The sequence below is a fragment of the Thermobia domestica genome, chromosome 12, assembly GCF_964235325.1.
Source record: "Thermobia domestica chromosome 12, izTheDome1.hap1.1, whole genome shotgun sequence".
Classification (NCBI taxonomy): Eukaryota; Metazoa; Arthropoda; class Insecta; order Zygentoma; family Lepismatidae; genus Thermobia; species Thermobia domestica.
In genome coordinates this window covers 202513911-202630562 of record NC_137465.1, presented here as the reverse complement: position 1 = coordinate 202630562, position 116652 = coordinate 202513911, and the positions used below count along the sequence as shown (strand labels likewise).

General features: G+C 36.7%; 3 protein-coding genes across 3 annotated transcripts; all 3 read right to left on the bottom strand.

Moving 5' to 3' along the window:
* Window positions 1–14372: 14372 nt before the first annotated feature.
* On the bottom strand, window positions 14373–14945 carry LOC145666241 (general transcription factor II-I repeat domain-containing protein 2-like). The gene has a single exon (XM_081733306.1). It carries the CDS (start codon window positions 14943–14945, stop codon window positions 14373–14375), a length of 573 nt encoding a protein of 190 aa, XP_081589432.1.
* Window positions 14946–14966: 21 nt separating this feature from the next.
* On the bottom strand, window positions 14967–16181 carry LOC145666240 (general transcription factor II-I repeat domain-containing protein 2A-like). Its single transcript, XM_081733305.1, has one exon. The coding sequence runs from the start codon at window positions 16179–16181 to the stop codon at window positions 14967–14969; it is 1215 nt and encodes a 404-aa protein (XP_081589431.1).
* A 4605-nt stretch (window positions 16182–20786) lies between these two features.
* On the bottom strand, window positions 20787–88760 carry LOC145665856 (retinol dehydrogenase 14-like). The gene is made up of 7 exons (XM_081732971.1): window positions 88618–88760; window positions 86875–86967; window positions 73350–73586; window positions 62441–62611; window positions 43263–43375; window positions 35199–35288; window positions 20787–21706 (listed from the first exon to the last, which is right to left on the bottom strand). Exons 1-7 carry the CDS (start codon window positions 88688–88690, stop codon window positions 21605–21607), a joined length of 879 nt encoding a protein of 292 aa, XP_081589097.1. The 5' UTR covers window positions 88691–88760; the 3' UTR covers window positions 20787–21604.
* Between the last annotated feature and the right edge of the window lie 27892 nt (window positions 88761–116652).

Sequence of the window (116652 nt, the reverse complement as noted above, 5' to 3'; positions counted from 1 at the left end):
GCTGCTGTTTGTGGCATGCGAGAAGCGCGTAATTGAATTGGTTGAATTGAGTTAGAGAAAACCTATCATAGTTGTGGTCTAAAGTGAAGATATTTTCGACGTATTGTAAAAGTGGACGTTTATTGGTTTCTTATTTGTAATAATAGCAAGTGTGCTCGGTTTAATAAAACGACGTGTGTGCGGAAAGGAACATTTTTCAGTAATGTTGAGTATTGTGCATGTGTTCTTGGTATCTTATTTTTTCGTGTGTGGAATCAGCAGTTATGAGTTCATTATTTATGAGTGTTCTGCTATGGCGAAATGGTGAGTGTTTTCTTTTTTTAATTCATATTATTTTTATTCTTGATTTGTTTTGCATTTGAGTATTAGGCAAAGTATTTGGTTTGCTGCTGCTTGTCTTGTTGAGATGTAATTTTTTTTTGTCATGCACTGATTTATGATTAGAGACGAGTGTTTTTTTTTTAATTTTTCCCTAATTATCTTAGCTTTATAGTAGTGGTGTGATTATTTATTATTATTTTGGATGTTTTTATGGTACTTGAGCGAGGGGTTTGGGGGGCGGTAGCCCCCCATTTAGATCTCAAAATTCATAGTCACCGCTTCACCTGAATTGATGTTTAGTAACATTGTGGCCGTTGTACTTATAGTATAATTCTTAACTTCGTATAGTAACATTGTGGCCCTTGTACTTATAGTATAATTCTTAACATCGTATAGTAACATTGTGGCCCTTGTACTTATAGTATAATTCTTAACATCGTACATTACTTTCACTGTGTTAGTAATTGTAATCGATTCATGTGATCCGGTTCCGGGAGCAGTTTAGGAATGATTCCTAAACTGCTCCGGGAACCGGATCACATGAATCGGTTGAAGTCACAGTTGGAGTCAAAGTAAAAATTTGCCGCGCATAGCAAATAGGCCCTACTTTTCATTCTGATGAAGCACTGTGGCTTCGGAAACTTTCTTTTATAAACACAAGCATTTCTCGACGATTTTCTGTTTCACATAAGCTGATAGGAAAAAGAAGAAGTTTTTTTCCCACGCCACAAGTACAGGTGAATCTTGGTGTTCCGTCTTCCACCATCAGGCCCCGCACACGGAGGTATAAAGTGTATCTAAATACAAGTATGTCTAAATAATGAATTAAACTTATATAATAACAATACGTATTTTAAAACACTTAATTACATTTACCTGCATTAGGAAGTAAGTAGCACATGTGTCATTCTAATGGAAATTTTATTGAACAGTTGTATTGTTTGTTTTCCTTCTTTTTGGCAGTCGGAGTTGCGACATGATGTTGGAATGGCAAGGATGTCAGGGTTGGTAATTGAATGGGTATTTACTGCTTTGGTACAAGAATTTCATAATATAAAATCGGAAATCAAGTACAATATGTATGGGTAAATTATCAGAGCGTTAAGATGATAACAATAGACCTTAAATAATAATAATAATAATAATAATAATAATAATAATAATAATAATAATAATAATAATAATAATAATAATAATAATAATAATAATAATAATAATAATAACTTTTTGTTTCCTCTCTTATACAGGTGTTATTACATTAAAAAAGAACCAGAAGAAAAATAACCATATGTATATACACTGATAATAGTGAATCCATGCCTCTTGCCCCGGGTGCCTCAACTCAGGCGAATGCCCTGTTGATTATTTTTCAATGACCTACATTTTTCTCTTCGTACGTGAACCTGATCTGATGGTGGCAAAGTATCTTTTTGTTTGTTTGTTTGTTTGTTGTTTATTAATAGGCGGCGCTAAATTTACGGTAAAGCATCACACATACAAGATTAATCAACATTGAAGTCTTCTGAGTTTATTAAGGGAGGAAAATTAGTTATGGTGGACTAAGAAAAACAATCCCAGATTGATTGAAGCCTGACACGAAGTAGTCAGGCCCATGTCTGAGTCTGCAGTTTGCAAGCAAAATTATAATTATTGGAGCTTAACCATCATAGTGAATTTGATGTCCTTGAAATCCCCTAAAATTTGGCGCCTTGTACGGTTACAATCCTCGCCCGGCCCTTTCGTCGGCCTTGAGTTTAGTCAATTGATAATAGAGAAATTGACTTTTGAATTGTTACTTCACTATTTTAATAAAAACGGAGGTGTCAACAGTGCTGACGACCATTGAGGAGGAGGGAGAAGAACAGAAGTTTGGAACTGATATGAAATCTTTGAGTTTCACGTATCGCAGTTATGCCGGGTAGGCTACAGGAGACTGTGATGACGAGAATGAATGAAACAGTTCAAAGAAAAAAGTAGGAAGAAATGGGAGAACTCCGATAAAATCTGCAAAAATAGTACCTGTCAACCACAAAGCCCACTTGGCACGAGCTGGGATCGAACTAGGGCCTCATGACCAGAGATGAACGCTCTACCACCAAGCCACTATGGCCCCAACAAAAGTTTGGAGTTCTCACAGAACTCTTGTCTGGAGGTCAATGCAAATAATTGGTGCTTACTTGCATTGACTTCAAATCCTCTATAAAATCAACATATACAGAGCGTTCAAAAAGTCTCTATACACCTGAATTGTCACATATTAAAGCAACGAGAAAATTATATTACTCAAAATTTATTATATTTTATGGCATAAAAGCACTATGTACAGGGCGTAGCATATGCACACACATTTTAACACATATTTTCACAGCAAATGTTGGAAATGTCCCCCATGAGCCTCCAAACATGCTTGCACACGTTTCTTCTTGTTCTCAAATACTCTCACAAGTTGTTCATGTGAAATGCTATGAGCAAAATCTCGAATAGCTGTTTCGAGTTCTTGTAGCGTGTGGGGGTTCCCTTTATAAACAGAATTCTTTGCATAACCCCAGAAGTAAAAATCCGGAGGAGGCAAGTCAGGAGACCGAGGTGGTCACAATCCCTTTGAAATTATTCGATCTCCAAAAACCTCTTGCAGTAATTTCATGGATTGGCGAGCTATATCTGCTGTAGCGCCATCTTGTTGTATCCAAGCACTACGAATTTCGTCGAAATTCTATAGTTCTCCCATGAACTGGTGAATAATTTCACAATAACGAGTTGAATCTATTGTTTGTCTGAAAAATATGGGGCCGACTATTCTTCTTCTGGATATTGCAATCCACACCCCTACCTTCTGGTCATGCAGAGAAACTTTATCGATCAGTGCCCTTACAGTGTGACGATTCGGAACAGGTGTCTCCGGAAACCTAGCTGCAAACTTATCTTTGACTGTCTGTTTGTACTCACCTTGTTCACGGAACACATGTTCCACCAGAAATATTCGTTGTTCCAACATTGTTTCAGAGACCGCTAACTAGATGCAACAATCACTTCAACGTCACTTTAGTAGATTCTGGGCATTTTTTCGACATTCATAAATATTCATAAGTGTCGATATTTTTGACATTTTAGCAGTTCTTAATACACGGCCGGTTGACAGTTTGAAGAATGGATACACCCTTTTTTCCGCATATTAATGACACAGAAGAAATACGATAATGTATACACCTGCGTACGAATATTGTATAGGAAAAACAGAACGTGACATATAATAAATGTTTTCCGGTGAAAAAGAAAAGTTAATTTTACAAGTAGAATACAGAAAGACCTTTCGGAAATAAAATATTAAATAGAACAATTTAATATATTAATATGCATCACATGTAACACGGCAGCTGATGTTGGTCGTCGGAATGAGTGAAAGAAATTGCTGGAAACTTGGAAATCTTTTCTTAAGGTTATTATTGTTGGAATAGGGGAAAGAACACTCTCGAAACTTCTGGAAAGATTCAAGGATATAAAAATAACGATTTATTTACATGATGTGTACACTTACGTATAAGAGATAAGAAACGCAAATATACTGTTGGAAGAAGATATTTTGCTACTAGGAGAGACGGGAAGATTGGTAAGTACGAACTTTGTAGTTTTCTTGTATTATACTTGTTTATTTTTTATATGGGAAAGGGACATATTGTAATTGTCGGGAGTATAAGGGGACGGAAGTGTTTGTTTTAATCGGAAATTGATTACGGATTTTCCGGCATTGAAAATGAAATGACTCGGTCTACTTTTATGGAATTATAACTAGACTAAGATTTTCCCACGTGGAGAACCATACGCTAATTATTTTGCTTGAAGTGTGAACTTGTTACTTATATATAGCTATGAATTGTGTAAGACATAACAGGAAGTCAACAGAATCCGCATCGGGAATCGAACCAGAACTTTTCCACGTGAAAAACCGTAGGATAAACCTTTTGTTTAGCGGGTATTGTTACTTATATATAGCTATAAATTGTGTAAGACGTATAACTGGTATTTAGAAAGTATATGTTAAGAAGGAAGTTTTATTGACTAGGGAGCCATGACACTGCCGGAACTTGAACCAGGGTTATCCTAGGTGGAGAACCGTACGCTTGCTTGCACTGTAGACTTTTTTCAGTTATAAATGGTATAAATTTTATTGTGTATGAACGAACTTATATTGGACAGGTAGTTAGCAGAATCTGCACTGCGAATCGAACCATGACTTTCTCACATGCAAAGAAAATATGCTTGAGAACGTTAATGCTACGTTGAATATCATATTGTTGTGATTTGAAAAGTCGTGATACGGTAACTAATTGTATTTTTTTCTTTTCTGTTTTAGGTGCTGAAGCAAATAATAACTGATAGAAGCGAGAAAAAGCAGAGAGCGACGAAAGACGTCGATTTGAATTGGATTATTAATTAAACAGAGATAAACTAATATTCGGTAAGTATTATTATTATTATTATTATTATTATTATTATTATTATTATTATTATTATTATTATTATTATTATTATTATTATTATTATTGCAAACTTTTGTGTTTTATTTTATAAACGCTAGTGCAACAATGAGGTTATATGGCGACAGAACGTTTAACGTTACCACAGATTGAACTTAAGGATTTTTCATGGTGAAAGCTAATGCAATAAAAAGAGACCCGAGATTGTTTGAATATATTACCCAGGACGAAATGTAGTAGTGAAGTTGAAAGGGAAACTATACTTATATTTTGTAATTGGAAGACGTAATACAGCAAATAACTAATTCTTAATTTCTTTTATTGTCTTAAGGTGGTGAAGGAAATAAAAAAAACTTAATAGAAACACTGGAGAACAAACCTTATTTTCCTGAATTGTTTGCTGTTGAAATATAGCGGTATTTTTTAGTGAAAAGGAGTTATAGATTGGTTCTAAAACATGGATTCACTGAAACCGTTGGATCTTAGTACAAGAGGTAAAAGTGATTTTACAGGATTGTCAGCTTAGCAGGGAACAGATGTTTTATTCCAACCGGTGGTGATTCTGCACTTTCCACCACTGGAAACAGAAGTTACTCCGTCTACCTTGGATGTATTACGGGGAACAGAATTTTCATTCCAACCGGTGGTGAGCCCGCAAGCTCCGCCACTGGAAACAGAAGTTACCCCAGGCCAACTTGGATGTATTGGCGTCTTTATCGGGGACATCCCAACCGGTGGTGAGTCCGCAATCTCCGCCACTGGAAACAGAAGTGTTTCCGTTACTTGATGTTGGAAACGAAATAGAAGAATATCCCCCTACACCTTCACCAACAGTGAGTAATTCCCCGGTGCAGAATTGGGAGTTGGAAGAATTTTTGAAGTTACCATGTGAGTGTACTGTGGAACGTACATCATTGGATTGTATAAAAGAGTGTATAATATATTGGAAACCAGACGATATTTGTATATTTGTATTGCATGCGGTTTTTTGGAAGGTGGACAGTTAAAGCATGATTGTTTGATGTTGGATACGGAATGTCTTAAACGGAAAGCTATAGAAACCATAACAAAAGTGGAGGTTCGTAAGGAATTATTATCAATTTACAGAAAAAAGCATGGACATTTGTTTTTGATTACATGGAACGTTATTGAACGTTTTCGACATCTTGTGTATGACTTTGAATACAGGCCCACTCTATTAAAAATTTTACTAGAAAAAGATTTTGGGAAATATACTGATATGGTGTAAAAATGTACAAGAAGAATGTACGAAAGTACGTTAAAAATAACCTTAGTGTGAGTAAAAGATTTTTATATTGAATTAGAGTGTAGAATATATTGCCAATAACAATAAGACAAATATATATGATTGCATTTATGTATTTTATTATAATGGAATATAAGTTTATGGAGTATATTTGGAAAATAATAGAACATACATCATGATGTTATATTAACGAATTGTTTCTTGGAAAGGATTTATTTTGTATTGCTTTGAAACATTATTAAACAGAGAATTCGAATAAAATAGTATTTGATTGTAATATAAGACGGAAAATGCATAGAACACTTTATTAAATGTAAGGGAAAAAAGATTTTCACATGCGCAGAAGCTTTTATTGTAGGTATATAAATAGATGTATTACACTTGAAAAAAATATTTATTTGATTCGTTTTTGCTGAAGAGCAGAAAAATGACTAACATAGATATTCTTTATATTTCACCTAGAGAAAAAGAAATTCAGCGTGAAAACGAAAAACCTATACTGTTAATTCACCCGTCTGACCCCGATTTGCCAGATGAATTACGTGATAAAGTGAGAATCATATATCCATCACAAGAAATAGAAGAAGTGTATTATTTTAGACGGTATAATAGATATAATGATGAAATACTCCCGGAAAGTGATGATGACAGTGTTTCAAATATTAACTGTTTTGAAGTGGAAGCTAATGAGTGCGAGTATACTAGTGAAAGTATTAGTGATACATGTGTTATACAATTATTTAATGAGTACACACCAAATTCAGTATTATTATGTGAAGCATGTTCTGAACATAATAAAAATGAAAAAGATCACAACTGTTTGCTGCAGTATGATTACGAATTATTACAAAAGGTGTGGCCGATCATAATTAAACGTGAAATGAGAGAGAAAATCTATAAACTTTATTTAAAGAAGCATTTTAAAGGTTGTAATATTAAGAACACTTATACTTTGGAGAAAAAATTTAATCTGGTATATGAATACATTACAGAGTGTGATTGTTATATCAAAGAAATAATAGAAATGTTTTTAGAGAAAGATAAACAATTATTTAATTCTGTAAATGAACACTGAGACACTGTAGCATATGCATTTGATTGTGTATGAATAGAAGAACATATTTATCCTCATATATATATTAGGGCTAAATAATTTGATGTAAGTTGAGAAATTACAAAGGGTTACAGAGAATTGAACTGTTAACTATATTATTTTATAAATGGATCAATTTGTAGTATTGTAATATTAAGAATTTAATAGATTACAAACATTGGACTGACACATGTAAATAATAGTTAGAGCTAAAATACTGAATTACTGGCAACTGAATTGTCAGTGAGAGTAATGTTTTCTTTAAAAGAAATAAATAAACTGATATTAGAAAAAATAATCTTAGTTGCTTTGTATGCTATATGAAGAAACTAGTGTTTAAGAAGCAGTGCATTAGAAGAAAAAATAATTGTTTTCGAAGGATATGGTAGGAAACTGAAAGTATTTAATACTTTTAGATTTTTTACAGACATTACAAGGTAACTGAATGATGACCTGTTGTCAATTGAACAGAAGGCACTGAGTTTGATACCTTGTGTTTAGTTAATGATATGAAGACTTTAAAACCTTTCTTTAATCATTTACTTTAAATGAAAAACAACATATAATCTTGTATACAAAACGGATTGCATTAAGGGCGTACCCACGCGAGGGATTCTTTGGACGCGGACCACATTTAAAACTCTATAACCCAACAAACATTTCAACACTTTCTTAAGAAAATTATGGTTGCAGTAGGAGAGAAATGCATGATATACTGTAGAAAACTCGATGTTACAGTGCTCTTGTACTCTTTATGTCTTATAAAAAGAAGTTAGTGTACTCTTTTGCTAATATAGATGACAATATTGTAAAATTACGTGTCGTTTTATTGCAACTAGAATAATGTTACTTCAATAATGCTTAAACGCAGTGACTGTTAGTGCAGGATTCACCCTACAACAAAATTTCAGGATGTGCAGACCCTTACTTGGTATGTGATTTTTAAAAGAATAGATATTGTATGGTAACATCTTGAAACTTGTAGACCCACAGTGAAGTATAGTCGGATATGGGGGCGGGCACGGTGACTCAGTGGTAGAACGAGATTTTGATGTTTGTGATTTAAAATCAACCAAGTGAACTTAGTGGTGGACAACATCTTTTTTTTCTCCTAGCACTTCCATTTCCTACATTTATTTATTGGCTTAATTAGCTTATCCGATCTTTATTCTCTTGTAATAGAATCATTACAAGGCTATGATCATACCTTATAATTATTATTAAATAATCCTTATTGAAGGTTTAATTTACTTCACGATTTCTTTGGAAACAATAAAAAATTTTTACTGGAAATGGATTGTTTTCTCAGGGAGGAAATGTCAGAATCATTTGAAAACTTGCTTACATGCTGTGTGCCAAACATAATAAGCCCTTGGCGGGCTAAGATCTAACCATGAACCCATCACGCGCCAGAGGTGAACGATTTGAAGGCGATGAAGAATATTTTATAATCCCACAGTAGTATCAATAATTGTTTGAGATTCTTAGTATACTATTTGATACACAGGTTACACGAATTTTATTTTGTTCTTTTTGAACTAATGTTTAAGAGGACCAGAAGGATAGATTTCAAGAACTACCTATGATCTACGGATTACAGTTTTAATTTTACAGCTTTATACACTTGCATTCAAAATTATAGGGCCATTAGATGGTTGTATAAGACTCTTGTTGGAATAAATGTTTTCGCTGGAACCTTTTTTAAAATTTAATGTGAAACTTTAAACATAATGAAGAAAATAAGAACATGCTGAGGTGAAATAAACTTGAAAACTCCCAGCGTGCAAAAGAATTAAGGAAAACAGAATCTTGAATCAAGCTGAGACTATCCATGATTGAAGTTGACCACCAAATATAACGATTATTTTTCTCAGATGATGAGTTTGTATGCTTATACCAGTAGCTAAAACTGGAAAAGTGAACCAGGTAGTGTTTGTAAAATTGTATTACATGGTTCAATCTCAGAACATGTGCAATTGTCATGGACAAAAATTCCATGGGTAGTGGTGCTGGTGGACAACAACAGTTTCACGAAACATCTGTTGGTATTAAAATTAACGATACATGAACTTTCAAAAGACGAAATGTTTCTTTATCTGGGCTGTTAATACGTATTTGAAATTTCATCGGAACAAGCATTCAACTTAAACTATAATAAACGAACGAACTATCTAGTTGCATTATAGCAGGGCGATATAGGTGTGGATGAAAAGTTTATGTATTGATTTTGAACACGATTTGTGTGCGAGTAATTCAATTTTATTTAACTTTTAATATTAGAGATTATTTTATACGACCATTTAATATTTATTATTTCTTATACATATTCACTTTCATCATTTATCCATTGTAATGTTAGTAGAAAAAATGTTTTATTTAACAACCTGAGCACGAAAACCTACAAAAAACATATTAGACAACATTCATAATTATCACTGTACGTAATACTTCTTTGAACGGAAACAGTTTTTTTGTCCATTAGTAGAGTGTATCCATTTGGCACGAGGATCCATTAGTTCAATTCCAGAGCTTGACAATTTGTGATGGACAACAACCTGTGGATTTTCTCGGGGTTCTCCATTTCCTACCACTTTCTTCAAATTCAACATTTTTACAGTCATTAGCCATTCAACGTTGCCTACTTGTAAAATGTCTCAAGTAGATGAGTATATAAGACTCATGCCAGAATAAGTGTTTTCGCTTTGCTCTCAAGCCAGAAAAGAAGAAACTCGTATCCACGAAACTTGTGAAATTTGGCTAGTAGCAACTCGAGAAATTTCACTTCGTTCTCAACCATATTGGCTTTGCATATGAGAAAGCCATGGTTTGATTCGCGGTGCAGATTCTGCTAACTACCTATCCAATATAAATTCGTTCATACACAGTAAAAATATACCATTTATAACTGAAAAAGTCTACAGTGCAAGCAAAAGGATTAGCGTACGGTTCTCCGCCTGGGACAACCCTCGTTCAAATCCCGGCAGTGTCATGGCGCCCTACCCAATAAAACTTCCTTCTTAACATATACTTACTAAATAACAGTTATACGTCTTACACAATTCATAGCTACATATAAGTAACAACACCTGCTAAGCAAAAGGTTTATCGTACGATTTTTCACGTGGAAAAGCCTTGGTTCGATTCCCGATGCGGATTCTGTTGACTTCCTGTTATGTCATACACAATTCATAGCTATATATAAATAACAAGTTCACACTTCAAGCTAAATATTTAGCGTATGGTTCTCCACGTGGGAAAGTCTTAGTTTGAAATCCGGTGCAATCAATAATGTTGATTCCCTCTACCCTACATATTACATTATACTATATCTTAGTCAAGTTATAATTCCATACAAGTACATCGAGTCATATCATTTTCAATGCCTGAAAATCCGCAATCATTTTCCGATAAAAACAAACACTTCCGTCCCCTTATACTCCCGACAATTACAATATGTCCCTTTCCCATATAAAAAATAAACAAGTATAATACGTAAAAACTACAAAGTTAGTACTTACCAATCTTCCCGTCTCTCCTAGTAGTAAAATATCTTCTTCGAACAGTGTACTTGCGTTTCTTATCTCTTATACGTTGTACAGATCATGTAAATAAATCGTTATTTTTATATCCTTGAATCTTTCCATAAGTTTCGAGAGTGTTCTTTCCCCTATTCCAACGATAATAACCGTAAAAAAAGATCTCGAAGTTTCCAACAATTTTTTTCACTCATTCCAACGATCAAAATTCCAGAATATTCTTCATCAGCTGCCGCGTTACATGTGATGCATATTAATGAATCCAACTTTATGTTAGATTGTTCTACGTGTGTGATCTGCATATTTTATTTCTGAAAGGTCTTTCTGTATTCTGCTTGTCCAATTAACATTTCTTTCACCGGAAAACATTTGTTATATGTCATGTTCTGTTTTCCCTATACAACCTCCGGCCGCAGTTGCATATATTATCGTATTTCTTTTGTGTTATTACTATGTGGAAAAAAGAGTGTATCCATTCTTCAAACTGTCAACCGGCCGTGTATTAAGAACTGCTAAAATGTCAAAATTATCGCCAAACTGTCTCATTAATATGGGCGAAAAGGTGCCCCATATCCACTATAGTTCATATGTTGCTTCACTCCTCCAACACAGCGATGCGTCTTTTTAGGTATAGCGTAGGGCCTACCGGTGGTTTCGATGGCTGTTGAGACATTTCGCTGCAAGTTCTTGAGAGAAAAAAAGTCGAAGAACTTTCGACTTTTCCGATCAGCTGATTAGTTAAATAAACTTGTGTATGGAAACATTGAGTCTGTAGGTCAATGTCAGGGTTTTGATATTCGTTTGTTCGAAGTGATTGAAACGCCATCTATCTTTTGTAATCTACACGTAACTATTGTGTTTCCATCAGAATGAAACGTGCGGTAAGCAGGAGTAGGAGCTTAAAATTTTTGTTCGTCAAATTGAAAAATAGTACAATGTAATTTCGGTTTGGTTTTGGCCTAAAGTGCTCCTATAAATAAGGTGGACGGAAGTAAAGTGTAATAATTTGTAAAGTGAACAGGGATATATCACTCGGCGAGAATTTGTAAGTACAAAATTTTAATCTATTATTTTTCTCTCTTTTTGGCCAATCTACTGGAAGTTTTTGGTGAGTGGTATGTCTTTGATCACTATAGTAATCATATATTGTTAAATATTTGGGGAATTAAATTCAGTTTAAGAGTAATTTAATATAAGAAATCATCCAAAAGAATAATCTGTAAATTCCATTTAGACTATTGGAAAAGTAGAATGCTAATGTTGAATAAGCTCCGGACTGCCAGTCAAAAATGGGAAGGGGTTTAATTTGGTTTAAATAATGTTGTTTCTGTTAGCACCTTTATTTTGTTACTGTTAAAGTTATATTCATGTTGAATTATTTATATAATAAATTGTTCATGTTGAAGGAGAATTATAATTTATGGAAAAAGGTTACTTGCCCAAATTGTTCCGCATTAAGGGAAAGATAACTGACCCTTTCATGAGTAGTGGTTTACTTGGTTTCAAGATTGCCGCTACACTGTCAAAGATGTAGTTAGCTAAATTGACTCTTAGTGTTGACAGCGTTGTTAGAAAATCTGGTATGTATGTACAGATACTTCTCAATGTACTAAAAACATCTGAAGGAAGTACAACTTACGAAGCGCACCCAGAGAGTAACTTCTCACGCGTCCCATAGCTACTAAACCGTATCATCATCACTGATCGCACTTCACACGCGGCGGAAGCTGGAATAGGAACGTCAATCTTCAACCACTACCAAGAGTACTAGGGAAGAGTACTAGGGAAGTTCAGCTGGCAAATACGACATGCTAGGACCTTACTGTTTCACGTGCGCGCAGTCGCTTCGCGCAACATAAGGTTTCCTAGCTATGGCACGCGTGGGAAAGTTACTTTCTGGATGCGCTTCGTATTAGGTTAATATGGCGCTGGACCACTTTTCCTGCTCAGAACAGCTCTGACCTAATGTGGAATTGAGTCATAGTGATGTTGAACGGTAGCAAATGGAATATTACATAATTCCGCATGCAGTCCATGACTCAGTTTCCTGTTAGAGGATGTAGGCGAAAATCTCCAAACGGAACAAAGTTGTTCAATTATGTTCAGATTCGGAGACTGAGCAGGCCACGGAGGTGTTCAATTTCGTGCTAAAGTCTAATAGACTCTTATCAACGGTTTCACCTGTCTATCCTGACTCTGTATGTTCATGTCATTTAACTCGCGGCGGAATGTGATTGTCGATATAGCCTTTTGGAGGTGCTCATTTGCCCCAGTCGTACGACGTTTCTGAGTGATAATCCGCTTTATTACTTGGCAAGACCTGTCACTGAGGATTTTCTTCCGACCACTATTCCCCATCGCCGATGTTTTTTTCACGTGAGTTTTGTAAGTCGTCGTTACCTTGCACATCGCTCCTCATATTTACCACTTTCGTCACGCTAACACCATACAATCCATCGTCAAGAATTTACCCTCTTTGAAAATCAAAGAGGTCTCCCATATTACACTATCTCCGTCTGCTCAGTTCACTGTACACTGATGTTCTACTGCAGGCCTGTCCATGAATTGGCTCCCGGAGCCGAAGCGTGAGCGAGCACGAGCGGAGACAACAGGTAAGCACAGGTGTTGGTAGCTTCGCCCCTTCCACTTCATCCGATAAGTGTTGCCAACCAAACATGATGGCAAAAAACCTACGGCCAAGCCTGGTTAGAAATTCGCACGATGTTGAAGCATTGAGCAGACGCAAGCGTGAAATGTGCAGGTGTGCTCTTCCCCTCCCCATTTCGAAAGCAGTGACGCGAAAACACTGCAGGAAATAAAATTGATACGGTTTTTGGTCAAGAAAGACTCATGATAGAGGTCGCAGTTAGAGTTGAAGTAACTAACAAATGAACAAGAAAGAAAGAATGAAACTAATATTAAACATGTCAGCTTACAGATGTAAAAACGACTGCAAAAATCGGAAAGGAATTGTTTCAGGCCTTTTTAGCTTGCTTACACAATTCGTGACGTTGTATTACATTAGCACTCGGTCTGTAACTTATCACTCGCTTCACGTTTGCTAAGTTGTAAACGCCTTTCGTTGCTAGATTGATAGCAGAACGACGTGAAGTTGAAAATAATAATAATAATAATAATAATAATAATAATAATAATAATAATAATAATAATAATAATAATAATAATAATAAGATCGTGTTTGAAATATGCATAATACCTGCTTGAGTTCTGTCGTAAATTGCCACTGGATGCTAATGTAGGCAAAGAAACAGAGATGAGGAACAATTCTAAAATCAGATTTTTTGAGTAGATTTTATTCGAAAATATATTATTCAATTAGAAATCATCCAAAAATTCTATACTTATTAGATTCCCAAAGCTACAAAATATAAACATTGTAATAGCTTTTATAACTTACCACACAAATCCGAGATCGTAGACAAAGGTCCCAAAAGAAAAACACTTGTTGCATATTCCCAAAAGTTCGAAAAATGCAATCACATTTGCCGAAGCGTACTCAAGTATCTTAACGCCACAAGAGACAAATGTCTGACAGTAGCAAATCAAAATTCAAACCAACAGAACACAAAAAGGCACAAAGAGGCCGAATGTGTATAAAGTTAGAAACACAGAAAAAAGAAAATACATTATAAACACTAGTAACTGACAAGTGTTTTACTTCAAGCCTTGTTCTCTGAGGCAGATGTACCGCACAATTTCTTCGTAAGTGTCTCTATACGAGTTGATATTGTTTGCATACAGCTTAGACGTAACAAACATTCCAGGTGATGGTTGGACAACGAACTTCTCTGGTTTGATTTCGTCACTCGCATTTTTGAAAATAATTGCTCACACACATACGTCGAACCAAACATTGACATAATATTGGCAGCATTTCTATGCAGTCGCGGAAATCGACATCGAGGGAAATTCCTATAGAACTCTTGTAAATTGCTTTTCTGATGGAATTTTTCTTTAAATTCCCTGTCGCACAATAAGTCTATAAGTTCCAACTGAACATCAGAAGGAGCGTCTTCAATGTTTGTAGAGAATGGGGTGGCAAATACCCTGAAACTCATCTCCAAACATTTTATGTGCTGAAATCTGGTTTCAAATTCGTCCTTAAGGCTAAGCAGCAAACTGCGGTAATGAGTCAAGTCAAGAAGTTTACCGGATTCTTGTAAGGTGCCTAAGCTGGGGAAGTGAACCAAAATCTTGTTTTCAAATTGCTGCGCCCAAAGGGATAGCTTCATTTTGAACGCTTCGACGCGATCTCACATATTTGTAATTAGCAGATGTTGACCCTGCAATGAGAGGTTAAGAGCATTCAGATGAGTAGTTATGTCTGCCAAAAACGCAAGGTTGCATCTCCATTGGTCGTCTTTCAGTTCTGGCACAGAATGATCATTCATATCGAGAAACATAACAATGTCGTTTAGTAACTGAAAGAACTGGTTAAACAAGTTCCCACGGCTCAGCCAGCGCATCTCAGTATAATAAGGTATGTCTCCGTATGCACTGTTTAGGTCTTCGAGGAAGGATTTAAATTGGCAATGTCTCAGTCCATGTTTTCTGAGGTAGCTGGTGGTACGAACTACAACGTCCATGACATCGTTCATCGTTACACTCTTTGCACACAACTGTTCCTTATGCAACATACAATGAATTCCTCTGATATCATGCGACACCCCAAGCTCTTGCAGTTTTTGTTTTAGTCGCGCCACGAACCCTGCTTCCTTCCCAACCATAGCAGGTGCCCCATCGGTCGCTACAGAAACCAGTGAATTCCACGCAAGACCTGTATTTTCGACACTTTCTTCAACACACGCAAGAATGTCAGCGCCTGTTGTGGTGCCCTTCAAAGGTACTATGTGCAACAGTTCCTCTCGAATCTCCAGATCACTATGTACACCACGAATAAAGATAGCAAGCTGCGCAGTATCTGTAACATCCGTACTTTCGTCAAGCGCCAGGGAAAATGCAATAAACGTTTTCGAAAGTTCCGACAGCTGGCTGAAAACATCATCTGCAAGATGTTCTATGTGTCGCGTAATAGTCTGTCGGGAAAGTGGAACCGATTCGAACTGCTGTATTCGAGATGGACAAAAGTCTTCTGCTGATATTACTATACATTCCGTTATTAGGTCCCCGTCTGTGAAAGGGCGCAACAATATCGCAATATGCAACGCAATTTTGTAACTCACCCGCACAGAGGCTTCACACGTTCTCTCCCCGTCTTCCTTTTCCGATGCGGCCTTATTCTCTTTCAACTTCTTCAATTCTTCTTTGCGAAGATGTCCTTCAAGTTCCCCGTATTGCTCCACGTGATAAGTATTGTAGTTACGTTGAAGGTTGAACTTTTTAAATCCGTGTAATGTTTTAAAGCACACTAAACATTTGGCTACACCGTCTTCTTCGACAAAGGGATAATCCTCCTCCCACTGCGTGTTGAACTTAAGTGTAGGTGTAGGGCAGCGTGGTTTCGCCATCTTACCGCTTTCAACTCTTTACAACGACTGTGCTTGATACTGGTCTCTATAAGCAGATGTACACAAGGGGAGTAAGTGGCTAAATAACTAACGTATTATGTATGCAGGTGCCAAAACTGGAAGCACGGATGATAGTAGGCTGAGCATAAGTGGCACTAGTCGCTGTCTGCTATACACTAGTAAAGCTGTTTCGTCATGTACTTAATCTTTACTTTTGTTACTACTACTACTACTACTACTAATAATAATAATAATGCGTATTATTATTATTATTATTATTATTATTAGTAGTAGTAGTAGTAGTAGTAGTAGTAGTAGTAGTATTCGGACCAAAGAGGGATGAAAATGGGGATTGGAAGAAATTCATAACGAGGAATTGCATAGTTTATACCGCTCACCTAACATTGTTAGGGTCATTAAGTGTAGAAGGCTCAGGTGGGCAGGCCATGTAGCCAGAATGGAAGAAATTAGAAACGCTTTCATAATTTTAACTGAAAACCTAATTGGAAGAACACCACTAGGAAGACCTAGGCGTAGATGGGAAGACAATATTAAGATGGATCTTGCAGAAATAAGAGTACAGAGTAGAAACTGGATACAGTTGGCTAAGGACAGAAGTTAGTGGAAATATTTTGTAAACGCGGCATTGAATCTTCGGGTTCCATAGGCCATAGAGTTAGTTAGTTAGTTATTGTTATCTAAAAGAAATGTTCAAATGTTGTTAAGAGACAATTACACAGAAGAACTGAGTTCCGACTAAACACTAATTTACCGGAAGGAAATTCCAGTGCAGTCCAGCCCACTTTAAGCGTTATCCGTGCAACCCACGTTTCATGTTCAAGACATTGGGAATAATTGTTCGTATCATTCAGTTGGAACGTTTCCTTCCGAGTTTACGCTGTTACAGTAGGCCTACAACATTGTGACTTTCAAAATCAGTCAGTAACTATCGAAGAAAGACAAGCGTGTAGCTTCAGTCGTTGATATGATTTAACATTCTTTTTCACTTTTAACAAGCCACCGGCAAGCAACCAGCCAAGGACAATATATTTTTCATTATTAAAAAGACACTCCTTGTTGAAAAAAAAGCACACACACTAATGGTCAGTCTTAAAAATGGAAAATCTCTTTGGCTCTCTTAATATTTTGTTTGATTCTTTGCGATCAAAATAACTTTAAAAGTGGAGTAAGAAATACTATTCTTCCTATTGATAGTATAATAGTGGCTTCTAATCTCTACAACCAACCCCTTGCTAAGCCTATTCGTACACACATACATGCATAAGCTAATTTTCTGGAGATAATACTTAGCTAATTACAAACAAGTGCTACAGTATTTTTTTTCGTATCAACAGATTATCTCTTTTCCTAAAAAGCGAAACAAAATAATATAACAAACCCACACTCGGATTAAGAACTTGATTATATATATATATATATATATATATATATATATATATATATATATATATATATATATTGAAAACTGGTTTTCCATTGGGCAAACAAGCAATTTTTTTTTATTAGTATCTTGAGATAAGTGGAGAGCCAATGGAACTAACAATTAAGTCCATGAGTCAAGGATGTTAAAATAAATACATTGGGAGTCGAATGTGTCATCCAGTTAAGCATGAGCGATCACAATCAAAGTACTCATGTAATTCTGTCCTATATGGCGTAGTAGTAGCAATAATTATGATTCAAAGTTTTGAAGAGGAATTAGTTTTATAGAAATATTTATTGATATCTAATTATCCAACTTATACGGATTTATTTTATAGTAGGAGGTTGTGCCACTCTAGTTTGATACGCAGGACCGCAACTGTACAGTAAAGTAAATGCTCCTTTAATTTATTGGAATTGTAGAAGGAACAATGTTACAAGGCCCGGATCTCTTTAAAGGAGAGACTAGCTAGTGATTACGTACTTGTTTGGCAATCTGGAAGTCTAGCGGCGCATTCAGGTTTCCTCCTATGATGACTTTAAATTTGTGCCGTGGGCAACTTCCTTTTCTATTTTTGTCCTTGTTAATTAATACAAAGCGGGTATTTGGAATCAGAACCTAACAAATTCTTGTCTAAGACTTTAAGTAGGTACTGGGTTCATACCTAGGGGTGCATAAATAGAATATGAAATTTAGGAATGCATAAAAACAGAATAGAATGGTAAAGAGGATGACAGAGAAAGAGAGGGAATGGATGAACTTAGGGATAAAGTTATGAGCGTAGGATCACTCTTTAAAGTGCGCTGACTCTTCGTTTCTTCTCGTCGTCATTGGAAGGTGATATATTGGCTACGGCTGGACAACTGGCTTCTGCAACCGGGTTAACTGGATTTGAAATTTTTTTTACAACGGAACAGCGTAAATTGATGAACAGCCACGAGCATCAACAAGGCACTCTAGTGGAACAGGCTACGTAGATATTTTCTTTTCACAAACATTGAATATTGCGGTGATACAGCTTAAAGTAGACTTTTATTTGCTGTTCATCTTGTAGACGAGCTCTCGTCTTTTCAAAGTTAAAATGCGTTCCATAGCACTCTTCCGTCGATCACTATCGAATCCCTCACGATTACTCCCAAAAGCTTGGTTTTGTCTCATCAATAAAAGTGAAGCCACGACGATCAAACATCTAAAATATCTCTGCTCCGAGAAAAAGAAGTGATAGTGTCTAAAGGATTGCGGGAGCAAAAAAAAAAAAAAAAAAAAAAAAATCTCTGTTGTTTTATTTCTTCCATTACAAAGTTAGGGGAATGATTAAAGAAGTTATTGGCTGTCTCTATGCGACGACAGGAAGTTCAAGAAAAAGTGACTTCAAATTGAATTAATAAATCCACAATATGACAAGACTGGAGGGAGACTAATTTCTTCACAGAATTGACGATTTCGGTACAAATTGTACATTGCATTACCTTAAATAAAAATCTAATGAACACCTGTGCTGGTAAGAATATTGGGTAACAGAATAATCGTAAGTCATTTGTAAATCCAAAGAAACTCTTTGGCGTAGGATAAAGTGTTTGCCGTATTTCTTTTCAGGAAGAAGAAGGAAGAACCGAGGTCAGCGCCAACACCAGCGCCGATCTCTACCCCGAAGGCGGTGGCTGCCCAGAAGGATACTGGGAAGGAAGACGCGTTCCAAGTCAAACCGGAGGCTCTGACTGCCAAATGTACCAAGAGAACCAAAGAGCTGGCTCAGCCGAGGAAACACGAGGAAGACAAGTCGCTGTTGGTCAATCCATTTGAGCCGAAGAAGAACACCATCAACTTGAAGCCAGAGAACCTCAGCCCAAGAGTAGCTGAGTTGGCGACGCCAAGAGGACCAATTCCTGATATCAAACGTGGCGATTAAAAGAGGTTCCAATCCCCCTTTATTTCTAGTTTATCTTTCGTACAGTACAGTAAAGGACCAATGTGTTTAGTAAGCTGCTTATTTGTATTATACTGTGTATAGTACAAACAGGACAAAACAAAAGACAAATAGTAGAGTATGTTAAAGTACAAATAAATTAGCAATTCCAATTTAAGATAATTGAAATGTTTACAATAAAATAACCAGTGGCGTATACTGGAGTGACGGCATGGGCTAACACTGACCTTAGATATCAAATTATTATTAATAAAATCTATAATAATAATATACAAAATATATGTAACAATGAACAAATAGTGTTTGTTATGTTTTTGTTGTAGTTTACAGGCCATTAATACTTTCCACTGTAAATGAAATGCCTTGAAACCTCTGCGCAATTAACTGTGGCTTCCATCGATAAAATGTTAATTTTTATCAATCTATTTCTTTCAAGAGCCGCTTCTGTTGCTGACGTTGGGTATCATTCCGTACTTGTTTCCGCAAAAATTCTCCGACGCAGAATGTAATTATACTTGTTATAACGATTATCTCAACCTAAATCGCAAATTTTATGTTGTGTTGACACAAACCGTTACGCATTGTGTTTGGTTATGATGTGCAATATGTTCGATTTGGTTGCTGTAACTTTCCAAACGAGGCGTGAAAATAGTGATCAGTTAAGGAATGCCAGCAAGAATGATCTTTTTGCAACGTGAAGAACATTTACCTGAAAAACGGTCGGTATGAAGTATTTCCTAGAGAAAATCTCAATCCAGATTTTAGTCAGCATAGTTAAATAAAGTAACAACTGCGAAAATAAAGGAAGTGTTATAATCATCCTTTTTTTAAAATCTTATTAGTCGTGCCGAGACGAATTCGTGAAATCGTCCAAAAAGTTACTATGGTATATTTCTCTGGTTTCCAATATAGAGGGTACCTTTACAGCCACTGAAACCTGCTGTATTTCAGTTAATTGCATATAACACACCCTGTAGTTGGTATACTTAAAAGAGGGAAGTAACAAAGGAAAAATTTGCAAATTTCCCTCTTTTTTTATAATTATCTCCTGTTATTGAGTAGAAACACAGACATTAGGGCAACATTAAAAAACTGGTTAAATACTATACTCTATGACGAGGAATTTAAATATTCACGTTGTTGGCATGCACAGTAGTCGAGGAAAAAGTCATAAAGTAACTGAACGTTGGTGTCACCGGAGTATTATTATGAACATTACAATATATATGAACCAATAAAAATATATATGAACCAATGCAAAATAGTTGTCCTAAAAAGCCCCGACAAGTGTACCCAACCATTAGTTACTTTTGTAAACAACAGATAGCAGTAAACTAAAACATCCAATCAAATACAGAACATAACAAATTACATCGAAACACTCATCATAGAACATTGGCAGAATTTGTAAAATTACTATTTGTAATACACACAAACACTTTATTCATCTTAATACAGTCTAACGTGACAAGATACTCCTTTCATTGTCTTCTGCAGCAAAATACGTATTGAAGAAGAATAACATAATGTAGTGACTGTTCATGGGCTTTTCGCACAAAAGCTTCTTTATGTTATCACACCCTACATACAAATCAGACACTAGCCGGGTACTCCTCAATGATTACTTCTTTCTTCAGCAATATGTCCACCATTTAGTAAGCTGCTAAGAGACCTTGAAAACCCTGAAAGTCCAGGACTTACAGAGGTCATTCCATGACTTATTAGATTGCCCCAATATGTGTGAACAAAGAGGATTCCTACTTTGTATAAGCTTAGATAAGTTGATTCCATTGCTTATTCATTTATTTTTTACATACTTTGCCTCGTTTCCTAATGGCCGTACTGCCTATATTTTAGAAAATTCTATCACAACAGTCGTCTGGCAGGATTGAATAAAACCCCTAGAAGCTTGAGTGAGGGTTACGTATGTGCTGTTTATTCATAAAGCGTTTATATATTAAATCTCCCTGTATGATGAATAGTTTATGGCGCAGCAACCACACTCGATCACCGCTACGCTTTCCTTTAACAAATATCGTTATTCAACAAAAGTTAGGAGACTTCTTTAGGCCGGAGCCCCACATAAAACTCAGACTTTTCCCACAACTTCCTAGCCAGCTCTTCATCCTGAGCTTCTACCGACGTCCTTGACTCCTGAAACAATTTTCAAAATGGTACTCGTAATTATCATTAATATGTATATTAAATACCAACATTTTGTATTGAAAAGAAAGTAGAAGGCTAATATACAATAGAAATATAAGTGTGTATATGTGAAAGTTGATAATGGTCATGTTTGGGGATATTTAAAAATTTGTTGTCTTGACACGTTTGAAACAAGGATATTTATATTGTGTCGGTTTTTTTACGATCTAGAAAAGTTATTGTGAATCATATAAATAGGTGATGACGGAAGTTAGTTTCCCTCCAGTATTAACGAAATTGAATATTAAATGTTTGACATCACTAAGACTAGGATTTCCATGGCAAAGCATATTTGATATCCTGGTACACGTCTAAATAACTATAAAGACATTCTGGCTGTTGTGAACACGAAAATGCGGTTTATACTGGTCATATTAATGCATATTTGAACCTTATTATAATTTTCTGGGCCCGAAGTGATATATAAACATATTTTTGGCCATATTTGAGGGGAATTTCACTTGTTACTCACAAGGAAGGGTCACGCAGTAACTCCGCTGAGATCCGAACGAGACAATCATGTTTGCATTTGATATGTTATAACTAGACGATCCCAAAGTTATACGTGCCGCTGGGCGGAATGTCGTGAGTTACAACATATTTTGTAATATAAAAGCTACAAAGTTTGAACCGAGTCATTTGTTCCAAAACGGTTGGGAAAATGGAAAACTCGGACAATACGTATCCCATCATTTTCAAGGACACACTTTTTCGAATGAAAACGTTGCCCCAGGGTCCTCACAGGGTCCCAGACGGGGTCCAACTAAAAATTTTCAAATGGCAAGGGTGGTTAAGTAGCACATAGTTTGAAAGCTGTTGTAAAATGAAAGAAAATGCAACAAGTCTCGACTTTCTATGACAACCCTGTGCAATATGGCGGATGGTCAAAATATAAACAAAAACTTATTTGAAAAGTCCATGACCACTCCAATAAATCGGAAACGGTGAGACGAATGTGAAAATAGTAAAGGGAGTGTGGCATTATTTTCAAAGTACAACAATTTAAGTTAAAACGTCTTGTCCCAGGACCCCCACAGGGTCCCAATTGGGGTCCAACTAAAAGGTTTCAAATGGCAAGAGGGGTTAAGTAGCTCATCGTTTGCAAGATTTTGTTAAATGAAAGTAGATGGAGCGAGTTTCGACTTTTTACGACAACCCTGTCCAAAATTGCGGCGGTCCAAAATGTAAACCAAAGCTTAATTAAAAAACTATGGCCTACTTGAATCAAAGATGGCCGCTTAAAATCTATGTCATTCATAAGAGTACAAATCTAAATCTCTATTTTCCTTTATTATGTATTTAGAAACAATAGAAAGATTAAAGAACAATTGAATTTCGATTCACTTCAACTATTATTTCATTCGGTAACAACACATATATGTTTTGTTCTTAATGCACGTTCATCACGGTTCTCTCGACATCGTTTACTTGAATATAACGAATATGTGATGAACACACAACTCTGACTTCCTACTCATACTGCTAAACAAAAGTTGAATACCTTCGAATATTTTTCTAATTTTGTCATACGTAGTCATGCACAAAGGACTTACTGCACCAGTAGGTTGAGGGCTCTATTGTAATGTATTCGTGATGATTACATTTGTATGTCATTCGTTGGTTTGATTGCAATACTTCAAGCAATATCAAATATATATATATATATATATATATATATATATATATATATATATATATATATATATATATATATATATATATATATATATATATATATATATATATATATATATATATATATATATATATATATATATATATATATATAAATTGCAAGATTGGCGAGTAGTACCAAACCATGTGTAAGTATTTTCAGTACATCGAGCTGCATTAAACTTTGTTGGTTTGGTCACAGTATTCCAAGAAATAACATTATTATATACAAACTCATTTTTCACGCTGGCAGCCATATTGAATTATACTGTTTGATATTTTGTGGATATATACTATTAACCATAAACGTAAATACCACATTTCGCTTCTCCAACACCAGTGGTGTGAGCTAGACATGCGTTCGATACATAGTGCGGCATTTTGAACTCAAGATGTCGCGTTTTTGAACATTTCGTATATTTTCGTCACCTACTAATCAACATTCATGCCAAATTTGGTTTTCCTAGCTACAGCACTTTGGTATGCTTACCCTTTCGATATATGTTTTAAGCGACCATCTTGGATTCAAGGTGGCCACAATTTTCAATTAAGCTTTTGTTCACATTTTGACCCGCCGAAATTTTGGACAGGATTGTCGTAGAAAGTCGAGCCGTGCTCCATCTTCTTTCACTTAACAAGAGCTTTCAAACGATATGCTACCTCTCTTGCCATTTGAAACTTTTTAGTTGGACCCCACCTGGGACCATGTGGGGGCCGTGAGACAAGGCGTTTTAAATTAAAACGTTGCGCTTTGAAAATAATGTCACACTTCCTTTCCTGTTTTCACATTTGTCGAACCGTTTCCGATTTATAGGGGGTGACCATGCACTTTTCAAATAAGTTTTTGTTTACACTTTGAACCGTCGCCATTTTGCATGGGGTAGTCGTAGAGAGTCGAGACTTGATGCATTTTCTTTCATTTTACAACTGTTTTCAAATGATGTGCCAGTTAACCCCCCTTGCCATTTGAAAATTTTGAGTTGGACCCCGTCTGGGACCCTGCGGGGGACCTGGGACAAAGTTTTTTTTACCCCAAAAAGTTTGTCGTTGAAAACGATGGGATACGTGTTGGCCGAGTTTTCCACTTACCCAACCGTTTCCGATCAAATGACTCGGTTCAAACTATGCTGCCAGATAATTTTTTGTAGTTCATATATTACAAAATATGTTTTAACTCACGATATTCCGCCCGGTGGCACATACAGATGATGATCAGAAAAATGCAAACACCTGAACGAAATTGCAACTTACCAGATTAATATGGTGTCGGGCCACCTTTCGCCTTCAGAATAACCTTGATGCGACGTGGGATGGAGGCATAGAAGTCGTGAATGGAATTTTACACCATTCCTCGTGCAGGGCATCGGCCAGTTCTGTGAGAGAGGATGGAGGTGGAAATCGTCGCCGGAGTCGTGTTTCCAAGACGGACCACAGATGTTCAATTATGTTGAGATCTGGGGATTGGGCGGGCCAGGGGAGGTGTTGAACTTCATCCCGATGTTCTTCAAACCACGCTGCAACAACGCCAGCTGTGTAAGTGTGTGCATTATCATCCTGGAAGATGGCGTCATTCTCCGGGAACAACATCCGGACCATAGGATGCAAGTGGTCTCCTAAAATTACGACATAATCGTTGGCAGTGATTCGTCCGCTAAGTGTGACCACAGGACCCAATGAAAACCATGATATGGCGGCCCACAGCATCACCGAGCCGCCGCCATGTTTCACAGTTGGGCGGAGACACTGCAGATCATACGCTTCTTTGGGCGTTCTCCACACATAAACACGGCCACGTGGTTGGGAATAAGGTGAAGGATGACTCATCCGACCATATCACACGTTTCCAGTCCTCAACGGTCCAAGTTGCATGGTTACGGCACCATTTGCGGCGTGCGAAAGCGTTATGGTCTCTGATGAGCGGTTTGGCCCGTGCAACACGACCCCGTAAGTTCATGTCATGTAATTCGCGGCGGACTGTGATTGTCGAAACAGGGTGGGGGAGATGCTGATTGAGTTCCTCCGTCACTTGCTCCGCAGTGGCACGACGGTTCTGCGTGACAATGCGCTTTAATACCCGGAGTGACCTGTCACTCATGATTTTCTTCCGCCCACTGTTCCGCTTCCCCGATGTGGTTTTCCCGTGTGTTGTGTAGGCCGCCATCACCTTCAACACTGTCCCACGCGACACACCTAACACAGTAGCCACTGCCGTCACACTCACTCCATATAACCGCGCACCAACAATTTGCCCTCTTTGAAAATCTGAGAGGTCTCCCATTTTACACTACCTCCGTCTGCTGCAGCCACTGGACACTGCTGTTCCACTGCGCCTGACGTAGTATGGAGACCGACCTAACACACCACCACCAGCGGTCCGGCGCTGCTGGCGCCACGACACCACTGCCAACCATACATCTGACGTGTTGCCAACTACAGGTGTTTCCATTTTTCTGATCACCATCTGTATAACTTTGGGATTCATCTAGTTATAACATGTCAAATGCAAACACAATTATCTCGTTCGGATCTCAGGGGAGCCACTGCGTGACCCTTCCTTGTCAGAAATACATTTGTCAGTCTTCGACAGCTTTGATTAGGTTAGGTTAGGTTAGGGAATGTGTCCACCATATTTGGAACTCTTCTTTATTATAAATATTTGCCCTTGTGTAATAAAATTTAAAGAGACTTTCAATTTACGAGAGGTGAAAGTAGTAGCATTGCGAAATTCATAGCAATAACCTACAATGACTACGATCGAAGAGCCACCTCCTGGATTCATCATTGATATTTATGATAACTCCCTTCTTTTCTACCTTTTTTACACTGGAATTACAAATATTGTTAGAATACGAGGGACATTTGTTAAATATTGCAGAGAAATATTTAGAATGAATGTTAACACACCAAAGCCAATATCCACGAAGAAATTAAATGTCGAATAAAATTAGGGAATTCGTATTATTATTGAGCTCAAAATCTTTTGTCATCGCGAATTCTGGGCAGAAATTTGAAATTTAAAGTATATAAAACGATAATTATGCCTGTTGTGCTATATGTTTGAGAAATATGATCGCTGCTCTGAGCGAAAATCGCAGACTGAAAGCAGTTGAGAATACACTACTGACGTGAATATTCTAACGTAACAGAAACAGGAATGAGAAATGGCGAAAACTTCATAATGAGACAGTGTATACCGTTTAGCAAACATTGTTAGGATCATTAAGTCTAGGAGACTCAGGTGGTTAGCTTGCGTGAGCAGAATGGAAGAAAATTGGATTTTAACTGAAAATCTAATCCGAAAACTTCTATTGAGAAGATTTTCGTGCAGATGGGAGGACAATATTAAGATGGATCTGGCAGAAATAGAAATACAAAGTAGAAACTGGATCCAGATGGCTAAGGACAGAAGTCAATGGAGAGGTTTTGTCAGCTGGCTTTGAACCTCCGGGTTCCATAGGCCATCTGGTTTGTTAGTTGGTTTCTTTACATCATAGTTATAAGTAGTTTGTGCCAGGGGCGGGGTTGAAAATACTGCTATTTAGAGCTACTTTTAAGAGCTACAAACCCTGGTATGAGTTTTATTTTATATAAAATAAGAAAGTTTCCTCGCCCCGATCGCCCCCTGGATCCGTCCCTGGTTTGTGCGTAACGGAGTATGTGTGTCACCTTTGGGGAAAGACGAATCAGGTGTCTAGTATCAAAAACCGCGAAATCCATTTAAAAAAAAATCGAAATTGAGTTATATATCTCTTGTTATATGTCTGATTTAAAGAAATTCCAGGGAAACAGTATTATGTTTAAAAGCTTAATATTTCGTATTTAAAAACGAGTTCAAATATGGGACTTTCTACACGTGTATATAGAGTTCCACTGCAAGTTTTGCGAGATTACTCGAAACTAAAGGAAATGGATGTGGCAGATTTTGACACTAGGCGCCTCAAATAAGAATATGGTTGTTAACAGTGCTTTGTGTTCCATGTACAGTGCATCAATATATAACTTCTTGCAGAAAAAACAAAAAATTGTGAATTATTATTGGCAACGAATGACATAGTCTTTGGCGCCACAAAAGTTTGTTTTTCTTTATTTTCTCTGAAAGCACACATGAAAGTTTACACTCGAGCTCATGAGTCTTGTTATGCTCATGTGATCTATCGTCTTATGTTTGGACACTATTTTAAACAGAATTTTTAAAAATTTAAGAGTTAATCACAATTTTAGGCTATAACTTATTACCATAGACCTATTATACACTGTAGCCTTCTCAATGTCCTAATGAAGAACTGAAGGACAGTATGTTTCAATACCTGTTTCACCTTAGTAATTGACATAAACATTCGTACAGAATTACTTTTAAGTTAATAAAGAAGTTAGTTTTTTCTATATTGTCTGAAACTACGCATGAGGATTTCTCACCCGTATCATTTTGTTCAGCTTAAGAGAATTATCGATTGATATGTGTATGATCTTTGAACATGCTTTCGTTAAACGCTAAAAATATTGGATTTCTTTTTTTTTTTTTAAGATTTACAATCTACAGCTGATTTGTACTGAAATCCATACCAATCAATAATAATAATAACTGAATTGAATCACACATTTAAAGTGATAAGAACAGTACCAATCAAGGAAGGTAATTAAACACATGTTTGTCCAATAGGGTCTACCAGTAGGAAATACGATATAAAATTAATCATTAACTACCGTGCCTAACTTCAAATATAAAATGTTGTCGTGCAAAAAAAAAAAAAAAAAAAAAAAAAAGTCATACAAAATGAGAAAAAACAATATAAAAAGGAACTCGAGAAGGTATAAACACCAGAACTAGTTTTGTCTTATGTTAAAATATACGAGAAGATGTAAATTACGTAGTACTAAATAGAAGCAGGTATCAATTATTCGTTGAACACGTTAAAACGTAATATATACTAATAAAAGTCCACTATATCGCTAATTTGTAGAATTATATATTTCAATGATAATTTGTTAAACACTTTATTTTAGTTTTAGGATTTAGGAGTTAAATTTCTGGCATCTATGTCCATGTTAAACCGTCACGTTCGAGGGATGATGTCCCTCGGCGAGTACACTATCCCGGGGAAATGGAAGGAAGAAAGGATTGGGAAAGGAAGGAAGCGGTCTGGGACCTATAAGTTAGGTACCATCCCGGCCTTTGCCTGGTGTAAATGACGAAAACCCAAGAAAACGTCACTCAGAGTGGCTTGCTTGAGAAAGCGTTTTACACTTTTTCGACCGAGTGCTCCCACCGGGAATCGAATCCGGGACTGCTCGCACTGACCCGGGGCCACCATCCTAGTTTTATTAAATAAATATAAAACTCATGTGTTTGTTATTCTTGTAGTAAGTCCCAGAATCGTGACTGATAGGGTTGCACATGGAATTATGTTTGTTTGTTATTAAAAATTTTAAATAAATTACTTATAGCATGGTTCATAAAATAATAATAATAATAATAATAATAATAATAATAATAATAATAATAATAATAATAATAATAATAATAATAATAATAATAACTAGAATAAACCGTGATAAAACAGGTTAAGAGAAGATATTTCAATTACTAGCATATGCAATAAGAAGTATTAAGAATAACTTAAAATATAGATATAACACAGACGTCTCTGGCGGGGAGACAGGGGGATGCGTCTTCCCAAATATTTTGAGTACGAGATAAATGGATCAATTCTGAAAGTATTTACATCTATATAGAACTAAAAACATAGGCAAAACAAATTAAAATTATGTTTCTTAAACATTAGGTTAATCTGATTAGAATGTCCGCCTGACGTGTGTCACTTTCAAAGAAAGATTTTTTTTTTTTTTTTTTTAAGTTACGCTTCTTGGTTAGACTCGGCTGCAGGACACTATTTTTTCATTGCTTAACCAGCAACAATTGGTTTCCATGACGAACGGGGACTGGAGAAGGGAAGGAAAGGATATATAAAAAGTTTATCTCCGAATTAAGAAGGGAAATCAACAAAAACGGGGAAATGTACTGTACAATAGAAGCGAAGGTGGCAAGAGGAATTTAAATAGATTTGTGGCAAGAGGTGGCAAGAGGAGTAATTTCAATATTATATATGAAATTAAATTTCATGCGAATACTGTAGAAGGACAACAAAGGATAACTACTATGACAATATAGAAACTAAAGATAGAAATGAGTGTTTAATGAGCGAATTGAGTTTGAGGAACTGGGAAAGAATACATTGAGGAACCGGATGATAGCAAGAATAAACTGTACATTTTAGAATGTAAAACGGAAAACGAAGTAAACGAGGATAAGTTCAAAAAGAAACAGAAATGAAAAGCAGAAAGGTAGATAATATATCTTTTGGATTTATTAAGAATACAGAAGAAGAATCAGAATCAAAAATTCGAAATTCACAATCAAATCAAGTGTCATCGTAAGACTTCTTTCAAAGAATTAAGATTTTGTTAGCTAAACAATGGAAATATATGAAGACTATAAAATTACACTGCTGCAAATGCGTTTACGAACACTGAGAAGGAATTCACCAGTAGGAATGTCAAGGTGAAGAAATTCCCTAAGAACCTATTATATATATAAACTTAATTGCTTTTCGGATGTCTACCAGTAGTCTACCAATGATGGAAGAAAATTATGATGAATTGTGTTGTAAAGGTAGAAAGAGCGGATGCCATTAATAAAGTAGATTCCAGTTCACTCATAATTTTGACATAGCTTTAGTTGGGGTCTACTAGAGTCTTTGTATTTCAACCGTGCCCCTGCTGGCGCTGCTGTCGATGTGTGTTTTAACGTACCTCTCTCGAAAGAGGTGGAACAAGTAACTGTGGCCTTCGAGTTGGATCCAAACATGGTTACCACATTGGATTATTTCACGTGCTTCGCAGTGCACTGTCTTGTTAGTCATTCTAAGTAGCCTACGATCTTCACTCACCAAGACCTAACGACTGAATGACTAATTGGCAACACTGTCGAGGTCATCCATTTCTTTCCACAAAGGAAAGGGAGGGTTTCCGCCGTAAGAATGTGGCGGGGGTGGGGCCGAAGTATGTTTCACATATTTTTCGAGGGCACACTTGAAATAGAAAGGCATTCTAGTCGTTCCCGTCCCTCCCCCTCAATTTTTATATGCCAGAGACGCCCTGAGATATAGCATGACTTAATTCACTTAATCATTTATTAAGTCTATGGTACAGTGGCGTATTAGAGAGGCTCAAGCCCCCTCTAGAAATAAATTTGTTAGTATTCTCCACATACAACAACAATCCTTTTTACCATTTCTAAGAATGTCATTGTCTTTTTACTTTCTCATTCTCTTTGTTGAGAAATAATACTGTATTTGTCAAATTTCATTTCATGTAAAGAACTGCGATCTTTTTTTCTTCCTTTCGTCCATTCTACTCTCCTCTTTCTTTTTCTTAGTTATAACTTTCTTTTGTTTCTCCTATCATATTTTCAACCGTCATCAGTAACACCAAAACTGAGAGAAGCTTATAAGCGAAACTGGTGTTCCACACTAACTTGCACCGATATCAACATAACGGGACTTTAGTTATTATAATAAAGCAATATTTACGTCGTTTAGTTATAAAGAAAGGTAAGTATTTGAATTAAAGAAAATCAACAGGGGGAGATAAGTAGTCCAGGAAATTATGTAGGCCAAGAGGATGCTTCCGTTTGGTTCTATGAATAGAATAAAAGGTTAGATTCACTGCTAAATTTGTATGTGTACCATATCACATAAGATTCACCAGTCTGCAGTTCTTATCATTGAAACTGCAGTCAGTATATTTAAGCTTCAACTTATCTGAACGTTTTCTTTCAGAACGTACACAGATAAAACTGAATATTTTCATTTTTCTCTAAAATGAAATAATTTAAGTTGAAATGAGATTACAAATATTCAACGTGTGTTTGCAGGAGCGTTATTTCACATTTGCCTGGGTGTGAGATCCTTCACCGACATAATTTTTTTCCTAGTATTTTAGTAGACAGTCGATTGAAATATATTTAATTCTCAAACTCGGTTGGGCAATTGTCCTCCCCCTGCTTTCCCCGTGCTCTCCTGAAATAAAATTTTAAATAAGCACTGGGTACAAGCTACCAGGCCAGTGCTGGCCCACCGGGACACCGGGACGTGTCCCGGTGCGCCCTCCGAAACATCACAGTATAAATAAAGTTACAAGTTTTTAGTAATAAATTCTTAGTTTGATTGGTAAAGAACCCCTGAAAGGTGCAGTGCGCCCTTTACATTAGGCGCCCTTGCGAGTCCACATCAAAGATGAACGATTTTATTTACTCTTCTGTATACCACTTCTGTACAATAAATACATACAGTTACTATTGGTAAAGAACCCGTGAAAGGTACAGTGCGCATTTTACATAAGGCGCCCTACGAAACCACATAATAGATAAGTGCTTTTATTTATCCTGTGCATAGGCGCCGACTTTGGGGGGGCAAGACACTTTTGGCCCCCCAATATTTATAGGTGGGGTCCTCGCCCCTCCAATATAATCCAGTCGAGGAAGAATTAACAAAGAGGAACAAGAATTTCTGTCATAGACTTCGTCGTGCTTTTAATTCAATATAGGAAGAACCTTTTTATTCGATAAAAAACGCCATTTTCAAAACTTTGTAGAATGGAGCACTGAAGCTTCAACCAACACTCTGGCAGCACTAGTGTTGTAAAGGCCGGAAAAAAACCGGAAATTTTGGGTAAAAAAAACGTTTTTTACCGTTTTTCCCGAGCTTGAAAAAAAAACGGAAAAATTGGGAAAAATTGAAATTTTCGAATATTTTACTCCATTATGCTTTTAAATGAAAACTATTTTATATTTACTAGTTTACAGTTATGATCATTGAGTAGTTATGTTTCTTGTATTAACATACGGAAATTTTGTGGCAACAAATATATTTATACCACTCCTTTGATAGAATGGAGTCATGGCAACAAAAGATCCTAAAATATATTCCTAGTTAGAATAATTAATATAGACATATTTAAATTATCTTAAGTAATCTTATAAAGTTACCGTTTTATGGCAGGAAAGTGTTAAATAACACGGCCAGAATCATTCTAGTTAATACCAGTATGTTAAAATCAAATATACAGGGTGTTTCAAAAGAACATGGAACACCGACAACGTTTGGGAGGGGATTGCTGACACCAAGATAAGACAAAAAGTATAGACCATCCTGGATGCACAAGTGCTTCCTTTCGAAGTTATAGGCCGCCGAAAACATGAAAAAATGAACTTTGAAGGTCCATTCCTGTCTTTGATTTTCCTTATAGTGTTCTCCAGAACAAAGTTAAATAATAATGGCGACAACGCATCTCCTTCTTTCAGGCCATTCTCAACGTGAAAGCTCGTGAACAAGAATTTTTCTACTAGAACCTTACTTTGGGATTCATTTAAACATATCTTAATTAATCTACCTTTTTCGGTATTGCAAATTCTGTATACATGTTGTACAATGTTTCACTCCTACCCTAGTCTAAAGTCAATAATTGATGTGCCAGAATATTGTATTCCCATTTCTTTTCAAGTATTTGTTAAATATTAAATCAGGTCCTAGAGCTGAATTGTATTTACCAGGTTATGGCGTATGCTTATGATGTAAATTTAATAGGGGATGATAGAACAATATAAAGGAATGCAGAAATCACACTTAACGCTTGCAGAGATATGGGCTTAAAAGTAAATCCAGAGGAAACTAAATACATAGAAATTTGTCGGGATCGTAATACTGCATTTCATGGATGCGTTAAAATACCAAATAATATTTTCTTTAGACAAAGTGGATACTTTCAAATATCTAGAATTATTACTAAGAGACCAAAACCATAATCACAAAAAAATTTATGTCAACTGAAAGCAGGGATTTCGTGTTATTATTCAGTTAAAAATCATTTGTTGTCGCGAATTCTGTTGAGGAATTTGTAGCTTAAAATATAAAACGATAATTATGCCTGTTGTGCTGTATGGTTGCGAAACATTTTCACTGACTCTGAGGCAAATCGCAGACTGATAGTATTTGAAAACAAGATTCTTAAACCAATATTCGAACTCCAAGAGGAATGGGAATGGGTAATGGCGGAAACTCCATAACGATGAACTGCATAATTTTGTTCCGTTTACAAAAAAAAAAAAAAAAAAAAAAAAAAAAAAAAAAAAAAAAAAAAAAACATTGTTAGGGTCATCAAGTCTAGGAGGCTCAAACGGGCAGGTTATGTAGCCAGAATGGAAGAAATTAGAAACGCTTTCAAAGTTTGAACTGGAAATCCAAATAGGGAAACGAAAATTAGGAAGAACGAGGCGTAGATGGGAGGACAATATTAAAACGGTTCTCGCAGAGATTGAAATATAAAGTAGAAATTGGATCCAGTAGTCTAAGGACGGAAATTAATCGATAGCTTTTGTAAATGCAGCACTGAAACTCCTGTGTCCATAGGCCATAGAGCTATATTAAGTTGTTGATACATTTAGCTTCTTTTTATTTAATAGAAATGTTATTACAGGAACTAAAAGTTTTTCTCTAGTAAAGAGGATTTCGATTCAAGGTTTCCACAAATTAACTATTTACGTTAATACTAAAAGAAATTGGTGGTGATTTTGATATAGAGAGGCATCTATACTTTCTTTCAAAGTATATATATATATATATATATATATATATATATATATATATATATATATATATATATATATATATATATATATATATATATATATATATATTCCCGTTTGTATGGGCGCCCTTTTAGTACACTTGTCCACCGCCCTCATTAGTATATTAGTATTAGTTTGCCAAAGGAGATTCTACTCAGATATATATAAAGTTGATGTAGGAAAACTAACTTTTGACTATTGATAACCTGCAGTAGGCCGTGAGTGGCCATACTGCAAACCTGAAGTTTATTATTGCAATAATAACTCTTCCAGACCAAATATTAATTCCAATGGACATAAAGGTTATCTTGTTATTTGTTATTTTCATAATGGACATAAAGGTTATTTGTTATTTTCATAATGGAATGGTCAGTGGGAAGAAAATAATGTTTATAACGGTAAAAAATATGTCCTTCGTTGCCGATAATATTTGATTGATTTTATTCTACTGAATCACAGTATATATATATATATATATATATATATATATATATATATATATATATATCTTATATATAAAAGAGAACGTACAAATCCTTTGTTAGCTCATCACGCTAATACGGCTGAACCAATTTCTTTCATTTTTGGGGGGTTATTAAGATTTGGACCCTAGATGGTTTTTATCATATCACTTTAATTTTCAATTACCAGTGTCTTGAGATAATTGACGATTCAAGTGTCCATAACGTACAAATCCTTTGTTAGCTCATCATAGCTAAATCTAACCGTATTTATATGCAACCCACATGACCGTGTCACTCGGCGGGTTAACATAAATGACAGGCGATATAATGTTAACATTTACTACAATCTTCTATGGTTTTTATCATATCACTTGAAAGCGAAAAAGTAAAAATTATCTAAGTAACAAAGTTTATTGCGTTCCGGGGTGACCCCAGCGAAGCGGGGTGAACGCTGCTAGTATATATATATATAGGTAAATAAAAATACAGTAACCTAGATATTTCTGAAAGGGACACACACTTTCTTAACAGTGACAGTTAACTATTTGTAAACACTACAATAACAAAGTTAAAAGTAAGGAAGGAGGTAAGTGAACCTGATTATTCTCTTTGTACTAACCTTACAATCGACGAAATATTTCCCAGTTACTCCCTCCACTTCTTCTGAAATTGCTAAATAGATGGACGTTTGGGCTCCTTCCTCTGGAGTCTGCAACCAACAAACAGCAAAATTTAGAAGAATCAACAATGACTAATTGTTCAACTTAGTGATCATATATATTTGTTTAGTTGCTATTAAGGCTACAGTTGATAGCCTACTGATTGATTTTGTAGTAGAATATATCTTAAATAAGAAATGGAACTAAACAAAACTCATTCTAATGTCATGAGTTTTTGTAATCTACAGGGTGTTTCAAAACAATACCGACAACCTTTGGGGGGTGATTAATGGCACTAAGATAAGACAAAAAGGATAGACCAATCTGGGTGCAGAAACGTTTCCTTTCATAGTTATAGGCTGCCGAAAATATGAAAAACTCAATTTTAAAGATCCATAGCTCCAACACTATGGGACCTACGGTAGTCGGGTCAAGATTTCACTTAGGAACTAATATGTGCGTTAGTTTGAGAATCCTAATGTGCTCACGCAACAATTTTTATAGAGGGAGTTTGGCTACGAGCATATAATTTGAAGTACTCACCAACTACCTCTATAAAAGTTGTTACGGAAGTACCACAGGATTCTGAAACTTGGATATTTGGATAGGTCACATATTAGTTCCTAAGTGAAGTTTTGACCCGACTACCGTAGGTCACATATAGTATTGGAGCTATGGACTTTTAAAGTTCATTTTTCATGTTTTCAGCAGCCTATAATTTCGAAAGGAAGCATTTGTGTACCGAGGTTAGTCTATACTTTACGTCTAATCTTGATGTTAGGAATCACCTCCCAAACATTGTCGGTGTTGTTTTGAAACACCCTGTATAAACAACAAACACGGTTATCCCAATAATAAATGCCAAACGTTTTAGTCTGTACGTCACATTAATAATAAAAGCTACGCTAATAGATGTCGCTACCTGCGCTACCATGTGTTATGCTGTGAATGGAATTATTATTATTCTAGAACTAATTTGAAAATCAAATTTGACTGAAATCTGAACTGTTTTCCGTGCTCAACATGATTAATTCGCAGAGTAGAATAAGGAGGGGAATTACTCTTCTCTGGATTTTCAAAAGAGTTCCGTTTCAAATGTATGTCAAAGTACATTAGATTTGCTTACTCAAACACTACAGTATTTAATATATTTACTAAAGTTACTAGAGTTCATGCAATACGCGTTAATAATAATAGTTTTACATAAAGTATCGTGTACATTCGTGACTCCGCGTATGTTGGTCTCTTATCCCCCTTTCCTCTTGGAATCAATACTGTTGGTGTTTCTGATGCTTTAGAACGTCCTCCGTATGTGGTCACTTCAATATTGCAGTGATTACGAATAATTTATTCAAATGGTGTTCTTTCGTGCCGACTTTCGGAATCAAAAGTTCAAAGCTGAATATATGAAAGTGAGCCGGTGCGCACCAGTACTGTAAGTGCATAGCAAACCAGAGTTTTGAGCTCCAATGAGGCTAGTCAACGCGAGCCTCATTGTGGATAGCAGGCTGAAGCTCTAGTGAATGCAAGGTTAAGCTAATGTGGGGTACGCTGAGGTTTCTGAGAGCGAATACTATTGAAGGTGGTGATCCTGAGCTTGAGGACCTTCGACTCCAGAATGTCCATCTCTGGGCAGTAAAGCATTAATAAAGCACATAAACCGATTACTGTAATTTAATCACACCAGAAACTACAGCACGAGGGATTGCTTCCTGGCTTTGCTCCCCTCTTGTCCACATAAAATCTTGAATGTAGGTTCATCTGAAAGCTTATCATCATATAGTACTCGCGCCCAGTCGTGAAGCTTGGGCTCTAAATCAATCACAGCAATATTTTGCTTGAACTCCGATGCATCGGAAAACTTCGGTACAATTCCGCTTCCCGGGCGCACACTTGGGGAAACGTCAAACAGCTAAAATTAACTAACAATGTTGCCAAAATTTGAAGAGATAATAAATGAGTATTTAAGAAAAAAGCATTTAAAAGTTACCAATAATAACACAGCACAACAATAATCAGTCTAACATTTATTCTAACACGGTAACAATAACACGAATAGTAACAACGAAAATGTAACACAACAAGGAAACAATTAACAAAACGGAATTTGGCGCCAAACCGACAACACTGTACTCTCGGGAGATGTTTTCCGTGTAGCGCGAGAGACGATACTGACAAAATGTGATGGGTGGGGGTCAGCGTTGCCAGACACAGCTCGGAATTATTCCAAAACCTAACCGAAATTATGCTAGCTTCGGTCAAATTATGCTAGATCCTCATAATTACTAAGAAAAAAAAAATCGAAGTTGAGATACGATAACGTAACTTAAAATACGCAGAACGCAAGAATGCGAGGATAGAACTCAATACTTCACGCACCAAAGCTTTAACTCAACTAAACTAGTGCAGTTGTTGCCAGACTCAATGGTGTATATATCGTATAAATGAATGCAAAGTGTTTGTTTACATATTTTGAAAGAAAATTACCTTTCGCAGCATAAGCGGAGTTGGGAATTGTCTGCTGAGGGGGGGGGGGAATTCTGGTCGGTCTCGGACCTTTCATTTCAGGAATAAAGATGGTCATGAAGTCAGAAATGAAGATGGTGAAGTTGTCAAAAAGTTGGGAGGAGAATGGCCCCCATAGCTCCGCCCAATGCCTCACAGTTAAAGGATTAGAAAATCCTGGGTGGAGCCAAAAAAAAAAAAAAAAAAAAAGCCCAAAGCCGTTTCTAACTTACTTCGGAAGATAAGACTGCCTGTATGGTTTACCGACTGTATGAATCAACGGAAGAGGATACATTTCTGCCGTTCTTTTTCTTCCCCGACCAACTTCTTTCTCATCTCCAGCTTTTACGGCTTTTTGATAAGCTTGCTGAAATTATGCTAGATTTGGACAGGATACTAAATGCAAGATGCTAGATGCTAAAGACATGCAAATTATGCTAGATCTAGCATCATTATGCTAGATCTGGCAACGCTGGTGGGGACGACTGGAACACACCCTCGCGTTCTATTGTGTGGTGAAATCGATAGATCTAGGTCAAGCTTCACGACTCGGCGCGAATACTATAGTACTAATGTAACAATTTTTTGCTCAACCTTGAATCACTGATGATGGAGGCTCAAGCAAGTTCCGTAGGTGTGGAGTGTCGATCCGTCATAAATTTCGTGTTTTCCCAGAAGTCTGAAGGGTCAGTGTCCTTCCTACCGTGGTAGCTTACCATTGGAGATGAGCCCTCAGTGACTTTCTCCAACCTCAACCGATCCGGTAATACGTTGGTTGGTTAAGTGGATTAGAGTTTAACATCCTTTTCAGCAGCAAGGCTACATGAGACGTGGACATAGCTTAACGTGAAATCCGAACCACATGAGCTTGTGCTGGAGATCGAGCCTGGATCTCCTACGCTAAAGAAGCGTACGCTAACCCCAAGAACATTAGCTTCCCGACGCAATGATACAAAGAAATTGATGTATTGATTGCCATCGGTCCGTAACTATAAGTTCACAGCATCGAAACAGCAACATTTAGTAGCTTCTTTGCATGGGCGCCCGAAGGGGAGGGCAGGGTGGGGCTCCTCTGCCCCTTGGCTCACGAAAATGTATACGTAATATAGCAATCTGCGTGCATTAAATATCAGAAATACCAGACGTAATATAGGAACCATTGAGATGGGTCCCCTCTAAAAAATTTTCTTCGGCGCCCCTGCTTGTATGCGATTAGCCCATATAGGTTTGCAAGTTGTGAATAAAGCGTTGGAATCACTACGCTGATAGGTTTGGAATATTCGTTCAGTGTGCTTACGTTATTTCTTAACCTACGTCTTTATAAATTGTTTCCAAGTACTCTTATACGACATTGTACTACTCCCAAAGAAGGTTTTAATTGCTTTACACAACAGATATCCACTATTCTATAGTGTGAATTCTGCTAATACTATAACACATTTCATTTGTAAGGAAGTTAGTTTTATAGGAGAAATCATTTTTTTCCGATTTGTAAACTACGTAAGGTGATTTTAATTTTCACATGTATGGTCATCATCATCATAGGTATTCTTCCATTATTGGCAGGTCACTTGCCTCAGCTGAGAAACTTCCATGCTCCACGGTCCTCCGCTAACCTTCTCGTCTTCACGTATGATCTTTCTATTTTTGTATCATCCATTAATTGCAGTCTCCTTCGCCCCCTCCCACTCTTTCCTGCCATCATACCCTTTAGGGCGTCCCTCATGATACAATTTCTTCTCAGGCAATGTCTCAACCAGTTTATCTTCCTCTTCTCAATAATATCTCGAAGTGTTCTTTTCTCCCCTACCATTTCTAATACCCTCTCATTCTTTTTTTCACTCGAACCAACTAATTCTTTTCATTCTTTTCGACACCCACATTTCGAAGGCTTTCAGTCGTTTTTCATCACTTTTGCGTAATGTCCATGTTTCCGCCCCATACAGTACAACACTCCACACGAAGTATTTTATGAGTCATTTTATCAACTCTTTATTCAAGGTCCCACAAAACAGACTTTTCTTCCTCCTAAAGGCTTCTTCCACCATTCCTATCCTTGCTTTCATCTCACATTCACACTTCATGTCATTATTAAGAATACTACCCAGATATCAAAAACTATTCATTTGTTCATCTCTTGTGCCCTTACCTCTCCTGAACCCGAACTGCTCCTCTTCAACTTCTTCATTTGTTCTTCCATATAACCTTCTGTTGAGTATTCGGAGCAGAATTTTAGCTGCATGAAATATGAAACTAATAGTTCTATAATCCTCACATCTCCTTGTGTTCGATTTCTTAGCCATCGGTATCATGATCGTCTTCAGGGAGTCTTTTGGCCACTCTCCTGTTTCATGTATTTCATTGCATAGTCGGAACAATGCTTTCTTTCCCTTGTCTCCCAATTTTTTAATGAGTTCGATTAGTATATTATCTATCCCGGTTGCGTTTCCATTCCTAATCTCGGATATAACCTTTTCAAACTCATCCCTAAGAATACTAAATCCTTTATCATCCTCGTCTACTTCATTTCTTACTTCAACATTTAGGCTACACGGTCTATCCCTACTCTCATATAAGTCTTCAACGTATTCGTTCCACCTTCCTATGACCTCATTTCTCTCGCTGACTTCCTTCCCATTCTTATTTTCTACTGCCATCATAATACCCCCTTGTTTCCTCCGAAATTCTATAGATTTCACCTCCTTGTACATTTCTTCATATTTCCCAACTCTTTCTAATTCTTTTATGTCCTCGCATTTTCTTTGTAAAACTCTTCCCTCGTTCTGTCTGATTCCCTTCGTAATTCATTATTTAACTTTCTGTACATCTTTCTGCCCTCTTCTGTATCAACCTGTTTCCACGTCTTCCTCTCCCTCTTTTTCGGCAACATCTGTTCTGTAACCCATGGTGTATTTGCCGTTTTGTGTTCGCGGTAACCTACTGATTCTTCTGCAGCCTGCTGTAAGCAAAGTTTACTATGTTCCCACCGTGCGTTACTACCTGCGCCTATCCTTTTCTCGCTTGAATATTTTTCTTCGAATTTTTCATTCTTATTTCCTCGTTGTTCAACTTTTCAGTATTAAACACTTTGGTGCCTACTTTTCTTCTGCCTACATTTTTCAGTTGAATATTTACTTCGGCCAGCACAAGATTATGATAAGAGAAAATATCAGCCCTTCCTGGAGTCTTCGCGTTCTTCAAGCTATTCCGATACCTGTCCTGAATCATAACATAGTCTCTCTGATATCCTGCGCCATCTATTAATAATTTCCGTGTATATCTTCTTCTCTTGTATTGATTGAACCAAGCGTTCCAAGTTACTAGTGAATTCAGTCTATAGAAATTCACCAGTCCCTCTCTCCCATTTCATTTCTTTCGCCTAAACCATATTTGCCTACGACAATGCCTTCCTGGTTTTCTCCCACAATTGCATTGAAATCTTCCATTACAATCACGCATGCACCCCTCTTCTCCCTGTCTATAATTTCTTGTATTTTCTCATAATTATTGTCTACTTCTTCAGTTGCATGTGAAGCCGTCGGTGCATATGTCTGTATCACCACTAAATCCTTCGTTTTGCCTTTAAGTCTTAATCATAACTATATCATCAATAAATTCTACTTTCACTGCCGTCTTCTTGAAGCGTTTTCCAAGAATTATTCCTACGCCATTATGACCGCCCTTTTCACTACGCGAGTAAAACATTCTATACACTTCGCTGTTCATATCCTAATTTTGCATCACCTCCAGTTTCATTGTATCTCATAAAATATAATAATGCAAGGATCCGGACGTTGTTCTCGTTAAGTGTAATTAAAGAGAGTCCGTTATATAAAGAAATGTTTTCCTTATCTGTCATCTGGAGATCTTCTAAGAAAGCAGGTGAAATATAGCGAAAGTGTGGTTTTTGAGGATTGTTAGGACCTGAAGTGTAGTGCTCTCCGTTTTACTAGGTATTAATAACATAGATCTTAGAGCGCATTGTATGCATCTGAGTGTAAATATAGAAAAGAATTGATAAACAATATAATGATATATTCAAAGTTTCCGTATCTTTAGTTCAAAGCTACTTACAGGATTATTTTCGATTTTATTTTTCTTAATTTTAAAAACCATGGTGCAAGGGAAATCAAAGGCAGACGGAAAGCTGTTGTCAAACATAACATAAAATAATTTGACCTTTTGTTGTGGAAATCTTAACTCTCATTGGCCCATTTGTTGATTTTCATGTAGGCTAGCTGTTGTTATCATTAGACCTGCCTTGTTTATTTCATTAAGGCTTGCCTCGTTTTCTTTTTTTCATTTAGGCCAGCTATACACTATGAGATAGATCCTAGGAAATCTCTTACGATTTTTCCTAGAGTCAAAATCTCAACATGCATGGCATCAGATCGCATGTCATTTCCTGTTCTGAACGATCCTATGAGATTTCTCTTGTTTACACACAACACGCTTTATTTCGGAAAGAAAATTCCTACGATTTCGATTTAAGCGACATCAGGTGAGAGAAAGTGAAAACAAATTTGTTCTTTTCCCCGCCAGCAAAGATTCTATTTGCGCACTTATTAGTGCATATGAGGAGCATACATTTTATATAAGACAAAGCCAACACTTTATCACAACTGACATACAAAGCAGAAGGCACTGGAAAAGATTGCTGGCCGAGTATGCGCTGTGAGACCTGACACCTCTTCGGAGGATCTGAAACAGGAAAGATTTTCACGTGTATGGCACATAGGATAGGATTTTTATATGTCGTAACATTTGTCCTATTTTAAATCCTGAGATATTTCCTAGGATTTGTGTCATAAGTGTATAGTCAGTGGCTTATTTAGTGGGAAGGGGGGGGACTTCCGGGCTTAAGCCCGCCCCGAAATCTTACTATGGTAAAGTATATGAAATATCTTGCAGAATTTTCACATTTTCAGGCAAAGCATCCCCCCCCGAAAGTTAGCAAAGGCCCCCAGAAACGAAATCGTAAATACGCCACTGTGTATAGAAGTCCTAACAGCAAAAATTCTCTTTTACATTCTATTGTTTAATGTGTAGGTATATTTTATCACACTTATATAGACTTCAATATTTTTCTTCTGTAGCTACATTTTAATTGGATTGACTTATTTGAATGACGACTTAAACGTTATGTTCGTTTAATAATAATGAGCAATATAAAAAACATTTCCAAGTCTCCATACTTACAATAATATAAATCATATCGTATATCGCAATATATATATATATACTGTATATAAAGTCATGTAGTGAAATTAGTCAATCCTATTGCGAAATAAGGAAAGACAAATGTGAAATTATGAACAATTGTAGTGTAAATATCAATGGCAAAATCGTTAAATTCCGAAAAAAAAAACACGTATAAAATAAACTTGTCTATTATTGTTAGCTAAGTGCAAAGCTGAAAATGCTTGCCCTATTAAATTCACTTAAATATAAAAGTTAAAAGTAATCAAAATGAAATTGTTTATAGATTAAAATTATATGTAATAATAATGATTACAAACCTTAAAGAAAAGTTTAGCAATGAAATTAAAAACCACAGAAACAAACGGCGACTGTAGGAATCGAAATATTTCTGTGTGAACAAGTCCAGGATTGAGGCTATTCACAGTCACACCTAAAAATTTAAAATAAATAAAAGATAATAGTATTTTCAAGTACTTACAACTATGTTAAGTTAAAATGCATGCAGTGCGGATCCTCTATCAACTGAAAGACTAATAATAATAAAATTGATAACCTATTAAGGGAGTACTCTAAATTTTCAAAAATATTAATGTAATCAGGAGTAAAAGTGCGAGGGAACGCCGGGGGACACCGTCCCATCACCGCCAAAAAATGTGTGGCGTCCCCAGTTCCTAAAAAAATTACAATGGGCAAAGATGGGCAAAGGGACTGTATGACGTCATGCGCTATGTAGCGTCCCTCGCCATTTTCAGATTCACTTTTACTCAATATAATGCACAGTAACTTAACACTTTAAGTGCCAAGCCCCATAAATCAGATGTTTTCATTCTGTGGCAGTAGCGTTCACTGGCCTATTGAATAATATTTGATTGGTTAAAGTTTAATGGGACATCAGCGGCGAGGCTATTTGTCATCGTCACGATAATGCCAATGAAACACATAAGCTGCACAATAAGAATTTACAATACAACTTCAAAACAGTGTTAATCAAATAAAGGGTGATTGTTTTAAAACTCATGGATTTCATTTGGGTCTAGAATTTCTAACTGAAGTCCGATTTTCAAGCGGTTTGTGGCAAATGATCAAGGAAGGATGGAAGATTTATAGGACTATGTTTACTGGTTTAAATTTATCCGGGGTATTATCGATTACGCATACGCCTCAAGAAAAACAGCAAATTTTCGCCAGTGTACCTTACAATTGGAGTGAAGTGCGGTGTGGTGTGGAGATTTGAGTTTTCTTCGTTAGATGGCAACGTTGCCAAGGTCAGTAAGAAACAGGAAAGTGGGCCGGCTGTATTGGAAATTGTGCTGTTCAATTCTGTGCTACTTTGTGAGTATGATCAGCGCACCATAGGTGTCCAAACTCGCGAGCCCGACACTCGTGAGCTCGGCACTCACGCTCAACCGGGCTCGGGCTCAATAATTGAGAGCGAGCCCGAGTGAGCTCGAGCCCCAATGAAATAAGTGAGCGCGAACCCAATCGAGAGAATTGAGTGCGAGCCCGAGTAAGCGCGAGCCCAGTTAACAGAAGTGATCGCGAGCCCGAGTGAGTGCAAGCTCAGTTGAGAGAAGTGAGCGTGAGCCCGAGCGAGCGCGAGTTAAATTGAGTGCGAGCCCGCACTCACTTAATACTCACATGGACTCATTTGCTTTAAAGTAAAAAAAAAAAAAAAAAAAAAATTAGGAAACTCATTCCACGTGCAGAATTGTAAAGGAAGAATGAAACAACTTTACAAAAAAAAAAAAAAAAAGCACACTCTTGAGGTCCGAGCTGTCATTTTATTGGCCAGAAGACTTCAAACACTTTTCGATAGAGAACCGACTTTTTTATGGTTATTATAAGAGGATGGTATTTGTTTGAGGCAGGTATTTGTTTTTGTTGTTTTAGTAACAACTTCCATGACCCAAGCTTTTTTTTTTTTTTTTTGATCATGAGTAAGGAAACTACTTGACTTTGCGAGTGCGTTCATAGAAAAGTCGAGCGAAATAATTATGTATTATTTAATTGTAGCTTCTTTAAATCCCAATAAACAAGAGTAGCTCTTAAGAATGTTGATAACTTGCACCATAATGGTTATTCAGTCCATTAATTTATATGAGGAAACATTGTTTTAATTTTTTGAAATAAAAGAATTTTAGCCTGTTAATTTTACTGACTACTTCTTCTTGAGATCTTTAAATGTGTTCTAAGCGAAATTTAACTACGGTATTATGCAATTTTAATATTTAATATATATAAATAAAAACTAAAAACGATATTACATAGAATATTTTTAAAGCAAGGAGCTCTTAAATAGGCCAGAAAAAGAAATTAGTAAAATTGAATGATTTAAATCTCGTCTATTTAAAAGAAAAATACTTCCTCATATAAGTCAATGGTCTATTAAAAAAAGAAAGATAGCAATTCAACATCCAGAAAAATAAGACACACACACACACACACCTCCTTTCATTAAAGTCTTTTTTCGAAAGTTACCCTGAAACGATGGCGAGTCGTTTGTTACAACCAGTGTTAAAAGTGAGGGAAAAGACGACGGACGTCATCCCCCACTTCCAAAAATATCTATGGCGTCCCTCCACTTCCTAAAAAATATAGTGGGCAAAGATAGGCACAGGGGACGGCATAACGTCATGTGTTCCCCAACCTTTTCAGATCCATTTTTACCCTTGGTTACAATTCGATTTTGATGTTGTTTGACACAATATTTCCTGTCACCACGGCATGGCGCGTCCTCAGGTTGCGGATCGAGGAGAAGGCCTCTAGATATAGAGGTTAGCTGCGAATATACTTAATAAGCAGTTTCGGACAGCCGACTAGGAGTGGTCCTCCAGCTTGGGGGTTTGGGTAGGGCTAACAACCTCATCCTGTATAAAAAAGCACTTGTTCAGAAATATTCACAAAAGCCTCGGACAAGGACTGATAACTTGGCACGACCTCAGCAAAAGAAAATGGACATGAAATTTGGAACATGGAATATTAGGAGTCTTTATAGGGCAGGCGCGTTAAAATCCGTAACGAGTGAGTTAGAGAAATACAGGATGGACGTGATAGGAGTTCAGGAAGTTAGGTAGGAAGGAAATGGATCTGAGAATTCCGGAAATTTTACGTTCTTTTACGGGGAAGGAAATAAAAATCACCAGTTAGGAACAGGGTTTTTCGTTCATAAACGTATATTACCAGCAATTAAACGGGTTGAATTTGTTACTGATAGACTTTCTTTTATTACTCTTAAGGGACGGTGGTGTGATATTATTGTTTTAAATTTATATGCCCCAACTGAAGATAAGGATGACGATATAAAAGACAGGTTTTACGAAGAAGTGGAACGGATATTTGACCAACTCCCGCGATACCATATGAAAATTCTATTAGGGGATTTCAATGCGAAGGTAGGACGAGAGGATATTTTCAAACCGATTATAAGGAACGAAAGTCTGCATAAGGAAAGTAATGACAACGGTGTTAGACTCGTGAACTTTGCAACATCCAAAAACCTAATCGTGAAGAGTACAAAATTCCCACATCGCAACGTTCATAAATACACTTGGATATCACCAGACGGAAAAACACACAATCAAATTGATCACGTTTTAGTAGATAGAAGAAGGCAATCTAACATAATTGATGTCCGGTCGTTTAGAGGGGCTGATTGTGACACTGACCACTACTTGGTAGCAGCGATAATACGAGAGAGACTATCGTTGAATAAAGGTAATATTCATTGTCCAAAAACGGAGAGATTCAATTTAAAGAAATTAGAAGAGAGCCAGGTAAGAGAGAAATACCAGATTGAAGTTTCGAATAGATTCTCGGCCTTAGAAGATTCGGAGTGCACTAGTGTTGAGGATACCTGGATTGAAATTAGAGATAGCATTAAAATTTCAGCCAAAGAAAAATTGGGACATTCGGAAATACGTAGGAACAAACCATGGTTCGACCAGGAATGCATAAAACTAGCAGAGAAGAGAAAACAGGCAAAATTACGCTGGCTACAAAATCCGAATGAAATAACTACACAAAATTTCGCAGATATCAGGCGGGAAACTTCCAAACCTATTAGAACAAAGAAACGCGATTTTCTGAAAGCTAAAATTAAGGAACTTGAAGATAATAGTAAAAATAAAAACATCTGGGACATGTATAAGGGAATCAACGAATTTAAGAAAGGTTATCAACCTCGTGCTTATACATTAAAGAAATCTGACGGTACAGTTCTCACTGACACGGATAGCATCTTAAATAGATGGAAAGATTTCTTTGACGATTTGCTTAACACGCAACCAAAAACTAGTGTGCGTGGATAAAAGGTGATACACACCGCAGATCCCTATATTCCAGAACCCAACCGAATAGAAGTAGAAACCGCTATAAAGAAATTAAAGAAACACAAATCTCCGGGTGTAGATGAAATTCCGGCTGAGTTAATTTTAGCTGGAGGCGGAAAATTGTGGAACAAGATACACAAACTCATTCTCCTTATCTGGAACAAGGAAGAATTGCCACAAGAGTGGAAAGAATCAATCATTGTTCCAATTCACAAGAAAGGCGACAAAACTGACTGTAATAATTATCGAGGCATTTCTCTTCTGTCAATATCCTTAAAAATCCTTTCAAATATTCTGTTAGCAAGACTGGCCCCATACGCAGATGAAATTATTGGAGATTATCAGTGCGGATTTAGACGAAATCAATCAACTATCGACCAAATATTTACCATTCGCCAAATACTCGAAAAAAAAGTGGGAATACAATACCCCGGTACATCAACTATTTATTGATTTTAGAAAGGCGTACGACTCGGTTAGGAGAGAAACATTATACAACGTCCTTACAGAACTTGGAACACCGAGAAAGCTAATTAGGTTAATTAAGATATGTTTAGATGAATCCCAAAGTAGAGTCCGGGTAGGAAAATTTTTGTCCACGAGCTTTCACGTCGAAAATGGCCTCAAACAAGGAGATGCGTTGTCGCCATTATTATTTAACTTCGTTCTGGAATACGCTATAAGGAAAATCAAAGATAGCAACCAGGGCCTAGAGTTGAACGGTATTCACCAGGTTATGGCATATGCTGATGATGTAAATTTAATAGGGGATGATAGGAGAACAATAGAAAGAAATGCAGAGATCTTATTAAACGCTTGCAGGGACATGGGTTTAGAAGTAAATGCAGAGAAAACTACATGGAAGTGCGTCGGGACCGGAATACAGCAAATTATGGATGCGTTAAAATATTAAATAATACTTTTGATAAAGTGGATAGTTTCAAATATCTAGGATCAATATTAACAGAGGAAAATCATATTCACGAAGAAATTAAATGTCGACTAAAAGCAGGGAATTCGTGTTACTATTCGGTTCAAAATCTCTTGTCCTCGCGAATTCTGTCGAGGAATTTGAAGCTTAAAACATACAAAACGATAATTATGCCTGTTGTTCTGTATGGCTGCGAAGCATGGTCACTTACTCTGAGGGAAGAACATAGACTGAAAGTATTTGAGAACAAGATCCTTAGACGAATATTCGGACCCAAAAGGAACGGGAATGGGAATGGCGGAAACTTCATAACGAGGAACTACATAATTTATATGGTCTACCCAACATTGATAGGGTCGTGGGTCGTCAAGTCTAGGAGGCTTAGGTGGGCGGGTCATGTAGCTAGAATGGAAGAAAGTAGAAACGCTTTCAAAGTCTTGACTGGAAGACCAATCGGAAAACGACCATTAGGAAGACCTAGGCGCAGATGGGAGGACAATATTAAGATCGATCTCGCAGAGATTGGAATACAAAGTAGAAACTGGATGCAGTTAGCTAAGGATAGAAGTCAGTGGAGAGCTTTCGTGAACGCGGCATTGAACCTCTGGGTTCCATAGGCCATAGAGTTAGTTAGTTAGAGTTGACACAATATTTTCATTGCGGATTTATGAAATATTATTACCGTGAAGATTAGCACATACCTGACGAAATAGCTAAGGGTTGCCAGGCACTTATTCATATTGATTCACTGTGAATAAGTGGTAAGTAACTATTCTCATCTTCCAGGCGAGCGAGATCTCATATAACCTCACTGATGAAAAAGAATATTAAGCTCCAAACAAACAAACACAAAACATTCTAAATTTTACGATAGCTTTGTAAATTGACACAATGACATTTCCTCTTTTAACGCAGTTCTTAATATTACCTCATTTTATATAGGTACTATTTATCCGTTATGTTACGCCATTCAAGAACCGGCTTTTTATATACATAAGGAAATGTAAAGATGAATTGAAAACTAGAACCACAATATGCTTACCATTTTCGAAAGTATTACACATAACTTCTCGACTCAAACTAATGTTATGACGTAAATTTCATTCATAAACATCTTTATTGAACTTTCATTAATTTCTAATTTTCTTTGGTGTGTGTTAACAAAATATTTAATGTATTTTAGCAGGACAATATGCTCTCAAATACATAATTAAAAGTAGAGGTTGCTCCCGAGGGAAGTCACAAAGTTAAAAAATTAAAGTTTTCTTTCTTCAAAGTAAGGGCAAAAAGTAATCTAATGGACTTAGAAGATGCAGGCCCGAAAGGAAACACTATTGTGAGGCTCCAGTTTGCAGAAAAACATGTAAAGAAATCGCATTAAGACTATATCATCCTGGTATTCGTGGAGGTGTCATATCACTTAACCCTTTCCGGATCCTGGCTTTTTGGGCTATTTTTTAGACTTTCAGTCAAGCAGCTACTGTATCGACACTATTTATCCTAGGATCATGGTTCATACCTCATTCTCTTCAGAATAGAGCTGGCTTTCAAATGGTATTACTTGCATGCTCATACCATATACCAGAAGCGGGAAAAAATGTCAAAGTGAAAGTTTCGGAGGGAAATTTTTTTCTCGAACTTTGGCCCCCCCTGGACCCCCCCTGTGTCAACGTAACCATCTAAAAAAATCTGAGAAATAGTACTTGGTATACTGAATGTGTGTGCCAAATTTCAAGTTTCTATCTTGAATAGTAAGGGAGGGAGAAATTTTATCAAAATTTCCCACCATGCCCCAAATTACCACAAAACACTATGATCTCAGGGAAAAAATTCCTGAGACATCCCTAATTACCCTAGGGTCATGTGTCGCCCATATTCTCATCTGAATAGAACTGCCTTTCAGGCTGTACCATTCACATGTTTCCATCATGTATCTAACGTGGGAAATTGCAGAAAAAAAGGATTTTTTTTGGGTCTAAATTTCCCTTTCTTCAACTTTTAGCCCCTCTGGATCCCCCTGTTTTAACGCAGAAATCTGAAAGAAAATCTGTTAAATACTACCCGGTGGACTGAATGTTTGTGCATAATTTCAATCTTCTAGGTGCAAAAATAAGCCCGCCAGAAAAAAAATTAAGAAATTTCCCCATGTTACCCTATACAGAAGTATATTTTGAAAAAAATTCACTGAGACGTTCCTAATTACCCTAGAATAATAATTCAACCGTCATTCTATTCAGAATGGAACTGCCTTTCAGACGGTATGACTCACGTGTCTCCATCATGTATGGAAGGCGGGAAACTCCTGAAAAACGGGATTTTTTGGTCTAAAAATCCCTTTTTCAGTTTTTTCCCCCTCTGGACCCCCCTGTTTTAACGCAGAGATCTGAAAAATTCTGATAAATACTACTGGGTAGGCTGAATGTTTGTGCACAATTTCAATCTTCTAGGTGCAAAAGTAAGCCCGCCAAAAAAAATACCCACCGTGTCCCATTTTTCCCTATATAGAAGTATATTTTTCAAAAAATCCCTGAGACGTCCCTAATTACCCTAGGACAATGATTCGACCGTCATTCTCTTCAGAATGGAACTGCCTTTCAGACGGTATGACTCACGTGACCCCATCATGTATGTGAGGCGGGAAAATGACGAGAAACGGGATTTTGGGGGTAAAAATATACCTTTTTTCACCCCTTTGCCCCTCTGTTTCCCCCTTGTTTTAGCACTGACATCGGAACAAAACATTTGGTAAATACTACTCGGTGGACTGAATGTTTGTGCAAAATTTCAATCTTCTACGTGGAAAAATAAGCCCGCCAAAAAATATTGAACATAGGCTTAGAAAATGAGAAAATAAATTTTTGACTTATGACGTCATCACCTCCTATGTCTGGACGCAGGAAGGTCTGAAACCATACGTAATGTCTTCTACAAGGCCTCTGGACTTGGAAAACAAAAACCGGACGAAAAAGCTCAAATAGAAGAGAAAAAACGCAATGTACCATGAAAAACGCGTATGGTACAAAATTGTACCATAGGATCCCCAATGGGTTAATAGGCCTATTTTTCATCAGAAGTTGGAAACGTAAAGAAATAAATAAACTACTGCAGAATTAACTTTAGAAAATATTTCTTGTTTGTTATTACAAACTATTCACTCCCTCAAATTCTAGATAGAGGCCAACAGGCTATACGTTCCCTTGTTTGTCCATTTCTATATGAGATCCTGACCGCGCATATTGTTTTATACGGAAAGTACGTACACATGGAATACTTACAGAAAGTATTACAAAACATGCGTTTTCAGCTATACGTTTGCAGTCCAAAAACTACAGGATTTACAAATGTAGCATACGATTTTACATACGCCACGTACACTTTTTTCTCAGTGTATGGTTTTGAAGCATGGTCTCAGATACATAGCTATTATCTACAGAGCACGACAATGAATGGGCCTCGAGGTAGGGGTGTTCGATAAGGCTGAAGACCTATCGAACTTCGGGAGTGAAAATTTATCGAGTTGTCATCGGTTACTCGAAACCGTTCGAGTATTTGAAATTATCGAAGTTTCGGGTATTATCGAAATTTCGAGTATTATCGAAGTTCCGGGTATTATCGACATTTCGAGTATTATCGAAGTTTCGGGTATTATCGACATTTCGAGTATTATCGAAGTTTCGGGTATTATCAAATGTAGTGATGAACACTTCGTTTCCTTCACCTCTCCAATGATTTCTTCTTGCAGCCAAACTAGTCAAACAACTTTTTTCATCTGATAAGTTATTGCAAAGTTGTATTTGTCGAAATCATATGTAAAATTATTTTTCTGCCTGTCCCGTTATTGGCGTATTGGCGCAATCGGCAAAGTGACTATTAGTAGAGTAATGTTGTCTTGGATTCCAATTCCATTCGTGTGATGCATGTTTTCTCTTCCTCTTTCTCTCTTCTGACAGACTGCTTAAACCTTGTACAGATCTGTGGGGAAAACACTTTTCCTTTACTACATTGCTAAGGAGAGAAGTTTTAAAATGAACACTCTGCATATATGTAATACATGTTACATACAACTATGATAACCTCGAATACATCGTTTCTTTCGAACACTCCGATAATCCCGAACTTTTCTAAATATTCAAGCGACTCGACAAATGCGATCATATTGATATATTTCTGTATTTTCTGCTTTCAAACAATTCGAGATTCTCGAACAGTTCGAGTGTCTCGAAGTTATCTAATGTTTCTTACATTTCGAGTGCCTCGAACACTTCGAGAGTCCCGAACATTTCGGAAGTCTCGATCATTTCGAGTCTCGAACATTTCGGGAGTCTCGATCATTTCGAGAGTCTCAAACATTTCGGGAATCTCGAAAGTTCGATAATTCGATAAAATTAAAATTCTTTATCGATGAAACGGTTTTGAAATTTTATCGAATTGTTATCGATTACTCGATTATCGGAACAGCCCCACCTCGAGGCTTGGCAATACAGTTAAACTTGAAGGTGAAGGTCTGCTTTTAACATATCTGGGATTTACTAATTTTGTTGTACTTACTAATTCATGCAATTCCTGAGAAAATTATCATCGGCCAAGGTCGATTTCCGCTTCACTGACTCGGGGTTGGATAGTTGGTTTCTTAACAATGGGGATGGTTCGGGGGGAGGGTTAACATTCTTCAGAGCACTAACACTTTCACTTTGAATGCCTTGGTGACAGGGGTTCAGAACGTGTATACTGGATTGTGGACTACACAATGGTTCAATACTTGCACTATCACATTCACAATCATCATACTGTAATTTGGACATCTTCGTTACGCTGACTAAACGATAAAAAAAATCACCTATAATTTACTCCTAATAAAAATCATTGGACAACAGTATTACAAGACCTTCCACTGGTCTAGTGGCTAGCACGCGCGACTTTTGTGATCGATTCCCTGTGAGAAAGTATTGAACGACAGTGGTTCAGATTCCACGTTAAAACTATAAGTCCATGTCTCATATAGCCTCGCTGTTGAAAGGGGACGGTGAAAGAATCAATTAATCAATCAATAGTATTTCAAATTTCAGCTGCATAAACAACCTATGACTTGTAGGACTAGTTCATTTTGTTAAAGCAGCTGTTTTAACGAAGTGTAGTATTAACGTGTCAGGTATTTCTATGAGATAAGAAAAAAACATTATTTTGTAACTAAATGATAGCTCTATCCACATAGATTCTGGAAACAATGAAAATCGATATAAAAATGACTCACATTATTTTAACAAAAATCGATTTAGGTAATAGTTTGGGCTGCCGCAAAAATAAGAAAAGTTAGAAAACTCCGATTAATTGTAACAACTCCATCAGGGGTTGAAATTGGATGGAGCATACGTCATTAATCAGCCCATTAAGGTGTACAAGCTCGCGAGCATGGCTCTTGCGCTCAACTGGGCTCGGATTCAATAATTAAGCCCGAGCCTCAATGAAACAAGTCAGTGCGAGCCCAACTCAGAGAAGTGAGCCCGAGTGCAAGTGAGCTCGAGCCCCAATGAAATACGTGAGCGCGAGTCTAATTGAGGGAACTGAGCCTGAGCACGAATGAGCGTGAGCCCAATTGAGAGAAATCAGCCCGAGCGCGAGCGCAGTCGAGAGAAGGGAGCGTGAGCCCAAGTGAGCGCGAGCCCAGTTGAGACAAGTGAGCGTGAGCCCGAATGAGTGCGAGCTCAGATAAGATCAGTGAGTGCGAGTGCGAGTGAGCGCGAGCCCAGTTGGGAGAAGTGATTGCGAGCGCTGGTGATCGCGAGTCCAGTTGAGACAAGTGAGCGTGAGCCCGAGTGAGTGCAAGCCCAGTGGACAGAAGTGAGCGCCAGCCCGAGTGAGTGCGAGCCCAGATAAGATTAGTGAGTGCGAGCGCGAGTGAGCGCGAGCCCAGTTGGGAGAAGTGATCGCGAGCCCGAGTGAGTGCGAGCCCAGTTCAGAGAGATGAGCGCGAGTCCGAGTGAGTGCGAGCTCAGTTGAGAGAAGTGAGCTAGAGCGCGAGCCCAGTTGAGACAGGTGAGCGCGAGCCCAGTGGAAAATGGCCACCTATGCAGCGCACAGTAAGAATAGTGTACTCTTCCAACAACATAAGTTTATAGTTAAAACTTTGGAGAACGGAATCTATTGTTGCTATACAAAGGGCATTCAGAAACAAATTTGTCTCATATTCTTCCCCAGACAGGAACATAATGTGGTCGCTAGCGAATAAATTGGAAGAAACAAGATCGGTTCTGAGTGAGACAAGGAAGCATCGGATCCCGCAGGCGGGTATTGTAAAAGTTGTCAGTTATCGACTCCTTAGGTCATCCAAGAAATCTCTCCGTCGTTTGTGGCAAGAAACCGGGTATAGCTATTCAACATGTGATTTATAGGCGTTACCACTAACACTTAATTTGTATTCTCACTAACACTTAATTTGTTTTCTGCAGTTTCGCTTCAAAAATCCAAAATCTCATTCTAATTGTAAGGTACACTGTCGAAACTTTGTTGTTTTTCTTGAGGCGTGATTGATATTATCCCGGATGAATTTAAACAAGTAAATATAGTCCCATAAATTTCCCATCCTTCCTTGATCATTTGCCACAAACAGCATGAAAATCGGACTTCAGTTAGAAATTCTAGACCCAAATGAAATCCGTGAGTTTAAAAAAAACAACACCCTGTACAAGATCCGCAGATTAAGAAACCAAACCAAAACACAATAAAAATTAAAACAGAAATCTGAATAATACTTGAAGCGTCTGTAACATAAATGCACATGAACCCCAGTAATTGATCAAGGGCCATATTTTGTAATGATTGTTGTCAACCCAACAAAAAATCTGCGTTTTAGTTTGCGATGTTAGGCACAGCAGTTATAGGTGACTTTTACACGTTTTCCTTGCGTTACACTCAGGAATGTTTGCAAAGACTGGTACGGAATAAGTCCCATGAGTATATAAAATATATTTGCACGTGGCGCTTAAAGTGTTAACAATATTTTGGAACAGAATTTTAAAATGTTAAGATTTTTCCCAGTGTAGCAGAGTATGTTAGTTACTTGTTTACATTTTTTTTTGTAAACATTAAAGGTGATAACTTTTGCTGTGAACCCTTTTCCCTTTGCACCAAAAAGTACTAAATAATTACAAATAATGGAAGCAAGAATTTTTCCATTGTGCTTTGATAACGTTCGTGTTTTGAAACAGAATTTAAAATATGTCGCCATTTTATCAATAAAGAAGATTATGTGAAATTACCACTTATATTTGTTTGCATATCGTAATTTCAAACAATTCCTTATATTAGTTATATAAAAACATCTGTATAAATTCACTATGATATATTATAAAAAGACCCATCTCTGTCAATCAGAAAAACTTAAAGCTGTTCCTTGTCTAAGACATTCTACCCACCACCATGGATCATGCCCAATGAGATGCTATGGGTATGGACTATTGCATGACATCGCAGCTTCCACTTCATCAAACCTCCTTGCAGTTATATCACCAGTAAGTTATTCTACTTCTGCTTTCAGGATTTCCTTAGTCCATTTTAAGTACGAGCCCGAGATGATGGAAGGCTCCATATAAGAAGTCCAGTAGCATATAGCCTCCTTGCTGAAAGGGACGTGAAACTCAAAATCGCCTCAACTCAACTCCTCCAAAAGAATTACATGGGTGCCAGTAGTAGCTGTCATGTATCGGTGGAAAGGCAGTTGTTTCAGCTGTGGAACACGAATATTTATACTCCCACAGTTTCACATGAATTGCTGTCGCAGTATTTCGTCAGTGGAAATCGGAGAGTAGGATAGGTTTTTGATTTTAAGAAAAAAGGAAGAAAGAAACAGCACTGATTTACAGAGTGTTTTTGACTTTACAAAATTTGAGCTTCTGCTGCACAATGTTCCATCGATCTCTCATGAATACATGAACACTAAGGTGATGGCGCGAAATTTTCAACAGTCACTTACTTTGTCCATTGTCACAAATAATTTTCAGCGGTCATTATCTAGATAACACAAAAACAGCCTTTCTTACTATTGCTCTTTCGCTCCGTGATACACAATGATCCGATACGCGATATGCAATCAGATACATGCAGTTTAAGTAAATGAACTCCAACCCAACTGAAGGGTCATCCCGTGTCAGCTAAATACACCACTTAGCGTACCCAACAAGCTTTCCCACATTTTTAGACACGAATCGTTAGTTCCTCGTTAGTTCTCGTTAGTTCTTACAAAAGTTCCGTTAGTTCCGCAATTTTATAAAATTAGAGCATACACAAAATGTGTGGGTAGGCTAACTTCACAAGTAAAGTTGGTGTATCCAACAACCTTTCCCACATTTTTCGACACGAATCATTAGTTCCCCTTAGTTCCCGTTAGTTCCGCGATTTTATACAAATTAGAGCGTAAAGAAAATGTGTGGGTAGGCTAACTTCACATGTGAAGTTGGCGTAACCAACAACCTTTCCCACATTTTTCGACATTAATCGTTAGTTGCTTGTTAGTTCCCGTTAATTCTTAGAAAAGTTCCGTTAGTTCCGCGATTTTATACAAATTAGAGCATAAAGAAAAATATGTGGGTAGGCAAACTTCACATGTGAAGTTGGCGTATCCAACAAGCTTTGCCACATTTTTCGACACGAATCGTTAGTTCCTCGTTAGTTCTCGTTATTTCTTACTAAAGTTCCGTTAGTTCCGCGATTTTACACAAATTAGAGCATAAATATAATTTATGGATAGACTAACTTCACATGTGAAGTTTGGGTCATCAGGTTTTCTCAGATTTCTCGACATGAATCCTTAGTTTCTCGTTAGTTCACGTTAGTTCTTACAAAAAGTTCCGTTAACGTAACTTTTTTAAGAACTAACGGCAACTAAAAAAGAACTAACGATTCATGTAAACTGATTCGGTATACCAAATTCACATTTAAAATTAGCGTACCCATTAACCCTTTGAGTTCCAGTGACATCTATGTGCATGTCATAAAATGCTATAGCACGCACATAGGGAAATGACAGCTAGAACGCAAAGGGTTAATTTTTATTTACATAGAATTTGTATAAAATCCCGGAACTAACGTAACTTTAGTAAGATTTAACGAAAAACTAGCTACTCATATCGAGAAACATGCGTAAGTTTCTTTGGTACGCCAACATGTGAAGTTAGCGTACTCACCAATGTTTATTTATACTCTAATATGTATACAATCGCGGAACTAACGGAACTTTTGTAAGAACTAAAGGGAACTTACGAGGAACCTGCGATTCATGTCAAAAAATATGGGAATAGTTGTTGGGCACGCCAACTTTACATGTGAAGTTAGCCTACCCACACATTTTTCTTTATAGTAGGGACGTTAACATAAAAATTGTGCACTTCTGGAGAAAAAGTTGAAACTTTCAAAAATACTTGTTTACTCCAGGCAGAAGAAATTTAGAGGTAGGGTACAAAGTTTTTGGCCGCCATATTGGAAAATGGCCGCCATCTTGAAAAGTAGAGATATTTGTCAGAATATCAATTTTAAATAGCTACTGCTTCAACACTATTCATCCTAATTTCATGGTTTATACGTCATTCTCTTCAGAATAAAACAAGCTTTTAAATGCAACATGACGAATGTCCGTATGACGCACAAGAAAAGGGAAATTTGAAGGAAATCGGGAATTTTTATTTAAAAAATATCGTTTTTGGAAGTTTGATTGTCCCTAGAGACGCCCCAGGCAAGAATACGCAACCCTAATGTACCCTGAAATATTACAGAGTGGTTATGGTATCTCTTTGCCAAATAACATTGGAATATCCTATATAACGACATGAGAAAAAATTATTTCCTAATCCTGTTTGAAAATAGGAAATTTACACTAATAGGGAAAATTGTGATCTAAAATTTCTGGATAAATTAATATTCCAACGAATTTCATGATTAATACTACATTTTGTTTAAAATGATACAATTTCTGAATTGAAATACTGTCCATGCTCCTGTGAGGTGTGGAAAAAAGGGAAATTTGGAGGAAATCGGGAAATATATCTGAAAACCTTTTTTAATGCTCTTACTCCTAGAATATTCCTTTTTCCCTTTTGACACATTTTTGATCCCTTTTGACACCCATTTTTTTGAAACCTGGACACATATAGGGAAATTATTTATAACATTACATTTGTTTGTGTTTCATTTAATTCAGGGGCGTCATTTCAGACTTTGCTTGAGGGGGGCAAAGGCACCATCGACACAAGACTTGATCACGTTTTGTACTAGTATATTAGTAGACAATCGATTAAAGTATATATATTCCTCAAACTCTTGGGGGGGGGCAATTGCCCTCTCCTGTCCCATCTAAATGACGCCCCTGATTTAATTGCATTATTGTACTTCGTCATTCTTTTGTTACTTTGACACAACAAATACCTTTGCTCCTATCTGATAAGTAAGAAAGAAAACGGGAAGAAGTATTAATGATTAAAAAGCTTTTAAAATAAAGGTGAAACTAATATGTAACAAACCACATTAAATGCCAGTCTCAACGTAATTAAAATCATCATCACTAGTGTCAACAAAAGTAGGAAGTTCGAATTGTTCACTTTCATTTTCACAGTCAACACAGCTGCAAAGCGTTGTATACCACATCCATGAACTTTTTTGTAACGTGCTGCAGTTTTATGCATTTATGTAACTAATCACATTAAGTGTCTATCTCCATGTCGTCAAAATTGTCATCATTACTGTCAACAAAAGCTCAAATTGTTCACTTTCATTTTCACACTTGCAAAACATTGTGTATATACATTGCATTCGTGAGCTTTTGTACTTAGAACGAGAAGTGTTGCACTTTTTGCAAGAACAAGTGAATAATTCCCTACATGCACGAGCTGCTTCAGGAAGAGTTGTCAATGTTGACTCCTAGTTTCATTTCTTTGCCAACCTCCAAAGGCCTAGATCAAGTAAAGTAGATTGTTTAACCAAACACTGTCTCCAACAATAGCCAACTTGATAAGCACTCCTCAACGCATGTTTAAATAAAGCTGATTTGTTGGTGGTATTCTTTCCATGGAACGTCCGTTCTTTGTAAAAAGTTCTTTCCTACACTCATTAACTCTGCTATGATATGAAGACTTACCATACATCAAAATAACCAATTTGCCAACTTCATCCATAAACATTTTAATTTCTGCAGGTCTCTAGGACAAAACCTGAAATGTCTGTGTGATCTTCGGGAGATTTCTGTATATTTTCCAAGCGTTTTTTTCCATAACCAGTAAACGAGGAATTTGTATCGCAACCCGACAATACATGGAGAAATGGAAGGGAAGTAGCTTTTTCGACTCCAAGTTTGATAAATAGTAGATGAAATGGGATGTACTGTGAATTCTTTCCAGTGCCAAATGCAACCCATAAGAAGTCTGCTTGTAGTTGATTAAATTTTGACAAAGAAAGCACTACAATATCAGTGTCCACTGTCCGAATAATGATAGATTTGTGTCCAGCTTGATACGCCTCCTTAGCATAAAGCAAAATTCTTGTATCCGCTTCCTCTTGACTGTATGGCTGAAGATATTCATGGGTACATAATAGTGTATTGCATAATATCGCTTCTCCTTTTATATCTTCTTTCCACTTCTTTCCCGAAACGAGATGCGAGTTCAGTTGCAAGTAGATTGAAGAGTTCCTGGTTCTTTCAATTTCTAAGCACAGGCGTATTACTGCAAACTTTTTGTCTTATGCTAGTACCTCTAAACATCGTCTTATGCTAGTACCTCTGGTCTCAGCTTTCAAATTGTCAGGTTTGTATTCATCCCAGACAATTACAATTCTTTTTATACTGTCCCATGTTGGCAAATTTTTGCGTACACATCAAAAGTCTTGTCATCTCCAAGAGGTATTATGTGGACTAAGGTTGGGCCATTCAGTATGGCATATAATGCTGAAGGTTTGTCACTGGGATAGTCACAAACATTTCTGAAACACTAAAAACCAGATTTCTTAGATTTTCGAAGACGCCTACAGTCTTACAATGATATATAATTTTGAAAAGAGACAGGCGTTATTTCTTGCGCTTCTCATCAGCAATTGGGATTTGCTCTTGGTTGGAGTTTTTGTTTTGAATAACTTTACTTGATTGCGTTTGATGGTTCTTCAATTGATATTACTTGCTGTTGTTGACAAAAGTTTCAAATTGATGCATTCCGAGGTCTCTTGCTTCTCTTAAATCCACAATTCCCATTTGAGAAATAATGACTTTATTATGCATATTTCGAAAGTCTTGGCTGCTGTCTCCAGATGGATTGCCTAAATCTTCAATAATGTTTCTCAAAGTCTACGTGTTTGAAAAATAAAGACTGGGTTTTTGATGAGAATTCATGGTGTGTCTTTGAGGCTGTGTTAGGCTTTTTAAACCCTTCTTCAAATTTTTGTATCAATTTTGTTACATGACCAGCTACCGCCCATCTCAAATCATCTGGGTTTTCTGTTAGTCCCACTGCACCTCCATCCCCTTAACTTAAGCATTGCACTGTTCACGCTCCTGATCCAATGCTTTTGCAGAAAATAATCTCCCACTAAAATTGGCAGTAAACTTCCCAGCTAAAAACTCCTCAAGAATTCTCGGGTGTATCTGTGGCAGATTTTTCATGTCCCGCCAATGCACTGGAAGCCATCTAGTATAGTTGTAGTAGTTAAATAAAAATAACCAAGGAGCACATCTTGTCAGAGAGTTCCCATAGAGCTCAAATTTGGAGCTTCAGATTAATGTCAAAAATTTCAGAAGCGAATTCTCTAGTTTCATCACTGTACTCCACTATGCGAAACTTGAAATTCTTTCACAATTGTTTTTACACCATTCCTTAAATGGAAGAGGCTCACCAGTACCATATAAGCTTAATTTGATATATAATGTCACCTGATGTGCATATCTTGTCCTTGTAATATGATGTACTTTGATATTAGACTGAGATGTTAATCCGGCCTCAATGATACATTCAACCCATCCACTGCCATCTAAAAGATCTCCGAGTAAAAGATCTGCGATTCATGTCGAAAAATGTGGGAAAGGTTGTTGGGCACGCCAACTTCACATGTGAAATTGGCCTACCCATTGGTTTTTGTGTATAATTTCTTTAAAATTGAGGAACTAACGAACTTCAGTAAGAACTAACGGGAACTAACGAGGAACTAACGGGTCATGTAGATAAAAGTAGGTAAGCTAATTTTGGGTAGGCCAACTTCACAGACCTCAGTTAGGTTAACAAATAATCTTTTTCGTCATGATACCTGTGGTGTGCAATCGTGCTATGTCATGTTCGTACCACTATATTGAAGCAATGAAATATATTTTTGCTAATACTGTATATTGAAACGGGAGTGCTTTGAGAAATTGAAGCTCAGAGGTCAAGGGGAACGATTTTTTAAACATAAAGTTCATTAGAAACTAGTGATGTTTCATATTAATTGAAATATATATTCATTAGCTTTCTAATAATATTACTTTCATGATTGTATTTATATTAAAACCAGAATTATAGTCATTTATCTTGTTAGAGATGTTGAAATTTCATGAAATTTCTACACTTTGAGGACCTGTAGCTTTCCCTACAATTGATGTATATCTCTTCAAATTGCTTTTTTCTTTCATCTTTCAACATTGCACGAAGTTTGAAATTTTTGACAAAAACAAATCCGAAAGGATTGGGTTGTAAATGACACTTTCCTGTGCAGAATAAACCTGATTGTCTTATAGTAATTTCTTACCGGCAAGAGTATTGTTTAGTCAATTCGAAACAATCTATTCGTTTTGTACCTGAAGTGAAAATGTACATACGTTCATTCATTTTATTGCAATGGCATTAAGCCAAAACTATTCGTAGTGAAATCCTATAAGATTTTTAAGAAACACTATATTTCGCGGAAAACACGGAATGCACTACCAATTTAGATAGGTACATAGTTTAAATTGAATTGAAAATTTACACTGTTAAAAATACTTTTTTCAATCTGAGAAACCATTTCTTATCTGTGCACCGAGAATATCTTTTCTTAGAAATAAGAGTTCGAAACTCACATTAATGAGAAATGAAGAAAGGTAGATGAGGTTCTATAAAGCGAAACGAGAAAATTTACTGTTACTTTCCTTATGAATAAGAATGGCCAAATCTCATTTCTAAGAAAATATTGTCTCGGTTCACAGATAAGAATCGGTTTCCCAAATTTAAGAAATTATTTTTCACAGTATACTCACCTGTCCCAGTCAACCTCCTTGATAATTCGTTTGCGAAGAGTATGTTAGCTAATTTACTGTGGTGATAATTCCAATACTCTGTGTTTAAGTTATCTAATTCGATGTGTCCGTACTTGTGCGCGCCAGAGGACACTACTACGATTCGACTGGGAGCGCTTTTCTTCAGTAGGTCTGGAAAGAAAAACAATTAATAAATTTCAACTTTAATTTTCTAAGCGCCTATAAAGATAAACATTTGATAAGAATCGTAATCAATGAAAATACGTCACTAATAAAATTGGTTGGTTTGTATTAATTGATTGTATTCATTGTGAAAATAAATAGCCAGTTATGCTTTCTTATGGAACTCCATGCAGATTTTTAGTGTGTGGGAGTCACTATAGAATACTTTAACAACGCATTTCCTGGCGGAAGTAGTATCCTAATAGACATTCTTAGTTTTTTTTTTCTCCTGCCCACAGTTGAATTATTCTTTCTAAAACGACACATGTCAAGTTATGCCAAACATGAAGTTAACAACACTATTCTACATGTATTTGCTACGCGTAGATACACATTTTGTGAGATATCTACACCTGTCAAGCTGTTAGCTACGCTTGGTATATTATAAATAAATAGACGTTTTTGGAGAAACTATAGTGTGTAGTATAGTTTTTCACAATTTTTTCAAAACTTGGTTTTTCTAACTTGTGTTGTTTTAGAAAATACGATTCAAATTAAGTTCAGATTTACATATAATATAGATGCACACTAATTACTGTAAAAACGATTATAGTAATGTCTACTGTTTGTTTTTACTAGGTATGCTTGCACAATACCGTGTCGTGGGGGGAACAGGACGAAGGCCCCTGGCGCCGAAAAAGTAAGGGAGCGCAAAATTCGGAAAGAAAAAAGAAGGAAAGAAAAAAAGGAAAGGAAAAATTACTTGGAATATTTCAGATCAACAGTAGAATTTTTCAATTTAATATTTAACTTGACCAGGGTTAGATTTATACTTTTTGCGTTCCTAGACACTTGCTAAAAGCGCCCCACCTGTAAATAAAATGGAAGGAAAAAGTAATAAAATGCGCTCAAAATCCAGGAAAAGCAATGTTTAGCTTCGCGCCAACTATAGTGGTGCTTTCGCGGCTGGTCTGTCAACCTCATATATACGAGGGCGCCGTCGTATACTCTCGTCCCGGACGCTAATTTTCCACGACACGGCACTCTGCTTGGACGAAGGGGCACAGAAAGTAGTAATTAGCAGAGAAAGACAAGTCGCGCTGAGGGTTATTTTGCCGAAGTCGTAGAAGCGAGTGCTATTAACAGTCTCCACACTATACATACACGCTTGGCATCTATATAAATAATTACCTTAAATAGTATTGTTTGCTATTAAATTAAAGTATTCCACCATTAAACTTTCCATATATTAATTTGCATTCAGTACTCTTCATTTTCAAATGTCATCATGAATGATTCCTATATCTATAATTCCATCGCCTTCATCTTTATATTCAACTATTTTTCCGGGTCTTAAACTATTGCGAAGCAGCCATACGACCTTAATACAGCATATTTCGACAACAATCTGGTTGAGGTAACATTATTTTGATTGTATCTTTAAAAAGTTTTGTTATTTTTTGGTAAAAATAAGCTTCGCCGCATAAATTATGTTAGCACATATACTTTTGGCCTAAATAGTATATTGGGCAACAATTTTATTTAAACATCTTGGGTTCTTCAAGGTTGATATTAAATCCGATAACTGTTGTGTCCAGTTTATTCTTTGCGTCTAAATAATGTCCTAGATACAATATTTGTAGTTACATGTATTAGCTAAGTAATGTATGTTTGTTTGTTCTTATAATTGGTATTGCATTATTTAATTTTGTCGTGAATACCGAATACATAATTTTCTTCCAGTTGATTTCTATACAATTGTATATAGTCCAATTTAATATTTAAAAAAAAATATTTTCATTGTTCTTTTTCTTGAGAATGTTACAAAATGTATTCTTGGTTTCCGTTATACACACTTTCAATATGTATCTTACACCGCGTGAATGCAGGAAGAGATTTCGTTACTGTAAAGAGTTCTAATTACAGTAGAGTGTCGATTATCCGAAGTAATTGGGGGACATGCGTGTTCGGAAAACTGGTTTGTTCGGATAATCGAACTGTACATGTTTATTTCCCATGCGCGGAGCGGCACGCCTCAACTCTAAGCTGGCGCAACTGTTGCTGTGAACAGCTTTGATACTGCCGCTACTTCTACAGCCAGTGCCAAACCGACAGAAGTGTGCTGATTGTTGAAACACAGCGACTGGCGGCTTGGCCGGTCAGCAGCGCCTTATGCCGTTCCGCCAGCGATGGCTCAGTGAGGCGACTACTGTGGGAAACTTGGTTTGGGAGTGAGGGGGATGATGGACGGTAGGGTGGGAGAGTAACAGGTGCGAGCGAGTACACAGTTCGGTTAAGCGGTCGTTCGGTTGACCGACGTTCGGATAATCGACGCTCTACTGTATAATATATCACTTATCAAAAGATACTCTAATGTAGGCTTCTCTTTACTTAACTTTTTTCTTACTCACATTGCCTACTTGATCTTGAAGAGTTATGTCGTCAATAATATTTAATCTTATTTATTCTTTCTTGTCTTAACTTGAATCTTTAATCAAACTCTCTTATTCCATTTGCACAGACTCTTGCCTACTAACTTTCATTTTACCGCCACGTACTTAAATGTATAATATATCAAACAAACTTCTATCCTTATAATCCTTCCCTTTCCTTCTTTACGACAATGAAAAGAAGTTACTCAAAAATCGAATTATTTCCGTAATTTCCTCTTTAAATATTAGTCTCCACTTTTTATGGTGTTTTTTTCTTAATTCCACATACCGTATTATCTTTAATAAAAACAAATAAAACTTCTTTAAGCTGTACATAAATTAGTAGATAAGAAATGTCATAAGTAGAATAAAGTAGCACATTAACATCATTACAAATGTTACAAAATGCTGTACAACTTGCTCTGACGTCAAAATTAATATCTTTAAAACAGCAAACAGTAAAAATTAAACATAATTGTGCTACTATATACACCGACAATTGTAAAAACGAAGGGTAACACATAATGATTAATAAGTGTTTCACTCCTCTATACTTAGATTTTGCCATAATCCCAATCACACACTAGTGAACAAAAATATTATTTTATGCTGTATCCGTCTTTCAAGTAGTAATTGTTAACATTCAAAAAATGTTTATATTTATTTTAGATAAAAAAAAATCATCCAGCTTGGGTGAAGATGGGAAGGAGTTTAATATGCTAATGGCATTGCCTCTTTGTATGGCTAGGCTTATCCTTTGTGTCAAAAAGTAACCACTTCTAGGATCTCCTGATTTGTTAATTAAATTTGATCCTAATTCCTTAAAAAAAAAAAAAAATTCTGGCTTCTTTGATAAAAACATCCATTCTTTCCGTGGCAAACGCAATAAAAATGTGATCTTCTTTAAGTTTTGAATATTTAGAATGTTTCCGCACGCTGCACTTCCCGCTGCACTTCTCTGCTGCACTTCCCGCTTCTTCACTAGTTGACGTTAAGTAAGATGGGGCAAAAGTATCTACACATGTTACATCCCATACTAGACACTAGCCCCTTTTCCAAGGTTGTCAAAGTAATTCCATCTAGCCGCTTATTATCATTCCGATACATTCCTGGTGGCTCTAAAATGTTAGGACAGTCTATAATGGTGAGGGTTTGTTTTATTATTTGATTTAATTCACTGTGACCTGAAATTCTCCCTCCTTTTGATGCAACTCAATGCGTGTAAACCTTTTCATCCATTCGACTTTGACACGCACATGTGTCTCCACTAGTTCTCTCAACGGGTCGGGTCGGGTTGAAGACCGACCCGACCCGACCCGTGACCCGAATTGACTGACCCGACCCGATCCGACTGACCCGAACCGTGATCTGACCTGATTGACCCGACCCGACAACCCGACCCGAGCTGACCCGATTGACCCGACCCGACAACCCGACCAGAGTTGACCCGACCCGACCCGTAACCCGACCCGAGCTGACCCGATCCGAGTCGGGTCTGGTCGGGTCAACCCGATCCGTTTGAGAGCACTATAGGCACGACACTAGGTGAACGCCAAAATGCACTCCCATTGGGAATTAAACCCGGACCACGTGTACCGAAGTCTTAAACGTTAACTACTAGCTAGATCAAGCGGGGGATTTGTATATGCATCTTAATGAATATTTGGCACTTTTGAGGTTTGGTTATTTCTTTTTATAACTGATACCAATGTCCGACGTGGGAGAAATTTATTATTATTATTATTATTATTATTATTATTATTATTATTATTATTATTATTATTTTTGCTTTAGTTCTATGTGACGAAATTTTTATTCAAGGTCAGTGTTCTCACCTGCTTGGACGGCAGGGGTCTTCTCGGAAGGCAGTAGCAAGAGTCTCTTGGCGGAGACAAATGGAAATCGTTTAACTACAATTATAACGGTTGAGGAAACAGGAGAACACCTGTGATTTTTTCCAACCCTTCAACTTTCATTCCAAAATAGGTTCTTATGATTCTGAGACCCGTGCCATTTTGATTTTTCTTTCTCGGTAATTAAAACGTATTTTACAGTATATATAGTTGCACGTAGGAAGATACATAATATGAATTTTGTAATTTAAAATTTTAAAATACAGTATGATATTTAATTACAAAGTACTAATTTTATTTCATCACTTTCAGCCCAACAAATGAAATTCAAACAATTCGCTCCCTGGGTCTTGGTCATCAATACTGCGTCTTATTCTTTGTCTTGCAGTCAAGTCTTGGTCCTGCATTTCGTAGTCGTGGTTGTCTTTCATGCTATACAAGAGCCAAGAATGCTCGCCTCATCGCACAGTGGTCCAGAAACCCCCAAATCCTGGCCAAAAACCAACTCTTTAGAAATAGCAAACAACCAAATATGTTTGAAAGTTAATGACCTGGGGTATTCAAATCTACCTGGTTCTTAAAGGAATTGTCACCCCTTAGTCAGAAATTGACTTCCGAAGTGAGAGGTTGACTTTGTGCGTTAATTACTGAATATTTCTAGGTTAGCGCCAACAAAGTATGAGAATGTTTTCTACCTAACTTTTCTGTAGCCAGGTGGAATGAAGTACTTTTGTCACATCTATAAAGATGATTATTTATGATGATGAGTTTAAATTAGTGTGTAGCTATTAAATTTATCGATTTACAGGGGATGAAATGCAAGTAAGTTGGAGCAAGAAATGTGATGTATATTTTTTGTTTTCGTAGAGTTATCTTTTGACTTCCACATACTTCCACTTTGGTATCGCACTCTGGAAGTAGTTCAACTCTTCCTCTTTCAGAAACCGGAAACCAAACTTGCTCATTTTTGCTCGTCTGTAAAATAGTTTTGTTGTAGATAAGACTCATTGTACAAAGTGCAAAATTATTTTGTACTGTATTTTTTCTTCTATTTTTCATCAATATCCTATCAAACATCAAGAAGACCGCTATTGGAGGTGCTTCGGAGGGCAAAAGGAGACAGCTGTGAAAAAGAAGCACCTGTTCACGTACCTCAAAGATAAAGCATCTGCTGAATTGTCAAAGGAAGCCAAGCAGAGTGTGCACGTGTTTTGCTCGAAATTGTTTCACATGCTTGACAAGTGCAATAGAAATTACCAAAAATTGGAGGAGGAGAATGCGGATTGGCTGGACGGTGAGTTTATTAATGATGACTGAACCTGTCAGTGAAGACGACTGGGGGCCATCGACTTCAGCAGGTGTAGCTGGACCTGGACGACCAGAGGTGGCTTTCTCTGTGAGCAGCGAGCGCTCAAAGAGGAGAAAAACAGAAACATTGCGCTCCTCATTCAGCGGTACTACTCTTGCTTATGCTACTCAATTGAAATATAGAGAGGAGAGAGAATTGGAATAAACAAAACTTCTTCAGGAAATGGAAGAATCGCGAACTGCAGACCAGGGTGCGCCTACCAGGGCTGGCAAGATTCGAAAGTCATGGAAACATACCCAAAAACAGAATCCCAAATGCTACAACCCAGAGGAGGCTTTAGCACTGATACTCGAGGGGAATCTGACACGTCACCAGTACCATCTGCTAAGAAACGGGGCGAAGGACTTGGATCACAATATATATCCTGCTTACAACCATGTTCTGGACGCAAAGAAAGACTGCTACCTGAAGTCATTAACGTCACAGAATCTGTAGCTAAAGTAGCTCTACAAACTCTTCTTGACCACACAGCTTCAAGAATTCTGCAAGTACAGGAACCTGTGCTCGAAACCATCCCAGAAGAGTATCAGAAATCTCTGCAGCTGATTACCAAATGGGAATGCGACGGAACCTACAGGCAAGCCCAATACAAACAGACAGCTCGGGAAGAGGGTTTTCAAGACAGCCGACATTTTCCCAAGTCAGTTGTGCCTTTGCAACTTTACTATGAGAAAAAAGGTGTTAGTGTTGTAGTGTGGCAAAATCAACGTCTCTCACCCACAAGATATGTTCGGCCGATAAAGTTACAATTTAGGAAAGAAACTTAAGAACTTGCAAGGCAAGAAGCTAGCCTAATGGAAGAGCAAATTAGGTGCCTGGCTCCAAACTGCATCAGTATTCCGCTGTTACTAGATGGCAGTATAGAAACAACAGAATTCGAGGTTACACACAATCTGCAGTTCGCAATGGTGAATGGCAAAATATGTAACGTCTTGACACAAACAAGATCGGCACAATCTTGCTACGTATGCGGTGGTAATCCAAAAGAAATGAATTCCTTCCAGAAGGGATCCAGAGCTGAAAAATCGGAAACTTTCCGATTCGGATTGTTCACGCTACATGCCTAGATTAGATTTATGGAGTGGTTGCTGCATGTGGCATACCGTTTAGATATTAAGAAATAGCAGGTGCGGAAAGGCGACCAGCCGACCATGATGAAGAAGAAAAAAAGAGATCCAAGAGGCCATACAAGCTGAGTTAGGCCTCAATATTGACGAACCGAGGCAAGGCGGCACTGGTAGTTCCAACGATGGCAATACAGCCAGACGATTTTTTGGAAACTATCAATAAGTTGCAGCAATACCATGTCTGAATGGAAAGCTTGTTGAGCAGTGTGGCGTCTTGTTGCAGACCTTGTCTTGTGAACTGGTTATCGATCCAAATAAATTTTAAGCTTGGGCAAACGATATCAGGGATCTCTACATGAAACATTATTCGTGGTTCTACATGCCCGCCTCCATTTACAAAATTCTCGCTCATGGGTCCTCAATAATCTCGCACGGTCTATTGCCCGTTGGGTAGATGTCGGAGGAGGCCCAAGAAGGCCGTCATAAGCATAATTAACATTATCTGGAGCATCATTCCCGAAAGTGCTCACGCAAAGAAACAATGAAGGATGTGTTGTTGCGGTTCCTCATAACAAGCAACCCACAGATATCCACGCTTCGAAATCCCATGGCACAGAAGCACAAGAAAAGAAACTTATCTTCAGCCGTACTGAACCTTTTGAAAGAGATGGAGGATCCAGAGCAGCTGTCATCTGAAGATGTATCAAAATAGGGTTAATGTGTAAAAGTCTTAAGCTGTTGTTATGCTTTATTTCAAGTGAAAAATATTATTCTCGTTATACAAATATGTGCAAATACATTATTATACATGTTCTTCCATAATTTTGTCTTATTTTTAGCATAACATAACATTTCTGCAACGAAAAACACAAGATTTCAACTTTCAACACAAAAAAGTAATTTTGGCCAGGTTTTGAGGGTTTCTGGACCACTGTGCATCGGTACAAATGAAGACCAAGTGTAATTTTGATTATGGTCTTTCATAATATACGGAAAGCAAGAAAATATGCTCATCGCTACTTGGTGATCACCTAAACAAGGCCAAGAGCAAGATTATTATGCAATTCGTCTTGCATATCCAATCTTTATCTTGTTCTTGTATCGATGTCCTTGGGCTTGGTGAAATAAAATGAAATATTCAGTTTAAGGTCCCTCAATTCTGCACTGAGGCTAAGGGTGCAGAGAAATGAATGAAATGGTGGAATGAAGAAAGTGGGAGGAGACAGGAGAACCCCGAGAAAACCCACTACACGGCGTTTCTCCACCACAAAGCCTACTTAGCACAAGCTGGGATCGAACCATGGACACCATGAACCAGAGATGACTTCTCTACCACTGAGCCACCGCAGCCCTGCTTGGACTTGGTCGTCCATATCCAATATTTCTTTTGGCCTTGCTTAAACAACTTCTAGTTTTGTTCTAAATCCAGACTCCATATTGGCGTAGATATTAATATTACAGTCGATTGGTAAAATCAATCTTCCACATTTACAAATTAAAGTACACACAAGTACAAAAATAAGCATTTACCATAAAAACACAAGCTGCAAGTGTTCAAAATAGATTTATGGCTTCTATGAAATCAATTGAAAATTGCTATTTTTAATTAGGCAGCTAGTGAAAAACAGCACCTTTCGACCCCAGCCGAGTTTAAGCTCAACCTAAACTCAGTTCACCAAAGTGAACTGACCCGAGTGACCCGACCCGATAACCCGACTCGACAACCCGACCCGAGCTGACTCGATTGATCCGACCCTACAACCCGACCCGAGTTGACTTGACCCGACCCGTTTGAGAGCACCTTGTCGACAACCCGACCCGTTCCACTTTATTTCTTACGAAAAACGAACACTAGAAATTAATTTTGTTTCCCATTTCTTACTGTTTCTAAATGAACACAGCTAGAGTCTGGTCACGATTCAGGGTTGCCTTTGGGTTATTGTGACCAGGGATAAAAGTGAATCTGAAAAGGTAGGAGGATGGTAGGTAGCGGCATGACGTCACGCCGTCCCCCGTGCCTATTTTTGCCCATTGTAATTTTTAGAAACTGTGGGACGCCGTACATATTTCTTCGAGGTGGGGGACGCCGTCCCATCTCGTTCCCCCTCACTTTTAGCCCCTTATTGTGACTATTTTCACTCCTAAGGCCTGCTATACACCATGAGATCAATCCTAGGAAGTCTCTTACGATTTGTCCCAGAGTGAAAATCTTAACATGTATGACATCAGATCGCATGTCATTTCCTATGTTCTGAACGACCCTATGAGATTTTTCTTGTTTAGAGCACCTTTATTTCGGAAGGAAAATTCATAAGATTTCGATTTAAGCGACATCAGGTGAGAGAAAGTGAAAACAAATTTGTTTTCTTCCCGCCATCAAAGGTGCTATTTGTGCACTTATTAATGCATAATACAAAGTCAACACTGTATCACAGCAGACATGCAAGACAGAAGGCACTGGTAACATTGCTGCCCGAGTGTGCGTTGTGAGAACTGGAACCACTTAAGAGGATGTGAAACAGAAACACTTTTCACGTCTATGGCACAAAAGGGTAGGATTTCCTACGAGATATGTCGTAATATTTGAGTTGAATTGATTTTGAGTTTAACGTTGTTTTTTAGCAGCGATGCTATATGAGATGAGACCTACTGATTAACGTGGAATCCGAACCACGTGAGCTTTCGCCGGGAATCGAACTCGGGTCTCCCATGCCAAAAGCGAGTACGCTAACCGCTTAGCCACGAAGGAGCTCAGTCGTAACATATGTCCTCAGATAAACCGTAAGATATTTCGTAAGAATTATAGTGTATAGCATGTCTAACTGTTTTCACATCTTCTAAAGATTTCGAATCGATCTAGTCGTATTGCCCCGTTTCTTCTTGAGCCACTTGGGAAACCTTCGTTTTTTGAATTTGGTCGCTGGTACATTCTTAGCCACTCTTTGAAAGTTACTTGTTAGTACTTCACGATGTGATATTTTCCTTCAAGCCCATTATTACAAATGTACCGTGTTATGCAAAAGTGAACTAAGCGCGAAATTTTGAAAATCCACGTAAATGCAACGATTGGTTCCTGATAAGCATTAGAACGTTTTGCACAATCGAAAAGAGAGGAAAACCAACATCTTTCAAAAAAAAAAAAAAAAAAAAAAACATAATTTCACTTTAGATTACGGCTACCTTAATGCTGGACATCAACCTTTAAACGTAATTTTCTTAAAAGTATGAAAGTGGCGCATAGTTCGTTTTCGCATGACACGATACAAATATTATATTAACCGAACCTTGCATTTGGCAATTTACTCCTGCTTGAATGGGCATCTCATCCGCAGATAGGGTGATTTGCTCACATTGATCTTCATCTGTTTTAATATAGACAGTTCAGTCACTATCAACGGTACACAAAAGTAACATACAGACAGAGGCGGATCTAGGAGGTTAAAACTGGGGGGCCAACCATGATCCAGATCATGGTAGGTATATCATGAAATTACTATAAACTTCCAAAAATATATAAATATTCTAATAGCTTAAATTATTTTTGTCACTAAAAACCTGGGGATCTAAGTTCCTTCGCCCAAGACTAGATCCGCCCCTGCATACAGATACATATAAGAAAACATGTTGCTTTAATTTACAGCATTAATCTTTGCAGGCCCGAAACCAGCCACAGAAGTTTTGGGGGGCCATGAATATGTTAGGGGGGTCAAAGTCATTAAAAATTCTCTTACAAATATCTAAATTGTGCATTTTGTATTGAGGTTTGTAGGGGCCACAAAAAGTTTAGGGGGGCTGTCCCCCTAGCTCCCCTCTGGTTGCGGGCCTGAATCTTTGTAAAACTTCTTTTTTAGGGAAGTTAGGGAAGTTATTATCTCGAATTTAAAAAGTGGACATATACCCTCAGTGAGTCTATATACGAACTATTAAAAGAGTGTCTGTCACCTATCTAAAGAAAAGTCTGTATGAGAGGCTTTGATCTTTCTAGAATGAGTAAAAAATTAAAACGTTTGAAGAAAATAAACTCACCCAAAAGTAGATTAGTCAAAAGAAAATGTCCAAAGTGGTTCACTTGCATTTCTAATTCCAGGCCATCGTCTGTTTTCTTATGCTTCCTCTCAGCGATCCCAGCGTTGTTTACTAAAACGTCTAAGGACTTTTCTGTCTTCAAAATGTCTTCAGCAAAATGGCGGACAGACTGTAGAGAACTCAAATCCAACAGTTTCACCACAACATCCTCATTGCCTGTCTTCTTAACTATCTCACCTGCATTTCAAAATAATAAGAGTATTACAATCGAAATATTTGAGTTAAACTTGTGCTGTAGAGAAAAGTCCTCTATGTTGTACCATTTTTTAGTAAAGGCCTTATATTTTCTAAGTGTAATAGAAATTAGAATAAAACTTAAGTAATTACATCATTATTTATTTATTTGTAAATGTTTCAGATACAAATCAATGTCCATTTTACACTGGAACAATGTAACAACGTATAAAGGAAATAACAAAAAAGAAAGAAGAGAAATTTTAAAAATAAAAATAACAAAACATATATTTATACATATACAATATGTACCATATTTATACTTATACAATATGTACCATATTTACAGAGACTTTAATTTATTTTTAAAACTATTTTCAGAGTAAAAAATATCAACATCTGACGATAAACTATTATACAATGATGCCAGCCTGAAGTATAAGGCAGAGATGGAGTGGGTCGGTGGGTCAAGTTTTCTGAGTGGGTCAGTGGGTCGTGGGTCAACAGCATGTGACCCACTGTGACCCATCACCCACCGTGACCCACTGCGACCCACCACCCACCATGACCCACTGTGACCCACCACCAACCGTGACCCACTGCGACCCACCACCTACCATGACCAACTGCGACCCACCACCCACAATGACCCACCGCGACCCACCGACTCAGTATGATCTACCGATCCACTCTGCTCACTGCCATGTAGACAGTATCTTCTGAAGACTGGTAAATTTCTCTCCGTTTTACTTTCAAGACCTTAATTTCCCTTCCTTTTCCACTTGTTTCTGTCTACTTACCTGAAGTGAGTATATCTAACCAAGTGAAAAAAGAACTTCAGACACTTTTGGATATTGATATTTTTAATTGTAATAATAGCAATAGGACTTATATTACTACTTGGCTTTCGAGACCTGTGAGTTTTTAGAGCTAACTACTGGAAAAAATACATTTTTGAATCACTGTAATATATAAAAAAATGAATGTAACTATGTGTGCCTGATCATCACGGTCAAATTGCAAAGTTAAATGAAATTACTTTCGGTCGGCCTTAATCCAAATAGGGATGTTATATTGCTTTTATTATAATGCATAATATCTTAAGGAGATAGTGAGGATCCAAATTTTTGCGGAAAAAAATGAGTATCTGGCTTGCCGTTAAACTTACGGAGCTGAAATTCAGTGTATTAACTCTTTATTGAAACTAAACAGAATGTGTCCTAGCATTTTTTAAATTTCTCCTTTATGTGGAGGAGGGGCACTTTCTATATATGGAAAATTGGTAGTGAGTTGGTTTGTAAAAATTAGGGATGGGCACGAGCGAGTTTTCTTTAAGACTCGACTCGAAACAGACATGTTTGAACTCGACTCTAGAACTCGGCTCGAAACATTTCCTCCAAGTCGACTCGAAACTCGACTCGAATTTGGTTCGAGTTTCGAGTCGAGTCGAGCCAAAACGAGCCTAATCGTGTGTGTAGTTCAAGTACTCTCTTCAAGTATCATACATACACAATACAATTATTATCAATGACACTACTACTACTACTACTACTACTACTACTACTTCTTCTTCTTCTTCTTCTTCTTCTTATTATTATTATTATTATTATTATTATAAGGACCGCCGTGGCTCATTGGTAGAGCGTTCACCTCTGGTGCATGGGGTCCCGGGTTCCATCTCTGATCCCGCCAAGTGAACCTTGTGGTGGACGAACACAGTGTGCATGGGTTTTCTCGGGGCCCGCCCATTTCCTCCCACTTTCTTCATTCCACCATTTCATTCATTTCTCATCATCCCCATCTCCTTTAGCCTAGCCGACATAAGAGTGGGACGTAAAACTCAAAGATTTATTATTATTACAGCGTTTTGCTTCGCAATCGGAAGGTCCCATGCTCGAATCCAGAGTTCAGTATCCTGACTGAGGGTTTCCAGGGTTTTCCTCAGTTACACCAGGTCAATGTTCATATGGTATCTTAAAATACAGTCCCTGGCCGCCATCCTTCCACTTCCTTTCCAATGTTGTTATTATTGTTGATTTGAGTGCTCCAGTGTAAAATGCCTCTGAGATTGTATCTGGTAGCTTAGTAGGGTCTAATAAATAAATAAATATATCTCTCGTTCACTTAATTCTGCAAAAGATGGCTGATGGTGGGCATGAAGTCATACGTTTCCAGGTACATATACCGTTTCTAAGAGACCATCACTTTTACGATACATTTTCGATACGAGACAGACACAAACTTTGTCTCCTAGACTATTGTCGTGGTCTGTATATGAGTAACTTTAAGACACAATCTATGCTACATTCGCGAAGTGTTCTCTCGGTATTCGTCTAAAATTGATTCAAATGCGAAGTTCTCCGCGGCCCAATGCATATTGCACTAATTTTAACGGCCCATATGTAATTTGCATATTTATGGGCCTTCATATATCCGGAATTCAATCATACACTACTATAACGCTCGGGAACAAATATTTTTTACACTAGTTTCTTTAGATGGAATTGGACATGAATGTGGGTATATACAACAAAAAATTGGATCAAGTATTGGATCAAAGAATTGTTTTGAATGAATATTAGTCTAGTAGTACTTTACTGAGTAAATAAGCAGAACGATATGGAGGAGAGATTTGAATCGGATAAGCACAACAGTGGCTTGTGATTGAAGAAGATAAAATTATGTATGTAACACTGCTGTCAGAAATAAGATAAAATATGAATAATGATAATATATTGTAGATATTCACTATTATTATTATTATTATTATTATTATTATTATTATTATTATTATTATTATTATTATTATTATTATTATTATTATTATTATTATTATTAATTTCAGCACGCAAAGTGTCACACATATAAATATTTCGTGAAAGCAGAGAAATGAACTTGTTTTTCCGATTGCCTTTGTAAATAGCTGTGGGATTCTTCCTGTTGTTAGAGGAGTGTCTGCAAATGACACACTGCTAATATTGTTCTTCTATTTTTATTGCCTACTATAAAAAAGGAAAGAGCTTTAAACTATTCAGTAAAGAAAAGTCTGAACCTCTGTAAGGAGGGACCTCTGATTACAGATTCCGTTTGGTGGTAACTAGTTTACTTGCAGAGTTGCACGGCTGTTGAACAATTAACCAACCACACGTGTTCAGTTGCAGTCCAGTCTAAATCTGTAAGAATGTTTGCCTCCAATGAATAAAATAAAAGAGAATTTCCGGCCATACAAAATATGAAGAAGCGAAGTCAGCACTTTATTTACCATGATATGTGAGGGGCGCGGTAGCTCAGTAGTAGAGCGTTCACCTCCGGTGCTTGGGGTCCCTGGTTCGATCCCAGCTCGCGCCGTGTGGACTTTGTGGTGGACAACAACCGTGCCTCCCACTTTCTTCATTCCACCATTTCACTCATCTCTAATCATGACCGTCTCCTTTAGCCTAACCGGCAAAACCGTGGGACATAAAACTTAAAGATTTCATTTCGTTTTTATGAGAGGATTTAGCGAACATCAGGATTTAGCGTCACTTCTGGTAAAATTAAGTTATTAGGTGGACTGGATTGGTATTAAACCACAAAGGAAACTTGTTTGGTATGTGTCATTGTATCGAACTGCATAGGAATGATGAACTTTCTTTTCATACTTACTCGAAAGTCAGAAAATATGGCATACAATTTTGTTTTCACGAGCTGTCCATATTATACAAATAACAACATTGTTATCCGGAATAGGCTTTTTATAATATTGGTAATAATAGCCTAATAATAATAATAATAATAATAATAATAATAATAATAATAATATGTAGAAACTAGATGACGACTATTCTTCTCGCAATAAATTCTAAATATGAGGAATTTAAAAATACCATAGGAAAATTATACAGCTAAAGACAATATAGGAATATTACGAAAGAGTATTATGAAGATAATTTAAAGTTAAGCATGATTTCTTTTGTCACTAGAATTCTTTGTAATGATTGATACTAACAGAAAAACAGACTAATAAAGCAATATGTTAATACTGAAAAATTAGTAATTTCTCCATATAGCCTATGATAAGATATTCAGAAAAGTGATCAATTTTAAATTATCCCTTTTATTAATCATTCATAATGGGAACCACTTCAACACAGCTATACTGAGTCACATATATAAAGACAAGGAGATTTAATGTTGATAATTATGGTTGGAGGGGTTATTCGAGATATATATAGGCTATATATGATAAAATATTGGAAAATATGGTAAATTTTATGTATTAATTAATTAATTACGAGTATTCATAACGTGAGAGCTGCTTCAACACGGCTATAGATAAAGGTGTATACCAGGAGATAAATTGATACCCACCTCAATTTGATTAAAGAGGGGACACATCATGTATAGGCCTATATCCATCTTACAATACCCCGGCAACCCTGTTATTTTTCTGTTCTGGAGTTAGCAGTTATCTGAATCACCACGGTGCTCCGCCCGGGCCGAGGGTTGTCAACGGATCGAGTGGCTCGGCTCACAGCTCATCGATCCGAACCAAGATATGAGCCGAATCAACACCTCACCTAACCGAGACGGCAAAGACCGATGGCTCACCTGAGCCGAACCGAACCGATTCGGTGGTTCATCCCGAACGAGTCGGCTCAGGCCATAGGCTCAATTGAGCCGAGCCGATGGCTCATCCCAACCGAGCCGGCTCGAGCTGTTTGCTTAGTTGAACCGAGCCGAGCCCGTTGACATCACTACCCGGGTTGGTCTTTTGCTTAGGTTCAGAAATACGACCGTGCAGGTCTCATCCTTAATGGTAAAAACTACAGTATATACATATATTGGTGCTCACGACATTTGAGGCTGTCCTTTTATTTAAAAAAATCTATTGTGGTCTTGTTATCGAGACGAGATGAGATGCAAGTAGTGTCCCCTCTCGTGAGCAACACTAAACGTATTCCACAGTATGGCTTACATTTCTCATGGCTTTCGCTTTCCAGTTTAATCAGGCCATGATTTCAAATCGAGCTAAAACGAGCTAAACGAGCGAGCCATGTATCAAACTCGACTCGACTCGAAACTCGATCTCAAAAATAGTAACTCGGCTCGAAACTCGACTCGAGAAAACTACCTTTGACACGGCTCGAAACTCGACTCGAATTCGAGTCGAGTTTCAGCTCGACTCGTGCCCATCCCTAGTAAAAATGATCGAAAACGATCGATGTTATTTAAGAAAAAAAAATCAGAAACAAAAAATACAGTGCTTGGCTTCATATATCCATTACTTTCTGTTATAATAATTGCTGAAGCTTATGTTTATTATATGGAGCGCTTACAGCACAAGGCAATCAACCCATAAAGTTGTGAGAAAAATATGCATAAAATTTGTACTGTAAGCTTAATTACAAGGAAATTTGAAGTTTGGATTGTACGCATAATTACATGGAAAATTTTACACTTTTTTCCCTTTACGTTGGTCTACTTACTTTGATTTTGAACTTTCAAATTTCATCTTTTTTTCCACTGAAAAGTATTGATAATTCAACAAGGAAATAATTATATTATGATAATTTAATTGAAATTCATCGTAATTTGGCACGTGGCAAACAGCAGTGTGGTAATTGAAGTTGAAGAAGGAGGGAAATTCCCATTCACCTCTGAACACTTTCCAGGAACCTTGTTCCCTTTCGCTTTCTAGACGGGGGAGGAAACTTGGTAATGGTATCAAGCCTTCATGTGTAATTACAAAAATTAAATTGATAAACAAATAAGAAATCATCAGTTTATCAGGCTTTAATTGATAATTTATTCACAAGATTCCCTATCAAAGGCGTGGTAGATGAAGTTTCTGTTCTACATGGGTCGACATTGCCAACTGACATGGTCGATATCGAAAAGATGTTGTATGGTGATAGAGAGATGATACTTCTTGCTGAGTATTTCAAACCTGACCAAGAAAAATCGTTATCAGACTTAAGTCTAACAAGTAGATTGTCGATGAGAAGTTGCAGAAATCGGGTAGAAGTATTATCAATTTCCACGACAGAGTGCGAACAGGGATTTCCCTTTATGAATTTACAGATGACTGATATTAGAAATAGACTAAGTGCTCAAACATTGTCTAACTTGTTGCTCATCAATGTTAATGGCCCACCGCTAGACAAGCTCGAAATAGACGAGCTAGTTATTTCTTGGCTGAAGGATGGACATCATTCCGCTGCGGACGATTTACCACGAAAGAGTTACCAACAGGAAATAAATCCGATTTCAGATTTGTTTTAAGGTGGAAAATTACGAGTTACGGAAAATGTATACTTGTATTACTAATGGCTTATTTGTGTTATTCAACTTTGTACCTAATTTTTAGTAAGTCTCTTCTTTGCTTTATGTAAACTACTTTGAATAAATATTCATAATAATTGCAATTATGCATATTTGTAACTTAAATTTAACGTGGTGTTTTAGTGATTACACAAATTACAATTATGAACATGCTTTATGGAAATGCTCTCACATAGGGTACCCGAGCACCTTTATACCCTATGAACAACTGATTTTTCAAGTCTTTTGTGAGAAAAATACTGTGAACTGAGAAACCATAACCTTTTCCATATTGTACAGGGATATTTTCCTGCGAATAGAAGTTTCTTATGGAATGCGTTCAGAAATTAACACTTGCAAGAATACTCTCTTAGTACAAGTATATTTTAGGCACACACTAATTTCCCCCCACCTCGAACTGTTTCAATTTCGTCACTGACAAACACTTTACCATTTTATATCGTAAAGGTCAGATCCACCGTTATTGTAACAGAGTGGTGCTTGAGCGATTGACTAGAAATTCAAACTCCGATTAGTGACAATTTCACAGTCTTGTTTTATTACAAGTATAAACTCTTTAGTCAGTTCAGAATAGGCCGTGGATCGTGTTCAGAGTTGATGACGATGGATTTTGGTGAGTCAGAGTAGGTCACGGTGGGTGGTGGGTCATGGTGGGTGGTGGGTCATGGTAGGTCGTGGGTCAGAGTGGGTCATGGTGGGTGGTGGATCAGTGGGTCGTGGGTCAAGTTTTCATTGACCCACGCCAACTCTGGTATAAGGGACGTTGTATAATTGATAATCTGGGTATTACATATGTATCTAAGTAGCGTATGACTACGAGTAAAGGAAGAACGTGCTCGAAAATTTAGAACGGAGACCAATAATTCGGAGTTAAATTTCCCCTTGATAATTTTATGGAGAAACAGCAAGTCCGCCACCATACGTCGAGTAATATAATAGTCTGTATATTGAGTATGTTTAGGAGCTCTGTCTTATTAAGACTACACACTGGGGTGGCAACCAGTTATATGGGACATTTCGAAATTTATGTTAATAGGGTCTCACCCCCTAAATTTATTCCTTTTGATTACTTAAGCATGCGTGCAAAATTTCATGAAAGTATTTTAATATTTAAAGGTCGCTCAACGCGCTCAAACTTATAGCTACGTTTACATTACTTAAGCATTCATGTGAACCTCAGCGTGTCTTAACGTGGATCAGCCCAACTTTTTCTCTTTGAGGTACAGTTTTCACACTTACAGTACATGACCTCCGGAGGTATTCACGATGTATTGTAAAGTTTGGTGATGATATGTTTAGAGATCTCATATATAGTGTGCGTGCGAGTATATTACATTGGGCGCTTGAAACCTCATTTGACTTATCATATTACTTGAGATTTTCTTCCCAAACCTAGCATTTATTACAATTATTTGGCATTTGAAAACAAAATACATGTGAAACACTTTAGGAATCGTGGATATACTCTGGACTATATGCTATTTAAATCCTGAAAGCAAGGAAAATGTGTTTGTGGACACTCTTGATTATCTTTTCGATGTGGCTCATGCCGAAGTTCTTCAACTTATTAAAATACCAGAAGATCACGAATTTTTGCTGGCGCAGAGGGATAAAGGCAGACGAGGAACGATGGCAGGAGTGGATATTAAATTGACAATGCAAGAAGAGATAAGGAAGAGACCAGGAAGCGAAAGGCTTTCAGCAAATGCCTCAATCAACAACAATGATGATGATGATAGTGACAGTTTATGCGAGGCTCCGAAAATTGCGACGACTCAGGTTATGAAGGTCCTACTTCCCGAAGGCTGCCCGTTACAAAGAAGCCCAAGTTGTATCGACCAGCCAACGTCATTACACCAATGCTGTCTTCAGCACTGGATCGCGCAAAAATCAGCGACAGAAATGCCAGTCATATTCTAGCTGCTGCAACGGAAGCTTTGGGCCACAGCTCATGAGAAACCTGTGTTAATAGGGATCTATTAGAAGAGCACGCAGAACGAGCAGCAAGGTATCTCCAGTGGAATTTGTTCGTCTTTTCCATCTCTGGTCCACTTAAAGTGTATTGGGATGAGAAGTTGTTACTTCTGAGGATTGAGTTAATTGCATAGCAGTTCTCGTTTCTGGGAATGGTGACACGAAACTACTAGGACGGCCTGCTATTTCAAATGGAAGTGGTGCCTCCCAGTCGGAAGTTGTTTTTAAACTGCTGGAAGATTGGAACTTAAGGACACTTGTGCATTTCATGTGTTTTAACACAACAACATCTAACACAAGGTCATAAAAGGAGCTTGTACCTTGCTGGAACAGTAAATGCAGAAGGACCTGGTCAGAGTTCCGTGCAGGCATTACATAATGGAACTAATTGTGGCAGGGTTCGGCATGGTTTTCGGTGCTTCAACGGATCCACACACAGAATTCTTTCACTGTTTCTCTGAGGCATGGAACTCAATTGATAAGCTAAAGTTCAACATTGGAATCCAGGACGAAGTTGTCGCAAGGGTTTTGATCCCAGTAAAGAATAAACTGATATCTTTCTTCAAGCACGAACTGACGCACTATCAACCCAGAGATGGTTACAAAGAACTTCTACAAGTTGCTCTCATACTTCCTGGCGAAATTATTCTAGGAGATATCACATTCTACGTTCCTGGAACCTACCATCGCTCACTATAGATGGCGAAATTGATTTATTGCCTGAAGATATATCTTTTCCGGTCACAGTTTCACTTACATCTCGTGAGCCGAACGGGCTTCGCGACTTCAAAATTGTCGGGTCGCAGTGTATTTTAAGGAATGATATTCTTCTCATCTTCCGCTTTCAGCTCCAAGGAATGAGCTAAATATCTTAAGGCACAATCGTTCCTACAAGAATGTTAATGCATAAATTGCAGAAGCAGCAGCGCACATTTTTTCACGATATCTGTAGTATTTGAAAGAACCATTTATTGGTCTCAGTTTCTTTGATCCTGGAGTCCACGCAGCAGTGAAGAAAGACGTGGTTATAGCGTTATTTAGGGATGGAAGTGAAGGAGAAGAACACGTGCCCTTAAGATATTAGGAGACCAGGAAGGATAAAGACCTTAGTGACTTGATTTCCAGAACAGCAGAAAGCTGTTTTAAGCATTGGAGATCTGCACGGATTGTTTCTTATTAGAAAACCCTGAAACGTGGAAAACGAAACGATATTTTTCCTTCAGACTCGAGAGCGTGTGAGAGCTCTGCATGTTGTAAATGATCTGACAGAACGAGGAATTGCATTCATTCAAAACTTCAATGGAAAACTGAAGAATTAGGAAAATCAGGGCCAGTTTCTTCTCCAAGTTGTAGAGCAGCACAGAAAGAAATTTCTCATCCCAAATAAATTCATTCTCATCAAAGCATATTTTGTTTCTTGTGTTGAATATACTTTCGCAAACAAATATTGAAAAAAAAATATACATTCGTAAAACATAAATATTACTAAAGGATGTTTCCAAACATATTTTTGAATTTCATACTATTTGTATGTGAATTTTCACATTTTAGTAGTTTTAAGTGAATTTATGGATGCCTTGAGCGACCACTAAATATTGTGTAATTGTTTCAAAATTTTTGTAGTAAACATCTGAGATAAAAAGGAATAAAATTTGACCCTGAGACCATCAAAAATGCAAAAGTGAATTTTCGTTGCCACCCTACTACTCACTGACGGAACTCTTTGTTTGGCAATAGAAAGAAAAACAGTTAAGGTGAGACTCAAAACGGAATAAGTTTGAAGCAGAGGCCATGTTTTATATTCAATTTTAGGAGATACAAAATCTGACGAAAATACTGAGTGATTTAAGGTCGCGAATTTCAGTAAATCTGAAAAGAATGGTCAGTATTAAAATTATTGGTTTAGATAGTGTACGAAATTGTTGAAAGAGCATAGCATTCAAATAATTTAATGAAATGAAGTGCGTTATTTGGTACAATTTAAGAAACCGTTCCCTATATTGTACCACTTTCCCCCTCTATTGTGACAGACAATAAATTTTGGAAACATTAACATTTTGTAGAAAGTAGAAGGTATTACTGATTATTCATAATGACTACATCTAATTGGCAAAAATAAACTCCTGTAATTATTTTGGAGAAATAGGTAAAATTTTATATCTCTAGCAGAATAGCTTTTGGCTAGGATTGGACTCGGCCTACGTCCTCGCAAGCCTTTGCATCAACAGTGAATTTCGTGCATTTGGTCTTCATATTTCCTGAATTTGCCCAGTTGGGAGCTTCGCCCAAACAACCCCGCCTTTGCTCGGCCTACGGCCCCACATCTTTTAAACCCACAATTCTACCGAATTTCATGCTAATTTTCCTATTTCAACTAACAAAAAGATAAGATTTTTTTTTTTTATCTCAAGTAAACACCCATTTAAATAACATGGGAATTTCTTCATCCTCCTTTAGACCCCTCAAAATTAAAAATATTAATTTTTGGCAATTTTCCTGTCGGTTAGTCTCGGAAGGCTATAATCATGTCAAATTTCATCATTGTAAACCTGCCGGAAGTGCCTAAACATTTTGTGCTGTAGAAGGCGTCCCATATAAATAACATGGGGAAGATTTTTCAGTTTCCCATAAAACCACTCTAAAGTTGGAAATTTTTACTTGTTCCGATTTACTTAGGTAACGCTAACGAAAACGTACAAGCATATCGAATTCCAAGTTTTTATTTCCATTCCAAGTATCTAAAATGTGAGATTATAGGTCAAAAAAAAAAAAAAAAAAAAATTAAATAACAAGGGAAATTTCTTCATCTCACCTTTCGACCCCCCTAAAAATTAAAAATATTTACTTTTGGCAGATTTCCTGTCAGTTGGTCCCCAAAAGTTACAACCATGCTAAATTTTAACTTTTGACGTCAACCGGAAGTACCCCTTTGATTTGTCAGTTCGTGTAGTTTTATATTTAGTTAGGAAGGATATTTTCCTTTCAATGTTTTAGCATTTTCAAAGTCTATAAATTTGAATACAAGACATACACGAAAAATCCAAACTAACAAAAGCCTATTCGCATAATCTCCTGAGAGTGAATCTAGAATTATTAAATTTTGTAAATAATAATAATAATAAAAAAAGAGTCGTTATAAAACACGAAACACAACTTTATTAAGAAATATACCACTATCATGACTGCATTTGTCAAATTAATCATGCCCAACTTATAAGCAGTAGGAAACTTTGTTTATTGCTTACACCTACCTACTTTGATGTGCAGCCAATACTTGCAACAAAGACATTAGATCTTGTCATATTTTAAGATTTTTCTACCCCGTTCTCTGTTTTTCTTGCTATAATTAGCCCTAATTCTTCATAAGAGCTTTTCAGTAAGTAAGGTGTAGTATTATACCAGCGTTTCCCAACCGGTGTGCCGTGAATGGGCCGCTGGTGTGCTGCGAGGAATCAAAACGAAATTATTAATTTTATAGCAATCAAATTGCAAAACGTAGGGAAAAATTTATATTTATATTTCACATTACTATGAACCTCTACTATGAATCTACAATTTTAAGTTTCATACCGGGTTACTGTTCTGTACATTTCTAATGTTGAAAAAAGTATTTGTTATCATTGTTATGACCATTAGTGCTTCCTTATTGTTGCAGACTATTTCGTAACTTGAAAATTTAAAATATCATTCAATCCTTTCGACAAATTACCTACATTTGTGTTTTAAAAGTGAAAGAGATTTGTTTGTTCGTTCGTTCATATTTAGTGATCTAAGGTTGGATACAGTTTTTAAAAAGAAAGCGTATTTTTAAAAACCTGAGCTCAATATTTCATTGCAATTGTTTTCTATTTTAAAATTAGAATGAAAAAAAGCATAATGATTTACCACAGGGAAAAAAACAGTGATGGAGCTTTTTCCTCTGTGAGAAGGAGATCAATAATCACAGAAAAAATACCACTGTGTTTTATATTTACAAATAATAAGATCTATAAGTGTGCCGCGAGAATCCAACTAACACCCGTAGTGTGCCGCAAGTTGAAAAAGGTTGGGAAACGCTGTATTATACTTTCATATTGGCCAATTTCATCTTTCTTAGCATTTCAGTTTAAGATTATACGATGTGAAACATAGACACTAAGAAGAGAAAAGTTTTATTGTTTGCTTTCTTTTCTGCCTCTGGAAGTAATAGATAAAGTCTAAAATGTTGATCCTAAATTGTACCAAACAATTTGAGGAAAACTTATCGGCTTAATTAAGAACACATTTTACAATATTTTTCTCATTGATTTTATCAAATCTGGAATATGTGATGTTTGGAATAAGCATGTTGTATTATTGACAACTAAGTACTGAATCCTTACCTATGCAGATTTCAGTAATAAATAATATTGTCCCCAATACTTTTTACTATTGTTTCTAATAGATAAATAAATAAAAGATACATTTGTATTTTACTCATAGATATTTTATTCGCAACACGCATAATAGTTTCTTTTTTTAAAATGTCTATTCCCAACTGACAAATAGAACAAAACACTTTTGGGACTCCACAAGAAATGCTCTTCAGAAAGGGCTCTACGGCTGAAAAAGTTTGGGAACCACTGAAATAAATAAACAACTACTGCTAATCGAAATAAATGTCTGTCAGTTGCGAAACTCAGAAATACATAGCAGTTGTAGTGTGCAGAGCTGGAAACTAATGCATAATAATTATCTTCCGGATGGTCTGATGTATTAGGTAATACTTTCTTGATCCCCTACTCTACTGGAAGTATCCTACCAATTTAGCACTGGGTAAACAACGTGAACAATAACGACAAAATACGTCAAGTTCTTACAATAAGAAATTATTTGCATGTACAGTTGCCAGGTAGTTAAAATCGCTCGATTAAAATAATGCTTTCCTAGTTGAGCCAGAGTTAGTTGTAACTTATTAAAACTATGAAATAAGAAACAACGGAATTAAGTAAATAATTGAGATTTAGATACATACGTCGAGCCTCGTCAGCTCTCTTTATGCTTCTACACGCCAAGATCACTCTCGCTCCACGTCGAGCTAAATCCAATGCAGTGGCTTTTCCTATTCCTGCAGAGCAAAGTTAAAATGATCCTTAAAATATGGAATTGACAATGTAGTAAACTTTATTAAGTGAAATTATTAAGTTATTATTATGGTGAGCCTCTAGCTACAGGTGTATACGAATGAAATGCTTATCTTCTAAGTTTACAAATTGCCATGACCAAAATCTTAGGAATTACTTTGAAAACCCGAGAGGTTAGCACCGGTAGGAAATCATGTATACAGAATTCCATGATAAACTAGTGGTTTACACAAATATGTGTCGCGAAATTTTAGAAGTTAAAAATTTTGAGTGTTATAGTGCTGCCAAAATGTCTTGAGCAGTGGCAAAAATGCGAACTATAGCTCACACCCACGCGTTGAGCCAATAAAGTTTAGCGAGTGTATCTCGATGTCGTGGTTATTCTGTAAAATGGTCCTCAGTGCTCCATGTCTCATAACAGCCTTAAAAGGTGGATAGAAACGCTCAAGTTTAAACAAAATCGGGGTTTCATAAGTTCCGTTTAAAAGAGTCTGTGTTTTACTTTTAATTTGCGAATCTGTCATTTGCGTGTGTAATCAAGATCCATCGCACTGTGGAAACAAACAGGCCGGTAGCCAGCCCAAAAATGTAGGGGGGCCGACCGAAGTTAGGGGGGGCCCGACCCAACCATATTATAGTTCATCACTATATTATAGTTCATTTGGAAGCCTACTGTGAAACTTTTAGGGGGGGCAGCAAAAATTTAAGGGGGATCCGGCCCCCTAGACCCCCCTGGATACGGGACTGGAAACAAACAACATACAATAATCATTCGAGGTCATTCCGAACCACTCTTCGATAAATTCTGCGTACATCAACACAATGCAATAAATACGGGGGAAAAAACGTTGTAATTGGTATGACGATTATTGCAAATCTTGTGTTGTATTGATGCAACCCGTTACGGTATGTATTTGATAAAGTTCGTACGATACATTTCGGTGCATGGAAGGGTGTCATCATTAACACTTTTTTTTAACATTATGAGAGTTATTAACAAGAACTGAAAATGAGTATTTTAACCTCTGAAAGGAGCTTTTCAGATGGAGATCTTAAAGAACAAATATATCAAATATGACCAAAAGTGGATCTGATTCTCGTGTGCCTGAACACTCCAAATAAAAATTTGCTTTACTTTCTTAGAAACGTATTTGAAATTTCGAAAAATCATTCGTAAATTTTATGGACTTAAGAGCAAACAAATTCTTTTTTTTTTTTTTTAATGTGAACTTGAATATATTTATGTAACACAAAACAACATGATGACATATTTTAATCAAGTATATGAAACTGACTTCCTGAAGAATTTCTACTGAATTTAATAAAATCAATATTAAAATCTAGGGATATTATAAAATAGAGGATCTGCCTATATGTATCTTAATCCTATTAAAATAATGAAGCCAAAAAACAACCGAGCCTCGGCAAGTCTGATTGGCTACTCTCGTTTTCGCCATCTTCTGATTGGCTATTTTCGTCTTCGCCATGATTGTTGGCTCAAAACATTGCTATCTTATTGGGCGGAGTAGGCAGAGTAGGAGTGGAGAAAATGTGACGTATGGCTTCAAGATTTCGTTGTAAGGGCAGATCTTCTATTTTATAAGATCCTTGATTAAAATAGTAAGATTTCTTACCGGTATTAGAACCTGTGATAATGACAGTTTTTCCATCCATTCTTCTCTTACTCCTGCAAACACCACAGTTCATTTTTATGTAAACTTTTATTCCAAGAAGTAATAGGAAGATGATAATTAAAAGGTAGAATAACACATTACATATTACACCAACCATGGCTGTAGATTATCTATTGAAGAAAGAAAAAAAACTGCCATTAGAGCTATTGCAGAAGCGTTTAAGATGGTCCTTTTTAATAACATCTAGTCTCAAACTGATAAAAGAAAAATGACATAGAACAAATATTGTAGAGGAAACAACCTAATGAGCTGTAGTATACAATGATTTACTGAATACAATGTTTGAGATAAAGCTCAGAATTATCAACTTTTGTACAGGACGAACGGCTCAACGGCTGAGCCAGCAGTTCAAACCTCCATTGCTCCGCTTCTCATTAACCTAGAGAGATCATTTAGGTGTCTTCTCTCCAGGAAGAATGAAACTTTCCAACGGTGTGCATTTCGTCCACATTGGGGGTTCATCAGCGGAAGAGTAGGGAGGAAAATTTGGATGTTTTTAGTTCCCCTTTCCCTCAGCATTTGGGGGAGGGAAACCCTCCCCCCAAAGGACCTACAAGCTTAAAAAGTGGTATCAATAAAGATAAATAAACATCGTAACTAATGATACCCTGTGTATGCCCATTTTTGCGCACGACAACTAACAGTGTTAACAACTTCGAAAAAATGTTGTTTTCTTCATTTTTTAAAATTTCTTCTTCTTCTTTTGTGGGGTAGACACGGGTGCCACAAACGTTACCTCTTTAGAATATGTCCCATAAGCTTTCCAACGAGGTATGGATTATATCACTGTGACGATTAAGGGCATCAGGGTACACCAAAAAAATTCGAATAATATGTACACGGTGATTCTTTTACGAAAAAGGTTTGGATTTTTTTTCTCACTTGGTATTAAACTTTCGCCCTTCATTTTCTTACATGATTGTACCCAATGTCTGGCGTACATGTGAAAATATTTTTACCCACGTACGATAAATAACTGTTTTGTCATAGGCCCACAAACTTCGAAAAATATATCTTTTTCATTTTTTCACTGGAGACACTGAAATATATCTTTTTCATTCAAGTGGAGACACACTTTGTAAAATTCGAGACGAGTCGAGACAAACGTATTTCTCGACTCGAATTTTCGAGTCGAGACACGAGTCGAGTCGAGACAGCTCCTAAAAATCTCGACTCGACTCGAATGTCTCGAAAATCTTTCTATAACTTTTAATATTATTTTGAAGAAAGTACTCATTCAGAAACACTCGGCACGAGAATTTCGGAAACTGCAGGATTTGTCAGGTGTTCGAGGAGTGTTGTGGTGAGTGTCTTCAACAAGTGGCGAAACTATGGGGAAACGATGTCCAAACGTGGAGGGGTTGGGCGCCCCCCCACCTCATTACATTTGTCCGAGGTCGTAGGCTGGGGAGACTGGTAAAACAGGACAGGCAGCGAACTGCGTCGGAACCAAGATCAGAGTTTAATTAATGCTGGGCAAAATACAAGTGTGTCTGAACTAGTGTTGTAAAATTTCCGGAAATTTTGAACATGTTGGTAAAAAACTTTTTTTTATTTCTTTCTTGAAAAATTGAAAAATTTGAAAAAATAAAAATATTTGTATTAGATTAATTTTACTAGTAATCATATCTTTTTTCTTCAAACGCGTAAGTTCAAAAATTTCAATATTGTCAATATTATAAAATAGCACTCGAAAATAAAACTATTCCAATCATTATCTATATATTAAAATATTAGATTTACGCGTATATGTTTGTCCCCACAGAAAAGTTTATATGTTTGTCTCCAGTCCTTTCGACAATGAGATCTTGAACCCACAAGTGCTAGAAACGTGCCGTTTTCATTGGCCGATTCCAAAATTTTCTGTAAATTGTCCAGTTCTAATTGAATATTTAAAAACAAAAACAACATGGCCATTAGTTCTTTATTACATTTTTAGGGGTACAGTGGAAGTACTGAATTTTTTGTAAATGTAAAACATCATATTCTATGAGTTATATATGGGGGCACGATGGCTCAGTGGTAGAGCGTTCACCTCTGGTGCTTGGGGTCCCGGGTTCGATCCCAGCCCCCACCAAGTGAACTTTGTGGTGGACAAACGCCGTGCTCGTGGGTTTTCTCGGGGTTCTCCCGTTTCCTCCCACTTTCTTCATTCCACCATTTCACTCATCTCTCATAATCACAGTCTCCTTTAGCCTAACCGGCATAACCGTGGGACGTAAAACTCAAAGATTTCATTTCTATGAGTTATATATTCCAACGTCGCATAGTTGTATATAGGGGTTGTATATCTCTCAGGGGTTTGTTTAATGGCCAACGTATAAGAAAACGAAGAATAACCATTTCTCCAGTCTAAGATGAATCTTCATTATTTGGGGAGTTTTTTCACAATGAACTTCGTATATCTCTGACATAATTAATTGTGTGTAATTTATTTACTTATTACATAATGCATGCAAAAAGAAAGGAAACACTGGTCATATATGAATTAGAAATTCCAACTACAAGTGGGCTCAAATCTTGCAAACGGTGCGAAATATTGAAAAAAAATAATCGAAAAAAATTCTCGTTTATGATACCCCTTGCCGATTTTTATGAAGGCGTACTTCACTTGTATCTGTAAAGGGACATGTACAGATATGAGGATTGACATACTGATAATTAGGTAGGTAGTCATAATGGTCTGGCTGATGTGTGCGTATATTTTATCTCTGTATTTTGTCTCGACTCGAATTTCGAGACTCTCGACTCGAATTCGAGTCGAGTCGAGACAGAGACTGTCGAGTCGAGACACGAGTCGAGACAGAAACATATTTTCGAGTCGAGACTCGAGTCGAGACAACATTTTCTCGAGACGAGTCGAGACAGGCTTAAATCTTGACTCGACTCGACTCGTGCGCATCCCTAGTGGATAGCTACTACAACAGGAGCCCAAGAGCGCTGTAGTACAGGGTGCCTCCGATTCCCCACAACTCATTCATAAGAATATTAATACTTTATTAGGTATGAAAGGCTTCCAAGCTGAAACTTGGGTTCATGTTTAAGGAATACAAATTTCAGCTTCCAAAGTTTCTTTATTACAATTTTTCATTTTGAAAACAATGCATAACTTTGAAGAAAAAGTAAATGACTGAAAACGTGTGACTCCATCCATCCTGACTGGAATTATTACTTAAATAAGTAATATATTTCTGACCACAGTATGTATTTTCTTTATTATTTATTAAATTAAAATAAGTCCTAACAGTTTCAATAACGTAACAGTATCTTCATCAGACGTTAACTGCCATATATATGTTCATAGGTAATACAAACATGATAATATTAAGTTATTGACATACAATTTTAATTATTGCTTTTCATATGTAACCAGAGCCGTAGCTAGAGATCTCTGCACCCAGGGCGAAGTAGAATTCGGCGCGCCCTACACTCACCACACCGAGCTTTTCCTTTCTTCTTTTACTTATAAGAAAAGCACCAGCTATTGTTATACTACACGGAATTTTTATTAAGCTGCTTGGCCAGACGATTGCAACAGCCAAAAGCTATTATTATGTATAGTGTTGCCACGAGACGAGACAAGACGAAACTTCAGGTTGTCTCGTCTCGTCTCGTGCAAAGAATGTCTCGTCTCGAAAAAAATGTACTCGTCCCGTCTCGTCTCTCGTCTCGAGAGGTTCTGTCCCGTCTCGTCTCCTCGTTTGTCTCGTTTTTTCTCGCCTTGTCTCGTAAAAATATAGCAGCATACCATGGGAACGAAAGTAAAATGTAGCAGGCTGCACCATGCTAATTAAGATACAACTAAGTTATTAACCAGAACACAGAAGACAAAAAATGTCACGGTAGCTACACGGTGAAGCCTTCACCTCTGGTGTATGTCTCGTCTCGTGCTTATTTGAATTAGCACCCAGCCCCCGCCAAGTGAACTTTGTGGTGGACAAACACCGTGTACGTGGGTTTCTTCGGGGTTCCCCCGTTTCCTCCCACTTTCTTCATTCCACCATTTCATTCATTACTCATCATCAGTGTCTCCTTTAGCATAACCGGCATAAACTTGAAACAGCAACGAAAGAAGACATTAGGAAAATAATGGCTAAAGAAAAGATAAGGAAAAGCTTCAAGTGTGAAGAAACTAAGAAGAAAAACCCGCTGATGATCATATGTGGGTTACCGTCTGAATTAAAGGGTGAAGAACTACTCCAAGCTTTTATCGAACAGATTTCGATGAAAACGAGATGGAAGAAGCCAAAAAGAGTAAAGCAAGGTTTCGAGCAGGAAAGAAACAAGAAAAACGATGTCACTTGGTGATAGAAGTTGAACCGAAGATAAGGAAACTGTTAGTGGAAAAAGAAAAAGTCTACATCGATTATGAGGCCCATAGAATAAAAGATTTCCTGGTCATTCCTCAATGTTTTATTTGCCAAGAATTCGGTCACGTTACGAAATATTGCGACAATAAGGAAAAAGCGAGATGCAGATATTGTGGCTCATTGCAACATAAAAGCGACGAATGTGAAGACAAAGGAAAAAAGATATGTATACCATGTAAACTAAGACACAAAGTATGTCAAAACCCACAAAAGGAAGAATGTGTCTCATACAAAGTAGCCAGAGAAAGGATAATTTCTAAAATAAATTATGGAGAGTAAAAAGAAAGAATTAGTAAATACAAAGAGAAAAAGCCCAAGTAAGAAACGTAGGGACAAACAAAGATTGGAAATTTTTCTAGAAAGAAAAAGACAACTACTTAAAGAAAAGAGAGATAAAGAAACACAAACATATTATACAAAAGAAAATGAAAAATCGAAAATAAAAACTGAAGAAAACGGAATGGGGAAGTTAACAAAAAACGACAATGAAAAAGGAGAACTAGAAACACTTCTAGAAAATAGAAAAAAGAATAGGAATAAGAAATTTAACGAAGAGAATTATAAATGTATGCAACAGACTCCTAACATTAATGAATCATTTTTCCACGGTGAAGAAAAATATCTTTTCCCAATTCAAGAAGAACATATACAACAAATCCAAGATCCGGAAGTTTCAAGTACAGAAAATACTCCAGTAAAACCATCAAATGAAGAAATGTTAATAAATAATGTACAATTATACGAAAATATAAACCATATGTATAGGCTAGCAAAATTGGAAGAAAAACAAATCCTAATGACTGCACTAAGACAGATAGTAAGATATATTCATATAAATGGAAGAACTATAATATTTCCGACCTTGGAGGAAGCCGATAAAATTGAACTGCGAATTTATGATCTCCCAGCAAACGGATGGGAATTACTTGATCTATTGGATGAGGTTTTTGAGAGACGAGGGATATACTGGACGCTAGAAAATGTTTACAAACAACTGGTGCGTGCGCATGGTAGAGTATACTTCGACCCAACGAAATCAGGAACGGATGCCTACATATATACGAGATATGGATAAAAATCAGAAGTATTTGAAAATTATGCAGAATAACGCACAAGGAAGTAAAATAGCCACAATGCAACTTAGAAGACTAATAGAAATCCAAAAGATTGATATCGTAGCAACACAAGAACCATATTTACTAAAAGGGAAATTAACAACCTTTCCAGCAAGCTCAAAAATAATGTATGGAGAACAGGAATCTAAAACAGTTATAGTTTTCATGAATAGAGAAATTGAAGTACTTAAACTAACCCAATATAGTAACAATTGGATAACAACAGCTGAAGTTAAGTGTGGAAACATGAATTTCTGGCTAATAAATGCGTATTTCCAATACAGCTTAGAAACACGTGACTTCATAGACAAAATTCAAGAGATAATATGGCAGAGGAATAATACGGAAATATTAATCCTTGCCGATACAAATGCAAAATCAATCTTATGGGGTGCCCCGGAAACAGATGATAGAGGAGAAATAGTTGAAGATTTTGTAATGCAAAACGTACTTGTGATCTCAAACATAGGAAACAGGCCAACTTTTGTAGGGAATAGAGGCAGCTCTCATATTGATGTGACATGCGGAACATTTGAAATAACAAGTAGGATTGAAAATTGGCAGATTGGAGATAAACTCACTCTCAGCACCACGAAATAATACTATTTGATATGAAAATTGAGAAAAATGGAAAAGAACAAAAAAAAATAATATAGCTAAGACAAATTGGATTACTTTCAAGAACAAATTAAATCTACCCCAAATAAATGAAGATAAAAACTTGACCGAAATAATCAACGAAATTGAACAAGCAACAAAAAATAAAAGACGCTACTACGGAAAGTCAAGAAAGAAGAGTATATGAAGACTTTTGGACACCTAAACTACAAAGATTAAAAAGACTTGCAACGTCATCAAGCAACTTATAACCCAATACTAAAGGAAAGAAGATTAGAAAAATATAGAAACGCAAAGAATAAATATAAGGAAGCGATATTAGAGGCTAAGAAAAGAAGTTGGGATCTTTACCTCAAGAAAAATATTGAAATAGATCCATGGGGTGTTTCATACAAACTCATAACACAAAAAATAAACCCATTAGTATTAAATACAGTCAAGAATTAGATGGATCATATACCTCAAACAGAGAAGAAACTCTAAAAGTTTTAGCGAACAATTTTTTTCCCAGAGATGAAAACAATAACGACACAGAATGAAACACAGTACTAAGAAACAAAATGGGTGAACAACATACAGGAACTGTACCAGAATCGGACAAAGTAACTAACGAAGAAATAGAAAAGATCTTTAGAAAACTTAAAAACAAGAAATCTCCGGGTATAGATGGCATCAAAAACGAAATATACAAGAAGAGTAAAGATTTATAGGTCCCCTACCTAACGAAGCTTTTCAATTTACTAATAAAGAAACAAGAAATTCCAGAGCCGTGAAAAGCATCAAAATTAATTATTCTCTCAAAAGGACCAGAAAGGGATCCATCAGAAGTAAACTCATATAGACCTATATGCTTATTAAAAAATATATCAAAAATTTTTGAGAGAGTAATATTAAACAGAATTCAAAAATACAGAAACGTAACTGAAGACAAACTACAATTTGGATTCAGAGTAGGAAAATCAACAGAAGACGCCATAAATACTCTTCTAGATGATATCAAAGAAAAGATATACGAAAAGAAATATGTATTAGCGCTCTTCATTGACATCGAAGGAGCATTTGATAATTTATGGCTTCCATCCTTGATTAAAAATGTAAAAAAACTGGAAATGCCAGCATACTTACTGAATTTGATAAGAAACTATCTAGAAAACAGAAAAATAATAATACCCAATGAAGAGGGCGACACAGTAATTAAAACAGAGAAAGGACGCCCGCAAGGATCAATATTAGGACCCCTACTATGGGACATAGAATTACAACCTTGCTTGGAAAAAATAAACAAAAAGCAAGAAGTCGATAAAATAGTGGCATTCGCCGATGACGTCGTAATAACAACATCAGGAAACAGCCGAAGGGAATTAGAAGAAAAAGTTAAAAAGATAACTGAAACACTTGAAGAATGGAGTATGGAGAGTAAATTAAGGATATCATCAAAGAAAACCAAATATATAATTTTCGGTACAAAACTACAAAGAAACCCGACTATAAAATTAAATGGAGTAGGAGTAGAACGAGTGCAAAGCATAAAATTCCTTGGCATAATGCTAGACGATAGACTAAATTTGATGAACATTTGAAATATATAGTAAATAGGGGAAACAGTGTAGCGAATAAATTGACCACTATTGCAAGAAACATATACAGGCTACCATTAAAAATACTAAGACTATACCAAGAAACTATTTTGTCAGCTACCATGGCGTACGCATCCAGCGTTTGGATTGATAGACCATTAAGAAATAAGACCTACAGAAATCAAATCAATAGACCACAAAGAAACCTATTAATCAGAATGTCTGGAGCTTTAAACACTACTTCGCATAGCGCACTCTGTATAATCCTTGGTATCCAACCAATGAACTATGTGTTATTGCAAAGGGCAACTAATTACTGGTTAAGGAAAGAAGAGAAAAGGAAAATTAGAGAAATTTTTAACAGGGATCTAAAAGATGAGAAAGAAATTAACGACAACATAATACAACTATGGGATAAAGAATGGCAGGAATACAGTGGAGCGCAACGATTACATAGAATTTTTCCTAGCATCGTCGATAGACTAAAAATAAACCACTTAAATCCAACATATGGATTGGTTCATTATCTATCAGGCCATGGACCATACGAACAACACCTCCACAGAATCAAGTTAAGACCCAGCCCAACGCGTGAATGCGGAGAAGAAGAAACTCCTGAGCACCATGTCATGTGGTGTCCATTATTAGAAGAAATTTTAGAACTAAGAACTCAAATAAGAGAAAAACCGCTTAAAGAAATAATAGAAGTAGAGGAAGACTGCAAAAAATTGGAAAATTTGACAAATGAATACTCCGAACTAAGACGAAAAACTTACAGAAGAAGAATAGAAGAATGAGTGCAAGTGGAAGAATGTGTGAAGAAGTCCTCGGACCGGAGAAAAGACTCCTGGAATCCAAGCACTGAATTACCGTGCTTTCGCCGAGGACCAGAATGCGTGCTGCACCTCCAGCCTCTCGGTTTGGAAAGGAACTCCGGTGCAAGAGTGAATGTTGCGTGAGTGCATGAGTAGAGGTGAAGCGAGGATAGTGTCTCAGAGATAAAACATAGAGCAACTCTCGCCAATAGGACGGCCCATCCCGGGCCTGCCGGCCGAAGGATAAAACGGACCAGGGCCTGCAATAAGTGCTCTGAGTGGGCCCTGGACCTCAAGCCAGCACAAATGGGTGGAAACTGACATTGATACGCAACTGAGAACACTAAAGCATCAAAGCAAAAGTAACAGGAAACGCTTATATAGAAGCATCAGAAAATTAAAAGTTTTGAAAATGTGAAAATTTAGATAAAAGTAAGTGTAGCGTGTGTGGTTCATAGTGTAAGTACTAGTTGGTGAAGGTTAGTGATTTCATCAAAAGCAGTCAGTGTCAATATCTGTAGTGAGTGTAGTGTAGTGTTGATTCAGGATAGTGAAAAGAGGTAAAATATAAAGGTGAAAAGCCAGTGTAAATAGTGCAAATGTGAAATAGAAAACACAGGAGAGAAATGCAGGCAGAAACCAGAGAAACCAAACATACAGAGTGAAAACCTCAAGAAAAGAAGAAAGAAGAAGATGACCAATAGGTAAACACGAAAACACAAAACATACGACATACAAAACAACACACACGTAACAAACTCAAACTCAATAAAACAAAAAACACACAAAATCTCACAAGACTAGAAATGAGAGTAGAGTTAAGCAAATATTAAGTTTAGTTATTTTTTTTGTTCGTTTTATCTTTATTTTTTGTCCAATCCCTTGTTTTGGTTTCACGTCCTTTTCCCCTTCCCTTTTCTTCTTCAAAATTATGAAATAAATAAACCCAAAAGAGAAAACATTCGCAATGATGATACTTCGCCGGTTTTGAATGCTCAAGGCACCGGCTGACAGTAACGCGGCTGCGCGAATGAAAAAAAAAAACGGCATAAGCGTGGGACGTAAGACTCAAAGATTTCATTTCATTTCATTTTTCGTATGTGTGTGTTTTCTCGAAGTTGTCTAGTATCCTACCACTTTCTTCATTACATTAATTTTCCCATCATCATCCACTCGGGGTGGGCCAAAGTTGCCTAAAGGTCTTAAAAATAAATAAAAATAATCTCACAAGGCAAAGACAAATAGTTTACAAGAAAATATATCTCTGCTGTTCGTTGTCTGAGGCTTCTCGACCCTGGCTTTTTTTTTTAACATTCTGAAACATTGAAATTTGTTTCACCAGTTTCAATACACGAATATACAGTAAATTGCTCATAGGTACGTCGAAGATGAAGACACAAATGTTAAATAATGTTTACACTACAAGCAAAGTTCGATGTAAAGGTGTCACCATCCCCTACACTATCGTATACTATCAGCCCACTTGCTTTATAGTGTATATATATATATATATATATATATATATATATATATATATATATATATATATATATATATATATATATATATATAGAGAGAGAGAGAGAGAGAGAGAGAGAGAGATGGAAAGATATATAGATAAATAGATATGTGTGTACACTTTGATTTCATATATTCCAGCCTTTAGGTTTCACAGTGTTAACCATACCAATCCGAAAACTACTTTCCATTTTAACATGTTTAGATTTGTTGCAATTATTTTTTTTAAAAAAAGAAGCTGGGAACAAAATAATTTCATTGAGTAATGGAAAGTATTTGATTGAAATTTTATGTTACTGCACAGTAAGCTCTACTTAAAGTGCCATAGTAATGTGAGACGATGCAACGACATTGCGCAAATTTTTCTAAAGATTAGATCGTTGATAATCTAAGTAATTTATGTCTTATTAACGAGGAGCAGAAAGTGCTGAAATTGCGCAAATTTCCGCCGCGACGTTGCCAACAACAGGATTTAAGGAATTGTGTGAAATTTTGCATCGAAATGAAATGTATAAAGCTATTCCTTTATGAGATATATTTTATTGCATTCTAATATTTACAAAGCAACATACTTATTTACAGAAAATTTCATTTTACAGTTTGAATGCTTGAAATTTAAATCCTACAGCTTTTAAAAATGTCATACGTGCCTTCTCATAGTTTCTCTGCGAATTCCTGAACTCAGCATACTTCCTCATGACAAACTCGCTCCTTTTGACTTCTGCTGGTCTTTGGGCCTTTGAAATTCCTTTTAATATGGACGTTATTTTCATGGCAGTTTCCGTTTGGATCTCTAACAAAGCAGAAATCACCGTATGAATATCAGGAGCAGGGAAGTAAAATTGACTATTATAATGTCTGTGAAAAGCTTCTGGTCCATTTGTCGTCCGACGCATCGTGGATGGTATAGACGCCCACATGACAGGTGGATACCTAAAATTAATAAAATAAAAAGATCCTTAGTTCATGCACACAATTATTGACAATTTATATAAAACACTAAAACATTTATAACACTAGATTCAAGAAATATTTATAGTCTTGGTCCGTAATTTGTTTACAACTATCAAAACCTGCATTTTAATCTACGTCTTACATGAAGACAGAAGAAAATTTCACTATAATTAAGTTGCATTGAGAGAAAATACCATATCAGCACAACCATTAATGTTGTGTTCAAATTAGGACAACAGTTTTTGCAGTATTAAGAGTTATTGAAGCATGTGCTACTATAGATGAAATTCAAAAGGAAGCTACTTACTTGCAACCGTCTTCTATGTAGTTTTCTAGGACGTAATCGGAAAATTTATGCCCTGTATCATCCGGCGTCATTGATATTAGTTGAGTAAAGGCATCTGATACTTCTGTTGGATGTAAATATGGCAACCCAAAAAATGCCTTTATCCATGAACCTGTAAGAAAAGCAATAATAATAATAATAATAATAATAATAATAATAATAATAATAATAATAATAATAATAATAATAATAATAATAATAATAATAATTTGTTAGAATAAGCAAGCATTGGGAAAGTAGTGAAATTGATGGATCTTACTGTTGGCTTTATAATTTCTTCATTTCGTACATTATTAGAACAGCAGTTTATTTGCTTTTAAGAATGGTGACTGAATTAAGATTCTTCAGTCAAACAGAATAAGATTCTATTTTCAACTGTATTCTGTATTAATATATAACAAAACAAAGTCCACATGGTATTATTAAATTAATAATAAAGAATAATAGACCATAATAATATCAATAATACCTAGTTCAGATTTTGGATCCATATATGCTTGTCGCAGATCATTGTCGGCTTGAATCCTCCGCCACCATGTTTGTCCCAAATGGAATCTGCAGCCACGAATGTCACAATTTGGAAACACATTCTTGATGGCTTCGTGAGCAGCTGTTTCAAAATCAACGTAAATGATTTTCAAGTCGAATCTACTGTCTAAGTTTCTTATCATCTTCCACATGGCCACATACGTATTCTTGTCTTTCTTCGGCAAAAATGCAAAACATAGAGGTAGATAATATCCATTTTTATATGCATGTATGGGGCCCTATTTATCTCTAATACACTGACCACTCATTCTTGTAACAATTTATACGATAATACCTAGGTAATATATAACAAATGTTTCTCACAGCACCTAAGAACAACTAAGACGCAAATGCAAATCTAAGTATCATTTATAGAAAGGTGAAAGGATAGTTATTAAGATATGTGGTAGACACACCTGAAATATGTATACAAGTGCTTGTTTCTGATTGGCCAAAACTGGAAGATATAGACAAATCTTTATTTCTGATTGGTCGAACGTCTGTTCACGATATTTCAAGAGAACTTCTAGAAATATTTATATATATTGTTTATTTTATATATGTTTGTTTTCCTTACAGTATTTCAAAACTATTTGCTTTCAATAACTATATTCTTACAGTTTTAATCTTACAGTTAGATATGATACGGAAAATGAATGACTGGGACACATTCCCCAGTCACCCTCTCTAACGACGCCATTGCACACATATAATATAGATGACTGAAAATGCTATTGTTATCCATTACTTTGTATTTTTTTTTTTTTTTTGTTAAAACGACTTGCATTTTGGTGACTGTTTTTATTAGTCGATATACTTATGGTAATGATGGCAACGTTGCACAAGATTTTTTTCGCAATTTCCAATTTTGTTGCCTGCTCATTAAGGCTTTATCTGTGTCAACAGATAAGCGTGGGAAAATTTGCGCAATGTCGGTGCACCCATGTGAGATGAACGACACATCGGACGAAAGAATGCTTGGGGCCAGTCTTCACCTCCATTGTACAAATCTGTTCCCATAACCACGGAGTGTGTGCCACAATATGGTGGTTGCCCCTTTTGTGTAACAAACTCATGACAGTACACCCAGATTAGCTAGTGGTATAAAAAAAAAGTTGATTTTTGGGTGGCCATTTTGGATTAAAGTTTCTTATATTGTCGTGATCTACAACGTACATCTTCATACCAAGCTGAGCGGTATGCGGCGATAGACCATCGGCTTGAAGGTCCAGGGTTGAGTCCCGGAAGGGTCATGAGTATGGATTCTAACAGCATTTGTTTTTTCGTATTGTGTCAGGGGACAAAATCGTACGGGATAAAAGGATTTCAGTCTGAAAAATTTGGAGAGAATATCCTCCCCAGGATACTTTCATGGGAGTAAGGAATTAGTAAAAATATAGGATATACATTTTATAGCAGGTTTAAAAATATGGTTTGGGTATCCTATTTCTTTTCTGTTAATTATGTTCTTTAATGTTCGAATTTTGATCATTCTCATTATATTTTCTGCTTTCAACTGAGTTCCATGAATATTGTACCAAATGTTCTTTACACTCTGTAAGAAGCAATTTCTGAAGATAATTCAGGTCCTAATGAATATTATTCACTAGGAAAGGGAAGTATTACCCTCCTCTCAACGTGGAAGCAAAGGGCAATTTCGCGCTCTGGTCAGATCAAACATTTCCGCGTAACAAAACGAAGGTCCCCTGTAAAACCTCTCCACCTCCAGTGTTATTGTTAGTACCGTAAATTTGCTGAAAGCAAACAATTTGGAGGGTTCGTCGATAATATCTTTGCTTTGTTTGTTCTTCGCCCGCCTTCCAAACGAAGAGGTGAATTTTACAACATGACCGCTGTATAATAAGCGAGCGATTGGTAAAATGGTAAAAGTGTGTTTTTAAAAGTATGTGTGTGTGTAGGTATGTACGTAAGACATCAAATGTTGGTACCTGCATCTTCACAAATGGTACCGGAAAGTTTGTTAGGACAATTTCTGGTCTCAACAAAGAAAAACAGCTCAGAAATCTTTATTTTGAGTCGTTTGCTATAGAAACCAAACTTGATGGTACATATCTTTTACAAGGACAACAGAAAAATATTAGAAGTTGTAATCTCTTTCACTTAGTCTTCTATTCATTTTTTTTCTCAGTTCCCAATAAGGACGCAATCATTAAAATGCATGTGTAAATAGTGTGTAAAAATCTCGACTTTAATGACCTCTGGTGGTACCACACATGAACTAAAAAAGTGTGTAAACTTAAAATGCCGATTGCACGTATTGGGACCGAAGTGAGGAAACGTAAGAGGGGAAGTAAAGGGGTATAGAGACGTAAGGGGAGAACAGTGTGTGTATCGATTATGAAAAATATTCTGTGTTCTTGGTACCAGGCCAATAACTCGGCTGATATTGTAATAATAATAATAATAATAATAATAATAATAATAATAATAATAATAATAATAATAATAATAATAATAATAATAATAATAATAATAATTTATTTGTACTTAACACCCGAAGGCAATTACAAAGCACAAATTATTAATTTTATATTGGTGCAGAATGTGCTACATGTAAAGTAACTCTAACAACTAACCATTACTCATGTTTTGTTCACGTACAGTCAATAAGTATCAGATACAATAACAATCTTTACACTTTATTAAGTAACATTTGGACGCATTTTTGTTTAAATATTGAGTATTTTAATTGAAATATGTCCAGACCCATAGAATGTATTTTATTGCCTCTATCACATATCCTATACAACGGAGAGTTTTTTGCTAAATTTGTTTTGTTGTCAGGCATATAAAACATTTGTCTGAATCTCAGGTTTTGACGAGGGCAATAGAATGGTAATTTACCTAAGAAAGACATATTATCCTCTTGGTTATCAATAAGTTTTTTCAAGTACAATACACATTGAATAAACCTTCTATCCTCCAGTGACAAAAGCTGAAACCTCCTGAGAAGTATATTGTAAGATACATAACGAGTTGGTATATTATCAGTTTTATAACTAATATATTTTAACATTTTCTTTTGTACCTTTTCTATTTGTTGCTTTGGTTTTTGGTAGTATGGTTCCCAAATTATAGAAGCGTACTCTAATTTTGTTCTTACAAAAGAGTTATATAATGTTAATATTGTTTTTATGTTTTTAAAATGACAACACGATCGTTTAATAAATCCAAGCATTTTAAACGCCTCATTTGTTTTGATATCCATATGATATGTAAACTTTAGATTTGCATCAAACCATACTCCCAGATCCCTGACAACTTCTTTCCTCTCCAGTACTTGTTTCCCTATAATATATTTAAATATAACAAACAGGTTTCTTTGTGATTGAAAATGTTACCACATTGCATTTTGAAATATTGAGTTCAAATTTGTTTCTTTGACACCATTCACTCAACCTTACCAGATCTCTCTGTGCGTAAGATGGGGTTGGAACAAAAAAGGACATATTGTAAGGAGTTTAATTTATCAGAACTCCTTTATATATTTACCCAATCCATTCGTCTGAGAAACAAAATATCTAATGACCTAATTGATCAATATTGATCTAATGCGGTGAAAATGTAGAAGATAAAACGCTCGGAAACAAGTTTGTTTTTTGAACCAAAATTCCAACTGAAAGTGGCAGAAATTAACTATTGTCTGTTTTAATGTTGCTTGCTTTAGAGCAAAAATGATAATAGATAGAGAGACGCGGCTTTCTGGAGTCGATTAAGCGTCCCAAGATTGTATTAGTTCTTTATCTTTAACTTTCAATTTAAACATAATATATTAGAAATTCGGGAATAATTGTTTCCAGCGGTGAGATACTTCCAGCGATTGCACCCATGCAACATATCAATCAATTCGTCTTGACGAAAGAAAGCTATTGGTACAGGAATTGACTAATTGGTCACATGCGATCAACTTTATCCGGTATACGGTACCTAATAAAGCTTCCAGAGGTGGTGGTTGTATTTCCAGTAATTGTATAAATGCAACATATATATATTAATGAATTTGTCTTGACAAAAGAAAGCAATCATTGCCGGAACTGATCACATTCAGTCAACCACTTTTGGTTCACTGTGCCTAATACATTTTCCGGGATTGGAACATTTCCAGCGATTGCACCCTTGTAACATATATATCAGTCAACTCGTCTTGACGAAAGAAAGCGATTGGTAATGGAATAGGTTCCTTTCGGTCAACCACTTCCGGTACACGGTATCTAATATAGTTTTCGAGAGTAGAATATTTCCAGTGATTGCACCGATGCAATATGTACATCAATCAGCTCACCTTGACGAAAAAAGCAGTCGGTACCGAAATTGCTAACATCCAGTAAACTATATCTGGTACGCGGTACCTAATACAGTTCCCGGCGTGGTTTGTTTTCAGCGATTGCTCACATGAAACATGCATCAATCAACTCGCCTTGAAGAAGAGAATCGTTCGGTACGGAATGGAACACTTCCGGTCAACTACTTCCACTAAATTTTCGGCCTACATAATAAAGCTTACGAGAGTGGGGTGATTCTAGCAATTGTACTCACGCAACATATATACTAGGGATGGCCAAAATTTTCCGGAATCCGGATTCCGGAAATTTTGTTTTCCGGAATCGGAAAATTTACTTTCCGGAATTCGGAAAAATTCCGGATTTCGGAAAAATTCCGGAATTCGGAAAAATTCCGGATTTCGGAAAAATTCCGGATTTCGGAAAAAAAATCCGGAATTCGGAAAAATTCCGGAATCCAGAAAAATTCCGGAATTCGGAAAAATTCCGGAATTCAGAAAAAATCCGGAATTCGGAAAAATTCCGGATTTCGGAAAAATTCCGACATTCGGAAAAAATCCGGAATTTAGAAAAAAATCGGATTTTTTCCGAAAACCGGAATTTTTCCGATTTTACTTTCCGGATTCCGGAAAGTAAAAATTCTGGAATTGGCCATCCCTAGCTAGTAGCTGCTAAAAGAGAAACACAATAATGAATATATATACTGTATTAGTTTCTTGTAGTTGGATATGTCTTTATCATTTACGTAGACAATTGCTACTGCAGTTATTTACTACTTTATGAGAAAGGTCTTATTTTCACACACAAAAAAGTCACCGGTATGTCTCAAACATTATCGCGTTCCCACCTGCAGCTGCTCCAAAGCACTGCAAACTACTTTTTAACCAGGCGAAAGGCAGTGAAGGAAAATAAATCTCAACAAATATTCTAATAACATTCGCTTATTGTCAACATACCTACAGTGAGCGCAGAAAGTGTTCGTACACAGTGCATACTTTATATTGAAAACAGCTTGCATGAGAACGGGAGGTGGAAAATATATATATAACCAGAATTAAGACTACACATTCATACATTTTATTTCTATATACAAGAGAAAGGCCAAACAAACACAATCACTGTTTTGTTCAGAAGAAAAGAGAGAATTCCTTTTTTGTAAACGCAAAATGTCACCGTACACTTATGCTTGAATTAGTGCTTATAAAGTATATTACGTTATTTGATATTTTGTGGGATTACCCTGTGCGTTAATGATTGTCTGTAGTCTTCGTGGCATTGATTTCACCTGTAGTAGTTCGTAGTTCTGTAGCTTCGGGACTGATTATGTCCCATTCTTCTTGAATAACTTTTCTTAGGCCTTCTTTAGTAGAGACAGGGCCGGCGCGAGAGAGGGTCGAGCCGTGCCACCGCCCAGAGCGGCAAGTCTAATCGGCGGCAAAATTTGAAAAAGAAAAGAATACTATCAAAATATAATGCTTCGTAATAGGCTCACATGGAAAAATAAGATTGTGTTAACCTGAGAATGTAATTGAACTTACTTTACTCACATTCAAGAAAATACTCTCTCAGGAAATTCAGAGCATTCCTCCTCGTTTTCAATTATCAAACTACTAGCCACAGGTATCTCGTTCAATATTTCCCTTGCAGCAGTGTAGATAGGATTTTGAGCTAGAGTGCATAAGATTATCACGGTGTCTTTTTATATTTTTTTCTATTCAATAATGTTCTAACGCTCCGCTCCAAGTATGCAAAAGGTACACTCCCACTTGAGACAGGCCTTCTAGCCTGTAGCATCCAGGGGCGGATCCAGGACGGACTTCTGGGGGGGGGGCGGTGGGTTGTAATACTGCTACTTAGAGCTACTTTTAAGAGCGTCAAAAAATAAACTATATATTTTATTTATATATAAAATAAAACAGTTTCCTCTTCTGGGAGGGCAATCGCCCGATCGCCCCCCCTGGATCCGCCCCTGGTAGCATCTAGAGACATTTAGGTTCTAATAGCGAGTTTTTGACCAATTTACAAATTGTTCATTCCGAATATAGTAAATCGTACAGCGTATTATTTCTTGAGAAATGTCTCATTTTTTGTATAGCTAAAAAAAAGTTTATGACTTTTTTTCTGCGTCAGTTCAACGTTAGGCCATACTAAAGGAACATATTAGTAGTCTCACTTTAAAATCATAATCCACCACAAGGTGGGAGAGCCGAATTGATGCTCTGACTCAGTTATCAAATATAGGAAGTTTATGATGCCTTACTTCAAATAAGTAATGACAATAGAACCGATAGAATGGTCGTCCACGATGCTCTGTGTATAGCAAACCAGCTGAGTTACTTTTCTTTCCTTTACTCACTCGTTGTCTGATATGACTTTAAAGCATTGACTCTCATGTGTTGGATGCAGTAGGATTTCTTGAAAATATATCTGGGTACTTTGAGAGGAGCAGAAATTATGCAAAGTTTAAATCTTACTTAGTTGATACGATGGACTTGGCATCAGCATTAGATACGGGTGATCCACTGATACGTAATACAGTGCAAGCTCGAAGTCGAAAGAAGAGACAAGTTTCAGTACGAGGCAGAGGATGAAGTTACTGAAAACATCCACAAACAAGATACAAGATCGATTTTTATTACAAAGTTCTAGAAGTGATTGTGTTAGCTTTTAAGAGAAAGATTTGAGCAACTTAAACATCACAGCGAGTATTTCAATTTTCTTTGCGATATAAGTAATCGTAAAGATATAGCCTACCACCTGAACTTTTTGTCTGAAAAGTGTACTAAACTTACCATCATTTTAACACACGAAGAATTGAAAGATATTAACCCCAGTGATTTGAAAGACAAACTGAAAGTGTTATCCACTATAATTAAGCCTGTGAAAGTTCAAAATAATAATAATAATAATAATAATAATAATAATAATAATAATAATAATAATAATAATAATAATAATAATAATAATAATAATAATTTAGGAACATGACTTTGCTCTCAATGTTAGTATTGCACGTAGAATTTTGTTAATCTTGCCTGTAACAGTGGTAAGTGGAGAAAGAAGTTTTTGGAAACTTAAGTTTATTAGAAACTATCTACACTCTTCTATGTCTGAAACACGCTTGAGTGGTCTAGCGACGATATCCATAGAACACAAATTGGCTAAAACATTGGACTACGTGATGTGATAAAGGAATTTGCTCATATCAAAACAAGAAAAGTTTCTTTCAATTAAGGTATGTTAAATTTATGTATGTCTATTGTGTTTTAGTACATTATAAGGCTTAAGCTAATCACTTACATTTACCATAATTATCTGATTTACTGTATTATCTTCTTGCTCCATACTCTGTTGAAAACGCCTTTTGATATAAAATAAGCCTAAAAATTAAAATTCTTAGTCATGATTAAAGTATATTTTTAAAATTTTATTTTCTGTATGCGCTGCTCTATATTACAGATATACAGCGAAATCGAGCATACTGAATATTGTGTCAGTATAGAGTCGTTTAAATATTACGTGAACATTCCAGAAAGGTAGTTTTTTTTGTTTACTTTTCCATTTTATACATGTTTTTAAATGACACTTGAACGTTATCTGTCAAAATAAGGTTTGCGGATTAAAGGGGCGGCATGTGAAAGCACCGCCCAAGGCGGCAAAATTACTAGCGCCGGCCCTGAGTAGAGAAGCTGTGCCTTCTGATTGTTGTCTCCAGAACAGACCATATATGTTCTATGGGGTTCATATCTGGGGATTGGGGAGGTGTGCGAAGCTGTTTCAAGGTATTATAGAGTAGCCACAATCGAGTATTTTCCGCTGTATGTTTGGAGTCGTTGTCTTGCTGAACAATAAATTGTTTTCAAGAACCATCTTCTGCGCACTAGTATGGAGATATTCCTTTAATATGTTAATATACACTTTGTGGATCATCACTCCATCGATAAGGTGGAGACGACCCACTCCTGAGGCACTCATACAACCCCAGACGAGCACGGACCCTCCTCCGTGTCTTACTTTAGGGACGAGATTTTGAGGATTCATCTCTGTATTCACCTTGCGCCATACAATACGCCTCCCATTGGACTCGATAAAGTTAAATTTACTTTCGTCCGAAAATATGACCCTATTCCAGAAAGAAGCCTGATCCCTTATCTTTATACTCTTTTTCAAACTTTAGTCTCTTTATACGATTTGTCTTGTTCACCCAGAACATTTTCCTGGCTATCCGACCATGATATTTTGCAAATATTCCGCACTGTACTGGCTGATACTTTAACACCGCGTGTTTCCAGATCCGTTGCCAATTGCACAGCACTATTTTTTGGAACCTTTTTTCTTTCCCTAATAATGTAACGTTTATCTTGTTCACTCAACACTCTTGGTCTTCCAGTTTTTTTTTTTTTCGCACAGTGATAGAAACATTATACATCGCAATTATTGTTTGTACTGTTGAACGAGGCCTGTCTGCAAGGTTTGCTATCTTTCTCAAAGACTTACCCTTCTTATGCAATTTAATAATTACTTTTCTTGTCTCCTCATTTGTTTCTGTTCGGTTGCTTCCCACTTTGACAGCCCACCGTGCAGTTTTTTCACTTCTATTCACAACTAAACTCATTCTGTTACTCGTCATGCTATACAGAGGTGTATACCCAGGTGAATACTAGTGAACCCCAGTTGTGGTATCTTTGTTTCGTATTCGTACGTCAGGTGTACAATCACATTTTGCGTCTACTCTATACACTTTCTACGGAATTTATTTACTTTCTGACCATTAAATTTGTCTTTGTGGTTCTTTATTGATATATTCATAAAGCTTAGTTTTCATTATTCATATTGTGTGTGTTATTACACTTCTTAAATTTTCTGTTTCTTTTTCGCAGGCATTCTCGTTTCAATAGCATAGGTGTACGAACACTTTCTGCGCTCACTGTATGTACAGTAAATACAAATTTATAATTTTTGACTTTACGAAGTGTACAATGTAATTGTTCAATAATTAACATAAGCAGGCATTCATTAATTTATATTAATATAATAATTAATAAAACTAATAAGCGGGTGATTGATGACTCAGTGGTAGAGTTTTCATCTATGGTATTCTAACCCAGGACATGTGGGTTTTCGATGGCTAATTTTGTGTTCGAAAATTTTCCCGGTGGAAGGCCTACCTTTCTTATATTTGTTCCATCATCACTCATTAACGAATTTAGTTTATCAAAACTCTATAGCCATATATTCATTCTGTCCGTCAGTGAAGCAAACAGTCTCAAGAACTATCTGATGGATTACCAATCAATTTTGGCCATGATGTACAGAGTCAATAGTTAAGAATCGAGTTCCCTGATAAATGTAATATTCAAACCGGAAGCGGTACAAATCAACCATTTCCGGTTTTAACGTTAATCATTATATAGTAAATATGGTAATAGATAGCGAGAAGCGGTTTCCAGTAATCGACATATATATAACATTCATGTAGATAGAATGTTACCCAATTTGTGCATCTGATGAAAATAATGAGCTTAGGTATTTAGAGAGCATTTTCCGCTTTAGAAAATGTGTGCTTGGTAAAGAATGTAGAGAATTAGCTGAGTCAGGCATGTAGCTAGAATATGGTAATAGGAAGGGGGGGGGGTGTCTGTCACGAAATACTGTGGTTATTTACCAGGGGCTCAATCATTCTAAACTATTCTATTGGCAACATATATTGGTTCGTTTAGCTAAGATTTCTAATGGGGGGATGATATGAAATACTGTGGTTACACACCAGAGGCTCGATCAATCTAAATATTTTACTGACAACATACCCATATTGATTGGTTAGGACAATAAAATGAGGATATATTAGTAAGTATTTTAATAAGAAGCTATGAAGAAATCTCGAGTAAAAGAATATAAAAAAGTATTGAAAAAGATATAGTTTTCCGAGGTCATTCGAACGGTGTCGAGAATTTTGCGTCTGGGAAATTTGCGCCCTACCTCAAGAACAGGGAAAATTGCGCCTGCGATGTACCTCCACCGGTAAGTTGAGCCCTGCGAAATAAAAGAACCTATTGGAGCTTACGCATTTGCTCGGAGGGGCTGACATTACAGCATAAACAATCCTCCCCCCCACAACCATGCCATTTGTGATTTATTTTCATTGTGGCTATATAAGGGGAGAATAAACTTCAATATAAGCCAAAAGAACACAACGGATCAACGCAATCACTGCTTCTTCCAGAGATGATTTTGGGGGAACACTGGCCTCCCCAGAGCTCTCAGAGTGCCCCCTCGGAGGAGACCAAAATAATACGTCTATAATATAATAATAAATAGAATAGTAGCAGCAGTGACCCCCCTCCGGAATACTAAGTGTGCCCCCCGGAAAATTTTTTTCTGAAAGAACGACGGAACGCAATTGTGTGTTTGAATTCCAGCAAGTAAACACACTGTACATAGTTTTCTTAATAATATTACTGAACTGATTTTACATTCACTTTACATTTTCTTTTCTATATTTTGTGTCCTGAAAAGCCAAACAACTCGCAAGGATTGTGAACAGAGATATCTGGGTAGAGCCAAACAGCCTTTTGTAGATTAAATTATACTCTTTGATTATATTAATAATTATATATCAGTCATTTATACTTTTTTGTAAATTTTGTAGTATAATGAAAAATTGTATTTGTATGGATTGCCCTTTAGTGAACTAAAATTGTATTTTTTCATTTGTTCGGAATATTATAACGGATGGAGTAACTCACTGAGACGATGATAGGCAAGCCTAGTTCAAGTGTGAGTGGAAGTTACTTTACACAATACAAAAATAAGTTGAATTGTAGGGCGCTAACATCCCAGTGCAAATATATAACCGGCGCATTTTCCCCTCTTTTTGGGGTAGGGCGCAAACATCCCAGTGCAAATATATTGCGAGCGCATTTTTTCCTATTTTTGTGGTAGGGCGCAAATTTCCTGAGCGCAAAATTTTCTCATTCAAGGAAAATATAATGTCCGTGAAGTTGACAAGCCACTTATGTCAGACTCCATTTCGACTTTAAACGTCGCTAGTGCTACGTTAGTGTTCGATAGTGACGCAAATCGTTAGTACTTCACAGATAATGGATAAATGCTTTTTAAATAATGGATATAGGTTTTCTAACTGCATGCCAACACGCCCACTTCTAAGAATCATCTCAAAAATGAGGTTAACCGTTAGAGCAAGTAAGTGCTCATTAGTGCCATTAACATTAATGTCTCCATCGTACGGCCCTTTGAGTAATGATAATAGCACGCTCTTTGCTAGTCTCAATGCGTCCCTATATTCTCGCGAACATTCTGACGTGCCCAAGTTAGTTACTTTTTTTTTTTTGCAACTATTGTTTATCTGTTATTGTTTATTGCTAGTCTGCAGAGTAGTCCTTACATTAATATGCCATTGTCCTTGATAATCATTGCGTATTTACAAGCAGTTTGTTATTACTGTTAGAAGATATCAAAAAACAACAGATAAAATCTACTACTTAACGGTTCACATTTTTCTTTTACAGTACATAAACGATTAATAATAATAATAATAATAATAATAATAATAATAATAATAATAATAATAATAATAATAATAATAATAATAATAATAATAATAATAATAATAATAAGACTATTCCAGCATAAAAGTTATCAATTGCATCCCACTGGCAACAAGCGACGCATATTTTAACTTCACAAAAATTCGTTTCTCACGATTTTCTGGAAAACTACGTATGATAACATCTTCATTATGTCAAGTTGTTTATCTCAGTGTGATATATGTCTTACCTCTGGACAATATCACAGTAAAACAAAAATTAAATATTAGAAGTACATCGTACTTTTGGACTACATCTCATTAACCATGGGAAGATTGAGTAGTGTATACTTTAGGATGTAAGTTTCAGCTTAACTTGCATCATACATTCTTAGGATTACAAAAAGCAAATTTGTTCGTTTGCGTTTGAACAAAATTCTTAGGATTACAAAAAGAAAAAATATTTTTTCCGAATTCCGGAATTTTTCCGAAATCCGGATTTTTTCCGAATTCCGGATTTTTTCCGAAATCCGGATTTTTTCCGAATTCCGGATTTTTTCTAAATGCCGGAATTTTTCTAAATTCCGGATTTTTTCCGAAATCCGGAATTTTTCCGAATTCCGGAATTTTTCCGAAATCCGGAATTTTTCCGAAATCCGGAATTTTTCCGAATTCCGGATTTTTTCTAAATTCCGGAATTTTTCCGAATTCCGGATTTTTCTAAATTCCGGATTTTTTCCGAATTCCGGAATTTTTCCGAAATCCGGAATTTTTTCGAAATTCGGAATTTTTCTAAATTCCGGAATTTTTCTAAATTCCGGAATTTTTCCGAATTCCGGATTTTTTCCGAAATCCGGAATTTTTCCGAATTCCGGAATTTTCCGATTTTACTTTCCGGATTCCGGAAAGTAAAAATTCCGGAATTGGCCATCCCTAATATATACATATATCAACTCGTAAGGACGAGGGAACAATCGGTACTGGAATTAGCCACTTCCGGCCAACTACGTAAAAGTACATCATAACTATTAGTTTTCGGGGTGGGGAATATGCAGCTATTATACACATGCGACATACATATCAATTAAGTCGCCTTGATAATCAAAGCGGTTGGTACCGGAATTGGTCACTTCCGGTATACGGTACCTAGAATTTTCCAGAGGTGGGGTATTTTCAGCGATTGCAAAAATGCAACATATCTTCTATCTAATATAAATAAAATAAAGAGTTTGTTTGTATGTTTTTCTGTCTGTCTGTCTGTGTGCAGCCTGGGGACCAGACGAGAAGACCGAGAGTTACCAAATTTTGGTCACGGGTGCCTTAGTTCAGGCCCCCGATCAACAGGAAGCGCTTTTTTAAATTTCTAACCAAGGAGGTCTCAGGGGGAGTTTAACGGGACCGACCTGGGGGACCAGACAAGTTGACCGAGAGTTACGAAATTTTGGTTACGGATACCTTGGTCCAGGTTCCAGACCAGAGTGAAACGTTTTTGTCAAAATTCGAACCAGGGGTCTCACGGGAGCGTTTACCGGGATATGTAAAAGTAGTAGAAGATGACCGATATTAGTGTCGAATTCATAGCTTTCGCGGTCGCTGAGAACAATGGTAAAACTCCCATCGCATTAACTTCCAAATTCACCCTATTCGGCTGCGTGCCGGGGCTCATCGGGGGGTGGGATATACCGAGACAAAAATAATCCAAAATGAGCGATATTAGTGTCAAATCCATAGTTTTCGCGGTCGCTGAAATGAATGGTGATACTCCCACAAGAATTGACTTCCAAATACAGCCCCCATGCGAAGGATGGGTATATGCAGCTAGTATATCAATAAACTCTTCTTGAAAAAAGCGATCGGTACTGGAATTAATCACATCTGGGCAACTACTTCCAGTACAAGGTACCTATTAGTTTCCAGGGTGGGATATTTCCAATGATTGAACTCTTGCAACACACACACACACACACACATATATATATATATATATATATATATATATATATATATATATATATATATATATATATATATAGGAAGCGATTAGTACCGGAACTGCTCACTTCCGGTGAACTGCTTCTGTTACATATGTTTGCGTTTTTGCGGGTGGGGTGTTTCCACGGATTGCACACATGCAACATGTATATTAACCAGTTCTGAAGAAATACTGGTCGGTACAGGAAATGCTCGCTTTTGTTCAACCACTTCCGGTACACAATATATAATATAGTTTTCGAGCTTGGGGTGTTTTGAAGGGTTTTATGCAATATATGTATCAATAAACTCGTCTTGACGATAGAAAGGGGTCACTACCGAAATTTCTCACTTCCGGCTAACTGCTTTCGGTGCACAATACTTAATACAGTTTCCGAGGGTGGGGTATTTCCAGCGATTGCACACTTGCAACATGTACATCAAATTGCCTTGCCAAAAGGAAATAATACGTGTCAGGTATCAGGCACGGTATATCGGATGTGGATTGGAAATGACCAATACCGGTACCAATTTGTTTATTTCATTAGGTCGGATTGATTGTTACATATGTTGCATAGGTGCCATCACAGAAAACACTCCACCCTGGAAAATATTAGGTACTATATTCCGGAAGTGGTTGATCGGAAATGACCTATTCCGTATCAATAACATCGTTTGATCAAAGCGAGTTAATTGATATACATGATGCATGTGTGTAGTCTCTAGAAACACTCTACTCTCGGAAACTAATTAGGTGCCATGTACTGGAAGTAGTTGACCCCTAAGTGAGTAATTTTTGGCACCGATAGCTTTCTTTTGTCAAGGAAGCTATCCACCCGGAACCTATTATTTCCAAAAATCCACTTAAACTCCGGTTTCGATATTCTACATACAGAAAAAATGATAACAAGAAGCAGTTCAGTTTCTTGGAATCGATTCAGTGTTCTAGGAATATGTGCCATCTTATCTCTTAATTGTCTATTCAAACCGGAAATGACACAAATCAACTACATTTGATTTTACGTTGATCTCCACAGAATAAAATTCGTAATATATAACGAGAAGTCGTTTCCTGCAACCATTTAAGCGTTCCGAAAATACATATCTCTCTATTCGAACCTCTCCATTAAAACTGAAAATGGCAGAAGTCAACCACTTCCAGTTTTAACGTTGATCGTTATAATAAAATCAGTAATATTTAGTCTTGTGTAAGCAATTAAGTGCCTCAAGTTCCTAATCCATCTCTACTCATCTTTTTATTAATATCAAAATTGTAAAAATCAACTATTTACAGTTTTAACGTTGATTAATATGTAACTAAAGCCGCAATAGATAGCGAAAGACAGTTTTTTGTACTCAATAAGGGATTCAAATAATATGTTCCCTCCCAACACTAATGTTTCTACTCTAATGAAATCAAGTACTAAAATGGCAGAAAACAAGCACTTCAGGTTTTATCGATCTCTTTTGAGCAAAGACGGTAATAAAGAAAATCTATTTTCCAGAATCGATTAAACATCTAAAACAGATTACATCTTCATCCTTAACACTGTTTGAAAACCTAACGTGGTAGAAATTCACAACTTCCGGTTTCTATAGTGAGCTATATACACAGTAAAAAAGATAACAAAGATAGAGAAGCTGTTTCTTCGAATAGATTTAACGTTCTAAGAATAGGTAATATGTTCTCTTTTAGGCATTTTTACGAAACTGAAAGCACAAATCAACCATTTTCGGTTTTAATGTGAGCACCATAGAATAAAAATATGAACAGATAGTGAGAAACTGTTTTCTGTAATCGATTAAACACTCCAATTATATATTAATATGTACTGTAATTTCTCTACTAAGATTGGAAGAGGCAGAAATCAGCCACTTCCGGCTTTAACGTCAGTCGTTATAGAGTGAAATCGGTAACAGCAAGAAGCTCTTTTCCTCTATCAGTTAATCGTGCTAAGAATATATTCTATCTCTGCTCTAATCTATCTCTCTATAAAGGACTGGTAGAAATTAACTATTTCCGCTTTCAATGTTGAACGTCATATAATAAAACCTGTAACAGATAGCGATAAGCTGTTTCCTGCGATCAATAAACATTCCAAAATATATGGCATTTCAACTCTCTTTACTGAAACTAGAAATGTCAGTAATCAATCACTTCCGGTTTAACGTTGATCGTTATAGGGTAAAAGCGGTAATGCATAGAACCAGTTTTCTGCAATCAATTAAGCTTCCAGTGAATAGACTACGTCTCCATCCTTAACTCCTTATTGAAATCAAAAGTGACAGATACTCACTATAACTTCTGGCTTCAAT

Excerpts from the sequence above, each read along its gene's own strand:
- LOC145666240 (XM_081733305.1), bottom strand. The coding sequence starts at position 16,181 with ATGGCGAAACCACGCTGCCCTACACCTACACTTAAGTTCAACACGCAG.
- LOC145665856 (XM_081732971.1), bottom strand. The coding sequence starts at position 88,690 with ATGAACTGTGGTGTTTGCAGGAGTAAGAGAAGAATGGATGGAAAAACT. Across the intron at positions 86,968-88,617 it reads TATCACAGGTTCTAATACCG|GAATAGGAAAAGCCACTGCA; the intron begins GTAAGAAATCTT and ends TTTGCTCTGCAG. Across the intron at positions 21,707-35,198 it reads AATATTTCGTCGATTGTAAG|GAGTCAAGGACGTCGGTAGA; the intron begins GTTAGTACAAAG and ends AAATTGTTTCAG.
- LOC145666241 (XM_081733306.1), bottom strand. The coding sequence starts at position 14,945 with ATGAAGCTATCCCTTTGGGCGCAGCAATTTGAAAACAAGATTTTGGTT.